The sequence below is a fragment of the Pongo pygmaeus genome, chromosome 3, assembly GCF_028885625.2.
Source record: "Pongo pygmaeus isolate AG05252 chromosome 3, NHGRI_mPonPyg2-v2.0_pri, whole genome shotgun sequence".
Classification (NCBI taxonomy): Eukaryota; Metazoa; Chordata; class Mammalia; order Primates; family Hominidae; genus Pongo; species Pongo pygmaeus.
The window spans coordinates 27,478,412-27,622,590 of record NC_072376.2 but is presented as its reverse complement, the minus strand read 5'-3'; the positions used below and the strand labels follow the sequence as shown (position 1 = coordinate 27,622,590).

Here is a 144,179-nt window from a genome sequence, read left to right as displayed (position 1 = left end):
CTACAGCTGCCAGCTTCCCCCGAAAGCCTAGTTTAGCATAACTTAGTTACTTTCCCATCTGTTCTTCCACCTTTTTTTTTTTTCATATTCTGCATTGAATTGTGGGGAAAAGGCTGGCAAGGCCACTATGCACAAGATCTGAAGAAAACAGGTTATCTTTGACTTTGCACCTAGTAAACTTTCTTTTACATTCTTGGTTCTTAGGAATTTCAACTGTATATGTAAACAGCAAGAAATAAAGGTTGCAAAGTGTGAAGAATCACATAAAATAATTTCTTATTTGTGGACTTTGAATTCAACACATTATGAGCCAACAATGTAATAAAGAATTCCTCAACCTCTCCTCTTTGCTTAATTGCCAATTGTAAGCTTTAGTAGCAAAAGCAGAAAAAAGAATCCACTGATGATTATACATCTCAAAAAGTTGACATAATTCTCTGCAGAAATTAGATTAAATTTTGGCATGTTTTGAACTCCAGTGCAATTGCAGAACTTTACTGATCTTTATTTACTTAAAAGTCTTTTCCTACCTACTCATAAGTTATTTTTTAATGTTCTGTTTTATACCAGAACTGGCATCATATATCATTTGATGTGCCAGCTACTAATTAACTGAGTAAGTAAAATTTGAGTTTTCAGCGATTAAAAGGCCTAACACTTTATTCAAGTTGTATTTGCTATTTTAATTTTTTTCTTTGATTTAAAATACAGCTGGCAGTTGGTGATTCTGGAACACAAATTTTCCTCGTGACCTTGAAAGGGCTGTATTTCTTTATGAACTTTATAGCCACCTTAGAACCATTAATACACGTAATTCCTAAGTTTAAGAATTTTGCAGGTTATTAAAAAGACCTTATATTACTAAGCTATGCTCAGGCCAAAAGAATGAGCACCATATTCAGGAATATACTTTCTCTGGTGCATCTTACTGCAACCTTCATTTTTTAATTATTCTCACCACTTCAATGTGATTATTGACTGAATTATGCCATTATGTCAAAGGCCAATCCTTACCATATTCCAGTGGGAAAGAAGACTTAATATTTAGTTAATTACATTTGTCCTAGTAAGCCTGAAATTCCTATTCACTCTCCAAGTTCTCATTCTCTATTGCTCATAGGTGAGTTTATTGACGGATCTTACTGAACACTGCAGTCCTCACTGCAGTGCACACTGTAATTCAATTGCCTCTAATATAAAAAATTCTTCAGTTCAGCTCTGTAGAATTACAGGGGTCAAAAGTTACAAACATGTTCCTGCTGCTTCTGCCTGTCTATAATTTAGTTTGTAACCTATGTCTCAGAAAATGTCTGGCATGAAATTTGCTTTTCTTCAAAATAAAGAGGAGTTTGTATTACTTCAGTATTTACAAATTGCTTACACATATATCATTATTCACGCCCCTAAGTATCATTATCATCCAAAATTTACAGATGAAGAAATGGAAGCCCAGAAAGTCAGAGGACCAAAGTTACTCAATCTACAAATGTGGCCCCCAAATACAAATATAGATGCTCTATTTCACAGTTTTAATTTTTTTGCTGGCAGCCACTTTGAGAACACAAACTCCAGAGGCTGAGTTCTAACATGTGAATCCTGGCTCTGGCCACTTGATAGTTGTGTAGCGTTAGTGAAGTTGCTTGCTATCTTTGTGCCCTACCTTCCTCATCTGTAATGTGAGAATAAGAACATTATAAATATAACTCCATATAGACGTGTTGTCAATATTGTGGTAACAGCCTAGCCATGTAGAATACTATGATAACATTTAATTTTTAAAATGTCCTCATCATTATGCAGGAGAGTTCTCCATGTGACCGTGGACCTACCTAGTTTTCCCACTTTCTTGCTTGTAGTTCTCACGAATAACTGAAGAAAGTTCTGGGAATGCAGCCTCCTGAGATAGGGAGGGACTGCCTGAAAAAGCCCAGGTCTTGCTCCTGTCTCTCCTAGGGACTGTAACATCTTGAGTTAGGGAAGAATTGCGCAGGACAGCTTGGGCTTTGGGCTTTGTTCCTTAGAAGCAGGATGTCTTTCAAAGCTTTACTGAGTGAGTCATATGGTTCCTGAAGTATACACCTGGGCTGGCTGTCTTTTGGGGTTCTTTTAGCTGTGGTGCAAATGGGGTTCACACAATCAAGACTCCCTCTGCCTTGAGCAGCTTTCTTGAGTCTTAGACCAGCTCACAATGAATACAGAAATTATTTTGTCCCTTGCTGCCTATCTGTAACTAATAAATCCACTTAGCATAAGTTGTTGTGTGTGAGTATGTTCTGTTTCACCAGCCTCAGACACAGTTAACCAGTGCATGGTACAGAAACAATAGCCCAAGATACTGTAGGCATAAGTGTATATGGACTTCTGTTTCTGTTGGTTGGCACAGTGATGATCTTTGCTATTCTCCAAACAATGGGAGTCTTCCCTTGGGATTGATAATTAGCAAACCTACTTTGCATACTTTGCACATTAATTACTGATTTTAAGGAGACATTTTTTTTCAGACATCTTTATCTGTTGCTCCAACATCAAGTGGCTACTTTCTCTGACATGAAACTCTCACCCTGTGGAACACTCCTTCATTATCATATTTGGAAATTTTCTTTACTTCTCCCACATGTTGGAAAAACTCTTCCTCATCCTACTAATTTTTCTTCTTTAGTCTTTATTAGAGAGAAGCAACCGATCTCTTAGTCTCTTTAAAAGAAAGAGTGCTTGAGAAATAAAAGCATTGAGAACATATACAGATGAAAATGCCATTATTAATACTTTACCTGGTTATAGAATGTGTGGCTACATTTACCGACTATGGAAGTGTAGCCCTCACTGTCTTTGAGATTCTGATCCACCGCTATTCTGATCACCAAACTTTTCTAAGTGACTTGCCACCTGTCTCCAAGTATATAAAGGGTGATTGGTGGGCCTTTTATCATTCATTGTGCTGGACACATTTGGGGGCATGAAAATCTCATTTTATGACATTCAATCTGGGGAAATTGTTTTTTTTTTAATAATTTCTTCAGTTCCATTTTCTCTTTCTATATTGCTAAATGTCTATTTAGATATTATGTTTTCTGGGTCAATGTTCTGAATTTCTCATTTTTGTTTTCCTGTTTTCTACTGTTTTCTTGTTTTTTACCTTCTCTGTGATTTCATTAATTTCTCATCATTTTTTATTGTTTTGTAAATTTAAAAAATTCTCCTATCATGCATATCCAAGAGCTTTTTAAGGTCACTGAATGTGTTTTTTGTTTGCTTTGTTTCTATTTTTATTTTTTATGTACGTATTTATTTATTTATTTTGAGATGGAATCTTACTCTGTCCCCCAGGCTGAAGTGCAGTGGCTTGATCTTGGCTCACTACAACCTCTGTCTCCCAAGTCCAAGCAATTCTCCTGCCTCGGCCTCCCTGGTAGCTGGGATAACAGGCATGCACCACCACGCCTGGCTTTTTTTTTTTTTTTTGTATTTTTAGTAAAGACGAGGTTTTACCATGTTGGCCAGGCTGGTCTTCAACTCCTGACCTCAAGTGATCTGCCCACCTCGGCCTTCCAAAGTGCTAGGATCACAGGCATGAGCCAGGGTGCCTGGCCTGTTTCTATTTTTAATTCTCCTTTTCTTCTTTCAGGGCTGTAACAATTTATCTTATCTCCTTAAAGACTCTACTAAGAACTTATTTTTTATTTTTGTCTCTATTGTTTCTCTTTCCTCTGAGATTTTTTATTATTTATTTATATACTTGTGTGTATTGAGGTCACCCTGGTATGTTAATGGTTATGTTGGTTTCTTTTCTTTTATGTGTGTATTTTAAATTTTGTTTTGCATTGTTTTGTTTCTTCATCTGATATCTTTTGATTCAACTTATATTAAATATTAGAAGGCAAAATATTAACTCCAATCTCTATGTTCATGTGTAGGGTTTGCTGGCTGGTATACATCAATTTAAAGGAAGTTTAATGATTTTACTTTTGTATGTATATACAACCTTCACTATGTATCTGTAGTGTATTGCAGCTGAGTATTTCACCAGTGCCAACTCACCCAGTTCCCTGACTGAGTGTTCTGGCAGTAGGGAAGTGATTCAGAGAAATCTTATTATTCAGTATAGGATTTCCGTTATTTCCCTGATTTTATTTATGATATCACCAAATTTAAATACGCCTGGTATCTCCTAATGTAATTATTGGTTTTTCAATATCTCCAGAGAGTAAACTTGTTTTTACCCCCATCTGCACCACCAAATTCAGTTAAATGGAACCTTCAGTTCCCATACATTTCTGGAGTGGTTTGATCCCAATCAGCCTTCTTCCAGGCCTCCTCTGAGCCAGTTTATATTTCAGGAACCTCTGCCCAAAGTCAGTTGTCATTGACCTATCTGCTTTCCAGCTTTCAAAAATGTGCTTTCGTTTTTTTGTTTTTTTGTTTTTTTTTCATTTTTTTTGTCCTTGTGGCTTTATGCTTTATCTGCTTACAATGATTTTAATGAGAATCACAAGACCTAAGCATGAGCAGTCAGTCACAAAGTTTGACAATATTTTTCAGTGTAAGAGAATAAGAAACAGTTATGGAAATTAGAAGTCCAAACCTACCTTTGTCAGACTGTGGTCCCCCAAACTGGACATCTATAAGCTCTTTACACCTAATTGCAACCATTAAAAAGTTCCATTCCTCCAAAATCCTAATCACTGAAGTGATTGCTATAGCAGCTGCCAAGAGAAAATTACCATGAAATCAGTAAAACATTGATTTGGTCATCAAATGGTGACAAACATTCCTAATGAATATTCCCCCAAAATGAATGAACTAGAATGTTCTTCACATAGTGATGAAGACAGGCCAGTCACTAGCAGTGACTGTTAGCCCTTTCATAAATTCACTTATAAGCTGCTATATCATGCAAGGAAGATTGTACATAGAGATTAAAGCATCTCTCTCAGCTATTTATTAGAATGTCATTTTTCTGATAATGAAAATGAGGCATATGATAACATTCTTCGAAAGTTTATGAAGGTTGACTAAGACAATATGTGTGAACACAACAAGAGTTGTACACACAAGGCACTTAAACCTCAAGGTGAAATGGCCTAGCTCTGTGGCTGTTGTCCTTCTTGATTTCTTGTTCTCCAGTAATGTGTGTAAAACAGTGTACTTCCCTTGAAACAACAGTCTCCTGGCTTGACTTCAATATAAAATCTCACTCTGTGTATCTCTTCATGGTATTGAACTAACTACCAAGGCGGCAAGAGAAAATGACAATTTCATACAAAACTCAATGTGTTGAGATAAAGTGCCTGTCAGAATCTCATTCCCTAAGGGAAGAGCAAAGCTTGCACATCAGAAAATGAGCAGCATGACACGCCGTGCTCTGCTGTGAACTGGAAGGAGTGGGGCCAGCTTCTGCCCCCAGGTGTTCATTCACAAGGCTCAAGGCCAAACACGTGAGTCAGGCAGGGAATGGGAATCCATCAGGGCCCAGCCAGCACCCTGTCGAGCTTGGTTATGGTAATTAAATGAATCTGTCTTAATATTTTTACGGATAAAATAAGAAGATAATTATTTATCAAATTTTTGTACTACAGTGTATTACTCAGTCTAGAAATAGATCTTAACATTTTGCATGACATGAATGAGACTGAAAAGTGATTTGAAAAATGAAACCTTTTAATCACGGCAGCTAATTATCTTACAGTTTCTTTTCTGCTCTCCTGGATTTCTCTCATGTCACCCCCACTCCTTATTTCCTAGTCTTTCCCTTATTCTCAGCCTCCCACCTTCACCCCCTCAAATCTGGCTTTCCAGGCATCTTTTGGGAGCACAGAACAGCCATGTGTGACAGTTCGCAACTAGTTTAATTCAGACTTTTCTCCTTTCATGTATTAGATGAAAATTCATGCATTAGGACAACCACAATGCAAACTTTCTGTTATCCTCTGTGACTTCTTAGATTCATGGTATAATTAAATTATACCAGGAATTGAGCAGTAGAATGGTTTAAGGAGAGATACCGGTGTTTTATTTTTTTAATCAGTTACATTCCTTTTTCTTTTTTAGAGGAAGCCACCAGCTGAAGCAAGGATCTAATCATATCCACAACCCTCCTCATTCCTTCAATAATTCACTTATTCATCCCCTACTAGATGTCAAGTTGTGTGCTTGGCCCTGAGACCAATAATCATGAGATTTTTTTTTCTGATTTCAAAGAGCTTATAGGTAGAGTCAAGATTTAAATGCATGAATTTGGAGTATTATAGTGCTCCCAAAATAGCAAGTATAGGATTCTATATGTGCAAATTTGGAAAAAATAAATTTTGATTGCTAGGTTTAGAAAAGTTTCAAAAAGGAGATCAGGCCTGATAAGAATCTTTAAATGAAAGTAGCAGCTCACCAGATGGATCCAGGCAAAAGCAGGAAAACTATAAAATTTGTAAATGTGAAAAAACTTTGTTCACTAGAAAAACAAAAACAAAAACTGCATTTAAAGATTTCTGGAAATTCATATTTGTCCCTATTTATAACAAGCAAAAAAGAAGACCTAATAGTTGTTAAGTCCTTCTGTGCCAAAGGATAGAATTCAAGATTTGAGGAACGTGATATAGGTCTTTTTGCAGATAACTGTCATGCTAAATGGCATTTTTGAAAAAAAAAATTCTCTTTTTTAACCTTTATTTTAAGTTCAGGGGTACCTGTGCCGGTTTATTACACAGGTAAACTTTTGTCATGGGGGTTTGTTGTACAGATTATTTTATCACCCAGGTATTAAGCCTAGTACCTATTAGTTATTGTTCCTGATCCTCTCCCTCCTCCCACCCTCCATCCTCCTATAGGCTTGCTAACTGAATTGCATTCTAGAAAGACCATTCTAACTACAGTTTGGCAGCCATACGGAAATACTGGAAGCAGGCACACTCATTCGATACCTACTGCAATAAATCACGGAAGAGGTAATCAGGGACTGAAGTAAGGTTGTCACAGTAGATACCAAATGGAGGTCATTCTTACAGGTAATATGAGAGTATAGATATAAAATGGAAATGAGAGAGGTGGAGGAGTAAAGGATTATTTTGAGGTTCATGGGTGAGATTAGAAGCACAAAGAGAACAAGGAAAATTGGTGACTTCTGTTGTCAGTTTTGGACGTGTTTTGTTAGGTAGTATTTCACTGTTTAATTATCTCCATCTTCTTGCAGATACCAAAGAGATTGAAGCATGATAGTTGAAATCCTGGCTTTACCTGCTTGAAGCTCTGTTATTTAGAGCCACCAGTTAATATCTTTTTGCTTCAAATTATTCATGGATAAAATAGGATCAATTTTAGTATTTAACTTATAGGTTTGTATATAGTTTATTGGCAGGCTTGGCATATAGTAAGCACCAACAATGTTTATTGTTGCTGTTGCGTTGATGTTATACTTATCACTATCATCACTATGTTTGGGTGGCAGCAGGGGGAAAATATTAAAGTAATGGCAAAACCTGCAATTACTTTTGTACCAAGCTAATAGAACTGACATAACTTAATCCACTGCAGCACACTAAGTCCTCTCTCACTTGAAGTGCCCTGCTGCACCCTATTACCGCATTTCTTCTAATAAACTTTTCTTTCTCTAATCTATCTTGTTGTTGGTAAAAAACAACCCATGAGTCAACCACTTCCAGTGATGCTGATGCTGGGGCTCAGACACTTTTTGTTTTTTTTTTTTTTTGAGGTCCTTTTATCTTCTTTATCCTGATCTAGAAAAGAGTACCTCAAAGACAAAAGAAAGTAAAAATACAACATTTTTAAGTATTTGACAGAGAAAGTTTTACCACAGCTGCCATCTGTTTTCTGAGAGCTACTACCTGTGAGGCTTCATCTACGTAACAATACAGTCTTTGCTTGCCCTGTGATATGATTTTGGCTGTGTCCCCACCCAAATCACATCTTGAATTGTAATTCACACATGGCAAGTTTTATCTTCCTTATCCAGATCTAGAAAAGAGTACCTCAAAGAAAAAAGAAAGTAAAAATATAACGTGCTGTTCTTGTGATTGCGAGTGAGTTCTCATGAGATCTGATTGTTTTAGAAGGGCTTTTCCCCTTTTGCTCAGCACTTCTCCTTCCTGCTGCCATCTGAAGAAGGGATGTGTTAGTTTTCCCTTCTGCCGTGATTATATGTTTCCTGGCCTCTCCAACCATGCTGAACTGTGTCAATTAAATCTTTTTTTCTTTATAAATTACGCAGTCTTCGGTATGTCTTTATTGCCAGTGTGAAAACAAACTAAATACACCATGCTTCTTATCCACAACCCTTCTGTAGCTTGTGACACTACCTCCCCCACTTCCCAGAAACCTCCAAGCCTCTGTTATTTTATATTATATAAACTTCAATGATCTGGCTCATCCTTTGAGTCTTATAGCTGCGAGGCTCCCATACCTATATGCATGTTCATCAATTTGGACCCATTTTTTCCTGTTATTCTGTCTACTGTCAATTCCTCGTAACAACCTTAGATTTAATCCTTCAGAGAGAAGTTTTAGACTTTTCTATACTACATTTCTTTCTGCTATGAAGCCTTCACAAATACTGTATCTTCAGCTTGGAGTCCTATTTTTAATGGCTAACTCCTATTAATTTCTTCTGTGGTCTGTTCTTACAGGAAGTCTTCCTTGGCATTTTACATATTGACTAGGGGTCCCTTCTCTACATTTCTATGGATCTCTGAGCTTATATCATCAGTAGACTTCTGTTAGGCTAATGATATACTTGTTTGCTTATATATGCCCTGCAATTTGATGTCCAATACTTAGCATAGTTCTTGGATGAGTGTAGTTCTGGTAAATAAAGTACTTCCATTTGTTGTTGGATGTTGTTGATGCCCATGACTGACAGTATTATTACCACTTCTAATTACTGGTATCAGTAAAGCATCTAGCTCAGCTACACTCTACCACACTATGCAAAAAAAGCATGGAGATCATTCCTACAACATCAGGGGTCCTCTCTCAGCTGTGGCCCCTAATTTTATGTTGTCACTTTCTTTCTTTTCTTTCTTTCTTTCTTTTTTTTTTTTTTTTTTTTTTTGCTTTAAAATAGTTAATTCTAGAGAACAACTATGACTGTTCTTTTTCCCTAACAGCAATGTCTCACTGCTTATGGTGTGGTGAAGGAAGTGTGTGAGCAAGCAAAGATCAACGGAGTCATGTATGGTTTACAAAGCTTGGATTTCCCTCTAGTTTGTGGAGAGCCAATGAAGGGTTTTAATTAAGGGAGGAACAAGGCTAGATTTTCATTTTAGATAGATCGCTCTTCCACCTCTGTAGAAGACGGATTTAAGGAGAAAAGTGAGAGGGAGCAGGGAAGTCAGTAATAAGGGTATTTAATACTGAAGACCAATATATTAAGGGCCTATCCCCAGAGTCAGCAAATTTTTTTTCATAAAGTGCCAGGAAGTACATATTTTAGGCTTTGTGGGCCATATGATCTCTGTCCCAATGACTTAACTCTGCCTCTGTAGCTGACAATGTAGACAAAATATAAATGAATGAGCTTGTCTGTGTTCCAATAAAACTTTCTTATGAAATGTAAAATTAGAATTTCATCTGTCACACAATATTATTTTCATTAGTCACATAATTATTATTCTTTTCATTCATTCCAAGCATTAAAAATGTAGAAACCATTCTTATTTTCTGGCTGCACAGAAACAGTCAGCATGCTAGATTTGGCCTATGTATTATAATTTACTGACACCTGGCATCTACTATTTATTTGTTTGCAGAAGAGAAGAGGGATTTTTATAAAGTGCTGATAGGTACTAGGCTTTGATTTACCAATAATTCATGAGTTCCCAGAATAGTATGCATCAAATAGTAAATATCCAAATATGTGTTGAATGAAGATACATATATCAAAACTTGATGACATCAGATTCTGGCCAGGAAGAAAACAAGAATAAATGTCATATTTTAAGTTGGTTGGTTCTTCTGCTCAGGACAAAACATTAGCTGACTTTAAATTGATTAGGATCATCCACTAAACCTCCATGGTGTCCAGAGTTTTTGTATTAATACTTCTAGAACTATTGCTGCCCGAAAAGTTATCTTATTAATATGTTTTCTGAAGAATATTTACCCTTTAACTGGGGATTACTATGAGCTCCCCTTAGTTGAGACATTTGATTTAATTTATTTTCACTGCACTGGAGAAAGAAAGACATATTTCTCAAAGATTTTCATTTGGTATTATTATTATTAGTTTGAAATATAAACAATAGCAGTCAGGGCCACAACATGGAAAATAAGGTGGAAAAATTATGTCACTTATATTATTATTTTTATTCTCTAATTTAACTTTGTCTTAGGTTTCCCAAGGCCAAAATGAAGAAAACCATTGAAGTACCCTTTATATTACTTGCCCTTTTCTCCCATTTCTTTCCTTCCTTCCCTTTTGTTTCTCGCATATTCCAGTAACATCTCCAGGCTTACAGAAAATTCTCCCTCTCTCTCTCCTTTCCCTCCCTCCTTTCCTCTTTCTCCTTCTCTTTATTCAGACATTTATGTCCTTGAGACTTCTGGTTTCCAATAAAGTAACATGACTAACATTTAAAGTATAATTTATTCTGTTTTTTGGTAGATATACACTAATATTTTCAGAATATAATTATATACCCTGAATCCAAAAAATAACAGTCAAAAAGAAAAGAAACATATAAATGTGGCATTGTAAAAATTTGTCTGCCAAGAGTCATCCATGCAAATCATCTTGGGCAAAATGTGATGCCATTTTGGTTCAATCAAATAATCTAGTTTAAGCAGTAGAGCTGCCTTTTCAGAGTTGTCACATGATGTGGGGCTCACAGAATTTTAGTTTTGTAAGATAACCACACTTTTTAAATCTAAGAGATCTTTGAAATTCAGAACTAGAAAAAAAATGTTACAAACTTCTAATTAAAAAATGGCATTGGGGAATGCAACAGTCTGATTGGGTCAATTGCTTCCTGCCCTAGTTTTATGAATTGAAATTACTTCTGCTTACTAATGGCATTTGAAAAAACATTAAACTGTTTCTACATATCAAGGTTAGACAGGTTAATGAAGAACAGGGTCCTCAGGCATCCTTGTTTATAAAATTTGAGCAACCATGTATGAGTGAAAGTAGGATATTGCGACATTACCATTGCATGAAGTATTTGAACAAAATTCTATTGAATTAATCGCTAGCATTCTTTTTCTGGTGATTAATTCTCTTTTTTCTTTAACCTTCCCAATTTCTTAGAATTCTTATCCCAATTCTGACCTATTTTCTGTTTTTTTCCTCTTTACTCTTATTTTTAAACTCTTTATCTCTTTACTTTTCTATATATGTAGAAAAATGTTTTCTAAGTATTTGTGTTAATTGATTAAACTATTTTCTGTTCAATGACTAAAGTCATAAACAAATTTATATAATCCCGAATACTATCTTTTGCATCTCTCTAACACTTAAAACCAGGGAGAAAAATTTTTAAAGCAGGTTTGGAAGACATAGAGATCTCATTTGGATCCTAGATTCCTTAATTCTACTTTTCTTAAAATTAAGAAACAAAACAAAAAACGCTTAATTCAAACTGGTTTAAAAACTTGCAATGTGTATTCATTTTTGTCAGAATTCAGTGCTTAATCCCCTCATTAATTAACATCTTTATTTTTTTCAATATGTTTATTAAACCTGTGTTATGAAGAAGGTACTTTGGTACATTTCATGATAAAAAAGATCTTAAGGCATAATAACCACCTTAAGAAACTAAGAAGAGTTGAATGATAGATGTACATTTATATCTTCATATTAGTATATGATGCCAGGCAATACAAATTGGAAATATAAAATCCTTAAAAAACACAAAACTAAATATTGATCATAAATCATGGAAATATTTGAGTGGTAGATACAAATTTGGTTATTCTAGAATTTCAGGCAAAGAAAGTTTATGTAATTGATTAAAGTTTGAGAAAATAGAGCCAATAAGGCACAGTGAATTTATTTTGTAGGGGTATGGTTTATGGAGGTTAATCTTGAGCTATGATATGGTTAGTAAAAACAGATGGCAATGGAAACATTAGAATAAGTTATGTCAGTTCTATTTTTCCTCAGGAGTATTTATGGACCTTAAGCCAGGAGCTTAAGGGTAATTTGGAACATACTAGCCACATACGTCATGATAAATAATCACATTTGTAGTAATTTTGATGCCTTAATGTAAGCAAGTGTTGTACAGTGAGTTTTGGCATGGCATTTCAGAGATGTATAGAAATTCTAGTTACTTACAAATTTTAAGTTTAAAAGAGGTCTGGAACCAGATACTGACTTTAAATACTAGCGAAGTTTAATTACTTCTACATCCCCCAGTTTTGCCTGTTTGAGGGTTACCAGGTGGTCTTTGCTCCCTTCTAAATTCCTCAGATAAGGACTTGTCGTCTCTGAGGCCTGTTCAGTGGTCACTGGGTGATTTATGCTCTTCTCAATAACCACTGTTTACCTCACTACTGTAGATTTTCTCTGCAGTCAGAAATCTCCCCCACAAGAGAGCAATTTTTCAGAGCTATTTCTGTGGATTGTAGCCCCTCTAAATAGTCATAGCAAAAAATGTCAAAGAAGCGTGAACCCAAAAGTATCTGAGACAGGTCTCGATTAATTTAGAAAGTTTATTTTCCCAAGGTTAAGGACGTGACTGCGACACAGGCTCAGGAGGCCCTGAAGACATGTGCCCAAGGTAGTCGGATCACAGTTTGCTGTCACACATTTTAGGGAGACATGAGACATCAGTCAATATGTATAAGATGTACATTGGTTTATTCCAGCAAAGTGGGACAACTCAAAGTAAGTCTTCCAGGTTATAGGTAGATAAGAGACAAAAGGTTGCATTCTTTTGGGACTTTGATCATTCTTTCACTGAATACACAACTTACATGAGAGAGGAGGGTAGAGGGATAGTCACTTATGCCTTTAGTCTGACTCACTGAATATGCATTTTTATGTAAATGATAGGACAGAGGTAGTAATCAGATATGCATTTGTCTCAGGTGAGTAGAGGAATGACTGAATTCTGACTGTCCTTTGTCTGGCACCTGTGAAATAAGCTAGTAATTTACATGGCTGGGGTAAAATTCAACAGAGGTGTTTTAGGGTAAAGATCTTGAGGCCCACAAGGAAATTCCTGTGGGCAAATTGTGAGGGAGGTGTGTAGTTGTTTTTAATTTGTAGCTAACTTATATAAGAATAAAATAGGAGGCAGGTTTGCCTGATGCAGTGCCCAGCTTGATTTTCCCTTCTGGTTTAGGAAAGGAAATAGGAAAATAAATCTTTGGATTTATACAGAAATATATACAGAAGTATATTTTCAAGTAAAATGTGCTGGTTTCCTTCGGTTCCCCATTTGAAATTTAATTTTCAGAAAGTTTCACGTAATAGAGAAGAATTGGTAGCTATGTAGAGATTCGGGTTAGAAGTTTTGAGACAAGAGGGGAGAAAGCATATATAGGAAAAAGCAGGGAAACAACATCTCAAATTGAGTACATTACCACATACCTTTTTAAATCAGTCTATTTGTCCTCCAAATAGGTCAGTTCAGTTAAACAGCTCTGTCTCTTTTCAGGAGGTGCATTGCAGATGGGACCCATCAAGGTTAGGTCTCTTTGCAGTGTAAGAATAAGGAAATTTAATAAGAGACTTTTCTATGTAAACAAACAAAAACTCACAAAGCTTAACGTCTGGAGTATTCTCCAAGCTACTTTCTGAGTCTGAATAGCAGCTCACTGAGAAGATTTCTGAACCTGAGCTAAAGTATTTTCAGTTGGAGCAGAGCAGGCAGTGGCAAACTGACAGAATTTCCTGGTTTGCAGTTTCAATATTATAAAGCTTGTCCATCCGCAAGCCATCAAGGTAATTTCTCTGAATTCTATTTATCAAGTTGACTAGCTTCAGCATTCAAAGCCTCAGGAAAAGCAGTTTCAATTTTAGTGAAAATTGAAAAAAATCAGAAGGATGCGAGGAAATTTGAAAAATATTAGTTTGGAGATTCAAAGCTTAATATTGAAAAAAAAAAACTAAAAGAATTCAGTACCTAGTCCAGATTGTAGATAAAGAATAAAATCCTCAAAATAATGAGCTAGAATCTAATAACACATGTACTATACTTGCCTTTTTTAAACACAACTTTTCTCTCTACATTCACTCCCATTTCTACCAAAGATATTTACAGTCAGACTAATTCGTTTGAAACATAAGTTTAGTCTCATTAACTTGGTAAGATTATTTGCATAAAGTGCAACAAGAACAGTGATTGATAATATAGGCTTTTAAAAAGTTGGCTTTGCTGGAACTTTTTTGTAAGTGACTTCAGGTTAGATTTTTAAAAGGCCTGTGAAGGTTAGGAGCCAAGAGAAAGTCTCACCATCTGACCGCATCTGTAATACTTCTACAAATTGGTAAATTTCTCTTTTCTCAAAGTTCTCAAAATATTTTGAAATTCCTGGGCTTGTCAGAAAGTTACATTCTTTACTTATCATAAAGCCAGAAACCCTATAAGGGAAGGGTGTAGACAAGGTATATGAGGCCAGTTTTTACGAGGGACTTTTACTGGCTTTATAATTCAACTTCGGTTCCTGAAAGCTATCTGGTCAGATGAGAAAATATGACATTATTTTCAAAACCTTGGTGAAAGAACCAGGTTTCCAACTGTGTGCTATTAACAAAGAGATTCTTATTGAAATTATGCAAATAATTATATTGCCATAAAATAAGAATACTCACGAATAAATTCTAAATTCTAGAGAGATTAGGTAGACAGGAAGGTAAATATTTCAATTCTGTTTACAAAAGTATGCATTACCAAATTGTTGCAAATTATATATAGGTTAAAACAAAGTTAACTTAAATCTGGAAAATTAAAAAATAATGAGCAATGTTTTAAACAAAAAAGCATTAAAAATTATAACCTTTTGTCAGTTCAATCCCATACAATTAATTCTTATTTTGCTTAATGTTAGGTTAGCAGTTTTTTGAGCCCAGTTTTGTTTTAAATTAGATTTCTGGAAATTTAGACTAATGGCATAGACTCAAAGTTATTAGAGCCCTGTATTTGTTAGGGTTCTTTTTATTCTTTCCATATACAGATATACCTCATTTTATTGGACTTCATTTTATTGCATTCTGAAGATACTACATTGTTTACAAATTGAAGTTCTGTGGCAACACGGTGTAGAATAGTTCTATTGGCCCCATTTTTTCCAACAGCATGTGCTCACTTCATGTTTCTGTGCCACATTTTGCTAATTCTCATAATATTTCAAACATTTTAATTATTATTATATTTGTTATGATGATCTGTGATCAGTGATCTTTGCTGTTACTGTTATAATCTTTGAGGGTACCACAAACCACACCCATAGAAGGCAGCAAAGTTAATTAATAAATATCGTGCGTGTTCTGACTGCTTCACTGACCAGCTTCTCCTCAAGCCTCCCTAGCTATCTCTTGACATGCAAAAATATTGAAATTATGATAATTAGCAACACTGCAATGACCTCTAAGTGTTCAAGTAAAAGGAAGAGTCACATGTCTCTCACTTAAAATCAAAAGCTAGAAACAATGAAGCTTAGTAAGGAAGGCATGTCCAAAGCTGAGATAGGCCACAAACTAGGCTACTTTCACCAAACAGCCAAGTTGTGAATGCTAAGAAAAAGTTCTTGAAGGAAATTAAAACTGCTACTCCAGTGAATACGTAAATGACACGAAAGTGCAGAAACCTTATTTCTGATACGGAGGAAGTTTTAGTGATCTGGATAGAAGATCAAACCAGCTGCAACATTGTATGAGCCAAAGCCTAATCCAGAGCAAGACCCTAACTCTTTAATTATATCTAGGGTGAGAGAAGGTGGCTACACTAAACAACAGATTATGAATTAGATGAAACAGACCTCTTGGACTCTCATAGCTACAGAGAAGAAGTCAATGACTGACTTCAAAGCCTCATAGAAATGGTGAGGAGAGGCTTTAAATGGCTGGCTACAGACACTTAGCACTCATCTCCTGCATAGAAGGACAGTGAGTAGATAACCACACATTGAATACAGCATTTAAGGGAGAACACTGGAATTCTGCAGGGAAATGACAGGGAACATGGAGACACAGGAAGAAAGGGATGCAAGGCAGCTGAACCAACTGAGATTAGCTGGGAGCCTGTAGAGGCTCCCCAGTGTAGGGAAAAGGTAACTGAGCAACTCCTAGAGGTCCACATTTTCACTGAAAACTCCCACAGTCTTAGCCATAAGAGAGCCCCTTGGCTATTGCAGGCCCTGAGACTAGGATAGGCAGCTGTCTGGAGTCTGAGCAACTACACGGTTCCAGAGAAGGAGTTCATGCTGGGTCCTACACACCTCTTGAGACCCAAGCAGCTGCTGAATGGAGACATTATGAAAGCCCACCCTCCACCGGACTGTATCCTGCATTTCCACATTCCTGGAACCCAACTGACATTTTTGCATGCCCTCCTGGAGGGCTACAGAGACAGAACACCAGCTGGCATTTCCAGTGTGCGTAGGTCCTGAGAATTATATCTCACACAATGTTCTGCACCCTGGGGAATGATGGGTGCAGCACACTAGGGCGGCTGCAGCTACGACAAAGGGAGCTGGAGCACAAGCTTTCCAGAGCCTGCGAGCTGCCCGACTAGGGCTGCTGCCACTCACAGCAACCTTGACCCCATCCCTGCAACAGGATGGCCATGCTCCACCATGCACCTTCAGTGGGCCTGGAGATAGGCCCCGTGAAATGTCATTCTGGGGCCTGAGGACAGGCTTGCCCTGTTCACTGCTATCACCACCCGAGCATGCCACCCAAGGGCCTGAGGATGACCCACCCCACCTTTAGACTCAGATACGTGTGTGAAATATCAAGAGTTCTGACAAAAGACCCAGCCTGCTTGCCACAGGAACACAAGAACACCAGCTGGGGCGTAGGGATTGCTCCACCTGGCCTGCCACAGCCTATGCCCATGTGTACCATTAGGGGGACTGAGGGCTGACTCACCCCACCTATTGTCCCAGGTGCATGTGTGCAATTATTAGAAGGCCTGACAAATGGCGCAGCTTCCCTGCTGCTGGCACTCAAGCATGCCATTCAGGAACCTGGAGATCATCCTTTTCTGTCAATCACAGCCTGTGCTTGTGCACACTACTGGGGTCCTGAGAACACGCCCACCCCACCTGGTGCCAACTCTCTATATGCAAGAACTCAGTCTGGGGACCTGAGGATCAATTTTCCTTGCCTGCTGCTTCTGGTGCACACATGCACGATTAGAGAGCCTAAAGAAAAGGCCCAGATTGTCAGCCACTGGTGCCCAAGCATATCACATAATGGCCTGAGAATCCCACCACACCACCCACCATAACTGGTGTCTGTGCACTACTCCTGGGGGCCCTGAGGACAAGCCAGCCCAACCTGCTGCCACCACCACTGCCAACACCAAAGTGTGCCACCTGAGAGCTGAGGGTTGGCCTGCCTTTGATAGTATCTTGTATTTCCTGTATCATCTATATTGTTAGTATCACCTGTATTGCTGATACAAAACCTGCTGCCCACAATCCCAGTCCACTGCTACCACTGTCATTATCCAAGCAAGCAGCCTGGAAGCTTAAGAATCAACCTGCCTAGATCTGCTATCAGTGCCCACTTATGCCTCCAACAAACCCAATAACAGAAAGGCTTGCCTAGCTCACAGTGACGACTACTGGGGACCAAAAACTAGTTTTTTCTGACACCTCTATCCCCAGAATAGCCTCACTACAGCTTTCACTAACAAGTGCAGGATAGGCAACTGTGGAAATTACAGACACCACTGATGCTGATTACAACCAAAGTAATCATACAAAAACTATACTGCACACACACAGAATCAAGTCTAAAGTGCCCTACCCAAACAACACTGTAGATACATTTACAGAAAAAAATGTCTTCCCCTAGGAAAGTAAATCAAAAAGAATTGGAAGAAGTGATTGTTACAACTCATGTGCGGATACAAACATAAGGACACAAGAAACGAAAAAGCAAGAAAACATGATGCTTTTAAAGTAACACAATAATTCCCCAGCAACAGATTTCAACCAAAAAAAATCCACGAAATGCCCAAAAAACAACCGAAAATGATATTAAAAAAGCTTAGTGAGATAAGAGAACACAGAAAAATAATACAAAAAAATAAGAAAAATGATTTATGATCTGAACAAGAATTCAACAGCGATAATAAAAAAACAGAAATTCTGGATTTTAAAATTATAATACATAAAACAAAAATGTAATCAAGAGCTTCAAACAGAATAAAAAATTATAGAACTTGAAGATGTGTTTGGGAATAACCCAATCAGTATATATACATATACTGATATATATATATATATCTCAGGTTGGGCTTGCTTGTCCTCAGGGCCCCCAGGAGTAGTGCACAAATATGTATATAATAATAACCTTGGATATCTATAGCTTTAATTACCTACTTAAAAGAGATAGACATGCTGAATAGATAAAAAGCATTACCTAATTGTAAATTGCTTACAATATTCTCACTTTACCTGTAAAGGGACATATAGACTGAAAGTGATTGGATGGAAAAGGATTTTCCACACAAACAGAAGCCAAAAATGAGCAGAAGTAGCTGTACTTAAGTGAGATAAAACCGACTTTAAGTCAAAAACAGCACAAAAAAAAAAGAAGCACATTAAATAATGATAAAAGGATCTATTCAACAAGAAGGTATAAAAATTCTAAATATATATACACCCAAACCAAAGTATCCAGAGATATAAGGTAAACATGATTAGATCTAAAGAGAGACTCCATTACAGTAATAGTTGGAGACTTCAACATCCTAGTCTCAGCATTATACAGATCATCTAGATTAAAAATCCACAAAAAAATTGCATTTAAACTTCATTTAGACCGAACTGGCATTTACAGAATATTCCATCCCACAGCTGCAGAATACACATTCTTCTCATAAGCACATGGAGCATTCTTTAAAACAGAGCATATGTTAGGCAAAAAAACAAAACAAAACAAAAAAACAAAAACAAACAAAACTCAACACATTTATAAAAACCAAAATTTATTAAATATCTTCTGAGACCAGCATGATACAAAAGAAAAAAAAAACAAGAAATCAAGAACAAGAGAAACATTGAAAACTGTACAAATATATAGAAATTAAACAACATGATCTTGGTGACCATTGGATTAGTAAAGAATTAAGAAAACATTTTAAAAAATACTTGCAACAAATGAAAGTGTAAAGACAGCATAGCAAAACTTATGGGATACAGCAAAAGGAGAACTAAGAGGAAAGCTTATGGAAATAAACACCCATATCAAAAAAATAGATTTCAAACCAAATTATGCACCACAAGGGACTAACAAATTAAGAACAAACCAAACCTAAATTCAGTAGAAGGAAAGAAATAACAGAGATCAAAGCAGAATTAAGTGAAATAAAGGCTAAAGTTACAGTACAAAAATCAATGAATCTAAAAGGTGTTTTTTATATCAATAAACAAAATCAAAACACCACTTTCTAGACTAACCAAGAAAAAAACAGAGAAGACTGAAACATAACATAATTGTACATTGAAAAGGAAATATTAAAACTGATACCACAGAAATACAAATGACTCTTACAGACCATTATAAACAACTATATGTTAATAAACTGGAAGATCTAGAGGAAAATGATAAATTCCTGAACATATACAATCTAACAAGATTAAATCAGGAATAAATAGAAAACCTGATCAGCCTATAATAAGTAATGAGATTGAATCAGTAATAAAATGTCTCCCTCCCAAATAGCTCATGACTAGATGGTTTTACTGCCAAATTGTTCCAAGCTTATAAAGAAGAGTTAATATCAATTCTTCTCAAATTATTTTAAAAAATTGGAGAAGGAAATTCTTCCTAACTCATCCTCCCAGGCCAACATTATCCTGATACCAAACTCAGACATGGACATACACACACACTCACAAACACATGCAAACACACACACACCCCACTTCAGGCCAATATCCACGATGAATAAAGGCACAAAAATCCTCAACAAAATATGAGCAAGCCAAATCCAACGGCACCTCTAAAAGATAATACACTATGATCAAACAAGATTTATCCAAGGGATGCAAAGATAATTCAGCATAAGCAAATTAATAAGTGTGATACATTACATCAGCAGAATTAAGTACACAAAATATATGATCATCTTCATAGATGCAGCAAAAGGATATGATAAAATCAACATATCAACATCTCTTCATGATAAAAACTCTCAAGCATAGAAGAAGCACACCTCAACATAATAAAGGCCATATCCGACAAACCCATAGCTAACATCATACTGAATGGGGAAAAGCTAAAAGCTTTTCTCTAAGAACTAGAAAACACCTAAACGATTATTTTCATCAATTCTGTTCAACAGAGTACTAGAGGTCCTAGCTAAAACAGGCAAGATAAAGAAATACAAGGCACCCAAATTGAAACAAGAAAGTAAAATTATTCCTCTTTGCAGATGACATGATTTTAAATTTAGAAAAACCTAGACTCCACCAAAATATTCTTAGAACAGATAAACACATTCAGTCAAGTAGCAGGTTACAAAATCAACTTACAAAAATTAGTAACATTTCCATATGCCAGCTCTGAACAATCTGAAAAATAAACCAAGAAATAATTTACCAAATGTAAGTCCCTTTTACAATAGCTACAAATAAAATACCTAGGAATAAACTTTACCATGGAGGGAAAAGGCCTCTATAAGGAAAACTACAAAATATTGATGAAATAAATTGAAGATGACACAAGTAAATGGAAAAAATCTTATGCTCATGGATTGAAATGATTAATATCCTTAAAATGACCATACTACCAAAAGTAATCTACAGTTTCAATGCAATCCCTATAAATATACCAATGTCATTCATCACAGAAATGGAAAAGAAAACCCTAAAATGTGTATGGAACCAAAAAAGAGCCCTAATAACTAAAGTATTTCTGAACAATAAGAACAAAACTGGAGGCATCACAATACCTAAATTGAAAATATACTACAAGACTATAATAACCAAATAGCATGTATTGGCAAAAAAACAGACACATTGGCCAATAAAACAGAATAAAGAACCCAGAAATTAATCCACATATTTACAGTCAACTGATTTGCAACAAAGGTGCCAAGAACATACATTTGGGAAAGGATGTCCTCTTCAGTAAATGGTGTGGGAAAACTGGATATCCACGAGCAGAAAAATGAAACTAGGCCTCTATCTTTCATTATATCAAAACATCAACTCAAAGTGGATTAAAGACTTAAGACTCAACATTATAAAATTACAACACAAAACCATAGGAGAAATGCCTTAGAACATCGGTGTAAGCAAAGATTTTATGGTTAAGACTTCAAAACCACAGGAAAAAAAAAAAAAAGGCCAAAAAAATAGACAAATATGACCATATTAAACTAAAAAGGCTTCTGTACAACAAAGGAAACAACAGAATGAAGAGACTAACTGTTGAACAGAAGAAAATATTTGCAAACTCTTCATTCAACAAGAGACTAAAATTCAGAATATATAAGAAATTGAAGGAACTCAACACCAGTAAAACGATCACATTTAAAAGCATTTGAAAGACCTGACTGAATAGACATTTCTCAACAGAGGACATACAAATTGCCAAGAAGAATATAAAGATGTTCAACATCACTACTCAGCAGGGAAATGCAGATCAAAACCGCAATGTGATATCATCTTACCCCAGTTAGGATGGCTATTATCAGAAAGACAACCAAACAAATGAATGCTGGTGAGAAGGCAGATAAAAGGGACTTCTTATACACTGTTGGTGGAAATGCAAATTAGTATAGTCATTATAAAAAACAATTTGAAAATTTCTCAAAAGACAAAAAAAAATACCATATGATTCAGTGATATCACTACTGGGTATTTATTCAAATAAAATGATTCACTATTTCAAACAGACATCTGCACTTCCATGTTCATTGCAGCACTATTCACAATAGGAAAGACAAGAGTCAGACTTCGTGTCTAGCAACAGATGAATGCATAAAGTAAGAGTGGCATATGTACATAATATAATACTATTTGGTCATAAAAATAATATCCTGTCATTTGAATGGAACTAGAAGTTAATGTATTAAGTGAAATAAACCAAGCACAGAAAAAAAAATGTGTGTTCCCACTCAAATTTGAAAGCTAAAATGTTGTTCTCACGGAGAAAGAGTAAAATCATCCCATACCAGAGGCTGAGAAGGGTGTGTGTGTCAGGGTGTGGGTGTGAAGGAAGGTAGATTAATTGGGATAAACATACATTTAAATAGAAGAAATATATTTTACTGTTCAATAGCACAATAGGATGAGCATAGTTAACAACAATATTGTGTATATTTCATAATAGCTAGAAGAGAAATCTGAAATTTTTCCAACATAAATGAATAATAAATGTTTGAGGTGACAGATATTATAAATATTCTTATATAATCATTACACATTTTTCTGGGCATTAAAATATTACATGTATGTCATAAATACATACAAATATGTGTCAATAAAATAATAAATAACAAAGCTTCAAAGGACAGGCCCACTTTTTTTGTCAGGAGCTAATGCCACTGATGACTTTAACTTAAAGCCAATTCTCATTTACAATTTCAAAAATCCTAGGGCCCTTGAGCATTATGCTAAATCTACTCTGCTCGTGCTCCATAACTGGAACAACAAATCTTAGGTGACAGCCCATCTGTTTACAGAATGATTTACTGAATATTTTAAGCCCGGTTTTGAGACTAACTGCTCAGAATAAAATATTTCTTTCAAAATATTGTTGCTTTCGGACCCAAGGGGGCTGATGGAGAGATACAAGGATATGAATGATGTTTTTGTGCCTGCTAACACAACATCATTTTGCAGCCATAGATCAAGGAGTAATTCTGACTTTCAAGTCTTACTATTAAAGAAACACATTTTGTGTGTCTACAGCTGTCACAAACAATATCCTCTAATGGATATTGGCAAAGTAAATTTAAAACTTTCTGGAGAGGAATTACCATTCTAAATGTCATTGTGAACATTTGTGATTCATGGAAGAAGGTCAAAATATTAACATGAACATGTGTTTGGAAGAAGTTGATACCAAACTTTATGGATGACTTTGATGGGTTTAAGTCTTCAGTGGAGGAAGTAACTGCAGATGGGGTTGATAGCAATAGAACTAGAGTTAGAAGTGGAGCCTGAAGATATGACTGAATTGCTGAAATTTCCAATAAAACTTGAATGGATAAGTAACTCCCTCATCCGGATAAGGAAAGAAAGCGTTTTTTGAGATGGCATCTACTTGTGGTGAAAATGCTGTGAACATTGGTGAAATGACAAAAAAGCATTTAGAATATTACAGAATAATAGCTGATAAGACAGTGGAACAGCTGGAGAGGATTGATCTCTATTTCGAAAGAAGTTTTACTGTGGACAAAACACTATCAAACAATATTACATGCTACAGAGAAATCATGGATTAAAGAAAGAGTCAATTTATGTGGCAAAATTTATTGTTGCCTTATTTTAAGAAATTGCCACAGCCACACCAAACTTCAGCAATCATCACCATGATTAGTCAGCAGCCATCAATATTGAAGCTGTATCCTCCACCAGCCGAAAGATTTTGACATGCTGAAGGCTCAGATGATCATTAGCATTTTTAGTAAGAGAGTATTTATTAATATACATACATTGTTTAGACACACTACTATTGCACACTTCACAGACTTCAGTATTGTGTAAACATAATATTTATATGCACTGGGAAATCGAAACATTTTTGGGACTCTTTGCATTATAATATTTGATTAATTGCAGTGATCTGGACCTGAACCCTCAACATCTTTAAGATATGATTTTATCTCTTTGAAGACACAACACTTTATCATCTTTTTCATTAGTTATATATTTATTAGAACTTCTATCAAGAAGTTTTATAGTTTTACAGTTATATATGTATATAATTGTTATATATGTATGAAGTTCTATATATACAAAACTATGTCTATATAGTTATATATGTATATATGACTATATGCGTGTGTGCATGTTTCTTCTTTTTCAATTTTTATTTTAAAATCAGAGAGTACATGTGCAGGTTTGTTACAAAGGTATATTACATGATACTGAGGTTTGGGGTATGACTGAACTTGTCACCCAAGTAGTGAGCATAGTACCTAATAGGTAGTTTTTCAGCTCTTGCTCTTTTCTCTCTCTTCTTCCTCTAGTGGTCCCCAGTGTCTATGGTTCCCTTCTTTATGTCCCTGTATACTCAATGTTTAGCACCCACTTATACGTGAGAACATGTGGTATTTGGTTTTCTCTTCACTTAGGATAATGGCCTCCAGCTGCATCCATGTTTCTGCAAAGGACATGATCTCATTTTTATGGCTGCATAGTATTTTATAGTGTATATGTATCACATTTTCTTTATCCAATCCACTGTTGCTGGGCACCTGGGTTGATTCTATGGTTTTTCTACTGTGAACAGTGCTGCAGTGCACATGTGGGTGCATGTGTTCTTTTGGTAGAATGATTTATTTTCCTTTAGGTATATACCCAGTAATGGGATTGCTGGATCAACTGGTAGTTCCACCTTTAGTTCTTAAAGAAATCTCCCAGCTGTCCTCCAAAGTGGCTGAATTAATTTCCATTCCAATCGATAGTGGCTAAGTGTCCCCTTTTCTGTGAAGCCCTGCCAATATCTGTAATTTCTCTGGTGATTAGTGATGATGAGCATTTTTTTCACATGTTTCTGGGCCACTTGTATGTTGTTTCTTGAGGTGTCTGTTCATATCCTTTACCCAGTTTTTAATGGAGTTATTTGCTTTTTGCTTGTTAATTTAAGTTCCTTATAAATTCTGGAAATTAGACCTCTGTTGGATGTATAGTTTGTGAACATTTCTTCTATTCTATATATGATCTGTTTACTGCCTTGGTAATTTATCTTGCTATGTGGAAGCTCTCTTTTATTATTTATTTATTTATTTATTTATTTGTTTGTTTGTTTGTTTTGAGATGGAGTCTCGCTCTGTTGCCCAGGCCGGAATGCAGTGGCACGATCTTGGCTCACTGCAACCTCCACCTCCTGGGTTCAAACGATTCTCCTGCCTCAGCCTCCCAAGTAGCTGGGACTACAGGTGCGTGCCACCACGCCCAGCTAATTTGTATTTTTAGTAGAGATGCAGTTTCACTGTGTTAGCCAGGATGGTCTCGATCTCCTCACCTCTTGTTCTGCCCACCTTGGCCTCCGCAAGGAAGCTCTTTAATTAGGTTTGCTTATCAATTTTTGTTTTTGCTGCAATTGCTTTTGAAGACCTAGCCACAAATTATTTGCCAAGACTGACACTAGGAGTATTTCCTAGGTTTTCCTCTATAGCTTTTATAGTCTGAGGTCTTACATTTGTCTTGAATTCATCTTGAGTTAATTTTTGTATATAGTTAGAGGTAGAGTTCTAGTTTCATTCCTTGGCACAAAGATGGCCAGTTATCCCAGAGCCATTTATTGAGAAGACAGTCTTTTCCTCATTTATAATCTTTGTTGAGTTTGTCAAAGCTATAGGTGTTTAGCTTTATTTCTGGGTTCTCTATTTTTTCCCTTGGTCTATGTGCCTGTTTTTGTACCAGTACCATGCTACTTTGGTTACTATAGCTTTATAGTATAGTTTAAAGTCAGTTAATGTGATTCCTTTGGCTTTGTTCCTTTATCTTAGGATTGCTTGACACATATTTTAGAATTATAATTACTTGTTAAATCCCCCCCAAGAAAATCAAAATAAAGCAATTACCAGTGGACAAAAAGACTTAAAGTGGCCTTGGTTAAAGACCTGATGGGACTTTATTATACTCCACAATCAAGAATAAAATTAGGTTATTTCTGTGGCATAACATTTTAGCATAACCAAAATGATGACTAAAAACATTAAATTTCTAGGGAGCTTATACAATTTTCATGCACATATACCAATAACATATTTATATAAATATTACTCAAAGAATGTTAAATATAATTTATTGACAATGAATTCTGTATAATTTTAACATAGCAAATAAGGCCAATTAGTTTAATATATTTCTCCTATGTTTCCAGTGGCCCTTCTGAAATGTCCAAAAATTAGTCCAAAAGTTGAAAAGACTTAATTTAGTTCTTGGAATTTGATTTTGGAAAGTCTGCCAAATATGTAAAGGTTTATAACACTTGATTATAATAGAATTACAGATCATTATGAGATCATAGTTATTAATTTAAACAAAACACCAAATAAAGACAGCATGATACAGAATGTCTTTTTGTCTCTCTTCCCTGTTTTTCCTTTTCTTTTTGTTTTTGCAGTTGACTCAAAAAGTAAACAAAAATCTGTTACTGTATCTTATCAATATTATCCAAACATCATGCTTAAAATAAAAAACAAATTCTGGTTTTATATCAATGTATTTTTGGATATTAAAGCTCAATTTTTAAAACCCTGATAATAAACTTGTTTAATCTTAGCACATTTTATCACATGTAAAATTTCTTTTATAAAATTTTATAACCTTTATAACATTGATATTCATTCAGCTTTAGGTATATAATTTATTTTTGTATTCTTTCATTCTGAAACAACCCTTAAACAACCTGTAAACACTACTACTTTTACTTCAACAAAAACCACATCCTCAGGCTTTCATTATAAACTTATTTACCAAAAATATATCTTGCTTTTCTTGTACAGTTTGCATACCAAATTTTCCCCTTATTTCTAGTAGTTTAAATTACAGATGTTAATGACAATTTTAACTCTTAATGATATAGTTTGAATATATGTCCCTACCATGTCTCATGTTGAATTGTAATCCCTAATGTTGCAGGTGGGGCCTAGTGGAAAGTGTTTATTTAGGCCATGGGAAAAGATCTCTCATGGTTCGGTGCTATCCTCACAACGGTGAGTGAGTTCTCAGGAGATCTGTTTTTTTAAAAGTGTGTGGCACCTCCCCCTTCTCTTTCTCTTGCTTCCACTCTCACCATGTGACATGGTTTGGCTGCATCCCCACTCAAATCTCATCTCGAATTGTAGCTCCCATAATCCCTTCCTGTTGTGGGAGGAGCCTAGTGGGAGGTAATTGAATCATGAGGGCAGTTACCCCCATGCTCCTGGTCTTGTGATAATGAGTGAGTTCTCACAAGATCTGATTTTTTTTTTTTTTTGGATACAGATTCTAGCTCTATCTCCCAGGCTGGGGTGCAGCGGTGCAATCTCAGCTCACTGCAACCTCCACCTTCTGGTTCCAGTGATTCTCCTGCCTTAGCCTCCTGAGTAGCTGGGACTACACGCACATGCCATCATGCCCAGCTAATTTTTGTATTTTTAGTAGAGACAAGGTTTCACCATATTGGTCAGGCTGGTCTTGAACTCCTGACATCATAATCCACCCACCTTGGCTTCCCAAAGTGCTGGGATTACAGGTGTGAGCCACCGCACCCGGCCAATCTGACGGTTTTATAAGGGGCTTTTCCCGCTTTTGCTTAGCACTTCTCTTTCCTGCCACCACGTGAAGAAGGACGTATTTGCTTCCCCTTCCACCATGACTGTAAGTTTCCTGGGGCCTCCCCACCCCTACGGAACTGTGAATCAATTAAACCTCTTTCCTTTATAAATTACCCAGTCTCAGGTATTTCTTCATAGCAGCGTAAGAATGGACTAAAACACCATGTGATATGGTGCCTATTCCTCTTTGTATTCCTCCCTGAGGCCTCTCTAGATGTCAAGCAGATGCCAGTGCCATGCCTCCTGTACAGCCTGCAGAACTGTGAGTCAATTAAACATCTTTTTTTATCAATTACTCACTCTCAGGTATTTCTGGCAATGCAAGAGTGGCCTAATACATATAGTAACCTGCATTTGTAGTGAAAACCAAGGTATTAACTCATTTTAATTGTCACATACCAATATTTTATGAGTATATATTTCATAATTTCTAAAAATATAGGAATCTTCAAAGTTTTGAATGTGGAACATACTAAGAAATCAAAAAATATTCTGTTTCTTTGTAATGAAAAGCAACAAGTGAATATATTTAAACCCTTTGTTAATGTTTCTGTATTTTGTCTTACTTGAAAATTCTATGAATAGCTATCATTCAATTTAACTCGGCAAAAGTTTAAGTGTATAGTTATGAATGAATTTGGAAAATCTTTAAACTTATCATTAAACATAATTATTGTAAAAGAAGTATGTTTATAGACTCTTATTGCACCTGTATCTATTTAATTTCTTTATCCTTAACAATTACAGAAACATTTTTGAGATACTAGACAACGCTTAGCCATTATCTCGAGTTATTTTTCTATTAACTAGCTTTCTAGTACATGTACATTAGGCAATTACCATGAAAGAAAAACCCCCAAAGTTAATTACGTGAGTATTTTGTTGATAACTTATAAGACAAGCTGTTTCTACTAAACCAGCAATGTTTAATAGTCTTATTCATAAAGATGTACCCGTATCACAGGAACTTGAAAAGCATTTAGGTTAGCTATTTAATTTGGGAGTGTCTATATATTTCTCAGTCAGTTTGGTAGCATGTAGACTATATACAAGGACATGTACAGACATATAAATACATGTAAATACAATATATGATGCACACGTGCACACATGTATATATTCAAAAGCCCAGTGATCAGGGGGCTCAATGTAAAAGAGAGCAGAGTTTCAGATCTGAGAGAAATCCACCCACAGCTCCTTGGGCTTTGTGAAAAAAACAGAGAGTCTCCCAAGAAGGGATCAGTTGTGCCTTTTCTGTGTTGCTCAAGAGGTGAAATACTTTGATTTCCTTTGGTAGTTTAAACCTCTGCACACAGATACATTTGAACATACATTTGAACATACTCTGTCTGGGGTTAGAATCTATGCTTTATCCGTTACATTAGAGTTCTTGTACTATTTTCTGCCACTGCGACCAAAGCTAAAAATATCAATGTTCTGCATTTATTTAAACATGGAAATCAGCTACATGCATCTCTTCACCTGAAACACAGACAGTTAACAATGAAAAGCAAATGATAATTAATTTTGAACAGGTACATAAAAAAGAGAGTAAGCATTAAAAACTCCATTGTGTGGAATGAGCATAGAAGAGTTCCAGTTTAACTGTTTAACTTTAGGAAATCTTTTAGCAAGTTTTTTTGTGGGACCCCTGGAAGAGTATGGGAAGTCCTAGAAATTTCCTTTCTGCTCCTAGTAACAGCATTGAGCTACTTTTGAAGATGTTCGCAAAAAAGTAGCTACGATATTAGTACACAAAAGGGTAACTAGAAATCTGTGGAGGTTGGACAAGACATTCTAGAATTTCTACGACATTTCTCAGGAGTCTGTTATTTCAGGAGTAAACAGTAAACTAATGAGGTAAATGTTTCTCTTCTTTTTTTGTTAAAATGAGACAGTCACCCTGTGTTAATGCTTCATTTATCCTGTGAGCTTCCTGTGTATTTTTGATCAGTTGCAATATTATGCTTGCATATTTTTGCTTTTTTGTAATGTTTCATTTGTTTTACGCATTTGTCCAAAACTTGGGGGACAAAAGAATGTGTACTAGTAAGACTATTAACAGTAAAAGTCTACTGTAAGAACTTTGTTTAGGAAAGCCAGCCACTCTGTTCTAATTATTTTCTTATTTCTGTGGATTAAATGAAAATGTTCCCGTAAAAGTTTGAGCATAATACCTGGCACATAGTAATCATTCAAAGGACAGTAGTTATATATTTATCCAATATGGTAATTGTTTTTATGATCACTATTTTTAAATTTTCTACAATGTGAAAAAAATTACAAAATATGCGCCACCAAGTATGGCTTAGAAAGCTTTGCAATTTTTTGTGAAGTATTAGATTAAGAGAAGATACATTTTATAGCATTGTTTAATTTCTGTTTTCAAGTAATTCATCTGGAGTATCCTAAATCAACTTGAAAGTCTTATTAAGACAAATGTAATACGAAACACTGCTGGAACAATAATATTTTGAAAAAAAATAGAAAAATTAATAAACACAAAGTCAAAGGTCACATTTGAAAATCTGCATTACCTCTTACTGCCTTTATAAATTTAACTTTCTGGAGTTTTCAGTCTCCATATAATATAATGGTCTTGTGTCAGTATAAATATCACAAGAAACAAGTAAACAAAGGAGGTAAAAATTTGGAACATAGACTATAAGACAAATAGAAAACTTTTTATGTTCAATTGTTTCACTAAATAGGGCTATTTTTATGTAAAACATTTTCAATCAAAATATCTAGCTTTGTCCACTTGAATTGCTTGGGTATGCTAAGATAGTCCAGCTCTCAACTACCGTACCTATGGGATTTCTACCCCCAAACAACATTATGAATGAAAACAGGTGTTTATAGAGTCAGAAAAATATGTGTTTAAATGCTACCTGCACCATTTACCAAGCTACACTATCTTGGATAATCATTCTGTGACTCATTTCTCTCTTCCGTAAAAGAGAAATACCATCTAAAGCAGGGGTCCCCAACCCCCAGGTTGGCACGTACTGGTACCAGTCCGTGGTCTGTTAGGATCCCGTCCTTACAGCAGGAGGTGAGCAGCAGGCGGAGCAGCAAGCATTAATGCCTGAGCTCTACCGCCTGTCAGATCAGTGGCGGCTTTAGATTGGAATAGGAGTGCGAACCCTACTGTGAACTCCAAATGCCAGGGATCTAGATTGCAGGCTCCTTATGAAAATATAATTAATAGGCCGGGTGCGGTGGCTCACGCCTGTAATCCCAGCACTTTGGGAGGCCGAGGCGGGCGGATCACAAGGTCAGGTCAGACCATCCTGGCTAACACGGTGAAACCCCGTCTCTACTAAAAATACAAAAAATTAGCCGGGCGAGATGGCCGGCGCCTGTAGTCCCAGCTACTCGGGAGGCTGAGGCAGGAGAATGGCGTGAACCCGGCGGGCGGGGCCTGCAGTGAGCAGAGATCGCGCCACTGCCCTCCAGCCTGGGTGACAGAGCGAGGCTCCATCTCAAAAAAAAAAAAAAAAGAAAATATAATTAATGCCTGATGTTCTGCAACCATCATGACTCAAACCCACCCCCTGCCCCCACACCTTTGGGAAAAACTGGCTTCCATGAAACTGGTCCCTGGTGCCAAAAAAGTTGGCGGCCGCTGATGTAAATCGCAGGACGGCTCTAATAACTGTTATCTGTAGCCTGTAGAGAGCAACATATAACACAGCGCTTGGTATATCATCCATGCTCAGACACGGCGTTGCTGTTTGTGAATGTTCTGCTTCTCTCCCTCATAACCGTACAATTCCTTCAGTACATGCTTGAGAGGATGCAGTGAAATACCGACATAAAGAGCGTTAGGGCAAATTATAAGACATAAGAATAAGAGACAGTTTAAAAAAGAGAAATTGATGCAAATTTATTTTCTATAGAATAGAAAGCAACCTTGAGAAACTAATACAGAACTTAGAAAACTCTTATTTAGACAAATTGCCAGCTCCGCTGGGAGGTCAACATCCTTTCTAAGATACAATAATAAGTCGTGTAGCAGAAGAGCCCACTCGGCTTCACAGAAGGAGGAATAAAATTGGGCCACTTTGTCCTGAGTTCTAAAGCATAATTCAAATGGTATTTTAACAAGTAGTTCAACTATGTTATTTGTCAAATAGGCTTTTGTAATATGGCTTAGGGGAGCTGACAGTCTTATAGAATATTATTTCTGAAAAGCATAATTGTCAAGTTCCAAGCAATTGACTTATATGCACACGTTAACACTGTAGCATTTGCTAGTTGAAGATGATATGATTTAATATTAACACATCAGAATAATAAGGCATTTTAAAAATCTAGGCCTCTACAATTGATGTCTGCTTAAGATGTTTACTGACTCCTAATTCTCAAACTTCCTCTCTTCTGCCAACCCAGAGTAACATTGCAGTAAACCTATTTTAAGTAAACCAGCAGGAAAAAACTCACTGATTTGAAGGTGTGAGTTATGGCATCTAGGAAAATGCTTTATATTTAGGGTTGCTAGATAAAATAAAAGACTCCCACTTTAATTTAAATTTAGGATAAATTATGAGTAATTTGTTAGTATAAGTCTGTCCTATGCAAACTTTTCTAACTACTAAGACTAGTTTATACTGCAGGATATATTATGTATGTGTTTGTATGTGTATGTATGCATTTATATAGACCTTCTATAAAATATATTTAAAAGTACACGGATATATGTCTGTGTATGTATATAAGCATATATAAGATTTATAAAAATATATACCCTTCATATATATATATGCACATATATGTGTGTGTTATAAAAGCTCTATATGTGTGCACACACACACACATCATTTATGGCCTTGTGTAGCATTTTCTGACACCACTTCTGAAACTAAATGTGTGTGTGTGTGTGTATGTTTTGAGATGGAATCTGTCTTCAGGCTGGAGTGTAGTGGCGCGATGCCTGCTCACTGCAACTTCTGCCTCCCAGGTTCAAGCAATTCTCGTGTCTCAGTCTCCTGAGTATCTGGGATTACAGGTGTGCACCACCATATCTGGCTAATTTTGATGTTTTTAGTAGAGACAGAGTTTCGCCATGTTGGCCAGGCTGGTCTTGAACTCCTGACCTCAGGTGATCTACCCACCTCAATCTTCCAAAGTGCTGGGATTACAGGCATGAGCCACCGTGCCTGGCCATGTGTGTTTTTTAAAACAAATACATGTTTTTCTACATCAAACAATTCTCCAACTCTACAACAAACTGGGTGTAGATGAAATCAATAAAATTCTGACACTAACTCCTGGAGTTAGTCCAGACCCTAAAGGTTAAGGACTTCATCCCAGGAGCCTACCCCACATCAGAGATCAGCCACAAATAGGGCCTCAGGCAACCCAAACTTCTTCCCAGCTGGCTAAACAATTGTGGGAGGGGGTCCCAGGGCCTTCTCCTAGGTTTCATAATTTCCTAGAATAACTCACGGAACTCACAAAAGCACTTTACTTATAATTATTGGTTTATTATAAAAGACGCAATTCAGAAAGAGCAAAATAGAATGATGCATGAAGCCAGGTGTCGGGTAGGGATGGGGGTGTGGATGCAGCCTACCACTTTCCCAGCACATTGCTGTGTTCACCAACCTGGAAAGTCTCCAAATCTTGTTTAAGAGGATTTCCAACTCAATCTCCAGCTCTCCTCTCTGCCCAAGAGATTGGAAGATGGAGATGAAAATTCCCATTTTATTCATGAGTTTGATCTTTTCTGTTGGCCAACTCCCTCTTCCAAAGTTTTGAACCATCACCTCATTAGCCAAAACTCAGGTATGGGCTGGACGCGGTGGCTCACTCTTGTAATCCCATGTAATCCCAGCATATTGGGAGGCCAAGGCAGGCTGATCATTTGAGGTCAGAGGTTCAACACTAGCCTGGCCAAAATGGTGAAACCCTGTCTCTACTAAAAAGTACAAAACCACCAGGTGTGGTGGGACATGCCTTTAATCCCAGCTACTCTGGAGGCTGAGTTGGGAGAATCGCTTGAACCCGGGAGGCAGAGGTTGTAGTGGGCTGAGATCATGCCACTGTACTCCAGCCTGGGTGACAGAGCAAGACTCTTGCTCAAGAAAAACAAGAACTCTCAGGTATGGTTTATTATGAATATCAAAAGTCACTCCTACTATTCAGTAAATTCCAAGGATTTTAGCAGCCGTGTGTGTGTTTATGTACACACAAATATACACATACACACACACATAATAAAAATAAATGCATGTATTTGTAAAATGTTATTTCAAAATTCAATATAATTCAGGAAGGGACATTTACTCTAGTTTGCCTTTGCACTAGATCTAGGAACAATGATTCTAATGAACTCTTAGATATGTGGAAAAAGACACTGGAATATTTTAGAAAGTGAGAGTTATAGATTCAGTTCTGCCCTTAACCTATTGTGTAATAATCAGAAAGGTACTTGACTTTACTGAAGTGAATATTCCTTTTTCACTAAATGAGTGATTGGACTAGGTAACTGCCCATAAGCTTTCTATAATTTGTGTTTTCAAAAATATGAGGAAGTATATTTAAAACCAATGAAACACCAGATGTTTTCAATATCTTAGGAACATGTCTTTCTATATAAATGAAGACATAAAAGATGGGTATACTAATAACAAGGCATTTTCTCCTATCAATTTAATAATATAAGCACAATTCTAGGCCTTTATTTAAATGAATAAAAAACATATTAATAAATATATTTTATAATTCAGATGCACCTTGATCTAGGTTTATCAGAATTTTGTTTTTCAGCTCTTGGTTTTCCCCTTTCTTGGTTCCCCCCTTTTTAATATATTCCTTTGTCTATATTTTGTAAAGATAAGGTAGGAAATAAAAGTATACTGAATTGGGAATAAGAGGCCATCATAAGGCTAAATAGGGTGAACTGTTGACATTTTATTCATCAGTTTGTCATTCATAGGCTCAATATCACTTTGTGCTTGGAATTATGCTAGAGAGAAACAGAATCAAAATCCACTGGTAGGCCTGGCTCAGTGGCTCATGCCTGTAATCCCGGAACTTTGGTAGGCCGAAGTGGGCGGATCATCTTAGGTCAGGAGTTCAAGACCAGCCTAACCAACATGGTGAAACCCCGTCTCTACTAAAAATACAAAAAATTAGCCAGGCATGGTAGCCCATGCCTGTAATCCCAGCTACTTGGGAGGCTGAGACAGGAGAATCGCTTGAACCCGGGAGGCAGAGGTTGCGGTGAGCCAAGATTGCACCACTGCACTCCAGACTGGGTGACAGAGTGAGACTTCAATTAAAAAAAAAAAAAAATCCACGAGTATTCTGAATCTCAGGGGAGACGTACGAACTACAGATAGAGATTTGGCCATTGCCAGTAAAAAGTAGTAACTGATTTTAGGAATATGTATACTAATAAGAAGAAGAAAAAAGGGAGAGGAGAAAGAGGAAGGAGAAAAGGAGAAAGAAGAAAAGACCACCACAATCATCACAAACCTCATTTGAGAAATAATAATCCATTTTTTAAAATTTGTTTTATTCTATTTGTCAAGAAGGGACAAAGATATAGTATAAGCAACCTACTTATATTACTAAGCTTTGACATCTGTAAGACTGAGTATAATGTTAATATGCATAAGATGCATTCAAGTTTCTCATTTTGAAAATTTAATCATCACCTAAGTTAATTTAGCAACTACTATACATTATCATTAAAACTTTGTTCAGCATGTAGTAGGATTTTTAATAAATTATTTATAACGAATTCATTATTTAATATAACTGCACATTAGAAACATCTTAATATTTATTATCAGAGACAACTTGATGCAAAGATGTTCTTTTTTCATGAACACATTTTTTTTTAAAAGCCATTTACAGCCATTAGTCAGCCAATCAAAAGATACTCTTGGGAGCTTACAATGTGCAATTATAAGAGATAATTAAAAGCACTGACTAGGTAATAAAGTGCTGGTTGGTAGGCTATTAATTATTGCCTTTTGTTTGTGTGTTGTTTTGTTTTTGTTTTTTAATATTGCTTAAATTTCTGATATCAAAATTCAATAACGTTAAGTTGTCTAGAAAAGCAAATCTAAACATGGCTTTCTTTGGGTAAGCAAGTGATAGCCAGTATGAAAGTCTGCCTTGGAGAGCCAAGCATAGCCTTCCAGGAAGAGAACATTTGATCCGAGTCAAAAAATAACAAGATTGTTTTCAATATAAAGTATTTTATTTAACTTTTTATGGTGTTTATTTTACTTTTTAAAAAATCTTTTGAATCTCAAGTACCTAAAAGTTAAGTTAGTCATATTTCTTTTTTTGAAATTAAGTTAAAGCACTTTATTTTTAAAATTCTAATAAATATTTTAATTAACAAATAAAAATTTTATATATGGGGAACATGATAATTTGATATTCGTATACATTGTGAAATGTTCTTCAAGCTAATTAACATATACGTCATCTCATATAATTAACATTTTTTGTAGTGAAAACATTTAAAATCTCTCTTAGGAATTTCAAAGCATACAATACTTTATTATTATTATTATTTTTATTATACTTTAAGTTCTAGGGTACATGTGCACAATGTGCAGGTTTGTTACATATGTATACATGTGCCATATTGGTGCACTGCACCCATTAACTCGCCATTTACATTAGGTATATCTCCTAATGCTATCCCTCCCTGCTCCCCCTACCCCATGACAGGCCCCGGTGTGTGATGTTCTCCTTCCTGTGTCCAAGTGTTCTCATCGTTCAATTCCCACCTATGAGTGAGAACATGTGGTGTTTGGTTTTTGTCCTTGCGATAGTTTGCTGAGAATGATGGTTTCCAGCTTCATCCATGTCCCTACAAAGGACATGAACTCATCATTTTTTATGGCTGCAGAGTATTCCATGGTGTATAAGTGCCACATTTTCTTAATCCAGTCTATCGCTGTTGGACATTTGGGTTGGTTCCAAGTCTTTATTATTGTGAATACTGCCACAATAAACAAAGGTGTGCATGTGTCTTTATAGCAGCATAATTTAAAATCCTTTGGGTATATACCCAGGAATGGGATGGCTGGGTCAAATGGTATTTCTAGTTCTAGATCCCTGAGGAATCGCCACACTGTCTTCCACAATGGTTGAACTAGTTTACAGTCCCACCAACAGTGTAAAAGTGTTCCTATTTCTCTGCATCTTCTCCAGCACCTGTTGTTTCCTGACTTTTTAATGATCGCCATTCTAACTGGTTGGAGAAGATATCTCATTGTGGCTTGTGGTTTTGATTTGCATTTCTCTGGTGGCCAGTGATGATGAGTATTTTTTCATCTGTCTTTTGTCTGCATAAATGTCTTCTTTTGAAAACTGTCTGTTCATATCCTTTGACCATTTTTGATGGGGTTGTTTGTTTTTTTCTTGTAAATTTGTTGGAGTTCTTTGTAGATTCTGGATATTAGCCCTTTGTCAGATGAGGAGATTGTAAAAATTTTCTCCCATTCTGTAGGTTGCCTGTTCACTCTGATGGTAGTTTCTTTTGCTGCGCAGAAGCTCTTTAGTTTAATTAGATCCCATTTGTCAATTTTGGCTTTTGTTGCCATTGCTTTTGGTGTTTTAGACATGAAGTCCTTGCCCATGCCTATGTCCTGAATGGTATTGCCTAGGTTTCTTCTAGGGTTTTTATGGTTTTAGGTCTAACATTTAAGTCTTTAATCCATCTTGAATTAATTTTTGTATAAAGTGTAAGGAAGGGATCCAGTTTCAGCTTTCTACATATGGCTAGCCAGTTTTCCCAGCACCATTTATTAAATAGGGAATCATTTCCCCATTTCTTGTTTTTGTCAGGTTTGTCAAAGATCAGATGGTTGTAGATGTGTGGTGTTATTTCTGAGGGCTCTGTTCTGTTCCATTGGTCTATATCTCTGTTTTGGTACCAATACCATGCTATTTTGGTTACTATAGCCTTGTAGTATAGTTTGAAGTCAGGTAGCGCGATGCCTCTAGCTTTGTTCTTTTGGCTTAGGATTGTCTTGGCAATGTGGGCCCTTTTTTGGTTCCATATGAACTTTAAAGAAGTTTTTTCCAATTCTGTGAAGAAAGTCATTGGTAGCTTGATGGGGATGGCATTGAATCTGTAAATTACCTTGGGCAACATGGCCATTTTCACGATATTGATTCTTCCTATCCATGAGCATGGAATGTTCTTCCATTTGTTTGTGTCCTCTTTTATTTTGTCGAGCAGTGATTTGTAGTCCTCCTTGAAGAGGTCCTTCACATCCCTTGTAAGTTGGATTCCTAGGTATTTTATTGTCTTTGAAGCAATTGTGTATGGGAGTTCACTCATGATTTGGCTGTTTCTCTGTTATCACAAGTATAAAAATGCTTGTGATTTTTGCACATTGATTTTGTATCCTGAGACTTTGCTGAAGTTGCTTATCAGTTTAAGGAGGTTTTGAGCTGAGATGATGGGGTTTTCCTAATATACAATCATGTCATCTGCAAACAGGGACAATTTGACTTCCCCTTTTCCTAACTGAATACCCTTTATTTCTTTCTCCTTCCAACACTATGTTGAATAGGAGCAGTGAGAGAGGACATCCTTGTCTTGTGCCAGTTTTCAAAGGGAATGCTTCCAGTTTTTGTCCATTCAGTATGATATTGGCTGTGGGTTTGTCATAAATAGCTCTTATTATTTTGAGATATGTCCCATCAATACCTAATTTATTGAGAGTTTTTAGCATGAAGGGCTGTTGAATTTTGTCGAAGGCCTTTTCTGCATCTATTGAGATAATCATGTGGTTTTTGTCTTTGGTTCTGTTTATATGCTGGATTATGTTTATTGATTTGTGTATGTTGAACCAGCCTTGCATCCCAGGGATGAAGCCCACTTGATCATGGTAGATAAGCTTTTTGATGTGCTGCTGGATTTAGTTTGCCAGTATTTTATTGAGCTTTTTTGAATCAATGCTCATCAGGGATATTGGCCTAAACTTCTCTTTTTTTTGTTGTGTCTCTGCCAGGCTTTGGTATCAGGATGATGCTGGCCTCATAAAATGAGTTAGGGAGGATTCCCTCTTTTTATATTGATTGGAATAGTTTCAGAAGGAATGGTACCAGCTCCTCCTTGTACCTCTGGTAGAATTCAGATGTGAATCCATCTGGTCCTGGACTTTTCTTGGTTGGTAGGCTATTACTTATTGCCTCAATTTCAGAGCCTGTTATTGGTCTATTCAGAGATCCAACTTCTTCCTGGTTTAGTCTTGGGAGGGTGTATGTGTCCAGGAATTTATCCATTTCTTCTAGATTTTCTAGCTTATTTGGGCAGAGGTGTTTATAGTATTCTCTGATGGTAGTTTGTATTTCTGTGTGATCGGTGGCGATATCCCCTTTATCATTTTTTATTGCATCTATTTGATTCTTCTCTCTTTTCTTCTTTATTAGTCTTGCTAGTGGTCTATCAATTTTGTTGATCTTTTCAAAAAACCAACTCCTGGATTCATTGATTTTTGAAGGGTTTTTTGTGTCTCTACCTCCTTCAGTTCTGCTCTGATCTTAGTTATTTCTTGCCTTCTGCTAGCTTTTGAATGTGTTTACTCTTGCTTCTCTAGTTATTTTAATTGTGATGTTAGGGTGTCAATTTTAGATCTTTCCTGCTTTCTCTTGTGGGCATTTAGTGCTATAAACTTCCCTCTACACACTGCTTTAAATGTGTCCCAGAGATTCTGGTATGTTGTGTCTTTGTTCTTATGGTGTCAAAGAACATCTTTATTTCTGCCTTCATTTCGTTATGTACCCAGTCGTCATTTAGGAGCAAGTTGTTCAGTTTCCACGTAGTTGAGAGGTTTTGAGTGAGTTTCTTTATCCTGAGTTCTAGTTTGATTGCACTGTGGTCTGAGAGAGAGTTTGTTATAATTTCTGTTCTTTTACATTTGCTGAGAAGTGCTTTACTTCCAACAATGTGGTCAATTTTGGAATAAGTGGGATGTGGTGCTGAGAAGAATGTATATTCTGTGGATTTGGGATGGAGAGTTCTGTAGATGTCTATTAGGCCTGCTTGGTGCAGAGCTGAGTTCAATTCCTGGATATCCTTTTTAACTTTCTGTCTCGTTGATCTGTCTAATGTTGACAGTAGGGTGCTAAAGTCTCCCATTATTATTGTGTGGGAGTCTAAGTCTCTTTGTAGGTCTCTAAGCACTTGCTTTATGAATCTGGGTGTTCCTGTATTGGGTGCATATATGTTTAGGATAGTTAGCTCTTCTTGTTGAATTGATCCCTTTACCATTATGTAATGGCCTTCTTTGTCTTTTTTGATCTTTGTTGGTTTAAAGTCTGTTTTATCAGAGACTAGGATTGCAACCCCCGGACTTTTTTTGTTTTCCATTTGCTTGGTAGATCTTCCTCCATCCCTTTATTTTGAGCCTATGTTTGTCTCTGCACATGAGATGGGTCTCCTGAATACAGCACATTGATAGGTCTTGACTCTTTATCCAATTTGCCAGTCTGTGTCTTTTAATTGGAGCATTTAGGCCATTTACATTTAAGGTTAATATTGTTATGTGTGAATTTGATCCTGTCATTATGATGTTAGCTGGTTATTTTGCTGGTTAGTTGATGCAGTTTCTTCCTAGCATCAATGGTCTTTACAATTTGGCCTGTTTTTGCAGTGGCTGGTACCAGTTGTTCCTTTCCATGTTTAGTGCTTCCTTTAGGGGCTCTTGTAGGGCAGTTCTGGTGGTGACAAAATCTCTCAGCATTTGCTTGTCTGTAAAGGATTTTATTTCTTCTTCACTTACGAAGCTTAGTTTGGTTGGTTATGAAATTCTGGCTTGAAAATTCTTTTAAGAATGTTGAATATTGGCCCCCACTCTCTTCTGGCTTGTAGAGTTTCTGCCAAGAGATCAACTGTTAGTCTGATGGCCTTCCCTTTGTGGGTAACTCGACCTTCCTCTCTGGCTGCCTTTAACATTTTTTCCTTCATTTCAACTTTTGCTCTTCTCGAGGAGTATCTTTGTGGCATTCTCTGTGTTTCCTGAATTTGAATTTTGGCCTGCCTTGCTAGGTTGGGGAAGTTCTCCTGGATAATATCCTTCAGAGTGTTTTCCAACTTGGTTCCATTCTCCCCATCACTTTCAGGTACACCAATCAGACATAGATTTGGTCTTTTCACATAGCCCATATTTCTTGGAGGCTTTGTTCGTTTCTTTTTATTCTTTTTTTCTCTAAACTTCTCTTCTTGCTTCTTTTCATTCATTTGATCTTCAATCACTGATACCCTTTCTTCCAGTTTATCGAATTGGCTACTGAAGCTTGTGCATTCATCATGTAGTTCTCATGCCATGTTTTTCAGCTCCATCAGGTCATTTAAGGACTTCTCTACATTGGTTATTCTAGTTAGCCATTCGTCTAATCTTTTCTCAAGGTTTTTAGCTTCTTTGCAATTGGTTCAAACTTCCTCCTTTAGCTCGGAGAAGTTTGATCATCTGAAGCCTTCTCCTCTGAACTCATCAAAGTCATTCTCTGTCTAGCTTTGCTCCTTTGCTGGCGAGGAGCTGCATTCCTTTGGTGGGGGAGAGGCGCTCTGATTTTTAGAATTTTCAGCTTTTCTGCTCTGTTTTTTCCTCATCTTTGTGGTTTTATCTACCTTTGGTCTTTGATGATGGTGATGTACAGATGGGGTTTTGGTGTGGATGTCCTTTCTGTTTGTTAGTTTTCCTTCTAACAGTCAGGACCCTCAGCTCCAGGTCTGTTGGAGTTTGCTGGAGGTCCACTCCAGACGCTGTTTGCCTGGGTATCAGCAGTGGAGGCTGCACAATAGCAAATATTGCTGAACAGTAAATGTTGCTGCCTGATCGTTCCTCTGGAATCTTCATCTCAAAGGGGTACCCGGCTGTGTGAGGTGTCAGTCTGCCCCTACTGGAGGGTGCCTCCCAGTTAGGCTACTCGGGGGTCAGAGACCCACTTGAGGGGGCAGTCTGTCCGTTCTCAGATCTCAAACTCCGTGCTGGGAGAACCACTACTCACTTCAAAGCTGTCAGATAGGGACGTTTAAGTTTGCAGAGGTTTCTGCTGCCTTTTGTTTGGTTGTGCCCTGCCCCCAGAGGTGGAGTCTACAGAGGCATGCAGGCTTCCTTGAGCTGTGGTGGGCTTCACCCAGTTCGAGCTTCCTGGCCTTTTTGTTTACCTACTCAAGCCTCAGCAATGGGGGGCGCCTCTCCCCCAGCCTGGCTGCTGCCTTGCAGATTGATCTCAGACTGCTGTGCTAGCAATGAGTGAGGCTCTGTGGGCATGGGACCCTCTGAGCCAGGCACAGGATATAATCTCCTGGTGTGCCGTTTGCTAAGACTGTTGGAAAAGCGCAGTATTAGGGTGGGAGTGACCCGATTTTCCAGGTGCCATCTCTCACCGCTTCCCTTGGCTAGGAAAGGGTATTCCCTGACCCTTTGCACTTCCCGGGTGATGCGATGCCTTGCCCTGCTTCAGCTCACGCTTGGTGGGCTGCACCCACTGTCCTGTCCCCACAGTCCGACAAGCCCCAGTGAGATGAACCTGGTACCTCAGTTGGAAATGCAGAAATCACCCGTCTTCCGCGTCGCTCACAATGCTTTATTATTAAACACAGTCACCATGCTGTACAATAGATGTCCAGAACGTACTCCTTCTGTCTAACTGAAATATGGTACCCTTTAGCCAACATTTTCCCATCTCCTCCTACCTTTCCAGCCCCTAATAACTACCATTCTACTGTCTGCTTCTGTGAATTGAACTCTCTTAGATTCCACTTGTAAGTGAGATCGTGTTGTATTTGTCTCTCTGTGTCTGGCTTAATTCACTTAGCATAATGTCTTTCAGGTTCATCTGGGTTATCACAAATGGCAAGATTTCCTCCTTTTATGAGGCTGAATAGTATTCTATTGTTTATAGACAAAACATTTACTTTATTCACCAGTTAATGGACACAGGTTGATTCCATATCTTGGTTATTGTGAATAATAATGTAATGAGCATGGGCGTGGAGATATATCTTTGACATATTGATTTCATGTTCTTTGGATATACACGCAGTAGTGGGATTGTGGGTGATATGGTAGTATTGCTTTTAATGTTTTGAGGAACTTTCATGATATTTTTTCTTAATGACTTTACTAATTTTAATTCCCACCAACAATGTATAAGAGTTCCTTTTTCTCCACATTCTCATCAACACTTTTATCTTTTTGATAAAAGCCATTTTAACAGTTATGAAGTAATATCTCATTGTGTGTGTGTGTGTGTGTGTGTTTCTTTTGAGTAGAGTGTCTCTGTGGCACAGACTGGAGTGCAGTGGTGCAATCTTAGATCACTGCAGCCTTCACCTCCCACATTCGGGTGATTCTCATGCCTCAGCCTCCAGAGTAGACGAGATTACAGGAATGCACCACCATGCCCAGCTAATTCTTGTATTTTTGGTAGAAACAGGGTTTCACCATGTTGGCCAGGCTGGTCTTGAACTCCTGAACTCAAGTGATCTGCCCACCTTGGCCTCCCAAAGTGCTGGGATTACAGGCATGAGACACCGTGACCAGCTCATTGTGTTTTTAATTTGCATTTTCCTAATGGTTAGTAATGTTGAGAATTTTTTCATAAATCTGTTGGCCGTTTTTATGCCTTCTTTTGAAAAATGTCTATTCAAGTTCTTAGCCCATTTTTTAAATCGAGATATTTGTTTTCTTGTTGTTGAGTTGTTTGAGATTTTGAAATATATTTCATATATTAACCCTTCATAAGATGTTTGTATAGAATCACAAAAGACCCAGAATAGCCAAAGCAGTCTTGAAAGAAAACAGCAAAGCTGGAAGCATCACCATATCTGATCTCAAAATTTACTAAAATACGTAGTACTGAAACCATCACAGTACTGGCACAAAAAGATACATATAGACCAATCAAACAAAAAAAGAGAGTGCAGAAATAAACCCACATATTTATGGTCAATTGATCTTCCACAGCAGTGCCAAAAACATTCAACAGGGAAAGGACTGTCTCTTCAATACATGGGGGTGAAAAATAAACTGAATGTGCACATGCAGAGACTGATATTGGACCCTTATTTCAACTCTTAAGAAAAAAAATCAACTTTGAGTGGCTTAAACACGTAAGCGTAAGACCTGAAACTACACAACCACTGAAACCAAACATAGCAAAAAGGCCTCTTGACATTGGTGGTGGCAAAGCTAATTTGGTTATGATCCCAAAAGCACAGCCAGCCAAAGCAAAAAGAGACAAATGGGATTGCATCAAACTGAAAAGTTTCTCACAAAAAAGTCACTACCAACAACGGCAACCACAAAATCAGTCTATAAAGTGAAAAGACAGGATTTGCAATGAAGAAAACATTTGCCATACATATGATAAGGTGTTAATATCCAAGATAATAAGAATTTGCCAAGGAAAAAAGAGTGAGGAGGAAATGTCGTAATGGAGTATCAATGCATACTGAAATGACCCTTTGCTCATTCATTTAACAGCTTTACTCTTGGCCCCTTTTACGTTCTGAGTAATTTTCAGATACATTGACACCCTTCATATTCAGAGAACTAAAGTAATTCAGTATTTCTGAGGCATGACACCTCTGCATATACTTAAAAAGAGTGAGATAACAGAGGTGGAACAGAGATGAAGTAACGCAGGCAGGCCAGGGTCAAATTACGAAGGCTTATTCTACCATGTGAAGGCATTTAACTTAACTCTGTAGGGTCTGAGAGCAGCTGAAGAGTCTGGAGTAATCACACCATTTTTAAATTTTAGGAAAATCACATTATGGCATGATGACAGCGATTAAAGTGTGGTGATATTAGGCCAGGCGCTGTGGCTCACGCCTGTAATCCCAGCACTTTGGGAGGCCGAGGGGGGCGGATCACGAGGTCACGAGATACAGACCATCCTGGCTAACAGAGTGAAACCCAGTCTCTACTAAAAAATAGAAAAAAAAATAGCCAGGCATGGTAGTGGGCACCTGTAGTCCCAGCTACTCGGAAGGCTGAGACAGGAGAATGGCATGAACCTGGGAGGCTGAGCTTGCAGTGAGCCGAGATCCTGCCACTGCACTCCAGCCTGGGCAACACAGCGAGACTCCGTCTCAAAAAAAAAAAAAAAAAGTGTGGTGATATTAGAAGCAGGAATTTTAATAGAGCTATTTTATTACATTTAATATTTTATTAGATGTCTTGCTGCATATCAGTTCTTCATTTTCCTCCATTTGGCTTTGGTCTGCACCCACATTCATGAGTGAAGGCAGAGAGGCTCTTTAGAGAGAAGTTGAATCCAGGGGCCCCTGGGGCCTTCGGAATTGAGCATCAGCTTCACGATCCACTAATTGCGTGGATGTAAGAAAGTTATATAACCTCTTTGAGCCTCAGTTTTAACATTTGCAGAAAAAAAAAAAAAGGTAAAATCCTTACCAGGCCAGGTTAAGAATCAAATGCATTAATAATTCAAAGTTTAGACCGGGTTTCCAGATAAAATACAGAATGTCTACTTAGATTTGAATTTCAGATAAACAATAAATAAGTTTTTAGTGAAGGATGTCCTCCAAACAAAAAGAATATTGCCAAATATTGAATGGGACATACTTATATTTGAAAAACAAATTGTTCACTATTTGTTTGAAATTCAAATTTAACTGACCATTTTTTATTTTTATTCACTAAGTCTGTTAAACATCCTTGCACCCAGTAAGCACTCTAGAGGCATTAATTCGTATTAGAACCAGCTTCTGTTACTAATTTGCATTTACATTCCAGGCACCAGTAGGTACTGGGGTTTGAAATCTCCTCTGGATTCTCTGAGATTTCTCCTTTTATTGAGCACATTACCCACATTTTCGGAAAATAGACATATTATTCTGATTCCTATGAACTTACGTGTATGTTATGACAGCCAAAATTGTGCTTTTAGATTTTATAAAATAATTTCACATATGTACTTACAAGGAATTTCTCAAATTTTTCTGTATCGAAACTCTCAGGAACATTCAACAGAGAGCTCAAAATCTTTTGTATAATTATGTACATAAGAAAATTAGCCCAGATGCTAGAGTCATATGCGAGTTTTTCCTTCTTGAATAATGAGATTTGTACTTTTTACTAGCCATAGAACTATGCAACCATCTTCTGTTGCACCTTTGTCTGTTTGTGAAGAAGCTAATGAAGTTTTCCCTCCTCCTCTCTTAATCCTAGTATTCTCCTCCCTCCTGCTATAATTGGCAATTTCCTCTTAATTTTTTTGTAATAATTTTTGCTTTTGTAGTATTTGAGATTACTATTGCAAAGGGTCTAAAATTACTTGGTGAAGGAAACAGAATTAAAATCTGTATAAAATTCTAAACGTATTCCTATTCTAAATATCTTCCCTCTATTTGCCTATGAAGTTTCCAAAGCATTTTCGATTTTTGTGTACCCCTATAAGTCAATTATAATAGCAGAAACAACAATCAGTGAACAAAGAACAATGAAAGGAACTGTCCTCTTTACCTTTTCTGTCTTGATAGTGATACGGAAGTGCTGGGAAGGGAAGAGCGTGGTCCCTTTAAATGACACAGAAGTAGGGAAGGGAAGCACTAGGTAGAGGAGGGCATGGTCTTTGCCTGGGGCTCCACCCAAATGGACCTGAGGAGAGGCATTTCCTGCCCAAATGTTGCATTCCCCGCCCAAATGTTGCATTCCCCCGAGACCACTCTGGCCTGCCACGCCCCCATCCTGGGCCTATAAAAACCGGAGACCCTATTGGGCAGATGCGGAAGTGGCTGGGCGTCATAACGCACACATCAGCGGAAGAGGACGAAAGCAGCTGGTCGTGAGAATCCGCCAGGGGAAGAGCGCACCGACAGGTACCGTAGGCCGTCGATCGTCGGAAAGACACGGAGTTTGGCCGGAATGATCAGAGAAGAGTTTGGCCAGAGGGGTCAGAGAAGACTCCAGGGGAAAACCATCTCCCTTGTGACTCCACCATCTTCTGAGAGCTACTTCTACTTAATAAAACCTTGCACTCATTCTCCAAGCCCACATGTGATCCGATTCATCCAGTACACCAAGGTAAGAAACCTCGGGATACAGAAATCCCTCTGTCCTTGTGAAAAGGAAGGGGGGGCTAACTGAGTTGGTTAATACAAGCTGCCAATACACGGCAACCTAAAAGAGCACCCTGTAACACAGGCCCACTGAAGCTTCAGCTGTGGTATTCACCCCTAGACACTGCTGTGGAGTCGCCCCACGACCTGACCTGCCCATCTGTATGCTCCCCTAGAGGTTTGAGCAGCAGGGTACTGAAGAAGTGAGCCACACCCCCATCGTACAACCTTTGACTGAGACAAGGGAACCTTTTCCCGTTTCAGTAGTAAACATTGTTGGAATTATACACATTAGGTAAATTGGTTTATGAAGTGGGGTGATATTCATTCTGTCTACCTACCTACCTATCTAATGTGTCTTTATCCTTTCAGTTTTATATATAGGGCTGGAAAATGAGAATACAAAATACATTATCACTATTCTGCATGTACCATTTTTTACTATCTCTTGCACGCATACTCCAGGTTCTAGTCACAAAGGATCTAATGAACCGATCAAAGCCAAAGTAATAACATTGTCTGCCTTCCCCACTTATGCACACATTTTGTTTTGCAATAAAAGGCTGAGGAAAAGGGACACTGATTAATAAAAATTCTCAGATATACATGGTAAGTTTCAGGCATTGTGGCACCAATGTCTGACTTAGGCTTCAGACTGTGAGAGTTTACCTAATGCCTTTTAAATCAAAATACACTGCTGGTATTTCTCCAGTGTACTCACTGAGTCTGCAGACTTAGAAGAAAACTCTTCATACAAGTGCCAGAGAGAGACCAAGAGAAGCCCTTTTCTCTCCCTTGCCAGAAAGGATAATAAAACCTCAAGGATCATTATTCGTTTATTAAGTATTATGTGATAGAATGGCAACTAAATAGTGTCATTTAATTATAAATAACATTAATTGCTTAATAATAGAGGATACACAGAGAACAATGTTAGTACTAAGGAATACACAGTGATTTTAGAAAGAAATCACAAAACATTTCTTAAATTAAGTAAAATATATTCCTTCTCTTTTACAATGCAGCAGTACAAAGCTTTAAACACCTCGGTTTACAACGTTATGGATAATAAAGAATTGCATAAAAGCTTTCTTTTAAAGAAGTAATTTATTATTTAATGTTTATTTTCTTTTGATTATTGTTGCCAGGCAAGCAACTTTCTAGTGGTCAAATAAGAATGTTTTCATATTTTAGTGCTACAACATTAGTTCATTTATTATTAATACAACTCATAAATACTCTAACCATCAAAAATAGCCTCAGACAACCTTATCTGGGCAGACTCAGACTTTCCGTCTTCCCCAGGGTTTTCCAGTTTCTGGACTATAATTAGTTGTCATCTATTCTGATGGAGAAGATTCTACGAACCATCCCCCATGTCTCAATAATGTTCTTGACAGATTTTATATCCTGAGGCGACCTAAACAGTTTACTAAGTGAGACCCACTAGAAGAAAAAGAAAAGATAAAATGGGAAAAACTCATTACTTTAGCCAGAAGTTAATTAGATGTTTTGGAGGTCTATTTTCCTGAAAGCATTCATATTTTGCCAAGTGTGGGACTCAGGTTATGCTACCTTTTAGAACCATTTTAGCCACTTGTTTTCACACTCTAACTGTAAGCTTGTGTCTTAAAAAAACATTTTCTTGTCAATTAAATGCCTCCTATTTAAAATTTTATGCTGTTAAATAATTCTTTTAGATTTAACACTCATATGTTCTAGAAAATCGCTCTGCTGTCATTTATTTCCTACAATTTGTTGAGACCATAAATGGCCATATAAAAATTTCAGTAGCTTCTACTTCTGATAAATACTACTATGCTCCGGCTACAGTTAACATGAAAAAGCTGCTCTTTCTGTGACTACCTCAAGGAGTATATAAGCTCATCCTCCACAGTGCAAGCACTGGCAAATGGTTCCAGAAGACTAAAAATAATCACAGCATAATCAAGCCAGGGCTTCACTATCAAAGTGCAGACAAGGGTGGAAATCAACTTTTTTGAAAAGGGAGATCTTGGCTATATCATGTATAGCTGTGTCTGAAACTTCTTGATTGTGCAAGGTATGCAAATGAAAGATTTTTACAAAATAACTGTGAGCATTTTGTAGGCATTGTGTGCCTGTACTTGAAATAAAGGAGTGAATAACACAAGTATCAGCTTTCAAGAAAATGTTTTGTGTTTAGAGATCATAGGTAGATGAGTAAAGGGACATTTATGGTACAGTGTCACGTCTACTGTGATGAAGATTCCAATACACAGAAGAGGGGCTGTTTATCCAATTTGGAGGGGAGATGGTAGTGACTATTTAACAAAGTCTTTCTAGAAGAAAGGACATGTAAACTATGTTCTCAAATATATTAAATAAATAATAGCTCCTTAAGGTGGAGTTTAGGGTGGGAGTAGAGATAGGTCTTAGATTGATCACTCTTTTTTTTTTTTTGAGACGGAATCTGGCCGTGTCGCCCAGGCTGGAGTGCAGTGGCGCGATCTTGGCTCACTGCAAGCTCTGCCTCCCGGGTTCACGCAATTCTCCTGTCTCAGCCTCCCGAGTAGCTGGGACTACGGGCGCCCACCATCACGCCCGGCTAATTTTTGTTTGTATTTTTAGTAGAGACGGGGTTTCACCATGTTAGCCAGGATGGTCTCGATCTCCTGACCTCGTGATCCGCCCACCTTGGCCTCCCAAAGTGCTGGGATTACAGGCGTGAGCCACAGATTGATCACTCTTGTAATAAAATGTTCTCTCTCGGAAATTATCTTTGCTCCTAGAAATTGTCTTATCTATAACTGCCTCAAATTGTATTCTTCACTTTTCCTACTCTTCCGTTTGATTTTATTTTATGAGGCAATGAAGTGGAACGAAGTGGCATAGCAGGAAGTGGAGAAAAGCATGTTCTTGAAGCTCACAAGAGAAACAGTTGGTCTTTTGAGATGGTAAAACACTGGGGAGGAGCGTGAACTGGGCTGTTTCTATTAGTTGCTCAGTTCTAACACATCTTCTATGCGTGGCTTTGAGCAAATGACTTAATCTTTCTGTGCCTAAGTCCCCTTATATAAAATATTACCAATTTCACAAGGTTTCCATAAGTGTTGAGTAAAAAATTTAAAGCATACTAAATATTCCATGTTACCTGTGATGATGATGATGATTCTGATCATCATCATCATCATCATATTGTTTTATTAGCTTAAAAATTGGGAGTGCACATTAAATGTTGGTGTCTCCATAGGAACATTGTATACCAGGTCTGGCATATTCAATTAAGTGCAGCTAAATTCTCTTTTTAAATTGACAAGGTAGAATGTACTGATTTTCAAAAGCATTGCTTTGAGATAAATATAGCAAACCACATAGTTCCTGTTTTATTTAGCTAGATGTAAATAAAATATATATAGGATTTCCATTTCTAAAGCCATAACACAATTACCATATGAGACCTATGCACCCTTTGTAAACAAGTATTAAAATACCCGCAATATATAAAGTAAATGTTTTCAAGCAGTAGACAACAGACAGTGTAAGACTATTTTATTTGAAAGAAGAGAAACACTTTGAGTGAGCTCTGCATTCACCCTGGCTTCTTGCATGGGAATTTTTTTTTAGACCACAGCACAGAGATCAGGAACCCAGGAAGAAAGCTTGAGTGTCAGTGAATGAAACAGGAAGACATAAGAATTCAGATCTTCTGAGTAGGGATAAATTTATGAGGCAGGATAATAGAAAGGAGAGAGAAGTATAGAGAAGACCCTTAGGGCAGCATGTTATATCCTCTGTTTTTAAGGATGATGAGGACAAGACTATGCATGCTCAAGATGAGACTTTACGACCTGCACAGCTTCCGGGAGGCTAATGAATGAATGAAGACTTCAGAGGTTGCTCAATTCTGGGAAATATTTCAGTATAGCTGAGTTAATGGGAGACGCTTCCTAAGTAGCAAGTAATCCTGCTATGGTGCAGTTGACAGTCCAGAAAGGTCACCCTTCAAAAGTAAGAGTTACAGACTATAACTAGGCAAAAAATTAAAACAGATACATGCAGAAAAAGCCTAAAATAAAGACACGTGGTGATTAATTATTCATTTAACTGTATGCCAGAACAAAACACAATCCAAACATCTTACAATATAGCAAACAATCATAAATACTAGACATGAGATAACCAGAAACAGATTTTTCACACTCGAGAAATAGAAGCATGTATTCTTCAGCCAAAAGAATAAAAGACAGAGTAGAAACAGACCCTAAAGTGATACAGATGTTGGAAGGTGCATATAAAATATTTGAAAAAGATATAATATATACATATATTCAAGCATTTGAAGGAAAAGGTAGTCAAAAAGAGAAAAAATGGGGGATCTCAGAAAAAGTAAACTGTAAAAAAAGAGTCCTAATGAATTCCCATAAAATAAAATATTAAATATCTGAAGTGAAAAAACTCACAGGATCAACTGAAAGGAAAAATAAAAATATCCATTAACTTGAATTTAGGTTAATAGAAATTGTTCAAACTGAAGCAAAAGAGAAGGAAAGCTAGAAGAAAAAATGAGCAGAGACTCAAATACTTGAGGGATCAAGTCAACTGACATACATACAATTGGATTTTACAAAGGAAAGAAGATATAGAAAGAAAATTTTGAAGAAACGTTTGTCTGCAAACTTCCTAAATTTGCTGAAAAAGATGAACTCACGGTGTATCTTAAAAACTTAGCAAGCCCAAAGAAGGTAACTATGTTAAAACAAAACAACAAATACACCAGGCACAGAGGTTCATGCCTGTAATCCCAGCACTTTGGGAGGCCAAGGAGAGAGAATTGCTTCAACCCAGGGATTCAAGATCAGCCTGGGCAACATAACAAGACCACATTTCTACAAAAAATAAAAAAATAGGCAGATGTGGTGGTGCACATCTGTAGTCCTAGTTACTTGGAAGGGCGATGGAGGAGAATTTCTTAAGCCCAGGAGGTTGAGGCTGTAATAAGCCATGATTGCACCACTGCATTCTAGCCTGGGCAACAGAAAGAGGTCCTATCTCAAAAAAGAAAAAAAATAACGCGCACACACACAAGGAAGAACACAGGAAAAATAAACCTCACGTATGCATATCGTAGTAAAACTTCTGAAAACCTAGCAAAAACAAGATATCAATATCAAAAATTCCAGCAACCTTAGTAGATGAAGGCATGATAAAACACAATAAGTTTAATATGTTTTTTAAAAAGTTGTCAACTGGAATCCTATAGCTAGAGAAATTATCCTTTATAAATAGGACTGAATTTGAAATACAGAATTTTCAGACAAACGAAGTTTAAAGAAATAGTTCCCAACAGAAAAAAAGCTGTAAGAAATGATTAAGGATGTTCTTCACATTGAAGGGAAACGTTACCAGATAGAAACTCAGGTATACATGAAGAAATGAAGAGAACCAGAAACTAGAAAGGGAAAATGTAAGTATAAATATACAATATTATTTTTGCTTCATTTTCTTAATATATTTAAATAAAAATGGACCATTTAAAATAAAATGCCAACATTATAAAATATCTATATATGACATATATGACAAGAAAGGCACAAAGGTTTGGAGAAGTTAATGAAATGATGTTGTTTAATATTCTGTTGTTTTTATAATTTACATTTTATGTGAGATAGTACAGTACTAAATTTAAGTAGTTTATTAGAAATAAGCAATATATTATAATCCCTGAAACAAATTAGGAAAAATTATACCATCTGACATTAATAGATACTATAGTAATCAAGGTAATGTAATTTTTACATAGGATTTTAAAAACTCGTATTAATGGAACAGAATAGAATCCAGAAGTAGACTGGTATGTACATGGTAAATTTATTTTTAATAAAGTTATCAGTGTAGTATAATGGGAAAAAGATTATTGGAATAACCATATTAAACAAACAAAACATTTTTCGTCCATCCCACAACATATTAAAACAGTACTTTGCAATAGATCATAGGTTGAAATGTAAAAGCAAACATTATAAAGGATCAAGATAAAGATGACTGCTTTCACAGCCTTGGGGCACACAAAGCATTTTTAGATAGGATACAAAAACAACAGTTCATATAAAGCCAATCCCAAGATCCATAAAAATGCTAGGACCTTTTGTCCAGAGCTTCCTGTCAGTGAAGCAGTACCCATATCTGCACTGATCCATTCCCAACTTACCTGCTTATTGTTCCATGGGGGAAAACAGAACAGGTTTTCTTCCCTTGCTTGTACTATCAGAGTAAGTGATTAAAGGCTTGATTGTTACTTTCAATATATTTTGCTGAATTTATTGGCTACCCTCAACATCTGACAGCTCAACTCTCTCTCCAGCTCAACTGATCTCCTGACACACAGAAAGGACAAAAAACAAATAGCAATCGTAAGTAGCCATCTAGATCATGGAGACTGTTTTTAAGTTAATTGTTAAGATTGTTATCAGTATGAAAACTTGAAATTAAAAGATTATCATAGACAAATCATTTATTTCCCAAACCCAACTTGGTAAACATTGATTAGGTAGTTAGGTGTTCAATTTTGGGGGTAATGAAAGAAGATCAATAATAGTTTAATATGTGTTAAAGGCCTTGATTTGATAGTGAAACTTTTTTTGATGTATAAAATAAACAGAAAAGTGTAAAAGTAAGTGGTTAGCCTGAAGAAACACTACAAAATGAGCACACATGTGTAACTAATGATAAGGTCCGAATATAGAACAATGTCATCACCCAAGAACTCCTATGCCTTTTCCCATCTTCTAAGTACCATTCTGTTCTTTCTGAAGTTAAGAAATGTCAAGATGTGACATTATAGATACGGTTTTCCTGTTTTTTCACTTTATGTAAATAACACCATAAGATATGTATTCTTTTTCTTTCTTTGACTCAGCATTGTTTACACTCTTCTGCATTAGACTCTTCCAGATCATTTAGGCTACTGTTCCCTCTTCATATGTTATTCCAGATATTTTTTCATATCTATGTTATGATTTTTGAAAGATAAAATAATTAAAAATAAAAATGGATCTGATTAACAGCAGATTAAATGTAGCTAAAGAAAAAATTTGTGACTAGAAAGGACAAAAATTTGATTCTGAAATTTCCATTTCATTTTTATTCATATTCTTGTTTTCTTCAGTATATTTTGCAATTCTTTGACATATTAATCAGTTTAAAGTCTACGTCTATAACTCTATTATCTGGATTTCTTGCGAGCCTATATCTATTATTTTGTTATTGCCACTTGATAATTGTTAAGGCTTGTCTTGTTATATACTTGGTTATTATGATTTAAATGGCATATATTGCAAATAAAAATATAGCTATAATTTAAGGGTTGTCTGAATCCATATTCCCCAAGAGATAATTTCTTTTAGCTTCTGATAGGCTGATAGGCTAGGGAGACCAGCAATTCCATTTAATTTTGATCTAACCAGGAAATAACATTATGCAAGGATGAACTTCAGTCCTTCTAAGGACAAGTCAAATTCCATTTCCCATGTACTCCTGGCATATATCCCTCAGGAATCCTGACTGAATGACTGGGATGTTTCTAGACACTTCCTTGTTGAAGCATTGAACTTAGTTTGTACCATTCTTCTCTTTGGCTTCATGAGTCGACCAAAAGCTCTTAGCAGTTTCTCAGCCTATCAGACACTGTATTACTCTGTTCTTGCATTACTATAAAGAAATACCTGAGACTAGGTAGTTCGTGAAGAAAAGAGGTTTAATTGGCTCACGGTTCTGCAGGCTGTACAGGAAGCATGGTGCAGTCACCTGCTTAGCTTCTGGGGAGGCCTCAGGAAGCTTTTACTCATGGCAGAATGTGAAGTAGGAGCAAGCGTCTCACATGGCACAGCTTGAGCAAAAGGTTCCGAAGGTTCCGGGGGAGCGTACCACACACTTTTAAACAACCAGATCTCGTGAAAACTCACTCACTGTCACAAGGACATCACCAAGCCATGAGGGATCCTCACCCATGGACCACATATCTCTCACCGGACCCCACCTCCAACATTGAGGATTACAATTCAACATAAGATTTGAGTGGGGACACAGATCCAAATTATAGGAGATACCATTTTAAAAGTCAGCAACTACCTCAAGGGAAAAACATAAACATAATGATAAGAAAGCTAGATTAAATTTCCAAAGTATAACAATATAATACCTGAGATTAAAAATTTACTGCAGAGACTAAACTATAGACACAACAGAATAAAAGACCCAACAAAAGATATCCTTCAAAAATGTGTTTCTGTGTCTTTGACCATATTTCTCTTTTTTCAGTGTCCAGGGACATCTAGATGATAGAAGTTCCTTCAGATGGGTCCCTGGTGTGAGGGTGTCCTGTATCAGACTGCCTATTGAAGTTCAACCTGCGGTTCAAGACAGGTATGATCCTTTGATGTTGAAGTCACTGAGATTGGGAGTTAGTTTGCTTTTGTGTTTGTTTTTGCTTTTTACTGCAGCTTGTTCAATACTAGCAGAACTAATTAAAACATTTTAATTTTGGGAAATCTTTAAATATAATTTTCCTTATAGTTTCTCAAATTAAATGGGAAAGTAGATGGTTTATATAAATATATGTGGAAAATATATGATAGCTTTCATCACACATTCATATTTTAAAAATCTTAGGCAGGACTAGGAGAAAGTTATTTAATATTTTGAAAGGTCCTAATAACACTTCTAATAAACATTTTAAATAAAATTTGTAGTTTAGAACAGTTTTAGATTTTAAGAAAAAATTATGAAGATAGTATGGAGAGTATGCCCCAGTTTCCCATATTACTAATATATTACATCAGTGTGGTACATTTGTACAAATAATGAACCAATATTGACATGTTGTTATGAACCAAAGTCCATTCTTTTTTTGTTTGGTTGGTTGGTTTTTTGAGACGGAGTCTGGCTCTGTCACTCCAGGCTGGAGTGCAGCTCACTGCAAGCTCTGCCTCCTGAGTTCACACCATTCTCCTGCCTCAGCCTCCCAAGTAGCTGGGACTACAGGCGTCCGCCACCACACCCGGCTAATTTTTTTTTTTTGTATTTTTAGTAGAGACAGGGTTTCACCCTGTTAGCCAGGATGGTCTCGATCTCCTGACCTCGTGATCCACCTGCCTCAGCTTCCCAAAGTACTGGGATTACAGGCTTGAGCCACCGCGCCCGGCCCCCTAAAGTCCATTCTTAACTCAGATTTCCTTGTTACCTCGTGCCCTTTTCTGTTCCAGGATCTCATTCAGAATACTACTTTCATTCAGGCTGGAGTGCAGTGGAACGACCTTAGCTGTCTGCAACTTCCGCCTCCTGGGCTCAAGCGATTCTCCTGCCTCAGGCTCTGGAGTAGCTGGGACTACAGGCATGCGCCACAACACCAGGTAATTTTTGTATTTTTAGTAAAGACAGGGTTTTACTATGTTGGCCAGACTGGTCTCGAACTCCTGACCTCAAGTGATCCACCCGCCTCGGCCTCCCAAAGTGCTGGGATTATAGACATGAGCCACCATGCCAGGCCGATCTTGATAGTTTTAATGAGTATTGGTCAGACATTTTGTAGAATATCTCTGTATTGGAATCTAGTTCATGTTTTTTTCATAATAGATAGGATTTTCTATTCTTGGGAGAAAAAACATTGATATATACTGTCCCATTTTCATCACCTCAGAGCACAAGCCAAGGCTAATAACATCTTCATCTTAGAAGTGTTTCTTTCACTTGCTTTCTGTATATCACACTCACTGATTTTTTTTGTATGACTCTGGTAATACTTTATCAGTTTTGTTAAATCCAATTTTCACCAATTTCATAATTTTGGAGCATCTTATGGATCATTTTTTAAGCTTTTATCTATACTTCTTCAGTGATTTCTTCTGGTTTCACAATTTCAATTGCCATCTGCATACTGATGACAAGTAAATTTATATCTCTGATTCAGATTTGTCCACTAAACTTGATAACACTATATATAACTGCATACTTGATATCTTTACTTGGAACATCTCAAAGTTGAAATGCTCAAAATAGAACTGCTTATTATTCCAGTAGAACCTGTTTCACCCACACACTCTTCCTTATCATTGTACTTGATCATTCTAGCCCATCCGGGGAAAAAAACACAATCAATCAGAAAAACTTAATTTATTCTTCAACTATTTTATTTGAATTCCACATCTGAAACATCAACAAAATTGGTTTTAATTACTTAATTTTTTCCAAAATATAGATAGAGCATGAAAATTTCCCACTATCACACATGCTCCCAGTATTCTCCAAGGCACCATCAGCTTTCACCCGGGTAACAGTGATAGCCTCCTTTCTCACACAGGTTACGGTGACAGCCTCCGGCTGTTATTATTGCCTTCCACAGAGTCTCACTGAAACACAGCAGCCAAAGTGATTCTTTTTGTTTTTTTTTATTATTATACTTTAAGTTTTAGGGTACAGGTGCACAATGTACAGGTTAGTTACATATGTATACATGTGCCATGCTGGTGTGCTGCACCCATTAACTCGTCATTTAGCATTAGGTATATCTCCTAATGCTATCCCTTCCCCCTCCCCCCACCCCACAACAGTCCCCAGAGTGTGATGTTCCTCTTCCTGTGTCCATGTGTTCTCATTGTTCAATTCCCATCTATGAGTGAGAACATGCGGTGTTTGGTTTTTTGTCCTTGTGATAGTTTACTGAGAATGATAATTTCCAATTTCATCCATGTCCCTACAAAGGACATGAACTCATCATTTTTTATGGCTGCATAGTAGTCCATGGTGTATATGTGCCACATTTTCTTAATCCAGTCTATCATTGTTGGACATTGTTTCAACATGTCAATGAGATCGAGTCACTGCTCTGCTAAATACTCTCCAGTGGCTCCTGATCTGATTCACAGGAAAGGCAGTGGTTTTCAATGGCCTAATATTTTTTGCACAATCCAAGTTCCAGTCAAAACTCTGAGCCCATCAACCACACTGTCACGACACACTACTTCCAGTTACTCAAATATGCCAGTGTGCTCATGGCTCAGGGTATTACTACTGTTCCCTCTTTTTGAAACACTGTGCCCAAGTGTCATTGTCTCAATTCCTATCCTGGTTTCTTAAACTTAAGAGGAAAAAAATAAGGAAACTCCCTTATGTCCTCCTCAGACTAGTGATCATATTTTAGTTTCCCTGGCTTGTCTCTTCTGCTAATATGCCATTTTCTGAACTTACTTATGTTTGCCCTCTTTATCTTCCTATTAATAATAGATAATGAGTTTATGAGATCATGAGTCTCTCAGTTCTTACAGCTACTGTAATACACTATATAGTTTTTGACACACTGTGGGAACTTTATAAAGGTTTTGTGAATTAACTAGTTAATGAAAGACAAAAAAATTAAATAGCCTGGACCCCTGGAAGCTTTGACAGCAGCAAGAAAACAGCATCCTCTTCAGATTTTAAGTATTTTAGTGTTAACTATTTAAATCAGCTAAATAATACAATAATAGAATCTATTTTGTTTCTAATTAGAGTCATGACTGAAAGCACTGCTATTCCCTAAAGGGGAAATTCCCTCATTTGCAGAAATAACAAAAGACTAAAAAATATAATTATGTAAGAATCCTAAAGTAATAAAATACATGGATAGAAGAATCAATTTGTAGGCAACATTTTTTAAAAAAATATATACACTAGTAAACCAATATGACCTTTAAAAAGTTAACAAAGAAAATAAGTAAGCACTGAACTTCATTTGATGAGTAACATGGCTGGCCTCTAAAAAGTCATCTTTATTATGAGAACAGCAACTGAAAATACCTCAGCAAAGAAATCTCAGGGGATTCTTCCACCAAAGATAGTGGAAACAACCTATTTGGGCCGGGGTTTGGACATGACTAGTTCAAAGTCAGTGAACTGTGGGTGGCATGCAGAAAATAGAGACATTTTTTTGAGAGAAGGTTATAAAAGTTATTCCAAAGAGAGATGTACCTGTCATTGATTTCTTATACTCTAGTACAACAGAAATGAAAGAGTACGGTTTCTCTGTGGAAGATGAAAAACAGGAGCTTTCAAGCTGGCCCTTTTACCATTTCTAAAATCCTTCATGAGTAACTGTAATTATTATTGTATTTCTCTTGTTAAAGGGTATTCCGTGAAAGAAACTATTAAAAATTATGAGAATCAGTGCTACTGTTATCTGTCATTTTTCCATCTTGTGGACAGTAAGATCTTAATCTTAGAAGACAAGATCTGGAAGTCATTTTACTTGAACTTTAAAATAAACAAACCTATTTATCTATTTTGCCCAATTCTAATGGTGACATTGTATCACACCGTTTGTTAGAGATAAATGAATCTCAATTATCCTGTGAAACTTAAAGACATATATAAAATTAAACAGCAACACCAATTCTGATTGCAATTTATTTAAATAATTGTATTATTTACAAATACATTCACTTACCTACCCATATAGATATTTATTTTTTTAAATTGCCATCAAGAACAAGATATGTTGAGTATCCAGTTCAACACACAGGACGATTTTATATATCCTTCATGGTTTATTGTAAAAAAAAAAGTACTGGTTAAAAAAAAAGTGGGGAAGTTAATTGTCTCTACTTCTTAGAGATATTAAAGGTAAAATGCATACCCCTTGACTCAGTGTGCTTTGATTTTAAGTCTTGATTATGGGTGGATAGTCTATATAATAAATCCTGTTGGCAATTTCATATCTGTTTTCCACATCATTGCACACAGATAACACAAAGCAAAATATACGAACAATAACCATGAGCCAGTTCTTCAAATGTTGACTCTGATCATCTCTCAGAATAAAATTTTATAAATGTTGAAAGTGGAAATATATACAAATAAAATTAGGCCCTTTTATTTGTTACAGGCATACTTTAAATAAAGTTGAACATATTTTCATCAAATTGGGAAGATATATTTTGGATATGTAGTTTTTGTAGTGCAAACAAAATTCTTTGGGTACATACTCAAAGGGTAACACCTCCCACCAAGAAAAACAGAAACCTCTTACCATTAAGAAACCTCTGTGAATGCAAATCAGGAGAGATGAACCATTTGTTGTATGTACCATGGAGAGGGGTTTCAAATAACACTTTATAATTTAAGAGTTATACAAGTGCCTGTTCTAAAACACAAGGGCTGTTTTATGATTGAGCTACTTCTCACATGGGCGAGTCTGTATAGCAAGCCCTCATGTACTAGATTCAGGGAGTTAGATAATTATGCTTCATGATTCACAAGAAAAATAGAGTCTATCTAAAATAAGGTTTTAAAAAGATGAAAGTTTAGTTTGTGTGCATGATTTAAATGTAAAACAATTTTTTTAACTTCTAGAAAGTAGATAATCCCTAAAGATCCTATTGTCCCAGTATATTTTCAGGGCCCAATATTTTAGGTGCATTCTAATTTTACCTATATTAATACATTTATCTCTATAGGACTATAGTGTTTTGAGATACACACACACATTATGTATCCATTTTAAATAGTCATTGAAAAAGGCTATGTTAACATGTAATTTCTTTACATCATCTGGTTAATTAAGGTGTAATTCCATCGTGGCATGTACTCTTTCTCTAAGTTGTATGGTGCTGATAAATTACTTGCTGACTAACAAGTAATTCACAGCAATACAAATACCATATCTTTATACTGTTTACATGAAATATCTCTGTTTGTCCTTTCTTCCCTCAACATTTCAACAGGCTATATATATATATATATATGTTTTTTTTTTTTTTTGAGACAGAGTCTCATACTGTCACCTGGGCTGGAATGCAATGGCATAATCTCGGTCAACTGCAACCTCCATCTCCCGGGTTCAAGAGGTTCTCCTGCCTCAGCCTCCCAAGTAGCTGGGATTACAGGCACGCACCACCACACCCGGCTAATATTTTGTATTTTTAGTAGAGATGGGGTTTCACTGTGTTGACCAGACTTGTCTGGAACTCCTGACCTCGTGATCCACCCGCCTTGGCTCCCCAAAGTGCTGGGATTACAGGCGTGAGCCACTGCCCCCGGCCTCAACAGGCTATGTTTTAAATGGAGTAATCCAACGATAAGAGGGGAGAAAAAAAAGTTCAGTTTAGATTCCAGATGTAAGAATCAATGTTTAGATCCACTTCTCCAAAGTGCTACTTAAGTCAAATAAGAAGCAAATATATCTTCGAGGTCAAAAATAAAAGAAAAAATATATGTTGTATGAATTGAAGGAGATTCTGATGAAATTCAAGCATTTCATTCCTGGCCTATTAGTTTACTAGGGCTGTTGAAACAAAATCTCACCAACTGGGTGGTTTAAACAACAGAAATTTATTTCCTCACATTTCCTTAGGCTAGGAGACAGATGACAATGTTGGTAGGGTTGGTTTCTTCTGAAGCCTTTCTTTGTGGTTTGTAGATGGCAATCTTCTCTCTGGGTCTTCAGAGGACCTTCCTTCTGTATCTGCTATCTGTCTATATTGAAATATTCTCTCCTTATGAGGACATCAGTCATGAAGGATTAGGACTTAACCCTAAGGACCTCATTTTAACTTAATTATCTCTTTATAGACCCTATCTGTAAATACAGTCATATCTGGGGTACTGAGGGTTGGGACTTGTATTAGCCTGTTTTCATACTGCTATAAAGAACTGCCCAAGACTAAGTAATTTATAAAGGAAAGAAGTTTAATTGACTCAGAGTTCAGTATGGCTGGAGAGGCCTCAGGAAACACACAATCATGGCAGAAGGCAAACGGGTTTTTTGATGTATTACTAGGTCCTGGTAAATACAAAACACATAGGACACCAAACGACCATGGAGCTAGATTTGATCATTAAAATCTGGTCCTGATTGACCTATGGTGGTATGCAGAATAGTGCCCCACCCACCCACCCAAAGATGTTCATGCCGTAACTTTGGTACCTGTGAATGTTTTTCCTTATGTAGATAAAGGGATTTCACATATATGGTTTCAATAACAGAACTTGAGATGGGAACACTATCCTAAAATATCTTAGTGGGCCCAATCTAATCACGAGTTCCCAAAAGTGCAGGGCCTTTCCAGGCTGTGGCCAGAATGACATATTATGTTGGAACAATGGTCAGTGAGTTGTGACCTCAGTGCACTGAGGATGGAGAAGATGGTCAGGAGCAAGAAAACATGGGAGGCCTCTGAAAGCCAGAAAAGGCAAGAGAACAAATGATCCTTTACAGCCTTCAGATAGAATGCAGCCCTGATGACAGCTTGATTTTAACTCTTTTCAGAATTCTGACCTGCCAAAATGTAAGATATCACATTTGTTTTGTTTTATGCTACTGAGTTTGTAGTACTTTGTTATGGCAACAGTGAAAATTAAAGAAAAATTTTCATATGAGGATGGAGTGCTGCTGTACCAAATACCTAAAATTGTATAAGTAATTCTGAAATTGGCAATAAGTAGAGGCTGGGTGAATTTTGAGAAGGACAGAGAAAGCACAGATTGCCTTAAATATCTGTTAGTAGAAACATGGATGTTAACAATTCTACCAGTGAGTACTCAGGCGGAAGTGAGGAACATGGTAAGGGCAACATAAATCTTCTTAGAGAATACAGTCAGCCCTGCATATCCAAGGAATCCACATCCATAATTCAACCAACACCAGATTTAAAATATTTTTAAAAAGTTAAAAATAACAATACAACAATAAAAATAATACAAATAAAATAATACAGTATAACAACTATTTACATAGCATTTACATTGTATCAAGTATTATAAGTAGTCTAGAGATGATTACTGTATACAGGAAGATATGCATAGGTTACATGCAAATACTACATCATTTTATGTAGAGTACTTGAGCATTAACAGATTTAAGTATCTGTGTGGGGTCCTGGAACCAATCTCCTGCTATGACTGAGGAACAACACTACCTAAATTTTTGTGAACAAAATATGAGTAAAAGTACAAACATTAAAGTCACTGTTGGCGAGGGCTTAGAGAAAGAAAAAGAGGAACATGCAACTAGAAATTGGAACAAAAAGGATTGTTGTTTCATAATGGCAGAAAGCTTAGTGTAATTGTGTCCTGCAGTCATTTGAAAACCAAAACTTGTAAATGGCAAAAATGAACAGTAAGCTGAGAAAATTTTTGAGGAAAGTGTTGAAGGTACAGCCTGGTTTCTTTATGCCACTTATAGTAAAATGCAAAAGTAAAGAGATAAATTAAGGGATGAACTGTTTAATTAAAAGAAACACTGCACTCCAGCCTGGGTGGCAGAGCGAGACTCTGTCTCAAGAGAAAAAAAAAAGAAAGAAAGAAAAGAAAAGAAAAAAAAAGAAACCAAGGCTGGAAGATTTGGGAAATTATCAGTCTATCCATATTGCAAAATATGCTACATTTCACTGTCATGAAAGGTGCTTTAGAAGAAAAAGCCAAGGATGTGGCTGTAAAACCTCTGCTAATACATCAGAAAGATTAAAAGTTTAAAGTATCCAGGCACATAAAGCCTCTTTAATATGATACAGAATGTGATTATTCCATCCTCTCAATAAAATTACAGAGCATCTAGGGAGTTTAAGGGTGTTGTCCTTCAGCCATTTCAGCAAGAGCCAATAATGCATATGGAATTATACCACATTGTATGCATATATCAAACTATCACAAATACCCCATAAATATGTACAAATGTTATGTATCAATGAACAAACAACAAAAAAGTGTGTTATTTAGGCCAGTTAGTTTCTGGGGATTTCTTATGACAATAGAAAGCTACTATGTTCACCGAGTCATAAGGTTGGATGTGACCAACAATAACCCAACTCATCAAGGCTCATATAGTTTCCTTCTTATGGAAGAAGTACACCCACTGGGATTAAGCACAAGCAGGATCAGAGTGCACAAGAAAGCTACATGAATAGATATCCCTCACTGCTCTGTCACCCACCACTATTCTTCTCAGCTTGCAACCGTAACTCTATAGAAAATCTGTACAGCTAGCTGAAGGAGGAGCTTTGGTTCACATGTGGGTTAGCTTTGTAGGTGGTGTAAGATAAAAAGTGAAATGCGTCTGTACTATGCAAGCACTACAGAGGTTGCCTTTAAACACAACCATAAGAGAAAATGCTCTCAATGCCTAGAGCTTCAGGCAGTGCACCTGATCTGTCACTATGGGTGAAAAGATGAGTTATTTGATGTTATTATATATAGCTTATGCACCATGGTTAATTTCCTGACCAGCTGGTCAAATGTGAAAGATAAAGGTTGTAAGATCAGAAATAATGAGTTCTAGTGACAGAGGCATGTAAATGGACACATGGCAGTAGACATAAAGTGTGGTGATTTTTATCGGATATTAGTACTCCCTATCGGACATCTTCCATGTTTAGGAAGAGGCCCTAAACAACAAAGTAGCTAAAAAGGTCTGGCCTGTTATCTTTAGCCAGTTTTTTACACTAGCCATGGCAAAATTGCCACATGAGTGCATAAACATAGTGGCTGCAGTGGTAGAGACAGAGGCTGCTCATCGGCACAGCATAATAGACTCCTACTTACCAAGCCTAATCTAGCTACTGTCACATTGAAATGTCCAACCTGCCAGCCACAGACGACAAAGTGAGTGCATAACAGAACATCATTGTTTAAGGAGACCAGCTGGCCACTTGGTTGCAAGTTGATTATATCCCATCTAGAAGGACTAGCTGTTACACACATACTTCAGCTATAATACGATATTATCTTAAAAATGTAATCCTGAAAAAGAATAGTTAAACAAAATGAAGTCTGGAATACATCTCTATAAAGATAAATTCAATTTACTTAGAGAAAATAATAATACAAGTTTTATGGTAATGTACAAATAAAAATAAATCCATGTTTTCTCATAAGGGTAAGAGAATGGGAAACAAAACATGGAGAAAAGATACATTAAAAAAAGTTGATCAAGTATCAATGATAGCGTGGCATGAAGAGTGGAGGGTGATTAACTCAATGCTTTGCATATATGGTTCAAATTAATGTTTAAAAATGGTATGTCTAACTAAAATTTAAAATTAACATTTGATCTTTTATGTATATATTTCTTGTTGGATCAAATTACAGAATAAAAAGGCAAATACACTAATGATTTAAGACATAAAGAACTAGGAAATGCAGCCAGGTGCTGTGGCTCATGTCTGTAATCCCAGCACTTTGAGAGGTGGAGACAGGTGCACAGGGGAGCCTATTTTTTGTAGAGATGGGTTGTTGCCATGTTGCCTAGGCTGGCTTGAGCTCCTGGGCAACAGGAGCTATCTTAAAAATATACTTCTGAGTAAAAGAATAGTTAAACAAAATAAAGTCTCTACAAAAAAAAATGAAGTCTCTACAAAACACCATCTCTGCAAAAAATACAAAAAAATATTAGCCAGGCCTCATGGTGCATGCCTATATTCCTGGAAGGATTCCTTGAGCCTCGGAGGTCAGGGCTGCAGTGAGCTGTGATGACACCACTCACTCCATCCTGGCTGACAGAGAGATGTGTCTCAGAAAGAAGGAAGGAAGGAAGGAAGGGAAGGGAAAATGATTTTTTTTAAATCACAAAGCCTAATTTTTATAGCTCTAGGTTTATTAATTTATTTCATGAGGTCACATTAAATATCATAACTATATCTGTTCATTAATTTTGAAATCTCACTTATTAAAAGGATAATTATTCATTTAAAGTGGTATTTCCTCAAAGATTTGTAAAGATTAAATGAATTATTATGTAAAGTATTTAGAAAAGGATAAGCTATGAAAACCATATAGAAGTGTTAGTTATTATTAGTGCACTAAAGCACAGTAAATTATAAAACAAATATAAAGTGGACATCTAAAGAAAACAAATGACTTGTATTTATTTTATTGCAAAAATAAATTTATTCATGTTTTTAGCTTAGAAAAGCATACATAGTTTTTAGTAGTGTATATTTTTGTTATGAAAATAGCTTCCCTGCTTTGTGATAGATATTGCTTGGATTGGATATGTAGTATCTTTCTACTAAGTATTTTTAATATGTATGCTAAATCATCAGCATTAAACCAAGAGTGATTGTCTTTCAAAATCGGGCATGTCATCCATACCCCAATTTACAATAACCTTCAACTCCTTGACTCCCACCCTAAAGGGTCTCCATCCATATGAGAAGATTTAGCCATATAAACCCTAAAGGGTCTCCATCCATATGAGAAGATTTTGCCATATAATTTGTCATTCACATTAGAGCACTTTTGAGAATCCATAAATATACCTTGAAAAAGACGTAGTCCATGACTCTCCCCGTTAGAATAGGTCCTACAGTCACAAATATAGGCATAGAGTACACATTCTTTCCTGAGAATGACCCTAAATCTACATTAGTTAGCATCACTTTCTTGTAAACGCTATGCTCTGAGAAATTAGAGCTTGACTCCACTTTGAATCCTTGCTTTTCTCTCCAGTTTTAATGCCACCACATTAATATGGGTGATCACTGCCACAGCCCCTAACTGTTCCTGCTTCTTTCCCCCTTCTTCCCACTGTGTTATCCACACAACGGCAAAATCACACAAGTCAAGAGATCCTGTCACTGCCCATTAAACATGCCTCAAAGACTTCATTTGCCTTAAAACAAAATCCAAAACTCTTAATCATGTTTTACAAAGCCTCACATGACCTGGTCCTTGACTATGCCTCCGGTGTGAATCTCATTTGGAAGGCATTATTTACCTTTCTTCTTTAAATCCCTTCAACTCACCAGCCTGTTGTCAAACTCAGAATCTATAGGACACCAAAGAGAAAACAGAAGGAAGTGCATAACAAGCATGAGACTTTAATGTGTCTGTCTTGCTCAGGCAGATGAAGAAGGCAATAAATCAGTAAGGCTATAGAGGAACCGAAAAGTACATGCAATGTGGTACTTTTATCTCTGAGTTCCAATACTAAGGAATATAGTTTATTTTCAAAAATGCATACAACATTTATAAAACCTAACCACACATTAAAACAAGGACAATCTTAACTCAAAATATAAACCATTAATTATACACACATGTTAATTTGGCCACAATGAAATTAAGTCAAAAATTAATAGTAATATCAAAAAACAAATTGCCTCTTCTACCAGGAAACATAAAACAACCACCTCTACAAAATTCGATTTAAAAATATATGGGGTCAAAGGTGAAATATACACAGAAATTTAAGAATTGTTATAAATTCACAATGATATCTTGATGTATCAAACTCTATACTATATAACCAAAGCTATGTTCAGAGAAAAGTTCATAGCCTTAACACAGCTATCAATAAATCATAAATGAAATTGACACCTGCTTCCAAAAAGATAAAACTAAAAAAAGAAACAACCTAAAATAAAGAACATCAAAAAAATCAATAGAGATACAAGCCAAACTTAGTGTGTTAGAAAAAAAATAACAAAATAAGTATGCCTTGAAAAACAGCAAAAATACAGCATTAAATAACCTGATTTTTTAAAAAAGAGAATACACAAATACCAAAACAATAAATGAAGACAATTTATTAAAAATCATTTTTGCAAATATATTTTGAAACCTGAATCACATTGGTAATTTTACAAGAAAATAAACTGTGTAGAAGTGGCATATCAAAAGTAAGTGAAGAGGCAGTTTTTAGCACAGTAACGAAGAAATTGACCTTAGTTGAGTTAAGAAAATTTAAATTACTACTTTCCTTAGAAAATAGATTACTCAAGGGAAAAAAAAGGCCCTTTACAAAAATTTCCCAGATCTATATGAATTCACAGGGGGCTTTTAGAAATAGAGAGTCCTAAATTTATTTTAAACAATTCCCAAGGATAGAAAAAAAAATTCTGTATTCTGTTTTCAAAAAGAAAAACTTTAAGGAAACTTCTGAAGTAATTTTTAAAAAGAAGGTGGGAAAATGACTTCAAGACCTGAAAAAGATGATACAGTATATTACAATTACAGGCTAATTTCACTTATGAATAGAAATAAAAAATTTAAATACAGAATTATTAAATAGAGTTCAACAGCACATTTTTACTTTGTATTGTAGGAAAAAACTTCTAGGGGAATTGGATGTGAAAAGTATCCCTGGTCCTATGATCACAAAGGTTTGCAGCAAGGTCAAGACACAGAAGCAACAAATGCTTTCAGCCTCAGCAACTGGTGCCCCATCTTCTGCATGGGGATACCCATTATTCCAAGCCTCTATTCGGGGGAAAGTGAGAAAGTGATAGATGATGGTGGCACTCAGGGTGCAGGGAACAAAGGGGACTGGACAGACAGAAAATACGCATTGGGGTTACAAACTACAATTCTGCAGAGGTCCTTTTCCTTAGACACAACCTAGAAAATGGCAATGAAAAAGATAAGGAAAATTAAAGAGATGAAATCCAAGATCATTAGAAAGCTTTACATACTGATACAGACACCTAAAATCACAGGATACAAAGGGAGAAAAGCAATAATCGACCAGCTAAGACTCAACTAAGCAGGACAGCAGAGTAAAATCAGGCTCAAGTGCTAACTTCTGGCAGGTAGATCAGATAATCTGAATTATTGGTATTGTGTATGTGGTATAGGGCGGATTGTCTGATTGATTGATTGTAACTTTTGTAATTCTCCTTTTGGTAATTAGATTGAGTTTTTGGTTTTTTTTAGGTTTTTTTTCTCAATACCACCTCTTAAGATTTTAAAAATTGTGTCATATCTGATTAAGTAAAAATTTTCAATAACTGCATTTGTAAATTGCAAATAAAAATTAATGTAACTTTAGACAGTCAATAAACTATAAATGCCTCTTAATAAAAGTACTATATAATTGTTTTTAAAAATTCTATGGCTGTCATATAGATGAATGTTTGATCGTGTTTTTTAAAGAAACAAGAAAGTTGAATCAATTGCTCAATGCAGCTATAGCCTTGAAATGACAATGTATTACGTTTTTTCTTTTACTAAAAGGGATCTCCTCATGATAATTATTATCCCCAAACTTCCCTTAGAGTCTTTATTTTTTATTTTGTTTTTATTTTTGGGACAGAGTCTCGCTCTGTCACCCAGGCTGGAGTGTAGTGGTGTGATCTTGGCTCACCGCAACCTCTGCCTTCCAGGTTCAAGCAATCCTCGTGCCTCAGCCTCCCAAGTAGCTGGGAATGCAGGTGCCTGCCACCTCATCCAGGTAATTTTTGTATTTTTAGTAGGGACAGGGTTTCATCATGTTGGCCCGGCTGGTCTTGAACTCCTGACCTCAGGTGATCTGCCCAAAATGCTGGGATTACAGGCATGAGCCACCATACTCGGCCTCCTTAGGGTCTTTAAAGAGAGTGGCATAGATAGTTATGGCAAGTCAACTTTTTTCACCACTTGACTTAGGAAACAACTTTATATATCATCAAAAAACCTGATTTGTTGAAATGTACAGGCTGCTTCTCATCTTAGAATCATTGGATTACCTTGTTATTCATAGTTCTCCCTTAATTGTAGAAATCTTATACTCTCTTAATACCACCAGTGGAATCATGAAGGCATCTAAAAGTAAATGGCTACACATCCTGTGCTTGCTCACCTATTCTGCATTACTTGTCTGCAGTAGGGAACCTAGGAGAGTAGTATCTGAGCATGTTTCCTGAGCACTGAAATGCTTATTTTGAGGGTTTTCTTCCTCTCTGAATCCTGGAAATAATGTATGGATAACTTCCATTGTTGTCATGAACACTTCCTTTCCTTGTTTCCTTTCAATAGAAGTCTTCCTTATACTGAAATTCTTTTGTGCTTTGGGAAGTCATTCACTTTCTTTAACCCACAATCACCATATTCTAAGTGTGCTTTGGTCTTAGTCAATTCTTGGCACATTGACAATTTTTTATACAAAATATCACCATCCAGAATCCAATTTATTTTCAACATATATAACTGTGATTATTATGAATTGGTGAATAAGAGATTATAAGAAATTGTTTAATCTGTAGTTGATTACAAATTATCAATCCATCTCAAATAAGCATAACTTTCTTATGAAATTCAAAAAGAAAATCAGAGGATAAAGCATATTTTTATAACTGGCATGTTAATCATTTTATTATCAAAATATAAATATTTTAAATGAAAAAAACTCTGTTTGCAAACTTTGCCACCGTATATAAACCAGTCCACACACATGAAATTTATTTTTTATGAACATATGTGTATTTTATATATGTACATTTATCTTAATAAATATATAAAGCCACATTTGCAGCCTTATTATAAATAAATTTGGAAGATAAAGTCTGTAAGAATAGTCATTAAAGTTATCATGTTAAAGTTCTGCTTTCATCAAATGTCATGATATAAGATATATAACTCAGATTAGATTTAAAAATTACTATTTCTAAAATTTTTAAACAAACGCAAATTAACTGTGGAAAATTATGAACACACAAACACACACACATACATATGCGCATATACACACATACTTGGGAAAATCACATCTCTCCCACTATAAAAAAAACTGTCTTTTTTACAGGTAGATTTCTGCATTTAAGAATCGATGGAAATTTTGTTCTCACCTCCTGACAGGCTTTTAAAATCATAACACATGGTAATTTTTTATGTCAACAGTAAAACTGCAAAGAAAATAAGAAGCAAAAAAAGATGAAAGAGTTTCTTCTTAGGCCAAGTATTTCTACCTGCCTGAGAGGAAAGTTGATAAATCATATAATTAGGTGTTGTTTATGCCTTATTAATTAGATGTTAAACAAAGTCTCAGTTTATATTTTCATCCTACACAAATCTGGAAGAACAGGACAGTTTGATATCATAATATACTAACAATATCAAAAATATTAAACTATACCAATAGAATAAAACAACTAATACACCTCAAACTATTCAAATTCTTCTAAATTTCTTTTCTTAGAATTTGTTTCTATTTTCTTTTTTTTTCTTTAAGTAGGAAACCAGGTGAAACAGCATGTCCTTAATGAAGTGTGTGTCTAAAACCATTCAGTTTCTGTTTCTAAGCATGATAGAGCAACAGAGACCAGACTTGTCTTAAAGCTTTAAAAAAAAAGTAGACAAATTTATTACACAAAAAAATTACAGATAGAGTGCGAAAGCAATGCAGGACTGTGTTCTCTGAGTGTTGGGAGGTGGTAATTAAGCAAAGTCCTAAAATTAACTTCTGCTTGTGGATCACTCATAAACAGTTTTCAGAATGCTGTACGGTGGGGGAAACTCAAACCAAGCCTGGGGTTCTCTCTGGATTAAGGAGACAGATATCTGAGATTAGGGAGAGTAAGGCAGTCAGTATTTTTGAAGCAGAGTACTAGAGAACAGGGCAGTGAACAGAAACTCTAGAGAACTGCAGGGGACGCCGTTGAGTGCTCAGAGAAGGCCTGAAGAAGCGACACTTGGGCATAAATCTAAATGTGAAGAAAGCAGGATTCTTAAGATCAAAGAAAGAACATTTGAAGCTTATGGATGAACAAGAGTGAAAATCTAACATAGAAAAATCTGGAATATCTGAGGTTAAAAAATTATAAAACTATCATAGGCAGTAAAGAAAAGATTGATAAGAAATGGATCAAGTAAGCAGGGGACAGATGTTGCAGGACTTTCAGTCTTGGTTATAGTTTTCAATTTTGTTACAAATGTCTTGATAAACTATTGAAGGAGACTGATGTCATCTACTCTGTACTTGAAAATAATCACACTGACTGTCCAATAGTGGATGCATTGCAGTAGCGCAAGAGTAATGACTGTGAGATGAGTTAGAGTTTTAGGTAGTCCTGATGAAGTCTTATGATGGTGGTTGTAGAGAAGCTGAAGAAAAGTAGTAATCATCGAAATATGTTTTGGCAGTAAAGTCGAAATGTTTACTGATGGTATACAAAGAAAAGGGAGGAATTTAAAATAATTCCTAGATTTTTGTCTGATTCAAAAAAATAGATTTTGTTGACATACAGTAAGATGAGAAAGGCTTTCAGATAGCTAAGATTTATCACCAATTGGAAGGTGTCTAAATTAAGAGTAGCAATCTAGGAGATATCAGTATGTAGTTGGTGATTAGATACACAGAAAATAGTGAGTTCATATAGAAAGAGAATAGAAAGTGAAAACAGAAGACTGTCAAAGTAAGACCCCTGGAATACTCTAATATTTTTAAAGGAAGTCTGCAAATAAGGCTGAGAAAGACAGACAGTGAGATCAAGGGGAATTTTAGAAAACGGTATTTCCCCAAAACAAAAAATACATGGTAAATACTAATAAGGAAGAAGATCAAGTCTATCACAACTAAAGCTACTGAATGGTAGAGTAAAAGAAAAAGAGAAATTAATCAACACTTTTTGATCACCTTAATTAATAGCAATACGGTGGGGTTGTAGAGACAAACATACAACCAGAATAAAATGAGAAAAGCATAGCCATGAACAAGCAGAAAATACAAAAGAATGAGTTTAGACTAGTATGTCTGAAAAAGGTGAAAAGCATGGAATAAATTTATCTTTAAATGTTAGTTACATTTTCCAATAATTTCCAATATTTTAACATGTTAGTTACTTTATTTCTTATAATATTGTTTTTAGCTTCCAGACACCTTTTAAATTGTGGCACCTCTAAATTTAAAACCAACATTTCAGTTGTTTATTGAAAAAGAATGTAATAGATATACTATATGTGTACTGTTTAGAGATTTTGGGGGCTTTCTGTAGCATATCTACTTTCAGATACCCTGCATTTTGAGAAGTTACTCTGTAAAGCAGACAAGAAACTTTTGGATCGGGCAGCATTTGGATCAGATATGGAAATGAAAGAACTTTCTTCTTCAATTTTTTACATCATTTTTATTTTTTATCCCCAAGTGGATAAAATAACTGCGCTTGAATTCATTCCTTAAGGATACAGATAGTAATATAGAGAAAAAGAGTTATATTGCCAGAACTTAATTCGAAAGGCAAGAGTAAAAGGAAAAAGGGGTATTAGTGAGGGAGGGCTTAGCTCTTAAAGGAAACAGGGAAGTATCCTCCACTTTAACATGAAGAAAATATATGGTCACAAATTTAGCTAGGTTGATAAAACTGATAGTGGGTTAATTAGATACTTCTCTATATGGTCACAAATTTAGCTAGGTTGATAAAACTGATAATGGGTTAATTAGATACTTCTCTCAATATCACATCAATATTCTTATGACCTTTATGTTGGTGTCGCCATATGAGAGGGAGTGGAAGTAAGTAAGGATTTGACTCAGGAAATTATGGGTGTGCTACCTGAGACAGAGTATGATGCTTAATACTGAATGTCATCTTGATTGGATTGAAGGATGCAAAGTATTGTTTCTGGGTGTGTCTGTAAGGGTATTGCCAAAGGAGATTAACATTTGAGTCAATGGACTGGGAAAGGCAGATCAACCCTCAATATGAGTGGGCACCATCCAATCAGCTACCAGCATGGCTAGAATAAAGCAGGCAGAAGAGGTGGAGAGATTAGACTGGCTTAGCCTCCCAGCCGACATCTTTCTCCCGTGCTGGATGCTTCCTGACCTCGAACATCGAACTCCAAGTTCTTAGGCTTTGGGATTCGGATTGGCTTCCTTGCTCCTCAGCTTGCAGATGGACTATTGAGGGACCTTGTGATCATGTGAGTTAATACTATTTAATAAACTCCCCTGTATATATATATATATTCCATTAATTTGATCCCTCTAGAGAACTCTGACTAATACAGGAGGAATTGGTTTATGTATAGGGAAGAATGGTAGTATTGACTGGCATTATTGAGTTTGTATTTGATATTTGTGACCACTAATTAGAAGGATTTCAGTCATCACTCTTGCATAGTTTTTTTTTCCTACAATATTCAAACATATAGATCCAGGAAAATGATACAAAGGTAACTTAGTAAAGCCATAATTGGAGTTTTTTAAGGCAAGTAATTTGGAAAGCAAAGGTAAACGAGTTAAGGGAACTCAACAAGAACATTAAGTTGTTGAAACATTGAAGTTACATGTAGAAGAAGGAAAGTGATTAGTAGACTAAAACATAATTAATATGAACAAGAAAATAAAATAAATTTTGATAAGTCAGATAATTCTTGGTTAAGACAAAACACAGCATGTGAACTGATAGATGGAGATGGTGAATAGGGAGTGGGATGTTTGAAAATGGGTTTAGATTTTTGTGATGACAAATTCTGGTGCCAGACTGTGGAAATGGTGGCTGAGGTAAAATTAAAAATAAAAAAAAAAGAAGAAGAAAAGAAAAAAAAATCACTGTTGGAGCTAAAGAGTATATGAACAGGGGGATCAGAGTTTTGGGTGTATCTAACATTTACCTGGATACTCAAACAGCCAACAAAGAATAGGCAGAAAAGTGAGGAGGAAGACAATGAGTCAAGTGATGAAAAAAATGGGAGGAGTGGGCTGGGCGTCAGTAGTAACAGCAACTAGGAAGAAGTGGGAGTCTGACTGCATATATATCATAGAGCTTGAACTTCTGAGGAAGTACAAAGAAGAGTTTGATCAGCATCAGCACACAAGGAGTACATTGACCTTGCATAAGTGGAGGGTGGCAGAAAAAAACAGCCTGCACTTGTAAGGTCTTTGGAGAAAATCAGTGTTAATAGGAGCCATCCAGGTTTCACAGAGCAAGAAGATAAAGGAAACCTGCAGAGAAAACAGTGTATTGATCACCGCATAAACGCTGCTATTTCGAGGTTGAAATATTTTTGTAGGGCCATATATTTGACAAGTAATCTCAATGCTTATTAAGTATACTTTATTAAATCCACACTAATCGCTCTTTTTCATTCCAATAAAGGTTCCTCACTATTGATTAAAAATAATTACTTACATAAATAACTAAACTGATTGTTTCCTGAATTACCTAGTCAGTTGAGATAATTTCCAAAAGGAGTTGTTATAAAACAAGTTGGTAATTAGTATAATTCTCATGTAACATAACCAGAATGAATTTTGTACTGGATGTTTCATACATGAAAGTAAAATCTAGGCAAGAGAACCAGAATGCTATAACCATACAAGCCATCATATAAGAAAGCACATCTATTCAGTGTAGAAAACTCATAATGGGAATACTTTAAGTCTGCCCATTTCCAAGCCAACATTCCACTCTCCCTTCAGGAGCCCAGTCTGTTATCAGCAGGCTATCCTCTGTAAGTTTATTTCATGTGCTTCATTTGAATGAAAGTCGTTTTTTACTCACCTTCTCCAGTTTTTCTCTTCCCATCATCTATTAAGCCCTCTCTAGGACACTGAAGAAATGCTTATTGCCAAACCCGGTTTTCAACTCTCTTCCACATCCAACTATATAGCTCTTCATTGAGAGATCAGTTGGCAAAGATGACCACTCCATTCGTAAAATGCTTTCTTTGCTTGGCCTCCAGTATATCACCCTCTTTTTAATTCTACATCTAGATCTGTGGCTGTTATTCCTTAATCTCTTTTACAAATTCTTCCTCATCTTTCTGAACTTAAATGTTGGACTTCCTTCCACTGTTTATTTTCTAAGTCATTTTGTCTAATCTCTAGTTTTACATATCCTAATATTCATATGCCTGTATCCAATAGCTACTCAACATCACCACTTGTACATACATATAATAAGCAGCTTCAATTTAATATTTTCCAAAGAGAATAATTGATATTCTTACAAAATAAATAAATTGTGCCCATCTTATTGCCTTCCTCATCTTAGTAAATAGTAATTCATTTTTTCTAGTTTCTCAGGCAATAAATCTTTATTACACACCTTGTATCCAATCTACCAATAACTTTTTTTTGGACATATCTACATATTACATACAGAATCCTACCATAATATTCTCTAATGTTCAGTTTCTAGCCATCGTTACTTCTAACTATTAAAATAATGGTGACATAAAATGGTATCCTCAAGAATTTGTTGTCCCTTTATACAACTTTACTTTCAATACAAGGCTTATCACTAAGTCTTGTATCTTACATCTTAGTATCTTACCTCTTACGTCTTAGTAACTTGTATGTTACAACTTAGTATTTTACATCTTAGTATCTTACCTTATCTTACATCTTAGTAACTTATATCTTAGTATCTTGCCTTATCTTGATAAGTATCTTGTATTTCAGCAGAGGTCTGAGGGAAGTAAAGCAGCAAGCCATGACTATCTTGACTATATAACCATCCCGTTTTTTGTGGTTGTTGTTGTTACTCAGGAGTAAATTATGAGAGCACGGTTTCAAAGGACATTTTGTGAAAAGGTGGTATGTCTCAGAAGGATCCATAGCCAAGGTTCTTATCCCTGGTAAGGATATTCCTTACTTACTTACTTAGTCATTACTTACTAACTTAGTCACTATTCCCTGAATATGGTATATATTGCATCATTATAATCGTGGATTTTGGAGAATTTGATGCAATGAGTTAGTAAATGCAAAAACACGTACAGTTCTTGATTCATATTAACTAAATTGAGTGTTGCCATAAGAGCTGTTCTATTTTCATTAAAGCAACTATTTACGTATATATTTTGTGAATATAATTGTGTTTTAAAGAATGAACAACTGGAATCAGGATCAGAATTTATAAGATACATTCATCAAAGCTGTCATTGCATTTGATGCTGCCTCACAGCAGGACAAGCAAGTTGAAGAACTACATTGAATTTCTATTGAGTTATTGCTATCATTGTATAGTTATCCCCAGGATGACACAATTCCATTATAGCAGGCATTCAGAATAGACCGGTGTATTCAGTTAATGTAACCTTATAAATTTATTAAATGCCAAAATGAAGGCTCTTGTTTTTCCAGTGTGTTTATCAAACAGTGAGTTCATATTGTTGGCTCTAAAAATCTTGCTTTAAAGTAATTAAAAGCAGTACTTATGTAACCCAAAGGCAATTGCTGCTTATTTATTTATTGTTTTATAATTTACCTTCATTAGTTCAGAGTGATGGGGCTAACTGTAGAACAAGTTTCAGGTTATGACTACTGACCATTTGAACTCACATATTCAATGAAGTGCAAATTTCCACATTTAAATAGTATACCCATTTAAAAGTTATTAAGAGAAGTTGTGTAGACCACAAACAAAAGAAAAGCACACAACTAAATTTCGTCAAACTTATTTTAAGCTTATTTTTTTTTTTATATTCTGTGGGTACATGGGCAGGCTTGTTACATGGATAAACTATGAAACGATGAAGTTTGGACTTCTAGTGAACACATCAAAAAAAATATGAACATTGTACCAAATAGGTAATTTTTCAACACTCACTCTATGCTCACCCTCCACTGTTTTGGAATCACCACGTTTATCATTGCCACCTTTATGCCCATGTGTACCCATTGTTTATTTCCCACATATAAGTGAGAATATACAATATGTAATTTTTTTTGCTTTTGAGTTATTTCACTTAGGATAATGGCCTCCAGCTCAATATATGTTGCTGTAAAAGACATAATTTCATTCTTTTTTATGGCTGCATAGTATTCTAGGGTGTATATACTATACCACACTTTATCCAATTATTTGTTGATGGATAATTAGATTGATTCCATGTTTTTACTATTGTGAATAGTGTCATAATAAACATACGAGTGTAGGTGTATTTTTTATATAATAATCCATTTCCCTTGGGTAGATCCTCAATAGTGGAATTGCTAGGTTGAATGCTGGCTCTATTTTTAGTTCTTTGAGAAATGTCTATGTTGTTTTTCATAGAGTTTGCACTAGTCTACATTTCCAACAACAGTGGATAAGTATTTTCTTTCTTCTGCATTCTCATCAACATCTGTTGTTTATTGACTATTAAATAAAAGTCATTCTGACTGGTAGAAAATGGTTTCTCATTGTGCTTTAACTTGGATTTCTCTAATGTTTTGTGATATTGAGCCTTTTTTAGTATGTTTGTTTTGTTGGCTGGCCACTGTATGTCTTTTGAGAAATGTCTGTTCATGTCCTTTGCCCACCTTTTAATGGGATTATTTGTTTTTACCTTGTAGAGTTGTTTGAGTTGCTTATGGATTCTGAATATTAGTCCTTTGTTGTATGCATGGTTTGCAAATACTTTCTCCCATTCTGTAGGTTGTCTCTTTATACTGCTGATTATTTATTTTGTTCTGCAGGAGCTTTTTAGTTCAATTAAGTCCCATTTGTCCTTTCCTGTCTTTGTTGTATTTTCTTTTGAAATCAGTCATAAATTCTTTGCTTAGGTCATGTTCAGAAGAGTTTCCCTAGGTTTTCCTCCAGGATTTTTATTGTTTTAGGCCTTACATTTAAGTCTTTAATTCATTTTGAGTTAATTTTTGTATATAATGACAGATAGGAGTCCGCTTCATTCTTCTCCACTCTCACTACTCCTATTAACATAGTCCTGGAAGTCCTAGCCAGAGAAACCAGGCAAGAGACAAAAATAAAACACATCCAAATTGAAAGAAAGAAAGCAAATTATCTCTCTTTGCTGATGACATGATCTTATATCTAGAAAACCTTAAAGATTCCTCTGAAAGACTACTAGACTTGATCAATGACTTCAGTAAGGTTTCAGGATATAATACCAGTGAACAAAAATGTAGTAGAGTTGCTCTAAACCAATAGCATTCAAGCTAAGATCCAAATCAAGAACTCAATCTCATTTATAATGGCCATAAAAATGAATAATTAAATAAATAAAAATACCTGGGAATACATTTAACTAAAAATATGAAAGATCTCCATAAAAGAACTACAATGCACCGATGAAATACATAATAATGACACAAATAAATGGAGAAATATCCCATGCTCATGGATTGGAAAATCAATATCATTAAAATGTCCATATTGTTCAAAGCAATCTACCCATTCAATGCAATTCCTATCAAATTACCAACATCAGTTTTCACAGAATTAGGAGTAACCATCTGCAAAATCGTATGGAGCCAAAAAAAAGCCCAAAAGCCAAATTAATTCTAAGCAAAAAGAACAAAGCTGGAGGCATTGCGTTAGTTGAGGTATCACATTACCATTTTTTTGCAAGCACAGATCAAGTCTATAGTAACCAAAACAGCATGGTTTGAGAACAAAAATAGATACATAGATAAATGGAACAGAATAGAGACCCCAGAAATAAAGCCATATCTCTACAACCAACTGATCTGTGGGAAAACTGACAAAAATAAACAATGGGGAAAGGACATCCTATACAATATATGGTGTTGGGAAAATTGAATAGTCATATGCATAAGAATGAAGCTGGACTCCTGTCTCTCACCATATTTTTTAATATCTTTTAGGGGAAAAAAAAAACCAACCAACAAACTGAGCCTGAAACTGATAACACAGATACGTACAGCATCATATTTAAGTAACCAATCTAAATTATTGCAGTGGAGATGTTTTATTGGTCAGAGTAACTAACCCTTTATTCAGAGTCATCTGATACTATGTCTATATATGCATAAAACCAGATCAAAAAGTCATCTACGAATGTGTACCTGTATCTCTGTGTGTCTATATTATATCTTGGAAAATTAATGTCTTGTTCTGAAATTTTAGCTTTGGCAATCACTAAATAAAGGTCCATCTGAAAGTTAAAATAAATGGACACTCCCCAACTAACTTCAGGAAATTAGAGATACATTTAGATGTATATATTGTTTTGCAAACCAGATATTAATTTTCAAAAAGTTTATACACAGATATGTGTGAATATAAAAATACTAAAATACTGACTATTGATACTTCATCTTATCTAAATATTAACTGAAGAGAACCATTTTTTTGTTCTTTAAACACACATGAACTAAGTACCTATAAACTCTGTAATTAGAGAGTTTCTGGGTATTCAATAAAAATATGCAAAATATAATTTCCAGGTAGATTATAGCATTATATTAATAAAGTAATAAATGAACTAGGTACTAAAACTAAGTAAATTATGTACTAGGTACTATGGTAAATTTATTACATGTGCTATTGATATACAACTGCTGCATAATTGATGAAATTAAGTTATGCCCCATAATTTGGAGATGATTTAAGTGAATGAGCAATAAAACAACTCCTCCATTTCACACAGCTTTTAATTGTCAGAGCTGAGAAATGAATGACACATTTTGGCTCTAGATCCAAATGTCTTACCTGCTATATTTTGTTGTGCCTCTAGAGACATATAGACAAAATATTTCTCTAAAAGTTTGTTACAGATTCCATGATAACTATGTAAAAGCACCAGTATTAAAAAGTGGACAAAGCAAGGCAAGAAGTCAAGTCTACTCTCTTAACTTGAATGAACCAAGTCGAGAGAGTTTATGTAGGATACCACCCAGTTGCTGGGTCTTGAAAAATTAGTTAGTGTCCATGAGATAGTTGAATCAGCTGGTCAAGAAGCAATACCTAAATAAAGGATTCAGTTTTAAAATATTCTAGCATTATGAAAGAATGTCGGGAAGTTCAGTAAGGCTAGAAGATATGATGCAATTAAGGTGGAGGGGGAAAAAGGAGAAGAAAGAAGTCTGAGAAAAAAAGGCAAAATGTTAAACTATTCTTACAGTTCCAAATATAACACATACACAAGATAATTCTAGGAAAAACCCCAATAAACCCAAAATAGATTTATTTTAATACAAAAAGCAATTAACATAATTTTTGAGGAGTTTTTAATGCTTATTTTGAGGCTAAAAACGTATGTAAATTTTAAATGATGAGATGATGTAAAGAAAACTATCAAATGTATAATAATGCTCAAGTATGGCAAACAAAATTTGGAAAAACATTGGGAAATTAAATTTATGTACAAAATAAGGAGCTTAACCTTTATCTGAAGAATAGTTAAGAGCAGTTGAAAGATTAAAAACATTTTTGTGTTAGAATTTTTATCTTGGAAATATTCTCTTAGCCTGAGTCTAAGGAGAATTTGGTTCCTAGTAAAGTGTTGGAAGGTAGGCAAAAGATACTGCTGAGGATGGCTGGGCGTGGTGGCTGACGCCTGTAATCCCAGCACTTTGGGAGGCTGAGGCAGGTGGATCACGAGGTCAGGAGTTCAAGACCAGCCTGGCCAAGATGGTGAAACTTCGTCTCTACTAAAAATACAAAAAAAAGTTAGCCAGGTGCGGTGGCAGGTGCCTGTAATCCCAGCTACTTGGGAGGCTGAAGCAGGAGAATCACTTGAACTCCGAGGGCGGAGGTTGCAGTGAGCCAAGGTCGTGCCACTGCACTCCAGCCTGGGTGACAGAGTGAGAAAAAAAAAAAAAAAAGATACTTCTGAGGATGACCCAGGCGATTCTGGCTTGGGAAAAATGGCGGCTACTGGTACCACCCAATGAAATGCAGAACAACAGTTGTTTTGTTTTGTTATGTTATATTTTGAATTTGATGGGAGCACATTAAAGATTTCCAACTTAGACATATTCAGGTTGAACGCTCAAGTGCAGATGACAATACAATGGGCACTGAGGGTCACTAAGTGCTTTGACAGAGAAAGTGACTTTCATCACCAGAACGGTTGTACTCATAAGCAAAGCACATGTTGAAAAGGTATAAATGCATTTTGTACTATGAGACTTCAAAAATCTTGTGATCAGACAATGGTTCAAGGCACTTGGATCTAAATATATAGGACACACACTAAAAATAAATTCTTGCTTTCTTTACTGAACCTATTTGATCAGAATTTGTAGGTGGTGGGGCCTAGGACTTTGTATTTTTAACAAGTTTCTTACATAATTTATAAGCATAGCCTAGTTTGGAAACAATTACTCTTAAATGAATTTAATCTTTCTGTCGATGCCTGCATTCCACACACCCTGCTACCATTCTAGGTGGTTAAAATAATACACGAAACATAAACCAGAGTAAGAGAAGGGGTTCTTTTTGCTCAATTTCAATAATCACGATAGAAGAGTCCAGGGTTCAGAAAGATAACATTCATAATTAAAACAAATCAGATGTAAGACTTGGGTCCACATGTCTCTTAAACTAAAGGGGGCAGCTGGTATTACACGCCAGGTGATTGTCCTCTTGCTAGCGTGTGGCTGCAGTGTCATACATTTGTATACATTTTAGATGTTTAGTTGGCAATCAAATTTAGAAAACACACAATGTATCTATGGGCTGGTTTCAACTCATTCATCTTTTTGAAGCTTTTGTCAAATCTATCCTCATCCATTGTTTTTTATGGAACAAGGAAGAATTTCAAATGATGGTATCCCTTAATTTTCCACCCCACTACTGATATAATCATAATTCATTTGTAAATGGATATAAATATATGAAATGCACAATTATGCTTCTAAGGGTTGATGTACAGTAGATCACCAGTTGCTCAGACACTTGTCATTAATAATGGACATTACTACTTTTCTCTAAATAGCTCTCTCTGGTCAAGGATCTAGACTATAGTACTGCTTAATATATGATAGTTACCCTGAGTCTTGACATTCTAAAACTATCACATTTTATGCTGGCAATGTATCTCCTTGCTCAGTAGAGGAAAAACATCCAACCCCTTTAGTCCTCTAGATTTGTCTTTCAGTGAAACGAAAGTTAGTTTCTTCAAACAATGACTCTATGAGTTATTAATCATAATAGTGTCTGCTAAATGAATGTATTCCATTTGGCAGAAACTTACATAGTTTCAGACAGCAACTTTGGGCTTCTATGCTAAATACATTCAGTCTTTTCTTTCAAATTTTATTCTCTATACTCCTCTACCTTACTCCTCTTCCCAGAAAAATGACCACTGTATTGCTATATCCGGTGGCTCTCTTGTCTTAAGTGTAAGAGTGAGATGGGAATTTACTTTCCTAGCATCCTCCCTGAAGGCTTCTCCACCCCTCCTTGAATCAAAACTCCCTCCAGCGTGCCTATTGCTTCATTACTGCTACTCAAAGTGTGATGCAAGGACCAGTGCTGGTGAGAAAGCATCTGGAAACATTAATTGTAATTCTACAGAAAAACTTTAGGTCTACTGGGTTTAAATTTTAAAAGCAGACCTGGCATTTTGTCTTTTTAAATTTTAATTTTTCAGTAATTTATTTTGATTTTATTTTACAATAGTATCTGTTTGCATAGGACTACAAAGTAAACAAAACAAAACTAACACACACAAAAAATGGATTCTTCCTCATAAAGTTGCCAGACTGAAAAACTAAAAATAAGTAAACCAGTTAATTTTGAATTTCAGAACAACAATAAACAATTTGTTTCGTATAAATTATATAGTATCCAAATATTATATGGATTTTCTTTGGCAACCCCAAACAACCCCTTCTCGAACAGATAGTTCGAGAAGTGCTGCTCTGCGTGATCCTGTCTTCTCAGGTTCTAACATGCACTTGTAAGCTTTGCCCTTTGGGAGGTAGGGTTGGTAACAGCTCTAATGTCAAGAGCAGGGGCTTGCATGATTCCTGTGGTTTTCCAACATTATGCTCATACCTTTTTCAAAAGTTCCTTTACAAAAAACTCTCCTTTGATGAACCTAATTTCAGTATGCCATCTGTTCCTTGCTGTGACATAAACTGATACATCTTCCATGCTGAATTCTTTCAGTTATTTCTAAATCCTAGTATGCAATGCACTTCCTAGTCTTCTCACTAGATTCTTGCTCCTCAGAATTGCCACATTGTATATACCAACATGTTAACAAAAGGAATAGAAACAGCCACTGGATGCCTAATTTGGGGAAGACAAGAGCCATTAAGCTGCCAATCAACATTATCCAGATGTCTGCATCCGGTTACCTCATTCCTCAAATCCTTTTCTCCCTCTGGCTAACCACTTTCAATATGTAGTTTACTTGCTCTCAGACTCTTGTCACAACCTTTTCTTAATTACCCTAATTCACATCCTGCAACTTTGCAATGGAGAAAATGAATAAACTTGCTGTGAACTAACAGTGACTGAGTATGACACTGAGCACTCCTGTTTTCCAGTTTTACTTTTGTGCCCCAAATGGGAACAGATCCAAGACTCTCCCAAACCGCAATGGTTTATCTCACCTTCACAAAGAACGCCAGAACTCTTGGATAGACAATTCTTTGTTCAACTCTTTTCAGGCAACTAACTCAATCACAGGAAACTCTTATTTTAGATAGTGTCTTAGGTTGAGCCGAAATTGGCTTCCTTGTAACTCTGAACTATTACTTCTAGTCCTGCTCTCTGTAGTAAAAATATGTGTGTTCTCTTCTATACTAGATATTTATTCATTCTATCAGCATTTACTGCGTGGCTAAAAAAAATATGTCATTGTATTAGACCTCTAATTATAATATGCTGCAATGCAATGACTTTCTTTGTGACTAATTGTACACACACACACACACACTATTTGTATGTGTTTTATAAAAACCATGTAAACTTTTAAGATATAATTATATGCATATGCAACTTAATCCTGCCTTACAGTACTAGTACTAAATTACATAGAGCCTCTAAAACTATTCTGTAAGCAAGCAAATAATTATTTTCTATTTGTGAGAAAAATAATGTTCCCAAAATTAAAAGGAAAAAAATACATGCATTTGGAGTGAAATCCAAGTCTACCACTTATTAGCAGTGTGTCCTGAGCAAGCCATTTAATTATTTTAAAACTGGTGGATATAACACTTTTATTACATTATTACTAACAGAAAGACTCATTTTCATTTTTTCCAGCCATGTGATGCTACACCCATTTTTTTAAAATCTATTCTGCTCAACTTTTCTTCTTTTTTGTATGCAATATTGGACTCAGTTTGCTAATTCGTTATCTAGAATTTTTGCATTTATTTTTACTCAAAATTAACCCATAACTTCCTTTCTTTCATTGTCTTTGCCTCATTTTGGTATGAAAATGGGCAAAATAGAAACAAAAGCAAACCACATACAGACATATTGATCAAAATGGCCTTATCCTTTCCCCCAGCTTGACTAAAATTTGAAACATTTTTTTTTCTTCCTGACTATAGGCCTCTAGCGTCCATTTTCTTAGAGTATTTACTTTAGAAATCTTGTACATTTGTTCTCAGCTCCTTTGAGACGTAGTCTTTTTCCAGTTTTACAACCAGAGTTGTTTTTCTTAAGGACCTGGGAGCCATCTTTTCAAAGTGTCATCATATGTCATCATAGAAGGAGATAGTGTCCCTGTCTCCCTGTCTTTTGAGAAGGTAGGAGCCCAAATTTGCTAAGTACCAATGAGCAAACACAGCCAGTCTGCTCACATTGACCAACCTTCCCACTAATATTCTCAAATACTTCTCCACTAGCTTCCCCATTGCTTAAAGTCTCCTCAGTCATTGTCTTCTGTTTTAGTGCAGTTGAGTCCAGCCTCTCTTTCCTATTGCAATAGTTTTAAATAAAGTCTTATCTGCCCTTTTAACTGGTATAATTTTTCTTTGACAATATGTACACATGTTCCCCTTTCACCTCTTCTTTTCTCTCTGTCCGTTAAGCCCTTTTTAAAGCTCACTTTTGTTTTTTATTAAGATGTAGTGGCACCCACCACTATGCCCAGCTAAGTTTTTGTATTTTTAGTAGAGACGGGGTTTCACCATGTTGGCCAGGCTGGTCTCGAACTCCTGACCTTATGATTCACCCGCCGCAGCCTCCCAAAGTCCTGGGATTACAGGCATGAGCCAATGTGCCCAGCCTAAAACTCACTTTCTTATTATATAAAATGAGGCAAAGAAGGAAAGGCATGTGTCCTATTTACCGTCTTTACCTAGAAATATTCCTCTGTTAGATGTATTCAATTTCCAAAAATATTTTTCCAGGGCTTTTATTTCCTTGTAGTGAGAGGAGCATTTATATTAGCTGGGTGCACAATGTTTCCTGTCCTGATATCAACTATTCTTTTAGGAAAGAAGATTGTGAGTTATGCTTCTCAATGTAAGTTTCATGTACAACATTTCTTTGTCTTTTATTTCTTTATACCGAGCAACTAGCTCATGGCCAAGTACTTATTAGGAACAATGTACATGCCAAATGATTAATTAATTTACAAGTTTCCTTTATGTTATATTATCTATGATGACCTTTCACAATTACTCCATACAGAATTTCTAATGGAACTTGGTCCTAGGCTGTGATGGATCTGTCCTTCTCATATAGTGACCCCAAGCTTGATGGTGTATTTCATGAGAGCAGTTACATTGGCTACATTTTACATATTCTTTAACTGGTAAAGTGAATCTTAATTTTATCTGATTTCAGGAGCAACCTAGAGGCAGTCTGTCTGTGTTCAGGGAAGCATAGGGCTGTGTAAGTCCCAATTTGGGCAGATAGCTTGAAAGACATACAATTATTTTAATACTTTTTAAATATTTAAAATAATTTTACTCATACATCTCCACTACATTCCACCGTCTTTTCCCTATATCAATTCCTCATAGGTTGTTGAACATTAAGATTGCAGAGGAAACATGGGGAGATTTTATTATAGAAACATTTTTTAAAATAAGTAATCATATAATTTTAAAAATTAACCTATGAGGAGAGGTCAGTGTCCACAGGAACTCCAAACCATTCCAACAGAAATTCTCATTTTTGTAATACCTTCTCTCCAAGCCATTATCCACCAAGATATTACAGTAGCCTTATAAGCTATAAATGAATTAGAGTCACTCTTCTGCTTAAAGTACTCCAGTGCCTCCCTTTGTTCAATAAATAACATGAAAACTTCCTTACATATTCTTGGAGATTCTACCTGTGTTTTTGGTGCCTGGCTTAGACGCTGGTCCACATTAAGGATTTCAATCCATATCTGTCAGTTACGTGGAGGAAATTATGATCCTGTCACTGACTTAGCTTCTTCCCTTGCATTGCACTAAAAAATATGCATTTTGAATTGCATTTCTTGCTAATATTTTCAATGGATATGTGATGTTTAAAGAGTTGAAGATAACTTACTGAATGAGATCACATGATTCTTGATTTGGAGGATGAAAACAATGATAGCCTATATAAACATTTTTATGGTATTGAAATACTGCAAATGGCTCATATTGTTTTCAGAGTCTGCAGACTAAGTTCAGTTAGAGGAGAAACTTTTTCATGTTGATAATTTGAGAACATTCTTCTAATGGAGAGAACTGTGTTACTGATATTGCCTCTTTTTATGTTTAAAGGACTAAAGACAAGTCCTACTTTTATCAGACTCAGAAAGAAATGACACCCTACTAAATATTTTAAAAAGGTGTCTAACACCTTAGAAAGGGGTTGAATGAATTCTTCGTGGAAATAGCATCCACAGGGAAGGGAAGAAATACATTAAACTTTAGCTTTATTGTAGTTTATTATAAGAGTGTATATGAGACTATGAATATCTTTAATATACCTTATAGTATCATACATTTTTATACATTTAAATAAAATATTCTGAAATTCTGTTCTAGGGAAGTACGACACTTCTCTGACAATAAAACTGGCTAATTTTCACCCAAGCCCTGACTATTTTTTCTTTAGCAACAATTTAAATGGCTTTTATAAACTCACTCAAGGAGTCATACATTATTTTACCCATGATAAAAAAAAATGTGTACTGATCTCCAAGTCTCACTTTACTTCATTGCTAAGCTCCTTACCTACTAGATTTTACACCGCTATATTTGTCTACATTTCTCTGCCTTTTAATTTAGGTGGGAAATAGAGTATCACACCATTTCAGACATCAGGAGATAATTATCCCTCTCTTCTCAGAACCAGCTTCTTCAAAGGAGTCAGGAATTATTTATGATAGAAACTACTGAAACAATACTAAGGAGTTCATAGGTTGCTGAGAAGGTAGCTTCCTGCCCTCTGCTTGAGGAACACAGATGGAAGAAAGGAGAAGATCTGGTCCCCACAGCTCCTGAAATGCTGATTAAGCATTATGGGATTTAAGGTTTCCTGGCCAAGTCTGAGCTAAAATGTAACATTCCTGAAGAACACCATAAAGAAAGAAAAAAAAAATTCTCTCTTTTCTTTGCTTCTCAGTCAATCTTCACACTAGGGTGAGGGATATAGGGGTCGTTCTTAGGCTAAGAAAAAGAAACACTGCATGGTACAGATCATATTTTCTCCACTAAATTCAGCTTTACTTAGCAAAATATTCAAGTGTCTTAGCCGATACAGATGGGATAATTTATAAACAGCATAAATTTATTGCTCACAGTTCTTGAGGGTAGGAAGTCCAAAATGAAGGTGCTGGCAGATTTGCTGTTTGGTGTGGCTCTCTGCTTCATAGACGGCGTTTTCTATGCATTCTCACGTGGCAGAAGAAGCAAGGAAGCACCCTTCAACTTCTTTTAGAAGGGCACTAATCCCATTCATGAAGGCAAGTTAGTTTCAACTTAGGAATTTGGGCAGGGAGGGAGGAAAACAATATTCATATCATAGCACCATGTAAAGGAAAAAGTAAAGATTCTAGTTATGGTACCTATGTATAAAAGCCATTGTGTAAGATTCAACAGGGCCGGTATCATGGCTGTGTTTTTTATTACTAACGTGGAATCTCACAAACCCAAGTGCAAAGTAGAATGAGATTGCTATGTTAGACTTCCTTTTGTTCTTTATACCTCTTGTCCTTAAATTTTGGTGCACATGTTGATCACAGAAGCAGGTTTCAGACATCCTAATGTACAGGTTTTATTAATTTAGATTAATATCTCTAAGAACAAGGACCAGAACTCATGATTTTTTAAACCTCACCATATAATTCTAATGTACAGCCAAAGTTGATAAACATTGATGTATTAGTTTGTTTTCTGTTGCTTATAATGGAACATCTGAATCTGGGTAATTGATAAGAAACAAAATGTATTTCTTACAGTTCTGGAAGGTGGAACGTCCAAGGTCAAGGGACTGCATGTAGTGAGAGCCTTCTTGTCTGTGGGAACTGTCTGAAGAGTACCTGGTGGTGCAGTTGCTCATATAACAGAGATGATCTTGGCATATCCCTGGAAAAAACATTATCTCACAGTACATGTGTTTCCTCTCCTCCTACAACTTTGGCCAAGTAGAATCTATTCTTCCTTCCCTTGCCATCAGAAACTTGATGTTTGCGGGGAACATGGAGGGATAATCTCACTCAAACTTTAATTTGTATGTTGGTATTCTCTCATTTCTTCCCTGTCTACAAGTATGGATATGTGATTGGATATAACCCAAGAAATAACCTATCCCATAAGTACTGTGAGGGTGCAGAGAGATGCATATAACCCAGTGTGGGGAATTGAGAGTCTGTTCCAGGAGTTTTGTTCAAACTTGAAGGACAAAGAACTTCCTTCATGCTGGGCTTGACACTGCAAAAAATGTAAGGCTACACTACTCGAGTCGTCTTATTACCAAGTAGCTTCTAGTTACATAAAGGAAAGCAGAACTGAGAGCAGTAGAGAGATCAGATCCTGGTACACTTGCGAGGACATCTGGATGACATGATAACTTAAGCTAAATAAACTCATGGGCTCTCAACTTTTTTTTGTTAGTTTTGTTGGCTGTTTTGCTTAAGCCAGTCTACAGTCTAGATTGCATTTGCTTACACTTTCAACCAAAAATTACCAAATGTACATACATCTTTCTAAAATATTATTTCATTATTTTTGTTACCATTCTATGTGTACAATCTATGACGTACAGATTACTATGTATAGTTTGACAACAATAACAATTTACTTTTGTTATTCTTTTCTTTTATGTGCTTTATTTCTGTAACAAATGGTCCATTCGTCTGCCAGAATTCAGATCAGATGTTAAATCTTTATTTTTGCTTCAATTACCAGTAAGGATCACTCGTCTCCACTTCCCTATTACTTTTTATTTATATTAATTAATTAATTATATTGTATACACCTGATAGTAAGATTAATGTATTCATCTTTTAACTTTCACGATTAGCATAGTGGCTAGTATACAGTAGAAACTTTATTAATATTATTGAATTAACTGAATTGAATTTTTCCCCAAGTTAATAAAACTTCAGGCTGGCTACTTAAACATAATTACAATTTTCACAAGAAGGGCAGCAATGTCTCAAATGTTTAACCATGCCTGAAACTTTGTGTTCAGTTCTGGTACAGTCCTTTTGAAGGAACAAAATGAATAATAACAAATTTAAATATTCCTGTAAGAAAGTATCAGGCTGAATTATTCAAATTCGTGTATTTAAAGCAATTGAAGAAGCTTGTGATGTCTATTCTGATGTTTGTTTTTAATATTTGAAGAATTGTGCATCCAACTAGAAACAACACTGAAGCCTGTGGTGGAAATTATAGGGGATTAGGAGTATATGCAAGGTACATTGGGCAAATAGAAATATACACTCAGCATCTTCATATACTGTAAAAGTATCATGTTCTTTTAAAAGCTACCAAAGACAGAAGAGAAGGTTAAAGTAGAGGACTTCTAAAGTCTGTCAAATATTCTAGAATATTTAATTTAATAATAGGTGGCAAATACAATTGACTTATAAACAGGAGACAAAGATAATGTTAAAATCATAACCGTCACATTGATCTGAACACATTTAAAAAATTTTTTCAAACATTGTTGTTTCATTGACTAATTAGTGAATGAGATCTGAATGATCACAAATATTTTCTGGCTTAAGATTTATATCTCTTCTCAAATTTCCCTTAATCTTAATTAATATTCTACGTAGATGAACAGTCTAAAATCAAATTAGGGAAATAAATGTAAACCTGAAAATATTTATATAGATAGATAAATGAAAGCAAAATACTAGCATGTAAATTAAAAGGTTAAATTTCTGGGATAAAAATAAAAAACTTTTTCATTTTAATGTATTAAAAATAATTCCATAATTAGCAATTGAAGGAACATATTTCTATTATCTCTCTAATTTATTTTTGTCTCCAATAGGAGGTATATCCTTTGAAAATTTTTTCCTTTCTATTTTAGTAAGAGCAATACAAATGTCATTAACACTGACTGTGGTGTTTTAAAACAATGGAAAATTTTGCATTAATTTTATAAAGGAAGATAATAAGAGGCTATAATAAATCATATAAGACTTTAACCAAAGAAACTGAGAAACATACATTTTAGGAAGATTAAAATGATACATATTGTTTCAAGTAATTATTATGAAGTTTTAAATAAACATTGTAGAACAAGATTGGGTACGTTGATTTAGATTAGAGAGTTACATAATTTTTAGCTTCATTGGAAAAGAGTCTCCTAATAGAGATATCCTGCAAGCAAAATGTTCATTTTAAAAGTCGATACTTAACAGTAGTTCCTTGAGGGGTTTATATACAAATGTGGTCAGAAGGAACCAACTACTACTTTTAGCAATTTTGTACAAGTTTCTGCACCACAAATAGTTTAAGAACGAAGTTAAAATTAGAACTTGGATGGATTTTTTGCCTTATTCAACATTTGATCTAGAAGAGGGAGTATAGCTTGCCAATAATTCTAATCTCTCCCACATGTTGAAATATCAAGTCAACCATGACCCATTTAAAAATCAACTTTAAAATCTCACTATTAGTGTGAATGGGTAGACATGTGTCAAATAATAGACAGACACATAAAGTTATAATTTGAGGCAAATAATTCAAATCATCCTTGTACAAGAATAAAATCTGAGGGCACCAATTTGACACTTTCTGTCCCCTCCACTCCTTGCTGACAACAATAATGAATTTTAAAATCTTTAAAAATAATTCACTTGCATTATTGGGCCAATATGGTGATTTGGTCTAAAAGGACAATATGTTATCATACCTCACTAGGAAAGATATAGGAAACAAACAGATCTATAATAATTATAAGAATAAGCAGTATCTTCTTTATGCCAGACTAGTAGACATACCAGTAAACATACATTAAATCCCCTGGAAAATTCATGGAGTTGTTTTATTTTTTAATATATCTGGGGAAATGGGACTCTGTTAGTTAAAAGCAGTGATTCTCAGTCAAGGTTGATTTTGCTCCTCGGGGTACCTTTGGCAAATAAGTCTGGAGACAGTTTTGGGTGTCAAGAGTGGTGGCGGTGGTGGAGGGTTGCTACTGGCATCTAGTGGGCAGAAGCAAGGGATGCTGCTGAACATCCTACAAAGCCTTAAGACAGTCCCTATCTCAACAAAATATGATCCAGCCCAGGGTGACATCAATAGTGCTGATTTCTAAAAACTCTGGCTAAGAAATGTGTCCCTAAAACTTGTCTGGCAAACCTTAAGCTTTGCATTGAGAGTTGTTCCACTTCGTACTTCATTCCTGTCCATACAGAGAAGAGTTTTAGAGATCAGTAAAGGGTTGAAGAGACTTCAACGTAAAGCAGGCCAATATAGGAAGAAAGTATTAGCAAAGGAAAAAAGTGAAAGAGACGTTCTTTCATTTTATTTTATCTCATGAATTAAATAAACATATAAAATATAAAAATATTGAATTAAATAACAATACCTGGAACCTACTCTCAAAGATTTTGAAATCATTTAGTTAGGTAGATGCAAAAAAAAAAGACATAAAGCAGAACAGAGCAAAGTATAATCAAAGTGTAATAAGTATAAGCAAAGTGTAATAAGTGTAAATACTTTGAAGTTTTAAGTAGAAAGAACGCATATTTGTCTGGGAAAAATCAAAGTGACCTTGTAAAGAAACTTATATTTTTTTTGACCATTTTATTTTTTTTTAATAGAGACAGGGTCTCACTATGTTGCCCAGGAGAGTCTCAAGCTCTTGCCCTCAAGCCATCTACCCTCCTTGGCCTCCCAAAGTGTTGGGATTACAGGCATGAGCCACTGTGCCCAGCCAAAATTTTTCCTTGATCTTAATGAATAGGTGAATTTGTAGTAGAAAACAAAAGTGTCTATTTGGACACTTGTACTTGCTCTGTGTTTTCTTTCTTTATGTCTTCCCTCTTCAGGTCTCTCTTCCTTCCCTCTCCTCCTTTCCCATCTCTTTATTTGCCCGTCTCTCCTGTTGTCTCTTTCCCTTTCCATTTATTTACTTTCCTTTTCTTCTTTGCTTTCTTCAACAAGCACATATTGAATTCTTGACATTTCCTGCTCCAGATAAAAATTGAAGGACATGGCCCCAAAATCTTTCACTCAACTGGAGCATCATAATTATTAAAAAGTAATTATAAAATAATGTTGAAAGTATCATAAAAGAGAAATAATACAATGTGAATAATGTGCCATTTGGGGGGGTGACAGAAAGAGGGGTTAACTAGTCTGAGAAGAAAAGAGTGAGGAATGTTTTCTGGGAGACGTAAATTTTGAATCATGTGAAAAGGGAGAAGTGGATGAGGAAAAAAGGTAAATCAATGAAAGCCTGGAAGAAAGTAGATAAGGTTCTGTTTTAATGTCCTTCCAGTTCTCTTATTGCAAAGACAGCATCTATATCCTTTAGATCTTTGCTCTGAAATTCCATCTCAAGAAAGTTTACCCGATTTCTTTGACTTAATCTCACTCTTTTGTAATTGGACTATAGAAATACCACTGTGTTCCGCCAGGTGCAGTGGCTCATGACTGTAATCCCAGCACTTTGGGAGGCCGAGGCAGGTGGATCACGAGGTCAGGAGTTCAAGACCAGCCTGGCCAAGATGGTGAAACCTGGTATCTACTAAATATTCAAAATATTAGCAGGGCGAGGTGGCAGGCATCTGTAATCCCAGCTACTCGGGAGGCTGAGGCAGGAGAATCGCTTGAACTCGGAGGGCAGAGTTTGCAGTGAGCTGAGATCATGCCACTATACTCCAGCCTGGATGACAGAGTGACGCTCTGTCTCAGAAAAAAAAAAAAAAAAAAAAAAAGAAATACCACTGTGTTCCCTTCTTTTATGCCTCTTGTCACAGTTGTGATTTTATGTGTATTTATATGATTATTCAATTAATATCTGTCTCCCCATCAGACTGTAAGAATCACAGTATCAGAGACTAGGTCCAATTTTTCTTACCCAATACAGACCACAGCAGTTTCAGCAGAGTAGCTGAACAATAAATATTCATAGGAAAAAAGAGATACATAAAATAATGAGGTAAGACACAGAAGAATATTGTTGGAGTAATAAGTACTTTCTACAACATGGCAAATTTTGATTTGCAGGAGAATAATAATACCAATTAGGAAAGGTTCTTTTTTGTCTTGCTAAAGTGCTTGAAGCCTTATTCTATAAGGAATGGAAAAACACGGAAATACTTCAACCAGCACTGGGAATTTGCAATCATATTTCCCCTTAAATAACTTATTTAAACAACAATGTAAAGGATGTAGTCAGGATGTAGGTAAAAATGGGGGATAGTTATGAAAATATTGTAGTCTAGGGCTGAAACAGTAAGTTTCTTAGTAGAACTGTGGTATAATGTTAATAAGAAAGAATCAGTTTCAGAATTTGGGCTTAGAAACGAAAGGTAAATTAGAGCCGGATTATGAATAACTTTTTGCATAGCATCTAATGATACAATTCAAGTCGGAAAACAATTTCATTTTCTTTTCCCTGAGTATCTGTTATCCTTCCCAAATGATCCTGATGCCATTGTGTATGGTGTAGATCATTATGTGTGTACTATCCTTTTGATATTTCTTCTTTTGAGGTAATTTATGACAAATCTATCAATGCGTTGTTGTGCTCTAAATAAAATATATTCCTCAAGCATAAAGTCAGATCCTGTCTTTATAAATGATGTTGCAAGAAAAAGCTAACTACATGATGTATCTTCAGAGTCTTAAGACAATTTATTGTGGTGGATTTGATCTTAAAATGGAATCATAAATTATACGCAGCACTAAAAATTATAAGGTTTAATGATGAGCTTTGCTGTAACTCTCATCTGAGACAAATGTTGCCATAAAATTCTAAATCAGCACTTAATGAATTGACAGAAGCTAGAGAATATGAGTTGGTGCTAAGGTGGGAAAGACTACAGATGTGTAAAAAGAACTTAGGTTAGAATTTAAAATCTGTGCCTCCTCCATTCAACTTTCTGGGCTCTCAAATTACCTCTCTCTAAGATATATAAAAGGTTCTGAGGCTGAGGCTTGATCTGTGCAAGAACTAGCCTCTCATTTTTTGATGCTCCAAATGAGACAAAGAATTAGTAGCTGAAGCATCTGTTCCTGCACATGCTGAACAATGGATAAATTCTGTCTTTAGTGAAGTGGCAGACAGAGCAGAGTGATCCGGAAATGTAAATCACCAAAAGGATTTTCCCTGGAGTGTTAATAACAGGTCAGTAATTACTCTGAAAAGGAAGGAGGCAGATAGAACTCTATTGAGAGTCCAACCCTCCCTGTTTTACACCCACTATGTTTTCTTTGGGGAAAAGTAATTTAATTTCAATGGGAAAATATATTTTCTGGCTACGATCTCTATTAAATGTTTAATTAAAGTTAATGGAAAGCCTCCATTTAAAAAAGCAATTAAACACTAGAACACTAGAAAGTGTTTTTCCCCCTTTTGATTTTTACTCTGTTGGAAACAACAGTGTAATCATTGTCCTCAATGTTAGAAAAAATTCCAAATGGAAATATATTACTCATGTCATTTTCCAAAGCTTAGTTTATATGTGAGAAGGAAATAACTCATTTTTGAGATAATACAGAACACAATTATTTATGACAATTTTTCATTGGGAAATAAAGAAATTATACTGGTGATTACTTAGATTATTATTTGTTTTCAATATTATTCATATAAAGGCATTACCTAGCCAGAAAAACTTGATCTGGTTCAGATGGCAAAATATAAGCAAAAGTATTTCATCGTGGAAAGTGCTGAGCAAGCCAGACTTCAAAAGATAATGAGTATCTGGGACCTTCTTAAATATTAAATTAACACCTTTTCCTTTTGACAGTGCTGGGAGAAAATCTACACATTCAGTCTTCTAGACTTCTGAGTATATTTAGAAATTCATAAAGAGAGATTCAATGGCCTGAATGTGTCCTTACACCTCTCAAACTGCAAGGGATATAATGGAAATAGTAACATGCTTTCTTTTCCTTTTTTTTTGAGATGGAGTATGGCTCTGTTGCCCAGGCTGGAGTACAGTGGCATGATCTCAGCTCACTGCCACCTCCGCCTCCCGGGTTCAAGTGATTCTCCTGCCTCGGTCTCCTGAGTAGTTGGGATTACAGGTGCACACCACCAGGCTTAGCTAATTTGTATTTTCAGTAGGGATGGAGTTTCACCACATTGGCCAGGCTGGTCTCAAACTCCTGACCTCAGATGATCAGCCCTCTTCAGCCTCCCAAAGTTCTGGGATTACAGGCGTGAGCCACCTCGCCTAGCAAGTGACATGCTTTCTTAAAAACTCTCTACTCCACTCTAAGAATCCATATAAAAATGACTATGTCTGTCTTATTCATCTTTGAGTCACCAACACCCAGTACAGTGCTTCTTACATAGTAGAAACTCAATAAAATATTGTTAAATGAAGAAATGTAGTTTTCCCATATGTTTCATGTTTAAAAAAATGGATTTCACACAGTGACGTAACATGAGTATGTGTGTGTGTGTGTTTAAAGCAATATTTTCTCTATTGACTCTGTTATCCATTTTGTCTTTCCTAAGATCACAGTATGTTACTGTGATTTCCAGAAAAAAGATGGAGAAATAAATTCATGTCTGTAGTACAGACAGAAATAGTCTTACTAAAATAACTGGAGGAAAAGAGTGGCATAGGTGTTATAAGCAATCATTCTTATTTTGATTTTGGCATTTACACTTAAGTTTAGTGCATGTGGTAGTGGAGAAACAGAGGAAAAAGCAATATAGTGAAAAGAAGGTGTGAATATTGTGCTGTTCAGCTTACCATCTTTTCTTTCTGTTAACCTATTCCTCTGTACCTTACATGCTAGAAATTGACTGGGCCACATTGCAAAATTAGGAAGTGAACTTATATTTTGCAAAAAACTTTCAAACTTCCATTTCTCTAGAATAGAGATAATTAAGTGGACTTTCTTGTCCTTCTACTCTTAAATTGGACTAAACCAAGAAACTTGTTCTGTTAGCAGTATCCTTAATTGAGGGATGTATTTTTCAATCTAGTAAGAATGTGAAAACAAGATGTAAATGACAAAAGGCAAACTCTGTGGCAGGTGGGAAAAGAGGATACAAATGAGGAAGCGAAGGAAATTGGATTACAAAGGCGGATATCCAGGCATCTAGAAGTTGAAGTAAGGAAAGGTAAAAAAGAAAGTTTGAGGAAGAAGAGGGAAAAGAGAAAACGTAAACTATAATAGAAATAGAAATACACAGACTCATTTTTAAAGAGGCAGAATACTTTTGTTTATATTTTTAAAAAAGATAAACTCTAAAAGGAAATATATAAGAGAAACGTAAGTTGTATTTTGCAAAATCTGAAATGGGAAGGTCTACTTTTAAATCCCAATGATAATTTTTATCTTAAAGAAGAGCTCCAAAAGCAGAAAGTACTTGAGTTCTCTCTTTTCTTTATGCATCACATACAGTTTCGTGCAATTCTTGTTGACACACTCTCTAACCATATCCCACTTTTTTTCGCTTTTCTGTCTGCATTATTACCATACAGCAGCAATCCTGTTTCATTATCTTCCTAATGAGCTATAGCCTTCTAACTAGACCTCTTACATTCCCTTTTAATTCTATACAATCTAATCTAATCTTGATATAGTCACTACTAGATCTTTGTAATTATAAGATATATTAAATCACTCCTCTACTTAAAACAATGCAACAGTCTTGCCAATGCAATGCAATGTAGCAGTCTCTGGTTGCCTGAGGTAGTACCCAGCATCCTTTGAAAGTTAAGGAGCATGGACACTAAGGATGAGGTTGGAATGAAAGTTTAATAAGCAAAAGAAGAAATACTCCATATTACTTTGTTCCCCTTACTGTGCACGTGTCAGAGGATGGAATTTTCCATTACAGGCATGTCTGGGCAAGTCTCTTGTGTAGCTTTTCTCATCTGTGCGACGGTGGGCATGTCTTTGGCATGCTCCCCAACCCCCCACCCCATGCCGCCCCTCGCTCAAGTCCCCTGCAGGCTATTCTTTTGTTTGAAAGATTTCAACCAAGGACCCACACTAACTGCCTGCCTGACCGGTTTCTTCCTTTCTCCACTCTCAACAATTTGATGATTTTCTATCATACTGAAAGGAAGTCAAAACTCTTCAACTTGGCTTATAAAGCTTCATGGATTGCAAATTTTTTAAATAATCATGTTACTCCCCTGTAAGAGTATGATATTTCTGTTCTTACCATGCCTCCCTGGAGAGGAAGTATTGTTACTTATGCCTTTGCCTTTGCTAGGCTTCATATTTTATTGGATAAAGAAGTCAGAGGCCATCCTTAGGCATGTAAGCACACATGGTATGCAAGAAGAAAGTATAGCATCTACCACTGTCTCTTCATTCAATCCAGTCCCAGTCCACTCATATGAAAGCCTAAATACCAAAACATCTGTAGTATCCATATTCATAAGATTCAGGGAACATAAATTAATGCTTCTTTGGGATGGACATTGCAAAGTGTACCTTAGGACAGAAGTCTACTATTCTCTTTGCTTTTATAGAGGCTTTGTTCTGTGGAGAGCTTCAGTACACTACTGGTCACAATGACAGCGTAGGTGATGTCAGTGGAGTGTGCAGGCCATATTTAACAGGCCAAGAGAGAAAATAGCAAGTTCAGAAGCAAAGCATTAGTATGCCCATGGGCATTAGCAGCCCAGGCTTCTCACACACCTTGGATTGTTGAAACAGGTTAGGAGAAAAATGATAAAAGGACATAACAGCTGACATCACTATTTAAGAGTGGAAAAACCCTGATAAACTCCCTGAAGTGTGTGATTTTTTTTTTTATATGAAGGGACCCAAATCACAGAAAAATTATTTGTTACAATAAGTGAGACTAAATTATTTACCATGAGATGGGTAATAATATAAACCTTTAAACCCTACCTGTTTGAATATATATCATGATTTCTACTAAGTACAACTTCACCTAAATCAGGTCAGATCAGGTGTTTACTAAATTTCAACAGCAGAATAATTCTATTTTGCATTTTTGCAATGTGGTAAAGGTTATATTAAATTTTACTTTAGCATTGAAAATAAATGGGCAGCTCTGATTATTTTACACCAGAGTCTGAAGTTTAACAGACTCTTTTAAGTAAATCTGAATCTGAATGTTCATAAGTGCTTGTGAATTGAAGCTTCAAGTTGCTTAATCTAAATCACAGCATGAGTAATTGCAATAAATCCTCGTCACATAGCTAACCATCCACCAGAGGCCAGGTCTGTGACAATCTTGCTCTCTAGGCTGGAATTGTGAATAGAACATTAAAAAAGATAATGCATTTATGAACTTAAAGTGGTACTGTTTCTGCCTAGGTTATCTTCAACTTCAGAATATTTATTCCATCAAATAAAATACATATAATAATTTTTCTTTAATAATAATAATAGGTTAGTAGTAAAGCATTTAAAAAAATTTAGCATAGTTTATTTAATTTGTCATAAATGTTTAAATCAATATCCATACTTAATTTTTGATTTGGGAACTAAAATATTTAATTTGACTAGCTAAATTAAATATGTCATGAATTGAAGTTAAGAACTGAAGATTTACATAAATGTCATTGTCATTTTCTGAAGTGTTTCAAGTAAATTACAGGAAGCAGTTTGGGATGTTAACATTGATTTACAGACTAGTTTCATCACAGAGCAAACATGAATATTACAAACGTCATAAAATCATTAAATATGCATGAATTCTTGCATTTTGGACATACATTGTATGAGTACTGTGTGCCAAATACTGCATTTGCAAGGTATTGGTGGATTAAAAGATAAAATAATTGTTTCAAAGCCTTGCTTTCTTTTATTTTGAGTAGGCTGTACCCATTGCAGAGGATCTGAATGGATCTATGACGTATCTGGATCTGAACTGTTTCCATTCTAAAGAAGAGGTTTACTGTAGCATACATGTACTGAGATATAGACAAAAGGGGAATAAGTTATAGTTTCAAATTTTTTAAAGTCACTATTAGTGCAAATTTCACCAAATCACATAGTAATGTTAAACACATCTATTATGCATATCACATTCTAATCATCAGTTCTAACTATGGTGAAAATTTTTATATACAATTGGTCCTCTGTATTTGCAAGGTCCACATCCTTGGATTCAATCAACATAGCACCAAAAATATATTTAGACCTACAAGGGTTGCATCTGTACTGAATGTGTACAGAATTTTTCTTACCATTTCCTAAAGAATACAATAAAACAACTATTTATATAGCATTTACATTGTGTTTGGTATTATAAGTAATCTAGAGATGATTTAGAGTATTTGGGAGAGTGTGCTTAGGTAATATGCAAATACTATGCCATTTCACTCAAGGGATGTGAGCATCCCTGGATTTTGGTGTCTTTGAGAGAGTAGGGGTTGTCCTGGAACCACTCACCAGAGGTACTAAGGCACAACTGTATAGACAAAGAGAAATATTTATTTTGCTACACGTAAACATTGAATATGACAATTGTCAACTAAAAAATAATGAATGAAAGCTATACGTTTAGGAAGGAGACTTCATATCTTCTAAAAGATTACATCCTGCAGGGTTACCATTCTGACAGGCTGGGCAGCAGAGCCTCTGGCTGAAAACTGAAAGGCAGCCACTTTAAAGGCGGGGAGGGTGGAACAGGGATTTCTGCTGAATGAGTTGGCCAAGTATACATACTCAACAGGGTATAGAAAGAGCTATGAATATTCATGAATGGTGTCCTACTGCATGCATACTGAATAAACATACATATTATATATGACCCATATTCACTTTGGGGTGGAGACTTAACATTAAAATATATGACAATTAGGACCTATACATCAAAAGGTGAAGCAGAGACAGAAAGATATGCAAGTGCCTAGCCTCTGTAAATTGGCCAGAACCACTCATGGTCAGTCATCTTATCAGGAGAAATATACTGAAACCAGTATCTTGTCCAGTCAATGCTGTAGTTATGGCTTGTGGAACAGGAGGGTGAGAATCAGCGTCTGGTGGTAGATGAGCTACAATTTTTTAAACATTTATTATCTTAAGGCCAGTGCTTATTTAGCTGCTAGAGAAAAAAAGAAAAAAGAAAAACTTTGTGGCAGTTAGAACATAGTTTATTCTTTTTTATTTTTTTGAAGCGAAGTTTCATTCTTGTTGCCCAGGGTGGAGTGCAATGGCATGATCTCAGCTTACTGCAACCTCCACCTCTCAGGTTCAAGCAATTCTCCTGCCTCAGCCTCCCTAGTAGCTGGGATTACAGGTGGACATCACCACGCCCAGCTAATTTTTTGTATTTTTAGTAGAGGCGGGGTTTCACTATGTTAGCCAGGCTGGTCTCGAACTCCTGACCTCAGGTGATCCACCCGCCTCAGCCTCCCAAAGTGCTGGGATTACAGGTGTGAGCCAACGCACCTGGTTCCAACATAGTTTTCTTTCTTTCTTTCTTTTCTTTCTTTTCCTTCCTTCCTTCCTTTCTTGCTTTCTTGCTTTCTTGCTTTCTTTCTTTTTCTTTCTTCTTTCTGTCTTTCATTTTTGAGATGGATTCTCGCTCTGTCACCCGGGCTGGAGTGCAGTGGCGTGATCTTGGCTCACTGCAAACTCCACCTCCTGGGTTCACGCCATTCTCCTGCCTCAGCCTCCCAAGTAGCTGGGACTACAGACGCCCGCCACCACGTCCGGCTAATTTTTACTATTTTTAGTAGAGACGGAGTTTCACCGTTTTAGCCAGGATGTTCTCGATCTCCTGACCACGGGTGATCCACCCGCCTCAGCCTCCCAAAGTGCTGGGATTACAGGCGTAAGCCACCGCGCCCGGCCCATAGTTTATTCTTTAAGTGCAGGAGTACATGACTTAAGCTTTGCCTGGCATGGCCTTAGGTCTTCTTTATCATTCGGTATCTTATTTCCACAGAGTCCATTCTGTCCATCTTATGGTCTCTGTTTTAACATTAGTGCTGGTTAGTTGTGTTTGAACAGTGAAAGGGAGTGAGCATCATAAGGCATGTCTGACCTCCCATCCCACCATGGCCAGGAATTCAGTTTTTAAGGTTTCTCTGGGGTCCCCTCGGCTAAAAGGGGGTCTGTTAAGTTGGTTGATGGCATTAAATTTTATTTTTAGTTCTCAAAATCTAGTGGTAAAATAATATATTTTAGAGTTTCTATACAAACCTTCTCTCTTCTTCTAATGACAGACATTTCTTTTTAATTTTATATATTCCAAAGCCACATGCTCCATGCCTGGAAGTGATGGTCAGACATCAATTAGCATTAACAATCTGAAGAAGCTCCATACAACTAATTCTATATTAATCCACAATCTTTTCTGCTTTTACAAAATTTTATTGATCTTTAGTTTGATTGTGTTAGATATTGTCAAACAACTTTTTACCTTCGTTTAATGTTCTTACGGTTGACTATGATGGATTCTGTCCTATTCTTCCAAGCTTTAGGATGAGAATTGAGTTTTATTCTCTCTTTGTTACTCTTCAATGGACTGAATGCATGTGTTCCCTCAAAATTCCTATGTTGAAATCTAATTCCCATTGGGATGGTACTTGAAGGTGGAGACTTTAGGAGGTGATAAGCCATAGCAGTTGAGCCCTTATGAATGGAAATAGTGCTCTTATAAAAGAGACCTCAGTGAGCCTCCTTCCCCCTTCAGCTATGTGAAGATACAACTAAAATATGTCCATCTATTTGCCAGGTAGCAGGTCATTACCAGACACTGAATCTACCAGTGTCTTGATTTTAGACTTCCATAGACTTCTAGAAATATAAGAAATAGATGTTTCTTGTTTATAAGCCACTCAGTCTATGGGATTCTGTTATAGCAGCCAGAAAGGACTAAGACTCTTCTCTGTGTGTGTGTGTGTGTGTGTGTGTGTGTGTGTCTTCTCACTGTATTCATGATTCTTCATAATACCCAGGTTATAACAGATACCATTCTTTATACAAAGATTCATCAGCAGAGGCCTGAGGAAGTAGATTTATAGTCCTAATGTGTTACCAAATAATTTCCTAAAAATAATTTGCCTAAAAATAATTTTCCTAAAAATGTACTGCCCTGCAAGAACGGAATCCACATATATTTCTCTTAAAATGAGAATGGAAGAGGAATAAAATAAAGAGCTTTACACTTCTCTGATCTCAATGTTAAGTTAGGTTCATACCTTGAAGAAACTTCACTGCCTTGCAAATTTTCCCAAGTTTGTCCTTGTCTATAAAGGGCTACAAACAACTCTTTATAACATCTTAGCAGTGCCAGGCACTCAGAAGAAAACCCTGTATTAGCCTGAAGTGTCAACATATAATGCTGTAGTTTCCAAGATGCTTTTAAACTGTACTGTGGTATATAATGCGCATCCCTGAGCTGTTTGTGAGGAATATTTCTACAAAGTGAACCTCTAGGAAATCTCGTCTGCTCTTCCCTTGTTTCTTCATGAGGGTCTGTCATTAAAAGTTCTAATATATCCATCAGCTTTATGCTCGTGAAACATGAAACTGAAAAATAAAAGAAGGTGAATCAATAATTCAACAACATAATTTGGCAGTATTTTATTATTATTATTATTATTATTATTATACTTTAAGTTTTATGGTACATGTGCGCAATGTGCAGGTAAGTTACATATGTATACATGTGCCATGCTGGTGCGCTGCACCCACTAACTCGTCATCTAGCATTAGGTATATCTCCCAATGCTATCCCTCCCCCCTCCCCCCACCCCACAACAGTCCCCGAAGTGTGATGTTCCCCTTCCTGTGTCCATGTGTTCTCATTGTTCAGTTCCCACCTATGAGTGAGAATATGCAGTGTTTGGTTTTTTGTTCTTGCGATAGTTTACTGAGAATGATGATTTCCAATTTCATCCATGTCCCTACAAAGGACATGAACTCATCATTTTTGATGGCTGCATAGTATTCCATGGTGTATATGTGCCACATTTTCTTAATCCAGTCTATCATTGTTGGACATTTGGGTTGGTTCCAAGTCTTTGCTATTGTGAATAATGCCACAATAAACATACGTGTGCATGTGTCTTTATAGCAGCATGATTTATAGTCCTTTGGGTACATACCCAGTAATGGGATGGCTGGGTCAAATGGAATTTCTAGTTCTAGATCCCTGAGGAATCGCCACACTGACTTCCACAATGGTTGAACTAGTTTACAGTCCCACCAACAGTGTAAAAGTGTTCCTATTTCTCCATATCCTCTCCAGCACCTGTTGTTTCCTGACTTTTAATGATTGCCATTCTAACTGGTGTGAGATGGTATCTCATTGTGGTTTTGATTTGCATTTCTCTGATGGCCAGTGATGGTGAGCATTTTTTCTTGTGTTTTTTGGCCGCATAAATGTCTTCTTTTGAGAAGTGTCTGTTCATGTCCTTCGTCCACTTTTTGATGGGGTTGTTTGTTTTTTTCTTGTAAATTTGTTGGAGTTCATTGCAGATTCTGGATATTAGCACTTTGTCAGATGAGTAGGTTGCGAAAATTTTCTCCCATTTTGTAGGTTGAATTTGGCAGTATTTTTTAATTCTATGGTCTGCAGAGGACAAATTGTATTCTTTAAAGTATATGCATTTGATATGCAAAGCTAACTGCTCTCATACTTCTAGCCATACCCATTCTGAAGTTGTAAATCGGGAAGTGCAATGACATTCACTATCACTGGACAGAAGATACTATGAGGAGGTCAGAGAATATAGCTTTTGGCAAACAGGACTGCAGACGCTAAGAATGGAAGTGTGCAAGTTCTGTACAAACCCCTTAGCTCAAGACATCATGTAAATCATGAAGACCAATAAGCAAGATGCATCAATTTACAAATCAGATACTAATATTATCATATTTCCTCTGGGTAAAGAAACACTCAAAAGATTTAAGGATTTCTTTTTAAACTGCAGTTTGCTCTGAGCGTCCATGTAGCCCTGACAAAAGAAAAACAATGCAACAAAATAAACACAAGACAAAAAAAAAGCATAGAGTAACTTCAGTCTGATACAGTAGAAAGAAAAAGTAAAAACCTTTTTTTTGGTAAACTTTTCTAAAAATACTACATGACAATATAATTCAATTAAATTATATAATTTCTTATCTGAATAATAGTTTGTACCATTTAATTGATAGACATGTCTAAACTTGGGAAGTAATTAATTTTGCTATTAGTGTTTTTTTAGATATTGAGGAAAAGAGATTTTTAAATATTTGAATTTGTACAAAAATGCATTATTCCAGCTGTCAGATAATTTCACCCTCAAACTGGTGAGCTCCAGGCTACTGTTATAGAACCTGCATTGTCATGTTCTCTGAAGCATTTTGTTCATGCCTTAATCAGTATTTATAACCTTGCTGTGTGACAAAACTTGAAGTGATCATACTATTATATTACATGAAACCTGTCCCAGAGCTCAAACTTAAGATAAGGCACAATAAAAAATATAATATGTGAGAATTAGTCTATTCAAAAAAGAAATGCAAAAGAGACACTTGGGGACAAATGAGATAAAGGGAGAATTATAAAGCATGCAGACTTTAGATACCTGCTGTGAGAAACCTGCCTACCTGCCCCAAATTTTTCAGGAGACTTTCAAATCCTACTGCTCTTTTTCAGGTAGATGACCCACAACCAATTTTATTTTGAATCTGAGCCCCTCATATTACCTTCCCACACCCAACCCAACATCTTCCTCCAGTGGTTTACACTGTCTCTGTAGATGGTAACTAAGCCTCCAATTGCTCAGGACCAAAATTTTAGAACCATCTATGAGCCTCTCCCTCTCTTGTACTTCACATTTCTTTTCACCCCTTGCAAATTCTTTCAGCTCTACCTTAAAAATATATCAACATATATGCAGAACCTAAACACTCTTCATGTCTTCCTCCTACCACCCCGGTCTGAGACACCATCGCAAGTTATTGGGAACTAGGGGAGGGAGGTAGCCTCTCAACTAGTCTCATTTCTTTCCCTTTGGCCCTAAACTCTCCTTTCTCCATGTCCTCCGCTTCAGACTATACTCAACACAGTAGTAAAAATGATTGCGTGACAGCTTGAGTCAGATATGTCACTCCATGACAGAAACAGCCAATGGCTCCCCAACCTAGTTGAGTGAAAACCAGTCTTAAAAATGAGCTGTGAGATTTGAACTCCACCTTCCAGACCTGCAGTGTCAGTATCTCGAGAAAACCATTTATTTGTCTGTTGCTGTCATTTATTCTTCTCCAGGCACATTGATCACTTGTATGCTACTCATCATTCCTTCTTTCTGGAATGCTTCCCCAATATCTGTGTGGGTCGCTGCCTCTGCCACTTCTGGCCTTTGCTTGGATGTCACTGTCTCCTTGATTTATCCTCTGACCACTGTAGTTAACATTTTAACCCTGCTTCTAACCTAGTCCTCCCAACCCTCATTCTTGATTCATTTTTTTTTTCTATCTTAAGCATTCCATTAAACATAAACATTGATTTCATATTTTTCATGAAGGTTCCAGGTAATGTTTAGTAGGAATTATTGCTAAAAATCAATCCTTTGGGAAAATAACCTCTTTCTTCCTCTTCAGCTCTTATTCTTTGACCAAGTGCTTTACATACTGTATAATTTACTTGTTACTTCATTTTTATACCTCCTTTTTCTAGAACTTAAGTTTCATGAGAGGAGGATTTTTGCTTCTTTTATTAGCATCCATATGGTGAACATTTAGAGATGTACTTGGAACCTAATATTGCTCAATAAATAAGTAGTTGAATATACTTTGGAGTTTATTCTTTTAATGAATAATAATGGCTTTCATTTATCCCGTCCCTTTAGTATTTAGTAGGCTTATAGATGCCAGGTTTTGTAGAATGAAAGGGAAATGTAAAGGATTTCTGTAGAACGCAACATGTCTTTCTTCCTTCTCTATCCCCAAATCCCATGATATGAGGATTTTAACTATTGAGGTTCATTTTTGTAGTTTATATACTTAGCATGGGCCCTTGGCTAATGGGGCTTTTAATAAATATTTTGATATGGATGAATGAGTCATAAGTATAATTTCTGTAAAATGAATAGTTTGGCTTAGAAGTGTTCCTCAATCTTGGTGCTATTGTCATTTTAAGGCACATTCTGGGTTACACGCTAGATGCCAGTAGTACTCATCACAACCCTTTGATAGTGACAACCAAAAATGTCTTCAGGTATTGCCAAATGTATCCTGGGGGCAAAATCACTCCAGGTAGGAACTTCTGCTCTAGAAGATTCTAACATTTTATAAAATGAAGCTATGAACTTCTCATGTACTACCCTAATGGATGATCCAGGCTTCTTATTCTCTCTCTTGCTTTCTTGATTTCAGCCACCAAAGATTTGCTGTCATCCACACAGAAGAATAAAAAGATGAAATATCAGTGAGTTGATCTATGTTGCTCTGATTCAAAGTTAATGATACAGTCTTAATGTTTCTGTGCTTGTTCCTGTTTTATCATCTCTGCCATAATTCACTATTAAAGATTTTGTTTTCTTATTATATGTACAAAGGTAATATATAAACTACCAATACAATGAGGTGAATAGGTTTGCAGGTTGAAATATTGAACCGTTTTATGTATGCAAAAGCCAATGAAAATAAACACTTAGCTTTTTCTGACATTATCTGGTTCTCAAGAGACTCTTGACAAACAGGGAATTGCTAAGAAAACACAGGAAGAGTATCAAATATTTGGTGTTTATATCATATCTTCATATTGGTGAAATAAAATTTAGTACAATGTCTCTGTCAGGAAATGTTATATCCATTGAATAAAATATTGCATATAGATTAAAAAAACTCTTTTCATCAACTACTATGATTTTCTTTTACGAAGTTCCAAACAATTAGCAAAAAACTGAAACTACTTCATCAGTGAAGTTCAGGCTCTGGAGAACATCAATCAAGTGACTCTGCCAACAATTCAATGTAGTGTTTCTCTATTATTTCACAGGGAAATTGGAATGTTGCTGAAACACTTTAGCTAAGTACATTCTGGCAATGGAAAACATAGCACAACTCTCAAGTCAATCATCAATGTGATTGACATACAAAGCAGGAAGATTTCTACCCTCATGCCCCTCTTTACCTTATTTCTGTCTCTCTACTACCCATACCATAAGCAGAGCAATACCTAGTCAAAACTGTAAAATAAATCAACTTGGGGGGTGACTAATGCTGTTTTCATTTGTAATTTGGCCTCTACATCCATCAGGATAGATGAGCAACTCCCACAAACTTAGAAGTTTGAAACAACAAAAGCTTATTTATCTCATGCTAAACATCTTGAGTCAGCAGGAGAGTTTGACTTGGAGACCTAAAGGGATGGGATCCTCACTATCTGGAACACTGGTAAAAGGAACAGAGTATGCTAAATTGTGAGTTAATACTTAAAGGCTCACATTTCGTTGGCCAAATCGTATCACATAATTGTGTCTCACTTAAAGAGGAGTAAGGTTGAGTAATCCTGCCATGTGCCTACCCCACAGTGAGAGAATCAGAAACAGGTGAAATAGCAATAATGGCCACCTCAGGCCTCCTTTATTTTTCAGAAATGTTCTGCTTTATTGTCATAACTCTGGTCATTTAAATCGCTCATATGTGATCTTTTTTTTTCTACTACCAAAATCCTTATAATGATAGAAAAAAATGCAACTGATTGTATAATTTCAAAGAGGAAGAGCTTTGCTTGTTCCTAGCACAGATATGTTATAGTCATCTTTGTATCCTCAATACCGAGGACAATATCTAAAATGAAAGTTGGAGGCACTCCATAATACTTGTTAAAAAATGAATAGTTTTTTTAAAGTAGTGAATTAACACGACCTCTGAACTTTCATACAAAAACAATGATGAAATAATTACTTTCAATTCAAATAGAAAGTGAAAAGTACACAGAGTAAAAGTAATATGTCAGTGTTGGAAATGGGTTTATGACATCGGTAAGAATCCACACCAAGGCAATGATCACTCAGCAAGGCTAGTTTACTTTCTTCAGAAAGGGTACAACTCACCAACAGTCTCACCATGAGAGCACGCCGAACAAAGGAGACGGGGACATTTATAACTTTCATAACCTGATACAATCACCCTATGGCTGTGTCCTATTTCCGTTGGTCAGCATGGGACCTCACATTCTAAGCTTGACCCAATTGGTTAACAGCTTGGAACTTTCCTAAATAGGCAAAGGAGAAAGAGGACAAAAAAAAGAGGAAGATAGACATGAGATGGCCAGGAGGATTTCCAAATAAGGAATGGCATGCACTATAGTTGGGGGCATGTTTAGTCCTGTCCAGGTGTGCCTGGGGAAATTAGAGCAGCTGCATTAGAACTTACAGATATAGAGATACATAGAGCAAGGAAATGACAAGCTCTTTATGGTTTCAAGAAACTTTGAAGAAGAACTTCTCTATTCCTCACAGTCAGATAACTTTCTTTTTTTTTTCTTTTTTGTATTTATTTTTATTTTTTAATTATTATTTTTATTATTATTATACTTTAAGTTTTAGGGTACATGTGCACAATGTGCAGGTTAGTTACATATGTATACATGTGCCATGCTGGCATGCTACACCCGTTAACTCGTCATTTAGCATTAGGTATATCTCCTAATGCTATCCCTCCCCGCTCCCCCCACCCCACAACAGTCCCCAGAGTGTGATGCTCCCCTTCCTGTAGCCATGTGTTCTCATTGTTCAATTCCCATCTATGAGTGAGAACATGCAGTGTTTGGTTTTTTGTCCTTGTGATAGTTTACTGAGAATGATGATTTCCAATTTCATCCATGTCCCTACAAAGGACATGAGCTCATCATTTTTTATGGCTGCATAGTATTCCATGGTGTATATGTGCCACATTTTCTTAATCCAGTCTATCATTGTTGGACATTTGGGGAAGTTCTGGCCAGGGCAATTAGGCAGGAGAAGGAAATAAAGGGTATTCAATTAGGAAAAGAGGAAGTCAAATTGTCCCTGTTTGCAGATGACATGATTGTATATATAGAAAACCCCGTTGTCTCAGCCCAAAATCTCCTTAAGCTGATAAGCAACTTCAGCAAAGTCTCAGGATACAAAATCAGTGTACAAAAATCACAAGCATTCTTATACACCAGTAACAGACAGAGAGCCAAATCATGAGTGAACTCCCATTCACAATTGCTTCAAAGAGAATAAAATACTTAGGAATCCAACTTACAAGGGATGTGAAGGACCTCTTCAAGGAGAACTACAAACCACTGCTCAATGAAATAAAAGAGGATACAAACAAATGGAAGAACATTCCATGCTCATGGGTAGGAAGAATCAATATCGTGAAAATGGCCATACTGCCCAAGGTTATTTATAGATTCAATGCCATCCCCATCAAGCTACCAATGACTTTCTTCACAGAATTGGAAAAAACTACTTTAAATTTCATATGGAACCAAAAAAGAGCCTGCATCACCAAGTCAATCCTAAGCCAAAAGAACAAAGCTGGAGGCATCACGCTACCTGACTTCAAACTATACTACAAGGCTACAGTAACCAAAACAGATAACTTTCTATTGTTATTGATTTTATCCTAATCGTATTGAAATTTTGATGTTCCCATAACCCTGCTCCCAGCCTTTTTCTCTTAATATACATGCTAACCCCTGGTAATAAGGTAGAATCATGAGAGCAGAAACAACATTTACATTTTGTTTTTCTACTATAATGAAGCCAACATCTTAATCAGGACTCATCATACAACAGATAATACATTGAATGAATCTCCACCATTAAGGCTGAAGATATTCTCCGTAAGATTATAATTCCCAATTCTTACATCCATTCCAAATCTCTTTCTTAATCTTCAACTGTGTGTGTGTGTGTGAGTGTGTATATATACATATATGTATTCTTTATATGCTATGGATATCTCAAACTACCTAAGTCCAAACTGGATGCATTAACTCTACTTCCTTCCAAACCTGATCTTCTAGCCCACTATTCTATGAAAAACACTATCAGTTACCTAAATCAGAAATCTGAGTATTAGTTTTGACTATTTCCTCACTCTTACAATCCATAGCCAGCCAATCAGTAAGTATGGTCAAATCTACCTCTTCTCTATCTTTTAAATATTACTTTCTTTTCTCCAAATTCCTTGACAATGACCTACATTAAGCCACTATTACTTTTTATGGAATTAATGGAACATTCTTTTGACTTTCCTCTAGCCCGTTTGTAATTTTTTCTCCAAGTGATACATGAAAATCTGATTCTACCATTTTCCTATTTAAAGTCATACAATAGCATATTTTTGTCTCCAGTAAAAAATATCTAACACAAAATATATTTTTGTTTAATATTTTTAAATAATAATTATTTTTTCTCTGTTTTCCTTTTTAGCCTTATCTCTAAACATCAGCAGATATGACACCGGATTAAAACATTGGTATTTAACAATGGGGATTATATAAATCTTTGATAGCTTGAGTCATATTAAAAAAAGAACTTTTAGCAAACACAGACACACACACACACACACACACACACACACATATACATACATATATATATTTCTAAAATCACTTTACTTCTCCCTAAAGAAAAAAAATACTAGGATAGGTGGATATCTGAAAATCCATAGAAAAAACAAACCTGATGGATTCCATATCCTTAGCTGAGTGTGCCACTGATGTTCTTAGATGTTAGATATGGAGCTTGGATATTTGTCCATTGCTAAAATACTATGAATTTTATAGAACACTCTTTGAGACACAGGGAATATATTATTATTGTTTCCACATTGCAAATTGGGAAAATGAATTTTCAGTGAATTAATTGATTTGCCAAAGGTCGGTCAATTATTTTGTGACAGAGCAGAGATGAGTCTTCAGTTTTCTCACTTTTTTTTCTACTCCAGTGTTTTTCTGGGATATATGAAAGTGGGGATAGGGACTACCAATCTCTGCAGCCTAGAAGATTAAATCTAGATCTAAAGGAAAAGGAGAATTAAGTAGACTAAAATGAAAATCATGGTGATAATTTGACTTTAAAGGATGCCTTGCTTTTTCTGTGCAATATCATTTCCGCTAATAAACTATCATTTCAGTGTTTATAGTAACCTAGAATGTTAGTAATACACTTGCAACACAAATGGTGAATAGTTAAGTAAGTAAGATTGTAAGATAAAATAAACATGATTATAATACTGCCATTTACTACATGTGCCTATGTACATTAACTCAATTCATTTTAATAATAATTTTACTTACCTATTGCCTACATATTTTCTTCTGACAGCACAAGTTTCCAAATTATGAGTGAGTTAGCACAATCTTAGATAATTTAGAGAAGACTGCATTGCTGTCACAGTGAATACTAAGTAACTTCTGAATTCTGCTACTGAGTTTTGATAATATTTGTAATGTCTGTTACTTCTAAAATCTGTAGCTATCTTGCATTATACTAAAGTAAATTATTTATTTTTTAATCACGAAATATTCTTTGGGATTATTTGTTTTTCCTTGAAATTTTATACTTTTTTATGATCCTCACCAAAACTAATCTCTAGCTAATCATTTTCTCACTCCTTTCAAAAGCAAATTTTGAATGTTTTGTTTAGCAAGTAGATTTTGCTAGAGTTTAGAACAAAACACAGTAATTAAATGTGTTTTGTTTTTATTTTTTAACTTTGGAATGTGCATCTAACAACATGCTCTACAGTTCAATCCTAAATCAATCACTGGAGTTTCTAATTTCTCCTCCTACTTTTTAATATCCTAGTGGCTCTAGAACATCTCAAGCATGAACTGAGGGCTAAGAGGAGAAAGATCTAATAAATATAGTACTGTAGCATATTTAAGGGTTTTAGCTGTAGGTTTTTTTTTTTAAATTATATTTCCCTCTAAATAAAAGTAGCACTATAACAGAAGGAGTTTTAAGTGATCTTCAGGCATTTCCCCCCATTTTTTTTGGTGAGAATACCACAAACATTTGGTTGCCAATTTAAGTGAGTGCCATAATTTGACAATATATTTTAAGCTGACAATGGAACTCAGAAATCACCACTTTCTTACTTACATGGCTGAAATCACTTTATTTCTCTGCATTCAAATATTTTCTCTGGAAAATGCAAGAAATAATATTGACCTTACTCACTGCTAACTAATAAAAGTGATCACCAAGCTCTTAACAGATGCAAAGTGCTATGCAAATGTAAGTGCTCAATGAGGCAATGAGTCTCATGGAATATTTTTCTGCTCTGTTAAAATGCTTGAATATTCCATCTTCATAAAATCAGTTCACAATACTACTAAAGAAGTTTCATTAATAAAATCATTGAAAAGTGCATTGATTTTTTCAATTAAAAGGTGGGATACTTCTTTAATGTAGAGTATTTGAGGAGCATTTGTACGAAAAGTCTACTTAAAAATGCATATCCATGAGTAATCAGTAAAACATTCAGCAGGTTGTTTGAGTCAAAGGCCAAATTACGTTTTTAAAATAGTGCTTTGTTTCTATAATGTGAAGCTGGTATTTCTAATTACCAAATCACATACTATTATTAGTAGAAAATATTTGAGATACGTACACATCACCAAATGCTCCCTGGAAAATCTGCTTACATGGTTAGGGCTAGTAAAAACAAGGGATTGTAATCGGATTTAATTGCTCTCTGTTGGTGCAAACCAATTTAGGATAAACTGGGAATTCATAAATAAGAATTAATATAACATTGCCAATTTTGAGTGACTAAGGTGGACCAAGTCCTTCACAAAGGCACCACTATGAGATATTTATCATGATAACAATTTTGGAGATGAGAAAATAGAGACGTAATGTGACTTCCTCAGAGTCATATTTCTCTAAGGGAGTTACTAGAATTTCATTTCATATCTATATAATTTGAAAGCTTCTGCTTTTTTTTTCCTACTATAGCATGAATAAAGTATACAAATATTTGGACTTTGTCATCATCTATTACTTTCAAATGGCAGCAAATTCTCATAAGAAATGGATTTGTAAATATTAGTTGTCAAATTTCAAGGATAAACGTAAAATTGGTTAGGTCAAGAAGGATTCATATATAAAACTTTAGTTCAACTCATATTCATGGAGCATCTATTTTATGCAAGACACAGTGCTTAATGCTAGAGAGAGATAAATAAAATATTAACTAACAGATACATTACTTTTGCACAAGACCTCACTCTAAGCATTTTACTTATTAATAATTTAATCCTTACAACAATTCTATGTGTTAGATATAATTACCACATTTTATATATAAAATAATGAGGTTGGGGAGGGTTTTATATTTTACTTTTAGGAAATTGGGTCTCCCTATTGTGGGACCTGAATGTCAGAAATTTGTAAAACAGGAGGGTGGGCTGGAAATTCAGGTAAGCGTTGATAGTGGAGTCGGGAGTCTGAGATCTGCAGGCTGAAAATTAGGCAAGGTTTATATGATACAGTCTTTGAGTAGAATTACTTCAATTACTTCAAAAGTTAAATTCTTGAAGTAGAATTACTACTTCTTCAAGAAAGAGGAAACCTCCAGCTGACTGGATGACATTCATCCACATTATGAAAAATAATCTGCTTTACTCAGTTTACCGATTTAAATATTAATCATATCTAAAAAGAGAATAACACCTTCACAGCAGCATCTAGACTGGTATTTAACCAAACATGGGTACCATAGCCTAGCCAAGCTGACACATATTAACCAGCATATCTTCATTTTATAAATGAGGAAATAGAGATAGAATAAGTATTTTTCACAAAATCAGCCAGCTACTAAATGGAAGAGCCACGATTCAAAGCCTTTTTTTTTGAAGTTTCAATGCTTAACTACAACTCCAATATGAATCAGTCCTTCTACCTTCTTTTTGCCTTCCAATCTAGAGGAAAGGTAGTGAAGGATGTCATTTTCGGTTTCCATGTTTTCATGTTATGCTTGGGAAGATGGTGATGATGCACTGCTCTTATCTAGTTGTATCAGATATTTTAATTATGAATGTTTTTAAAAACTTCCTGTAAGTAAAGGTGAGCAAAAGAAACAGTAGGTAGTCACTGTTATACAAAAATACATGAAGAGTTTGGAGTAGTTGGCCAAGTTGCATCTTTTTTCAATTCTGAAAGCTTAAGTGTCTGTGTCATAAACTTGCTAGTGCATTCCTCACATCTAGCAAACCCAGAAGAGAAAGGGCACACCAAAGTCTGCAGTCACAACAAGCACAGTTCTCCCTCGTTGACAATTAATTCCCTTAGTACAGTCACTATCTATTGTGGCTTCGTGTATTTGCTGGGTTATTTTGTTTTGTTTTGTTTTGGATTTTGAGATCCAAAGGTATCTCAATTAAATAATTATTTCAACTTCTCAAGTAATTAACAGAAATCTTACTATACATTTTAGTACATTACATTAAGTTATTGCATATTAATTGCTTAGAATAGTGGCTGAAAAATATTTGTTGTAAGTATTATTATCATATAACTGACTGATGTTACCCATCAATTTTTTAATTCATATAAATATCAATACATACTGACTGTTGAATTTTAGTTGTATTTTTTTGTTTGCTAGTTGCTATGTTACCCAAAAAGAACTCAAAACTAAGTCCTGGCTACCAATAAAAATTTAAACTCAAAGCAGTACTCTATATTTCTACAAATATTATTTTATAATTTATTTTCTATATATAGAAAGAAAACTGAGTGTAAAATTTTTCCCAAAAACTATTTTGAAAAAAGAAATTGTGAGTTGCAGAATAGAGACACTGATAAGAACTTTTGTGATGGCTCTGAGTATTGTTGAATTTTAGTCAAAAGACTTAGCTCCAATCCTCTCTATAAAGATGAGACTTTTGTTTACAATTTACTTGCAAGTCTTATTTCTGGATCCCAGTGTAATAAAGTACAAATGAAGCCTCTTGGACTTCATTCATCTCATATCTATTAATGCTCTTTTTTTTTTTTTTTCTTTTTTTGAGACGGAGTCTCGCTCTGTCACCCAGGCTGGAGTGCAGTGGCACGATCTTGGCTCACTGCAAGCTCCGCCTTCCAGGTTCACGCCATTCTCCTGCCTCAGCCTCCCAAGTAGCTGGGACTACGGGCTCCCACCACCAAGCCCGGCTAGTTTTTTGTATTTTTAGTAGAAACGGGGTTTCACCATATTAGCCAAGATGGTCTCGATCTCCTGACCTCATGATCCACCCGCCTTGGCCTCCCAAAGTGCTGGGATTACAGGCATGAGCCACCATGCCCGGCCTATTAATGATCTTTGACTCCAGATTTATCAAAGGGAAAGGGAAAATTTACTTCAATTTTACTCAGAAATTACATTTAATTCATTCCCTGCTAAAACTAATTGCGGATATCCCATCTATTAATTTTGAATGTCCTAAGTGATAATCCTGTGAACACGTAAGCTATATATAACTTCTACGAAGACGCCTTTTTCTCTTTTAGCAGACAGCGGCTGATTTATATACATTGTCCATCAGATAACTTCACTTGATGCACAAAACTCTGGAACTTCTTATCTTTATGAACCTAGAGGAGATTGCATCAATGTCTTCTTTTACAAATGCTGTGGAATGGAGAAGACAGTGAATTCTAGTTCAAAGGAAGAACGTGAAAGCAGGAGAAAATGATTGAGCCAAGGAGACATTGAGACCTTGGTCTGTCACAAGAGATCCCAGTAAGAATCAACAATGAGTTTGCTTCAAATCTAGATTCTCAGTCTTCATCTTTATTAATTCAAATGTAGTAAATCTAATGAAAGGGACCCTGAATTCTGAATTTTTAACTAGCTCCAAAGGTGAGTCATGAACTACCTTTGAAACAGACTGGTCTGTATAATACAGGTTCTTGTTTCCAAATTCTTCCCTTTGCTCCGTGGGCTTTTGGCTTATTTCACCCAAAGAGACTACAAATATTCAGTGCATTTCTCCTCTGTCACTTCTATTTATTTTATGTATGTCTGCTTTTGACATTTATATTAGTCTTTCCTCACATTGCTATAAAGAACTTCCCTGAGACTGAGTAATTTATAAAGGAAAGAGGTTTAATTGGCTCACAGTTTCATATGGCTGAGGAGGCCTCAGAAAACTTACAATCGTGGTAGAAGGGGAAGCAGTGACGTTTACATGGTGGCAGGCAAGAGAGAAGGCCGAAGGGGGAACTTCCAAACACTCATAAGACCATCAGATCTCATGAGAACTCACTCACTGTCAGGAGAACAGCATGAAGGAACCCACCCCCATCATCCAGTTGCCTCCCTCCCTTGACATATGGGGATTATAAATCAAGATGAGGTTGGGTGGGGACACAGAGCCAAACCATATCAAGATTATTTATTAGGTTCTTTGACATCAAATATCCTATCTTTTCTTATTTTCATTTTCATTTTAGTTCTTCCAGAGTTGGTTTTACACAAAAATGGGTTCTAACCTATACTCTCGCTTCTACCAACTCAGCTGTAATGTCACAGTCAGAATTCTGACAGCTTTCCCATGTTCTTCCAAGCATGCCCTTCCTTAGAAACTTTTTTGTCCTGGCTCCATTGTGACTTCACACTCTTAGGCAACTGATATTTATTGTAAGTCAGAGACCATCAGTAAAAAACAGATGAAGAATAGTACGGGTCAACTCCAAGGTCTGGTTATATATATCATGTTATTTGGTGGTTGATGATCGTCTTTCCCATAAATCTGTAAAGATAATGTGCATCACAAGTAACTACATAGGTAGACTCTCAGACATTTTCATCCCCCAAGGCTGCACATTTGCCCCTTCACCTGAGACAATAGGGCTTTTAGAGTCCTAGCATCCATTCACTCAACTTAGATGACATTTCCTTTGTCGTTTGAGTTAATGGATGTACAATAACCTTATGGAAGTATGAAAGGACGTCAAAAGGCACTCCAGCTTTGCCGCTGTTTCTAGTGCTTTCAGAAGATGACATGACTGATGAATCAAACCTAAATGAAGCCATAGGCATTGTCAGTTACAAATATGCAGGGCACACACTGCTGCTAGTTCTCCTGTCAGGACCACAGTACATTTCCTTAGACAGTAATGTAAAGTTAACTTCAAAAATTTCTCCTGGCACAACAAAATAGGGTTAATATTACCATAAAATTACAATTGTTTTGGACTGCCTAGAATATTTATTAATAACACTCAGTGTTTGGAGAATAGATAACTATATGTATAAATTTCTCAGGGACCTCTGAGATTCTCAAGGTCAGCCTTTATATTTGATTTACATAAATAAGTACAGAGGCTTTAGAGTAGAGAATATAACAGGATTTGACATCACACAATCATCTTCAAATGCAGGCTATAGCATTACATCTCAGTTTGAGATAATGTAGGGAAGATAGTGCCTATCTAATAAGATAATTTTTAGAATTACATTACTATCATAGATAATATAAAATAATTGTACTGCAATTAGCATATATTACATTGTCAGAAAAACTTTAAGTGCCTAGTAAATAAACAAACAAATAGAAAAAAATTAACCAGGAAAAATGCAAGTTAAACAAATTCTATAATCAAGAATTTAATGAAGAAATAAAATTTTATTCTTGGAAATTTGAAATATATATATTTCTAAACTATGAATATCAAAGGCTCACAAATTTTTAGCAAAATGAGTTTACTACTAGCTCTGAAAATTAGTATTAGCATTTTGGAAATAATATAAATCCAGATATTTTTGACATGATAGACATAAAAAATACTGTAAAGAAACTTTATACTAGTACGTATATGAAATGTCTTTTTAAATAAAAGACATTATAATAAAAGAAAATATAAATAAAATATAAAAGAAAATATAAACTATGTCATTTTAGTAGTATAGGTAGAAAAAGTATTATATATGGATAGAAGGTAAACATGCATAAATTAAAAATTATAATTGTATGAAATATGAAAATACATTTATTTGAATTGAAAATGCCTGGAAAGCAGAAAATAAAAACTATAAAATCACTATGCTGACAACTACTTAAATAGCTATAAGATGGCATCTAGGTAGAAGATAAGCAATAAAAAGGTTTTTTTCTTGTAAACCAGGATTTTTTTACTTTTATATATTTTTTAAATGTTTGCAGTGCTCGTAGTATAGAGAAATAGGAAACTGTACAATTTGCCACTACTTTCTTCATGCCTTTGATATGTCACTTAACTCATCTGAATTTCAGCTCATGCATTTATAAATTAGAGATAACTAATCTTATGGATTACTTGGTATCATATGAGTAAATTTCCTGGACCACAACCTGCAACATCATGGGTAATCAAAACATATTAGTTTGCATGAATTCCTCTTTTATCCCCACATATCTAAAGTGTAAAGGGGATGAGCCGTATTATCTCAAAATTGTCTTACCATCCATAGTTAACCATTCCAAGACAACGTATTTTACAATATTTAGCATGTGAGATATTTTAGAATGAGGCATTCATATTTCTATAAGATATTTGTATCAAAAAAATTCCTGATAGTGTATTTCCATGGGACTGTGAGATTTTCTTCATGAAAGTCCTTAAAGTAAAACTAAATGAAAAGTCAACTCTAATATGAAGAAACACTGGTGATTTAAATAATTATTCATAATATATACCATCTTTCTAGAATGACCTTAGGAAAATTAAATCACTAAACAACAAAGAAAAATGCAATAGAAAAAGACTAGTGGAGTCAACCAAGTAATTTATTTATTCATTTAAATAATTTTTGTAAGTAAATCATCATGCTAATGAGAGAATCAAAACATTTCCCAATTCAAAAGTTATGTTCTAATTTTGCATTTTTCAATAAATAGATTTCTGTTTTCTGAATATTTTTTCACTCCCATTTCCTCAAAACGTGTTCTTCATCCATGCACTGGTCATAAAAGGTCACTTTAATGGGTAAAGGTAAAAGCTGTTCTAAGAGAAGCAGTTCTCCCAACTCTGGCCACCTTGCTGGTTGATAACTTTTTGGAGAATTCATATGTGACATTACACATATCTCTGAAAAAAGAACGTATTTCTCATTATCTATCACTTTTGAATAATAGAATGTTAGTCTCACACTTTTATTTTGGTTCTTGTAGGCTGTAAAAGGCCTAGAGAGTGTCCATTCACATAAAATTTTGACTATTTTCCTCAACACTTATTTCTCTTCTCAGCCTAAGGAGGCCAAATATTCTATCACTTGATGAATTTGAAGATGGCTTAAGGGTTGCCATGGCCTGATTGCACCATATTTTTCTTTACATAAATTTTGTTGCAATATAAGTGAATACAAATCTAAAAATGGTCAGTGCTTCTGAAGTTTAATCTAGATTGTACCGTGGGAGGTATTTGGAGGAGAATATCTTCATATGCCTCTCACTGCTCATCTATACAAAAAGGTATATATTAATAACTTGATTGCAGGTTGGTTTAATAAATTCTGCATCTCATTTCTCTTCACATTTTAGAACATGATAATCCTCTCAGAATCCTCATGTGTTAGTTTCCTGGAGCTGCTATAACAGAGTACCACAAATGGAGTGGCTTAAAGCAACATAAATGTGTTCTGTCCTGAAGGCTGGAAGTGAGAAATCAAGGTGTCAACAGGGAGAGTTCCTTCTGAGGGTTCTGAGGGGGACTCTGTTTCACGCCGCTCTCCAAGCTTGTGGTGATGGCTGACAATCATTGGCATTCCTAGGTTTGTAGATGCAACCCTCCAACCTCTGCCTCCATCTTCACATGGCATTGTCACCATGCCTTTACCCATTATCCCTCATAAAGATGCTAGCCACACTGATACAGGAGCCCACCCTACTCCATTGATCTTACCTTTTCTATTCTGAAATGCTGTAATTTCCAAATAAGGTCATCTTCTGAGCTACCGGGGTTAGTACTTTGACATGTACTTTGGAAAGATACAATTCACTGATAATACCCCATTAAGAAATCTCCCTAAATGACTCCTCTGATGAGTTGAACTAGCTGAGCTGTCTTCCCACTCCACTCTCAAACCACATAGAGGTTTACCAGCCACCTGCCTGCCATTCTGAAGACTGGACAATTACACTTTTGTTTGTATTGCTTTGTGGCATTTGTTACAAAGAGACTATTTTAAAACTATTGAGTCTACAAGTTATTCTAATAGACCTATGCCACACATTGTACCCTCATATGTTGATTTTATTTCCCATGTGGCCAAAGATGCTGCATATGAAAAAAGGGAGAGGCTCCTAAACTTATATGAGACCATCCATCACAAATCAGACTGACATCTTCTCATACAGGTGAGGGAAGCTATGGCACTTTAATCCCTGACTAATACTCTTACTTTAAAAATCACCTGTAGTCATCCATTAGCCAATATTTTAAGAGAAACAAGCTAGAGGAGACAGCTCTATCAATACGAAAGTGGCTACTTTTAAAAGTGACCTTGCTTATTGAATACTCAGCATTATAAAGGAGTAGCATTTTATGCACACACACAGCCTAGTAAATGCTGTGCAGAGAAGAAAGCTCTAGAGAATGATAACATGTCTGTTAGCAGAAATGAAACTTGTTAAAATGTGACCTAGACCAACCTGCCGTCAAATCAGTGGAGCAAAATCCTCTGTGAGCCAACAGAAAGCATCGCGCCAACATCGAACAAGACATCACCTAGTTGCATGTTTTTGTGTATATTCTTTGTGATCCATGCTTAGAATTCTGTACATTTACAAATTCTCTGGTGAGAAACTTGCAATTTGATTAAAAACCTTAAATCTAGAATTTTCATAAAAAACATATTGGATCTCCCTTAGCAAAAGATTATATTAAAAGAGGAACATTATGAGAGTAAGTTAATGTAGAATCTCATCTAATTTCAAAATCAGATCATTTGACCAACTTAATATTTTGAATTTACTAATCTTGCTAATTAAAAGTACATTGTATTTGTGTCTGTTAACATATTTATATAAAGTCTTCATCAATCTGTTGTCTGTGCTCTGACAGTTTCATTCTGTCTGTATACTACTTGATTGACCTATTTGTAATCAGGCTGATGTGGAATAAATGCCTTTTCATATTTGCAATGAATCTAAGTATCACTATATTCCAGCTATGAGGTGTATGTAATATAGATAATAGAGTATATACTTCTTGCAAAGTTACATATATTTGCTATACCATCAAATCAGTTTAGCCATTTTGGAACCACGCTACCTAGAGAGGTATTATTATTATATTGATATGTGTGTGTTTGTGTGTGTGTGTGTGTGTGTGTGTGTGTGTGGATTACTTCGCTGGTAGGATTTACTCACTTCGAGAAGGGCAGCTGCACATTATTTTGTTGTTATTGTTGAAATTTCAGGGAAGAATGTTTCTCCTTCAAACTTCAAAAGTGTTTTAAAACTATTACTGTCAACCATTGGTTCTCACAAATTTTGTTCTCAAGATCTCTATATATTCATTAAAATTACTAAGGACTCCAGAGAACTTTTGTTTGTAGGTGTTGTATTTACTGATATTTATTGGGTTAGAAATTAAAACTCATTTAAAAATGTTTAAATTTTAAGTTGATTTTAAATTTAAATATATACATTTATTGACTATTTACAAATAACAATAAACACATTATATGCTAATGTAAATAATATATATATTATAAAGTAATAACCATATTTTTCAAAGCAAACAAAGTGAGAATAGTGACACTGTTCTATGTTTTTTTAAATATCTTTAACTTTTAGATTAATAGTATACAGCTGGATTATCATATCTGCACTTGCATACAATGTGGAATGAAATGTTGTTTTAGTTCAAATACATAAAAAAAGAAGGCTCACATAGATAAGTATTTTGAAATTGGATATTTTGACAACATTTTTAGGTAATTTTGGATATTCTTTATAATATGCTACCAAAACTATCCTGTAATGGTTTATTCAAATTACTTGCAATGTGGAAACTGAAATCATATTTGGAAGAAACAATTGTTAGAGGTAATAGTTTTAAGACACTTTTGAAGTTTGAAGGACAAACATTCTTACCAGCTACAATACACTTCTCATACTATGCGATGTTGGTTTATCTTGAAGATAAAATGGGTATTTTTGCCCAAGCATGAATTGGTAACATCATTCATTTGTCACTGGCTTATGTTGATTTTCCAAAGGAAGGCATTTTTTTATAATGTAACAATTATTAATATCACCAGTGACCTCAGGAAAAAATCTTTTTTTTTTTTTTTTTTTTTTTTTTTGTTTGAGACAGAGTTTCACTCTTGTTGCCTAGGCTGGAGTGCAATGGCACAATCTCAGCTTACTGCAACCTCCGCCTCCCAGGTTCAAGTGATTCTCCTGACTCAGCCTCCCGAGTAGGTGGGATTACAGACTCATGCCACCACGCCCGGCTAATTTATTTTTTGTATTTTTAGTAGAGATGGGTTTTCACCATGTTGGCCAGGCTGGTCTCAAATTTCTTACCTCAGGTGATCCACTTGCCTCAGCAGGTTATAAGTGTGAGCCACCGTGCCAGGCCAAAAAATCTTTCGAGTAGTAAACTATCAAGTTCAAACTAGAAAAATACAAGTTTTTCTAAAATTTTAATTCTTGCTTTAAATCTATAATTTCATCATTGGTAATAAATACTATCGATTCTTTTCCTTAAAAAGAAAGTGACAGGCTCACTTTGCTCATCTATAAGATAATGTCTGCCAAATACCCAAGCCAAAATAATCAATTTTTTTGGTCAGTTCTGTTTTCCACAAAAATAGTACTCCTGAAGAGAGGGGCTAGTGTAGCTTTCAATTCAATTACATAGTAATTTTCATGGAATAAACCATGTACTTTGGTCAGCAGCAGAAATGCTTTATGTGTAATTCTCATTTTATCACACAGAATACCTTAAGGGTTGAGGTCTTATAAAATAACAACTTTTACTGTTTAATAATGAAAATTGTTAAGTGTAACTGGTATCAGTGGGTATGTTTGTGCATGTATCTGCAAGGATGTGTTTCCGCAAGAACATGGCGATAAAGAATATAGTGACTATGAGAATACTTAATGCCAGCACTTTAATTTATGCTAAGGCACCAGAAATCTTATCTGCTAATTGCATTTGCATCATCAGGGCAAATGTTAATACATTGATAAAGACAAACCGTATCTTAGGGCTATAATAAAAATAGTTTTGATGTCACATTGCATACCCTCTGAAAGTGCCTCAGGAGCACTTGGAAGTTAATGGACTATACTTTCAGAATAAATGCATAGAAAGGTAACCCTTAGAGGAAGTACCAGTGGAACCCATATCTCCTGATTGTATTTATATATTTAAAATAGTAAACTATGCTTCCCATTCAATCAAAATTGCTCTTTCTAAATTGTATTTCTGGTTTAAACATCTTACATTTTTCTTGCTGCTTCAGATGCCTTTAACTGCATTATTTTTCTTCTGTTTAACATTTTTCAAATTGTAATACAAAAAGGCACCAGTTAAACATTTTTTTCCTGGTAATTCTATGATATAGGACACTTAGAAAGCTTTTACTTGACAAGACTCAGTTGTGTATACTCTTCTTTGCCCCTTATACTAATCACTGTATGCTGATAACAATGTGAAGCTTCGGCTTTTCTCTTTTGGCCATGCTAAGTACAGAAGTTCTCACTGTGATTTTAACCCATAGGAGATCAGGCAGAAATTTTTCTTGACATTGTGAACATCTATCAAAAAATGTATGGTCATATTATAACCTGAACTGTCAGGTTATTATATTAATTCCTTCAAAAGATTTTAGTTTAGCTAAAGTTTCAAGTAGTGATAAATCTTGGTTCTTAATGGATATTATTCTAGTAGCATATCCAGACATACAAAAAAAAATCACTCTCTTCAAGTGTTAAATATATTTGAAGATAACTTCAGAAAACCATTATGAGATGATGATGATCTTAGATTATAGTCACAAAAAGTCTATTTCTAAAACATCAGGATATAGGTACATGTATTTGCTTTTATATGTATATGTATTATGCGCATAAATATACACATAAACACACAGGTATACACACAAGAGTGAGTGTGTGTGTATGCATAGATATAAAATCATTATATGTATATATAAAAACATTCTCTTTTGCTAGCCTATCTTTTCCATCACTGGAGAGTCTGCTTTAATTTTACATAAACTCTTGTCTGGAATCAAGTAATTTAAGTAATTAACTATTTAATTAGTCTTAGTTATAGGAAACATCACTCAAATTTAAATTCATATTTATTGGTTACTAAAATTTTAATTTTAATAGCTCTATTAGACAAAAATTGATTGTAATCTCCTTCAAATTTTAATAGTCATTCATTCAGATATTTGTATCAAGAAACAGTTATTGAGACTTGAGATAAAGCAATAATGAAGAGAGATGTGGCTCCTTTCCTTCATAGATCTTCCATTTTATTAGAGGAGGAGGCAGGATATTATAATTAAGTAAACAAATTAATAATCAAGATAATTCCCAAGATTGTTAAGTGTCCTAAAGAAAATCAAACTAAAGGTTGGAATAGAGAGTTGATTGGTTCTGGGAAGTTCCAATTTAAGTAGTCAAAGGAGGCAACTCTTCTATGTTACACTCAAACTGAATTATGAGAAGCTAGGTGTGTAGAAATCAAAGAGAAAAGAATCGAGGACCGAGGTCTGAGATTTTAGAACAGAGAAGTGGTCATTCCATATGGCAACATGAAGGTTATTTTTGCTGTTCATATAAGATGGATAAATGAAGTGGAGGAGCCCAAATTCCTCTTACTCAGGGTAAGTGAAGGACTGAGTCACAAAGCCTGAAAGAATGTAGAGATTTTCTTCAAGTTCACATGTGAATCAGAGTAGAGAAATATGGAGCGAGCTGACAAATAATGCAGCATCAATGGAGAAGTTAAAAATGATTATACTAGAAGGTGGTTTATCTTTAGGAATTGTGGTAAGCTAAATAATGGTCCCTTAAATGTGCCCATGGCCTAATTCCCTGTGAATATATTACTTAGATGGCAAAAGGAACTTTGCAGATGTAATTAGTTAAGGATCTTTGGATGGGGAGTTTATCTTGGATTATACCTGTGAGTCCAGTATAATTCCAAGGATCCTTGGAATTATCAGAGGAAAGCAGGTGAATCAGAGTCAAAGAAGAAAATGTGCTGATGCAGACAGACTGGAGAGATATGGCCATTAACCAAGAGTTGTGGGCAGCCCCTATGAGCAGGAAAAAGTAGGGAAGCAGATTCTTCCCTAAAGCCTCCAGGTTTTATTTGGATATTATTTGATTTGATTTGACTTATTTTATTATTATTTGAAAGTCTCAGTTAAAATGCATTTATTTTTCTCAAGACATATACACAAACTCATGTACTGAGAATGAGGGGTAAAGGGGATGAAAAGATAATTGAAGAGAAAAGAATACATATAAGCTAATCCTTTTTCATAGGAAAGGTAGCGTACTAGGAGGAAGTAGTAGATTTCTCTTTCCCAAGGAGAAAAGACTAAAGACTAGTCACATTTAGTATAGCATTAAGGTATCAATAAATCTGCAGTTTCCAATATAATCTATGTCAGTTTATTGAATTCAACAAACAATTGTTTAACATATAATATAAGCTGGGTACTATGGTAAATCTTCAAGATTAATCCCATAATCACTGCTTGCAGAGTTTCATTGTTGTTGGTCAAGATGTCAAGTTCAAGATGTCAAATCCAAAGGTAACTTCAAATAGAATATATGAATCTTGTGTCTTGCTAACATTCAAGAGGAGAAAGAACCCAACCATAGTTTGCTAAACTACAGGACAACTACAGTTTTCCAGAAGAGATTAACGTGTCATTTGGGGCTTGAAGGACAAGGATAACAGGAGGATAAGAAGGCCTAGGATAAGAAGTTTCTATGTAAATGTCATTTTTTAAATGCTGTTTTAATGTTTATATGATGGGATGTAAGAACTATCAATCCTATAAGTTGTACTTATTATTTAGTTATTACAAAATGTTATAATATAGTGTTTTTCCAGGCCTTAGAGAGATAATTTGCTTCTTGATTTCTCTAATGTACTTATTGAAGCCAAAGTTCTCCTAAACTTCTTTCCAAGAAAAAAATTGCAGCTCTTTCTTTCATGTACTCATTTCCAACTAACTTACTGAATGTTCACTTTGTTCCACCAGGATAAAGAGAAAAATATAAGAAAATTTAAGAGGCCAGTTTTAATTCATTTTATTTATAGTTTATCCCTTTGATTTGTAACATTTTCTAATCGATGAAAAGGAACCCTACTTCATAATGAAATTGCCTGGGGTCAAAAATTCAAAACCAAAATATTCACAATAAAGCACACAGAGATGCAGCAATTAAAATGGCATAGCAATAAAATATCACATTGTGATACCTTCTTTTAAAGTAAAAACACCACACATTATACTGCATCATTAATTTTACATGAAAAGATTCATAAATTCTTTCTCTTTGCTCTCTGCCTGCATTCAAACTTCTGCACATTAGAAAATGGTAATTTGTGCTTGACTGGATATAATTCATTCAGTAGCAATTTCTTTTGGTGCTATTGTTTTATGTGTTTTTTCTTACTTTATTGTTATTTTTAATTAGAAAATGAATACATATTTCTTAGAAGCCAAGGAACACAGACATTTACAAAGGAAGGGTGGATAGTCTTACCTTTCCCTCTCTTTTCCTCTCTCAACCTTGAGATGCGCTAAGCAGTGTTTGCAATTTGGTATTTCTGCTTTCAAACTTTACTTTTTTAAAAAACCTTGTGCAAATATACATCCAATGTTTTATTTTCTTTTCTCTCATTTTTATATTTTACAAAACAAAATCATCCACTGTGGCAGAACATGTTATAGACATGTGTTGAGGTCAGTAAATAAATAACAAACTAATTTATTTAGGTACTGCATTTTTTTACTACAGATGTAGCTTCATTTATTTAATAATTCCATATTATTTGGCATTTAAATTGTTTTCAGTTATATAACTTGCTTCAATAAATATCCTTGTGCAAATACATACCTGTGTACAAATCTGGCAGTTTCTTGGGATTTGTTGTTGATTTGTGTGTGTGTGTGTGTGTTTTAGCAAAGTTTACTTTTAATAGATAATAGCATCTTGTTTTTCTGGAAAGTTGTTCTAATATACACTTCCATCAGCAATGTATAAGTGAACCTTTACCTCATACATTTAAAAGCAACAACTATGTCAATCTTTAAAATACTTGCTGATATAATACATTAAATAAGGTGTCTTTTTTACTGTTTTTATTTTAATTTCCCTCACCACCAGTAATGCTGAAGAGTTGTCAATATAATTTTTTGGCCATCTTCTTTTTCTTTTTTGTAAAGTATCAATTTATAAACTGTTTTCATTTTTATTGGGATTTTTATATTTTTCATAAGTTTTCAAACTTTCTTCGTGTTTGTAAGTTTAACCCTTGGCTTATTATGTATATTTTCTACTTTATGTAGCACACAAATATTTTCATTTTATGCAATTATACATGACTATTTTATCTTAAGGTTTCCTAAGATTAAGTTTGACAACTAGAGAACATGTCAATATTTTTCTTGTTTGTTAATTATTCCAGCACTTATTATGAAAAATTTAGTACCTTGAAGTTTAAAAAAAATACAATGATTATTCTTATGGAGAATATCTAGATTCAATAACTGTTAACATTTTCATACATTTTCTTTGTTTACCTATCTAAGATTTTATTTGTGGAACCATTTGAAAGTTATAGAAATCTTAACATTTTACCCCAAAATACTTTACATGCACCTCCAACAAATAAGGACATTTTTCAGTAGTTCATTCAATTAGTTGCTCCATCTGACACAGAAAATTAGCTATAATTCCCCAATACCATCTACTATCAATCCATATTCAATTATACTTTTATTCTTAAAAGTTATAATTTTTTTTTCTAAACCAGAATCCAACTGTCAGTAATGCTAAACTTGCTCACTTTTTAAAGAAAATGACCACCAGATCTTTTTAAGAAAAAGACTCACTTACTTTTCCCACATTTTTTCCCCTTTACAATTCTCAGGTAATCTATGCAGTAGTTCTTTGGAACTTTACAAATATCTGTTCTGCAGCCCTTCAGTCATTGGTTTTAGCATTCATTTCTATCTGACTCACACATACACACACATACACACAGATGCATACAAACACCCACATATTAAGGAATCATGAATTTTTAATCTTCTCCAATTACAGAAATGATATTAATAATAACAAAATACTAATTCAAGTGTGTCAGACTTAGCCTATGGGAGCCCCTTTACGCTTGACTTCTTTGTTCTTTAGCATGTTCTCATGATATTTTGACTACTTACTTTGCTTTCTGTTATAAGATGTCCCAACATTACTTAATGCTTTCTTTTTCTGGTCCAGGAAGTGGCCATTTTTCCAAAGAGCCTGGTTCCAGTGATTCTTAGCAGTTAATATATTCTTCCTTCTGATTCACTGTCACTATCTTATTTTTGTGGCCGCTTTTCTTCCCCCTCACCTCCTTACTACTTACTGCTTACCTAAGGGAAATCTCCTATTTCCAAGTGTTTCTCTTTATTCCAGAAGTGGAGCTTTTGCAACACGACTGCCTCTAGCCCATGTACTTTTCAAGCCCTGTTATTTCCAATCTTCAGGAGCAGGAGCCTGACCCGTTGTTTGTGTAGCCACCAGAGTTAACATGGTCTCAGAAGGCCCACTTACACATAAAAGCACTTGTTTAGAAATCACTTTCACCAAATTATGTGTAGTTATGGATTATGGGTGATTTTGCCTTACCTTCTTGTCAATCTGCATTTTCTGGTTTTGTTCATTTATTTGTTTGTTTACTTGTTTGGATAATGTTAGAGATAGTCCACTTTATGTGGATACTTTATGTTACAGGAAGTAACTGTGTTTATATATCTATATCAATATCATGTATATCTATATCGAGATATATTGCTGGTTGCCAATATCCATCTGTTTCTATATTGTATCTCTTCACACCAGTCTAATGGCAAGCTCTGCCAATCGTTAAAGGGATTATTACCTATTTTAATATGTGCTACTCAAGTCCCTCTTCCATCACCTTCTTTTTTCCCAACTTACTTGAAAATTAATATGAACTATTTTTGCCACATGAATTATTAAATTAGCTTATCCAGTTTTAAAAAGTAATTCCTATTGGAAATAAATGTCATGCATAAATATATTTGTGAAAGCTGAAGTTTTCTGATGTTTTATACTCTAAAGGAATGTACATCTCTTCCAGAATGTTTTATGTCCTTCAGTTATTCACTATAATTTATGCAAGTAACCTACTTTGAATTTACCTTTACATGCTTATTGGTATTGGGGCTTAGAAAATAGTACCCCAGAATGAAGGCCTCAGAAGCAGTCTCAGAAGCAGTTTTCTCCGATCTGCTCCTGCCTTCCTATCTCTTAGCCCATTCTCCCCCAAGACTAGTTATAGATCCCTCTTCCCCAAGGCAGGTCATAGAAACCAGAACCATTTTTCCCCAATGGTAACCATAAAACCTAAAATGATTATTCTAACTTTCCCTCCATCTTTCTGTGTAAAAACTGACTGTAAATAAATTATCTGACTACCTCGTTTGACTCTAAGTCATACGACTCCTTTTTCAGAGAGTGCCTGCCTCACCTCCAGAAGAAAGAAATGCATGCTCAAAAAGGACAAGAAGAATCTAGACCACAGCCTTGCTGAGTTTTGCCTCTTAGTTTATTAGTATTAGATTATAAACTTTTTGTTCAATCATGTTTCTACAAGGCTGTCCACACTTTGTGGAACTTAAGGATAAAAATGGACTATTTCCTCTTTTTCTTTGGGTCTTCACTTTGAAGGCTCCCACATATACATGTTAAAAACATTTGTTTGCCTTTTCTCCAATTAATCTGCCTTTTGTTAGCTGATTTTTAAACAAACCTTCAAAGGGCCCCCCACAGTTGTTTGGATATAGCAAAAGGACTATCTTCCTCATTTCTATTTATAAACAGGTAAAATATAATAACAGAAAACTTCATTTTTGTTTGTCTACTATAAAATTAACAAATTACCTTTTATTAAGATTTGTGTAAATATCTTGGGTTTTCTTATTATGCAATTACAATTTATTCTATACAAACCTTTAATTTATTTTAGAACTCTATTTTCCTGTCTTTAAGTAATAGTAGTAAGAGAATATTTAGATTCTTTCTCTAAAAACTGCAACAGTTTCAATATTTAATATACGTGACTTTCATTCTTATGTTAACTGCACACATTCAATTGATACCTCTATTCCCATTTCACTAAACTTTGTATTATTGATTTACTAAAATGTGTAAAATTTATCTCTACACTACGTTGTTATAATTACATTGATTTTTTTCTACCTTATAAATATAATAACGTATTTGATTTATTTCCTAATGATAAAGCATTATTTTGTTTCTTGAATGAAATACTTCGTGTTTGGGTATTATTATTATTGAATATACTGATTTTATTTTTTTGTACTAATATTATATTTAGATTTTTTCAGCTATAATTATAAATCAAATTATTAGGCTTTTGTTTTATGGTATTTTATTAAGGTTATACTGGTTTTTACTTCAGTTTAGTAGCTTTCTATAATTTTCTGTGGTCTTTACAATAGAAATGGCAGAGAAATTATTTCACTGAACATTCAGTGGTAAATAGGACCACTTAGGATGCTAAATAGGACATTTTAAAACGTGTATTTTTATAAATTTTTTGTATTATTGATCTTCTGAGGTTTTCTACCTCTTCTTGGGTTTCTCTAAAATTTTATATTAATTGTCTTAATATTATATATATAACGTGATATTCTGTATTGTTTCCTTATTATTTTATCAATTTTCTTGTGTTTGTTGTTGTTTCTGTTTTTAAACAAGCTGACAAATGATTCATATTGTTTATTTACTTTTGCAGTAATGTTTTAAACTTTCAGTGCAAAAGTCTTGCAACTCCTTGGTTAAATTTATTCCTTTTTTTTTTGATGTTGTTGAAAATTAAATAAATTTTTTTTTTTTAGGTTGTATTTTATTTTTATTTTATTATTTTTTTTCTTTTATTATTATTATTATTATTATTATTATACTTTAGGTTTTATGGTACATGTGCGCAATGTGCAGGTAAGTTACATATGTATACATGTGCCATGCTGGTGCGCTGCACCCACCAACTCGTCATCTAGCATTAGGTATATCTCCCAATGCTATCCCTCCCCCGTCCCCCCACCCCACAACAGTCCCCGAAGTGTGATGTTCCCCTTCCTGTGTCCATGTGTTCTCATTGTTCAATTCCCGCCTATGAGTGAGAATATGCGGTGTTTGGTTTTTTGTTCTTGCGATAGTTTACTGAGAATGATGATTTCCAATTTCATCCATGTCCCTACAAAGGACGTGAACTCATCATTTTTTATGGCTGCATAGTATTCCATGGTGTATATGTGCCACATTTTCTTAATCCAGTCTATCATTGTTGGGCATTTGGGTTGGTTCCAAGTCTTTGCTATTGTGAATAATGCCGCAATAAACATACGTGTGCATGTGTCTTTATAGCAGCATGATTTATAGTCCTTTGGGTATATACCCAGTAATGGGATGGCTGGGTCGAATGGAATTTCTAGTTCTAGATCCCTGAGGAATCGCCACACTGACTTCCACAAGGGTTGAACTAGTTTACAGTCCCACCAACAGTGTAAAAGTGTTCCTATTTCTCCACATCCTCTCCAGCACCTGTTGTTTCCTGACTTTTTAATGATTGCCATTCTAAATTTTTAAAATTTCCTTTTCAGGTTTTTCTTTGCTAGTATATAGAAAAAAACCCTGATTTTTTATGTAGAACTGGTACCCTGAAACTTTTCTGAATTCGTTTGTTAGCTTTAAGATGTTTTAAATTATTTTTTAGGATATAAAGTCATGTCATCTGGGAATAAAAATAATTGTATCATTTCCCTTCAATTTGGATGCCTTTTATTTCCTTTTCTTGCCTAATTGTTCTGGCCAGAACTTCCAATACAATGTTGAATAGAAGTTGCAAAAACAGGTACTCTTGTCTTTTTGTCTTTTTATGGGGAAATATTTCAATTCTTCACTATTGTGTATCATGATAGCTATGGGTTTCATATCAATGATCTTTATTATGTTGGAGAAGTTCGCTTTTATTTCTAGTTCACCGAGTTCATAAGAGAGTATTGAATTTTGCCAAATTATTTTTCTAGATCAATTGAGATTCTCATTTTTAATGTAATTGTCTTGGTGTATCACATTGATTGATTCTAATGTCGAACCACCCTCACTTTCTTGAAATAAACTCCACTTGGTTATAATGTATAGTGCATTTGCTATCCTACTGGATATGGCTGTTAGTATTCTGTAGAGAATTTTTGAATCTATAATTCTGAGGGATATTGGTCTTTAGTTTGCTCTTCTCGTAGTGGGTTTGTTTGGCTTAGTATCAGGGTAATGCTGGCCTCATAGAACAAGTTTGGAAATGTTCTCTCTCTTCTAATTGTTGAAAGAGCTTAAGAAAGATTGATGTTGATTTATTTTTACATGTTTGGAAGAATTTACCAATGAACCCATGTGGTCCTGCACCTTTCTTTCTTGGGTGGTTTTTAAATCTGTATTCAGTATCTTTTCTTTTTTCATGGGTCTGTTCATATTTATTTTTCTTCCTGAGCCAGTTTTTGTATTTATTCTATACCTGTACTGTTCCATATACATTTTAGAATAGGCTTATCTGTGTCTTCACAAAACTGGACTGATATTTTGTTGGAATTGCATTCAAACTATAGATCAATTTGGGAAGAATTACTATCTTTTCTATGTTGAATCATATATGTTATAATTTGTCTACTTTTTTTGTTCCCATTTCCCATTTAGAAACTTCAATTAAACATATATGAAAATACATTACATTATTTTTCACCTTGGTGAATTTTTTTTTCAGTCTTTTTTCTCTCTGTGTGTTTTTGGATACTGTCCATTATATTTTTCAGTTCAATAATCTTTACTTTTACAGTGTGTGATCTCCTGTTTATCCCATCCAAGTGTTGTCATTTTGTAAATCTCCACCACGATTTCCTTCTCTAGAAGTTCAATTTGTTTTGTAATATCTTCCAAATCTCCAATTAATATATTTAATCTTCTTTTTCCTTAAATGCAGAGATTATAGTTATATACCTTTTAGCAAAGCCTATCATATGTCTAATTTCTGGGTGTATATGTATACACTCTAACTTCTCCTAATTATGGTAAAAATTTTTCTGGATTTGTATGCTTGGTAATTATTGTTGGATTATGGACTCTCTGAATTTTACTCTGTTGGAAGAAAGATATTTTTGTAGTATTATAAATTTCTTGGCCTTTGCTCTGCAGTGCAGTTAATTTACTTAAAAATGTTTGATCGTTTGAGACTTGCTTTTAAACTTTGTTAGATATGACCAGAGTAGCCGATCTGTTCTGATCTGACACTATTCCCTATAAATTCTAGCTACTTTGCCTTCCCTAAATATCTATCTCCAAATCCTTAGATCAAAGAGACTGTCAGGAACTTCTCTTTAATTGGTAAATTGAGGCAATTTTAGGGATTATTTAATTTCACCTTCTTGCCTAAGTGATCACTCTTCTACGTGATCCAATGTCTTAAAACCATTTGTATATTTTATCTTAAGTATTAATAGTTTCAGGCAGGAAGTAATTTGGGTACCCATTACAACAATTTTCTCTGGAAGTAGAGATCAGTTGAAAAAGTCATATTGCAGTTGCAGATGAAGATTCGTGGGAAGAACATCCAGATGGAAAAACCAATTAGTAAGAAGTTTGCAGGTGGATATGGGGTTTTCATGTTTGAGGAAGAAAAAAAGAGGTGTGAGTAAGACTGTCAGGCAATGGGTGAGAAGAGAATGAGATGAAATGAGACAGACAATGTGCCAAGAATATGCTGTGGAATGTGGGCCAGGGTACAAGTAAAAGTAGGTTGTAGCTTTCGTATATGTAAATTGCACCATTTATTTAACTATTTCAGAGAGATTGGATTACTATTTTATGAATTTTCTGGTTTGTTACTTTCAAGAATATGCTGTATTTATCTTCTATCTGTAGTCTGCTTGTATAATGTTTCATCTGTAACTATAAGTGTACCATAAATTATTTTTCTTTCTGGTGGAAATTATAGAAATACAATTTATCAGAATTCTTATTGTCACAGAGCACAAATTTCTAGCAATATTGTGAAAGAAGTTTCTTGAAATACTTCTCATGTGTGTAAAAACCTTAATAGATAATTTCTCAAAATTTGACAATTTTACATATTTGCATGAAAATATCAATTGTCATTGACTTGTGTCCCCCAAATTTATAAGTTGAATCCTTAACAGTCAGTGTAACTGTATTTGGAGATAAGAGCTTTAAGGAGGTAATTTAGATAAAGGGAATAATAAAGCTGGTCCCATAATCCAGTAGGGCTGGCGTCCTCATCAGAAGAGGAAGAGACATCACAAGCAGATCTGCACGGAGGAAAAGCCACGCTGGGATACAATGAGAGTGCATCTGTCAGCAAGCCAAGGAGAGAAGCCTCAGGAGAAACCACAGCTATCAACACCTTGATTTTAGACTTCCAACCTCCAGAAATGTGAGAAATACATTTATGTTGTTTTAGCCACCCACTCTGTGATATCGTGTTATGGCAGCCCTAGATGACTAATATACAAATAACTAGTTGTGAAAGTGAAAACTTTTGAAAAATCTTTATAAAACATCAAATATTATTAACCTTGATTGTAAAAAGACTGAATTTTCTTTCTACTATCTTTATAGAAAATGATAATACAAAATATTTGTAATATGAATATGAAGTCAAAAAATGCTAAGAAAAAAGTATTATAGAGATGTATTAGGTAGCTGATTAAAAATGTTATTTTTCTAGAGTTTGCAATCCTTGTTATTTTTGCACAGATTTTTAAAATGTGCAATTTTTGCTTTTTGTCCTTATTCTAAATGTTCACTCTCATATTTGAGTATGCATTTGTAATTTTGAATTAATTTCTTAAAGTAGGCTCCTCAAATTGAGTAAACCTCAGGTTTTACATAATCTGAATCTATCCCTGGTTAAAAGTTCTGGCTTTAAAACCAGAGTGACCTGAATCTGCACACAACTTCAGTATTATCACTGTCTGTGACTTGGGAAATATTTCAAAGGACTTAGGTCTTCTATAACAATACCTACTGCATGAGAGTGTTGTGTTAATTAAATGGCATAGCCGCTTATAAAATGACTAGCAGAGTTCTCTTCTTATACTTCTTTGGTGGGCTTCAAAATATTGTACCCCAACAAAAGTGGCACATGACAACAAAAGTGTATTGTTACACTTTTTGGGGGGTACAATATTTTGTTTAAGGTCTTGTGTCACTTAATGGGATACATTCTGAGGAATGTGTTGTTAGGTAATTTTGTCATTATGTGAACATCACAGATTGTACTTATACAAACCTAGATGGTTGAACTTACTACACATCTGGGCTATATGGTAAGGCCTATTGCTCCTAGGCTACAAACCTGTAGAGTATATGACAGTAATGAATATTGTCACCAATTATTACACATTGGTATTTATGTATCTAAACATAGCTAAATATTTTTAAAAGGTACATTAAAAGCAGTATAAAAGATAAAAAATGGCCAGGTGCAGTGGGTCGCACCTATCATCCCAACACTTTGGATAGACAAGGTAGGAGGATCACCTGAGCACAGGAGTTTAAGACCAGGCTTAGGAATATAGTGAGACACCGTCTCTAATAAAGCAAACAAAAATTAGCCAGGTATGGTGGCATGCAACTGTGGTTCCAGCTACTGGAGGGGCTGAGATGGGAGGATCACTTAAGTCCAGGAGTCTGAAGCTGCAGTAAGCCATGATCGTGCCATTGCACTCCAGCTTGGGTGACAGATTGGGACATGGTCTTGGGAAATTTTTTTTTAAATTAAAATTTAAAATGATACATATTTCTGAACCCCTTGAGTCCTATAAAGAAAAATTGAATATCAAATTTAATAGGGCAGCTACATTATAATCTTATGGGACCACTATTATATATGCAATCTGCTATTAATCAAAATGTCATTATGCAGTGAGTGACTATATATACATTTATGTAAATAATACATTATAAAAGAAATGAACAATAAACACTTATTGACATATTTTAATGACCTTTTGATGTTCCTAATAAAGTTAGGCTGCTATGGTTTTAACGTACATTTTTCCCCAAATTTATATGTTGGAATTTAAACTTCGAAATAATGGTAAGAAGTAGTGGGGCCCTTAGAAGGTGTTTAGCTCATGGGTGCTCCACACTCATAATGGAATTAGAGCCCTTGTAGAAAGACTTGAGGGAAATAGCTAGACCCTTTCTTGCCCTTTTTCCCTTCTGACTTCCTCCAGTGAGGACACAGAATTTGTCCCACTCAGAGGATGCAGCAATACGGCACCATCTCGGAAGCAGAGAGCAACCCTTTGCCAGACACCGAATCTGCTGGCCCCTTGATCTTGAACTTTCCAGCCTTCAGACCTGTGAGAAATAGAGTTCTAGTCTTTATGAATTATCCAGTCTGTGGTATTTATTTTGTTATAATACCAGGAATAAACTAATGCCCAGGGGAATCTTATTAAAAGGGAAAATATGAAGTCGCTGGAATCCTAATGGAAAGGCACAAGGAAAAGGAAGGTACAAAACTGAAGAGTGAAAAGTATAGAAACTGACTATATAATTTTGTTCTGGGTTAGCCCAGTGGGAACAGAAATTACCTATCATCTCCACCAACCTCAGAAGATGAGAATAACTGAGAAAGTTCACCCAATGTATCCAATATTATGTAGAACTATTTAGGTCAAATTCTTTTTTTGCAGAACTATAAAAAATTACAGATGATGCCTATGTCTGTGCATATTTGTTCAATCTCTATTTAAACAGAAAGTCAATTCAGACACTTTTTTTTCCCATGCACATAGAGACAGTTTGAGCCACAGTTTAGGTTTCTAGGATTTAATGGCCAATCTATAGGAAGTTTATCTATGTAATTGCTTCACCAAACCCTTTAATAGGTCATTTTCTTCACTTTCACTTTACTTCCCTTACTTCTGTTTAAGAAAATTTTCAGGTCTAAACATCCTGTTTAAACTCAGTATTTTTTTTTTTTTGTATATCAATCTCTTTCACATTTCTGTCCACTTTATTTATTTTTCTTTTTTCTCTTTCATGAGTTTGTCCCCAGTTGGCATCTTCTCTTCTATGCTAGGATTTTTTTTTTTAAGTTTTAGATGAAATGAAAAGTATGAGAGATATAAACAAAAGTGGCATAAAAACTCCAAAGCTAAGGAAGATAATAGGAGACATTTTAAAATTAAATGCAAACAGTGGCTCAGAGAGTACAAACAAAAGCAGATGGAAAGAGGACAATCTCCAGCATCCAGAACCAGAAATGGTTCTAAAAGGTCAGCGCCTGAAGCATACAGCCAGGTCAGCAAACATTCCTCTCTCCTCTGGCCAGAGAAATAAATAGAAAATTCACAGGAGACTTGAACAGTAAAGGAACAGTAAATAAAATTGCTACTTGGATGCCAAAGAGACAAGATTTGCACTAAACAAGAGTTTTAAGTTTAAAAATCACATGAAGTCACCTGAGGCTAGATCCACAAAAATTTCTGAAGACATAAATATTCTCATGAGGTCTGAGATATTGTTGAAAAACTAAATTATCTAACAGAAAAGAGATGAGAGTGTAATTTCTTTTGTTTGCTCTTTCCTAGCTGTGTGACCTGTTAAAATGTATTCAACCCTCTGAGCCTCAGTTACCTATCAATCAATAACTGAACAACACATGTCAGGTCATCACACAGATTAAAAACATGAAAATTGCTGAGAACAGTATAACACAAAATAAAACCTTACCAAATTGTAGTTTGCTTCCTAAGAGACTGGATTACTAAATTAAGAGACTGTTTTCATGGTCAATAAAACTGAAAAAAAAGTATAATCTGAACATAGTTCTCGATTGTTATTTAGAAGGTGTGCAAAATTGTAAATGACTCATTCTCATAAAAAAGCAGCTTTCTTTGGTTCTTATACACCTCAGGCTCTCCACAGCCAAAAAATGAATTACATAAATGAACAAGTTCTGGGTAAGATTCAAGTACATACTTCATTGGAGTACTTCAGAATAAAGGTAAGATTGACCTGAACTCTTTTTTATTTTTTGTCTAAGATTCCTTGAGTTATATTCAGTCAACTTTCCCTTTTCAGCTCCAATAGGCTGCTGAAATAACTATGATGAGTAAAATGTACCAATTGCTTAGTTAGGACACTTAGGTCCTTAGATTTCATCGATCACCCATCGCGAATCCTCTATCAAACCATGTATTGAAGCTGACAATTAATAGCAGCATTCCTATATAACAAATTTATTTTCTGTTCTCTCTTTTGTATATTTGATATATAACAGAAAAACAAAGAACAAGAGTTCCTGGCATAGGTAATCTCAAATGGAACACTATGTTGCTGGGTAAATAAGAGCCATCTTTGCTTCATGGAAATTAGACTTTTTCATATTGACATTCAGCATCATCTAGAAAGCAGGGCTCTACCCATTTCAAGCTGTCTGCACAAGAGCTGTCTGCAAAACCAGCTTTAGCTAGTGGATGTGTCAAGTAATTTACTTTCCACTAACTAAAGATTTATTAAACATTTTTTAGCAACACTGTCCTAGGCTATGAAGGGATACAAAAGTTATACATGTTCCAACCCTCAAAGGAAATGTTGTATCCTTGCATCAATAAGGGAACCAGGAATGGAACAATGGAAAATATTGGAAGTTTATAGTAAGTAGAATTGTGAGTAAAATGATAACAAACAGGGAAAATCACATATAGGAAATTTAGCATCAAAATTTGGCCTATAGACCAGGGATAATCAAACTTAACTATGTATCATAATCACCTGGAAGGCTTGGTGAGTTGCTGATTTCATAAATAGCCTAGGTTGAGGCCCAAGAATTTGGATGTCTAGCATTCACATGTGATGTAGCTGCTACAAAGGGGCCTGCAATTTGCAAAACATTGCTAGAGCACCAGAAAGCTATTTAGAGATCAGTCTAGTTAATTTCAGATAACTTCTGCATCTTGTAGAGACTGCACATTGTGATGCCCATAATATACATATACACATACACATGTGCAGGTGCACACACACATACGAGCACACACACGCAGCAGAAAAACATCAGGAATATTTAGTTGGATTGCGTTAGGGGTTTCTTTCTCCTGTTAGAGATCCTCAGCCTCAGCTATTGCTTTTAGATGAACGTGCAGCCTCTCCCTGCTCAGATTCAGATTCCCTTCCTCATCATAGGGTTTTTTTCTGCTAACCACAGTGTGTGATTTCACATGTTAATATAAAAACAATTCAGATATACTGGGGAAAATATTATTTCTGTCTGTAGTTACTCCTCTGATATTTATGAGACCCTTCTGGTTTCCTTACTTGTGGAGCTTCTAGATGATAGTAAAACATTTAAATATATTTTAAAAGTATTATTACAAATATTAACTAAAATTACTGAAAAACTAATATTCTTTTAAAATTATAATTTTGCAATTATGACATAAGTACTCTACACTTATACAATACTTAGGAAAAAAATCACCAGTCAGATGAAACTATCATTTTTTTAGATTCTCTCTCTCTCATTTTCCCTTTCTTCTATTCATATATATATACCATGTTTCAAAGAATAAGATCAGGACTTGCATTTTGATCTGTAACCTGTTTTTGTGATGTAACAATCCACTATAAATCACCTTCATGTCAACAAAAATGTATCTAAAATATGAGATTACACAACATTTTAAAAGGTATGACTTTTCAACAACATTTTTAAATTTTCTCCCTTATTTCCTAGTTTTAGGGAAACGAATATATAACTTAAAAGACTAGTTTGTTTTACATTGTGAATTTCTATTATTGGCTGTATGTACTTTCTTGCCTGTAAGTATAATTGAGTTATGACTGTGCTTTCTATTACTGAATATATCTTATCTATTTTTCAGGTCCACCTTAGGATAAATTTGAAAGCATAAAGCCTCCTATCAATAAAGACATATGTACAACTGACTCCATGAAAAAATGTAGCTTTCTTTGATTAGATGCCTGACATTTTCTGAAGAACCTTGAGAATTTTACCCATTTATGGAAAGATAATTTCCTACTAATGAAACATGGAATTAAAAGATGAATCAAAGAAAATTCAATAGCTAATTATAATCTGTGACAACTGGGGTCTCTTAACCAGTGAGATGATCTGTAACTAACAGAATTATTGCTAGGAGACAGGGAAAAAGAAACATTTTTAAAGAAGATTCAGGAAAAAATATTTATCAAGTTTGATGGAAAATCTATAGATTTATTATTCGTTTATAAACAGCATAATATCCAATGTTATGATCTTATTAATTATGAGTTTTGGTGAGTCATTTTGAAGAATTTAAGAATGTTTTATATAAGCTAGCTAATTTTATTTTGTTCCTTTTAAATAAATTTTAAAATGAAATAATAAGTCACAGGAGTTTTTCTCACATGTAAATCTCTAAGTCAGATTATTGATGAGAACATTTAAAACAGTCAGTGCTGAGTCATCAACAAAGTCCATATTTAGTTGAAATGCACATGGATCACCTGAGAGATGAGAATTCCCTCAACCATTACACAATTGCTGAATATGTCTTCAGTACTAGGCATTATGATAGTAGAGAATGAAAAGATGAATTAAAACATCATTAAAATTGCAGTATATATTTTAGTAGAGAATAAAAAAGAAAATCGATTACTATATAAATTGTTAAGTTAGCCTAAAAACAGAGGAAGTTGGGATTAGGCAATCTTAGTTTATTTGTAACATCAAGCTATCTTTCATGACTCATCTTGAGATTCCATGAAAGTTTTTGTTTTTTTTTTTAACTTATTTTAAGTTCAGAGGTATAAGTGTAGGTTTGTTACATAGGTAAACTTGTGTCATGGGAGTCTGTTGTACAGATTAGTTCATCACCTAGTATTAAGCCTAGTGCCCATTAGTTGTTTTCTTGATCCTCTCACTCCTTCCAACTTCCACCTTCCAAAAGGCTCCAGTGTGTGTTGTTCCCCTCTGTGTGTCCATGTGTTCTCATCATTTAGTGCCCACTTATAAGTGAGAACATGTAGTATTTGATTTTCTGTTCCTGTATTAGTTTACTAAGGATGATGACCTCCAGCTCCATCCATGTCCCTGCAAAACACATAGTCTCATTCTTTTTTATGGCTGCATAGTATTCTATAGTGTATATGTACCACCTTATACAGTGTTGTGTCCGGAGTTGGTTCCTTCTGGTGGGTTCTTGGTCTTGCTGACTTCAAGAATGAAGCCACAGATCTTTGCAGTAAGTGTTACAGCTCTTAAAGGTGGCATGGACCCAAAGAGTGAGCAGCAGCAAAATTTATTGTGAAGAGCAAAAGAACAAAGCTTTGGCAGCATAGAAGGGGACCCAAGCAGGTTGCCACTGCTGGCTGGGGTGGCCAGCTTTTATTCCCTTATTTGTCCCCACCCATGTCCTACTGATTGGTCCATTTTCTAGAGCGCTGATTGATGCGTTTACAATCCTTTAGCTAGACACAGAGCCCTGATTGGTGTGTTTTTACAGAGTGCTGATTGGTGCATTTGCAGTCCTTTAGCTAGACATAGAGCACTGATTGGTGCATGTTTACAGAATGCTGATTGGTGCATTTAAAATCCTTTAGCTAGACACAGAGTACTGATTGGTGCGTTTTCACAGAGTGCTGATTGGTGAATTTACAATCTTCTAGTTAGACACAGAGTGCTGATTGGTGTGTTTTTACAGAGTGCTGATTGGTGCATTTACAATCCTTTAGCTAAACAGAAAAGTTCTCCTAGTCCCCACTTGGCCCAGGAAGTCCATCTGGCTTCACCTCTCAATCCCCCCTCTAAACAGGATGCCCCAAATGCTATTGGGAATTGAGCAATGACCACTGTAGCTACTTCCTGCTAGATAGGGGCAAAGAAGGGGCCCTGCAGTTGTAGTGTCCTCCAGAGGGGAACTCTTTAGGCCAGTAAAAGGGCCAGCAGGTCGGTCCAGGGGTCCTTGGTAGAAGTTGTTAGTTGAGCTCATTTGGGGTTCCATTTGTAAGACCATCTGTAGCTTGATGGCCTCCATCCTAGAGGAAATAAATTTGACAAGGAGATTAAAAATACAGGGCCCAAAGGCCAATAATAGCAAGATGTCTGTCACGGGACCTAGAAAGGGGAGAAGCCATGTCGCCCAACTCCAGAGGTTGGTATAAGAGTTTGAAAGGCATTGTCTGATTTTAGAACACTTTTCCTGTAAAGGAAAAGGTGGCATCTTGTACTATCCCTGACTGATTAGTGTAAAAGCAACACTCTTCCCCCAAGAAGGTGCAGAGTCCTCCTTTCTAAGCAGTGAGGAGGTCCAGGCCTCAGCGGTTTTGGAGAGTCACTGCTGCCAAAGAGTCTATTTTGGACTGTAGAGTAAGGATAGATTTTGTTATTTCTTGCAAACTGTCTGAGAAATCCTTTGAGAGTGAGTGGTAGTAGGATAATACATGTTAAACTGTTAACTTTTAGCAAACTTTACTTTTGTTGAAAACCTTGTAAGTTTGGGATTTCAATTATTCTTTGCTATTAATAAGACCTCATTCAGTTCATATTAACTTAAAATTGGTATAGATGGCTCCTTCCTGATTCTGCAAGTACTTTAAGGTTTAGCTGAGTGCAAACAGCTCACACATTTGAGCAGACCAGTTATTAGGCAATTTTCCTAACTCTGCTTCTACAAGAGTTTCCTTATCACTCACTGAATATCCATTTTGTCTTTTTCCCTTAATTGCCCTGGAGGAACCACCTATTGTCCTGTCCTGAAGGGAGTTCATCCTAGGTCTGGTCAGACTTTTGTATGGTAATTAATTAAGATTTAGATCCCCTGTTAGGAAACCTGCTGGGTTAAGGATTTTTGATAGGAAGGCTGTGGGTTGTCAGTGGCCTCAGTGCTTTTAGGCTACTCCCTTGTTCACACTGACAACAAGGTGGCATTGGAATGTTATACGGTTGTGGAGAAGACCTTCAATTATCAATTATAGATTTTAAATTTACCCTGGCTTTTAAAGGAATAGGGTACACTGTTTTTTCATTACTACTTCCTTCTCTCTCTTTCCTTCTATTTCTGTCTTTCTGTCTCTTTCTCTCTGACTCCGTCTTTGTCCCTCTGTCTCTTCCTCTCTCTCTCTCCCTTTCTCTGACTTTGTCTCTGTCTCTCTGTCTCTTCCTCTCTCTCTGTCTCTTTCTTCTCTGCTGGTCTTTCCCTGCCTCTGCCAGCCACTTATGCTGCTGTTCTCCCCTCTCCTTGCCCTTTTGATGGCTTTTGCTTCAGCAGTGTAAGACTGCCACCTCCTTGGGTTTTT

General features: G+C 35.5%; 1 long non-coding RNA gene across 3 annotated transcripts; it reads left to right on the top strand.

Annotated features, from left to right (window-relative positions):
* Positions 1-46,376: 46,376 nt before the first annotated feature.
* LOC129035200 (uncharacterized) lies at positions 46,377-140,130 on the top strand. Of its 3 annotated transcripts, none has more exons than XR_010126029.1 (6): positions 46,377-46,675; positions 53,054-53,102; positions 55,009-55,113; positions 55,953-56,099; positions 106,961-107,012; positions 120,087-121,819. It is a non-coding gene; the product is annotated as an uncharacterized LOC129035200 (long non-coding RNA). The 3 variants fall into 3 exon arrangements; XR_010126030.1 differs by lacking the exons at positions 53,054-53,102; positions 120,087-121,819 and adding exons at positions 135,126-135,297; positions 138,796-140,130 and having other exon boundaries at positions 46,393-46,675; XR_010126028.1 differs by lacking the exon at positions 53,054-53,102 and having other exon boundaries at positions 46,387-46,675.
* Positions 140,131-144,179: the final 4,049 nt, after the last annotated feature.